The sequence below is a fragment of the Anomalospiza imberbis genome, chromosome 6 (genome assembly GCF_031753505.1).
Source record: "Anomalospiza imberbis isolate Cuckoo-Finch-1a 21T00152 chromosome 6, ASM3175350v1, whole genome shotgun sequence".
Taxonomy (NCBI): domain Eukaryota; kingdom Metazoa; phylum Chordata; class Aves; order Passeriformes; family Viduidae; genus Anomalospiza; species Anomalospiza imberbis.
This window is the reverse complement of record NC_089686.1, coordinates 4512444-4651219: the sequence shown is the minus strand read 5'-3', so window position 1 is coordinate 4651219 and position 138776 is coordinate 4512444. Positions and strand designations below refer to the sequence as shown.

The 138776-nt window shown below is 45.2% G+C and overlaps 1 protein-coding gene and 1 long non-coding RNA gene across 8 annotated transcripts; one reads left to right on the top strand and one right to left on the bottom strand.

Annotated features, from left to right (window-relative positions):
- Positions 1-18084: 18084 nt before the first annotated feature.
- Positions 18085-134489, top strand: SLC35F4 (solute carrier family 35 member F4). Of its 5 annotated transcripts, none has more exons than XM_068192093.1 (8): positions 18085-18423; positions 112691-112879; positions 116801-117098; positions 124044-124263; positions 130220-130345; positions 131438-131630; positions 132913-133002; positions 134037-134489. In XM_068192093.1, the coding sequence occupies exons 1-8, from the start codon at positions 18321-18323 to the stop codon at positions 134276-134278; spliced, it is 1461 nt and encodes a 486-aa protein (XP_068048194.1). In that variant the 5' UTR covers positions 18085-18320; the 3' UTR covers positions 134279-134489. The 5 variants fall into 5 exon arrangements, with proteins under 5 accessions (XP_068048194.1, XP_068048196.1, XP_068048195.1 ...); XM_068192094.1 differs by lacking the exon at positions 18085-18423 and adding an exon at positions 101179-101435; XM_068192095.1 differs by lacking the exon at positions 112691-112879 and having other exon boundaries at positions 18092-18423.
- LOC137475119 (uncharacterized) lies at positions 45800-50595 on the bottom strand. Of its 3 annotated transcripts, none has more exons than XR_010999699.1 (4): positions 50502-50595; positions 48524-48633; positions 48266-48429; positions 45800-46336 (listed from the first exon to the last, which is right to left on the bottom strand). It is a non-coding gene; the product is annotated as an uncharacterized lncRNA (long non-coding RNA). The 3 variants fall into 3 exon arrangements; XR_010999698.1 differs by lacking the exon at positions 45800-46336 and adding an exon at positions 47655-47809; XR_010999697.1 differs by lacking the exon at positions 45800-46336 and having other exon boundaries at positions 47655-48429.
- Positions 134490-138776: the final 4287 nt, after the last annotated feature.

The window sequence follows — 138776 nt, the reverse complement described above, 5'->3', positions numbered from 1 at the left end:
AGGCTGTGAGTGCTGTTTGTGTTTCAGGGCACTGAGAACACCCTGGCTCTGAATACGGATCAGAAGATGCTGCTGAGGAGCAGCTTGTCTCAATCAGAGATGCTCTGTTGCTCTCCTGAAGTGTGGCAGCCACATTTTTCTTTCCCTCAAGATATTTTCATAGAGGAGCACAGAGAGAAGAAAGAGAAAACAATTTCTATTTCTGCTCCTTGTTTTTCCCATGTGGAATGTGTTTGGAGAATTGTTTACCTGGGTGTCATGGTTTGACACTGGCACTATGCCAGCACCCCCATGAAAATGTACTTTTCTAAATAATTGCTGTGAGATGTGATCAGGAACAGAGCAGAGCAGGTCCAAGCTTAGTAACAAAGAAAAGAACTTTATGAAACTACTACTACTATAAAACTTACAAACACTAAATCCTGGATGAAGACTTTCCAAAACACCCTTCCTGCTCCCACCTAATTTCCAAACAAACCCAACAGTGAGACACCACCCAGGATCCTGATCAAGTTGCTACTCTTCAGATATTCAAATACTCAATCTTTCAAGGGAGACAGGAGTCTCTCCTGTGCCACAGACTCCCCAGGAAACACAATTGCCACCTTTGTGTTTCCATGTCACACATGGCAACCGCCCGGAGAAAATCTGCCAGTGTGACACTCTCCTTTCCATGTCACAGTGCTCTCACCACCGTGCATGGACAGACTGCTCATAGGGCTCCTTTAAGGATGCTTTGCCATGGACCAAAAGAGACAAGAGTTCAGTTTGTCATCTTGGGACTACAGTCCCCCCCATTTTCCCCTGGGGCTGAGGGTCCAAGAACAGAGGTTGTCTTCTCCTCTTCTTCTTCTTCTTTGAAGATAGAGGGCTTCTCCACACCTTCTCTCTACTCCTCTGCTGGTAATCACTGAAACAGGTCTCCTGGCACACCACCGCACCCTCCTAAGTGCAGCTTCTGTCAGGAGAATTTGGTTCAGTCTATGGCTAACAAGAAAAGTCCAGCCACAAGCCACTCCATCATCTCCTTCCAACTCAAGAATTTCTTCTTCCATCATCTCGGATCCCAGACTGTCTCTCTTCTACTTCAAATCAAGGAGGAGCAATATTTTACAAAGCCTTCATTTCTCAGGAAAGGGTTAAAAGCTCAGACTCCCTGGACGGCTGATATCTCTGCCCAGCAGCCGATTCCCAAGGCCAAGGCTGGGCACCTTCCCCCCGCTCCTTCTCCTCTGCGCCAGCAAAGTTACAGGTGCCATCCGGACTCTCTGTCTCTTCCCTCTGAGGGGGGGGGGATGACAAAGACATCTCCGCTTCTTTCCACCCTTCCGTCCACAAGAGCTGGCTCGGTTCCAGTCCTTCTACCCCTCAGCTCACCTCGACCAGGCCTCATGGCTTCCCCTCCCCCACCCAGCCCGTGGCTGGGCAGGGGAGGTCTGCACAGCACCCTGACCGGAACCAAAGAGAGCGAGCTCTTGGGAGTTCTTGCTTTTAACCCCCTGTGTTCTCAGAGGCGTATCCCTATCTTCAGTGGTCACTTCAGGTGCCAATATCCAAACTTGACCACTGATTGGTTTGACTCAACTTCCTGAAAAAAATCACTTCCATGTCAAACCACGACACTGGGGTGATTGCTTGATTGGATTCTGGTGAGGATTGTTTGAGCCTGATGGCCAATCCAATCCACCTGTGGCTGCACTCTTGCAAGAGGGTCACGAGTTGTGAGTTAGTTAGAAAAAGTAGGTATGTAGTTCTAGTATCTCCTTTAAATAGTATATTAATCTATTATAGTATAGTTATAATAAAGAAATCATTCAGCCTTCTGAACTGGAGTCAGACATCAGCATTTCTTCCCACCAAGTTCACCTGCATTTGCAATACTGAAGAAGCTCTCATTTGGGATGGGGACGTTGCAGCGGGATGCCACCAAATGCTGTCATGGCCACAGAGCCTGTTCACACTGTCCTTGCAGCCCCTCTGTCAATTTGTGGTGGCTCCTGGTGAGGCTGGACACTGAACCACTGTTTCAACGGTCTATTTAAAAGCACAGAGTCCTTTCAAAAACAGTAATGGCTGAAAATGAAATAATTTGCTGGATACAGACAAGAAGAGGCACCTAACTGCCCATAAAGGATATGATGTCCACCAGTAGCTCTAGAGGCCATAGATGAAATGCTGCTGTGACCTGCTCTGCTGCAACAGCTGAGCATTTCCCCGAGAGCGTGCACATTACATTTTTTAAAATAGATATGCTCACAAGTAACAGGATTTTTTCTTCTGCTCTTAAAAACCTGCCAAGTGCCACGGGAGTCATCACTAGCTCTGAGAAGCAGCACAGCCTTTCTCCAAAGAAATCAAGCAGCAATGTTTCATGACTTTATTTAGCTGTGTTTATGAAAGACCTTTGCAGAGAACAGGATCCACCCTGGGAGCACCTTTGCCACCCTCATATCACCTGCACAGCTTCCAGGGTTTGGTTTCTCCCAGGAATGGAGGAGTCTCTCCAGCAGTGGAAGCTAGTGAGTTTCTGCTGGAGCACCCCCATGGACCCTCCACTGCTGTGCATCTGGATTAGGGAATTACCTGGGTAAGAAATAAACCTGAGAGCTTGCAGATTCTTCCTCTGATTTACTGCCAATCCTTGGACTGAGTGCTGGTGGTGAAGGCAGGGGGAAGAGTGGTAAAAAAAAGAAAGATAAGGTTTGGTTCTGCTAAAGGAAGCAGCTCACACCACCCTGAGCATTGGAAATGGGGAGAGAAAAGGGTCTGCTCAAGTCCTTGGAGTGATCCAACGGGACAATTCAGACTAGTAAGGGCTACTCTGGGCTGTCCTGCAGGATGCTCTGCATTACCTGAGCTGGTGCCATGTCCTGTGGATTGTAAAATAGATTTCTTATTCAAGGTCTGTGCTCCTCTCTACTGCTCTTGCCATTGGTCTGTGCCACACTCCTGGTGCTGCAAGGGCTTTTTGGAGGGTGCCTGTGGGCCCTGGTTTGGGACACAAGCAGCCCCTGCTCTCTGACAGCTCAGTCAATATATGAGTTTTCCAAATGCCAAGGGAATGGAAGCAAGTTTTTTTTCACCCTAGCAAACAACTGGTGCAGGTTTTCCCCCTGAATAATTTTTTTTGGAAAGCCAATGGTTAGAGGGCTGTGGCAATTTTCTTTGTTTGGTTGTTTTTTTTTTTTTGTTTGTTTGGTTTTTTTTTTGTTTTGTTTTTTGGTTTTTTCTTTGCTCTCTGGGTGATTGCTGAGCAGACCTGGAGAGAAGCCTGTGGGAGGTGAGCCTTGGATGGTATTTCCAAAGGAAACAGTGCTGGGATCAAAACACTGAACTTAGGAATGGTCACAGAGCCTCGGGGTCTTTTGGAACTTGAGATTTCCGCTTACAGACACTTCTGACTCCCTGGGATAAAGTGGTCTTGAACAGAAGGAACAGAGCATTATCTTTTCCAGGGGAACATATGGAAAAAATCAGTTCAGCTGGGATTGTGAGGGGTTGAGCTGGCAGGAGCAGCAGAGGACTCAGGTCAGAACTCTGTCAGTGCTGAGCTTCATCCATGGTGAGAAAAAATAATTGATTCATGGTTGTGAGGGCAGATGAAGCAGGGAGCTGCATTTTGAGGTCACCTCTCATGATTGAAGGTATGGGGCCTCCTTATAGGGCCGAGACAGGGTGAGTTTCTCTGTCCTGTGATGGCAAAGGGAATCTGTGGAGAATGAACAGCTGCTGAGTGAACGTGCTGCAATTTCAAATCAGCACTGTGGAGCCCAAACTGGATTATCATGGTGAAACAGAGCAGGTAGCAATTTGTTTTTCATGGGATTGATTTCTGTAAGCTGCAATCTTATGGATATATTTTTTTCTTTAGAATGATTGGAGATGCATCTTCTCTCCTGCTGGGATTTTACAAAAAAACTTCACCAAGTCTGTGGCATTACTCATGATTACTTCAGCTGAGGCAAAAGGAGAGGTGGCTGCAGCTCTACCAACACATTTCCATTAGGCAGCCTTAGGTCTCCAGTTGTTCAAAATTACAAATGAAACCATTATCCAGATTTTTCAGATGGAGAAAGCAAGTCACATTTTGGTGAAAACCTTGTCAAAGTTTATTTGGCAGAGGTGGACATAGCCCAATGGGTTTGCAACAACACTGCAGCAGCTCATATGTGTGCAAAGCCCAAGAATATCCAAATGTGAAATTAAATCACTAGTGTGAAGAGCTGAAATTCAAGGAGTCATAGCAGTAAAAATCAATCAAGGAGAAGCTTTATTCATATAGTAACTGGAACAGGCATAAAATTGCAAACGGGTTCTTCGAAATGTTGTCCAGGGGTGGTTACATGCTGTGATGATTGATGGGTTGAATTCTTAATTCTCCCTTTGGGTTTACTATAAGCTACTCACACTTATTATGGATCTACTATATTTAATTTTGTTACCAAGTTAATTGTATTTTCCCTAAGAGCTCCAGTAGCCTGCTGTGTATTTCTATGTCTTTGCCAATGAACTGCTCCACTTATTGGCTAATAACTGACTGTAAGAATTTTTCTTTATAAATGCAGTCCCCTTAAATGTTTCTGGTAACGTGGTCTGCATAAGTATTCTTCTGGCTTCTCTTTCAGTTTGCCTTGCTCTGAGCACAGCAATACTTTGAGCTACTTAAAGGTTTAGTGCCCCTTTGTCATATTTACTATCAGGATCTGAACTGCAAATAGAAAAATGACTGCTTTGTAAAAGCCACTCTAATTGCTCCCAAATCTCCCTTCATGCAAGTGAATCTTGAAACAAAGGCTTAGAAAGACTGGTTTTGTCAAACTGTCCAGTGTAGCTTGGAAATATTAGGGAAATAGCCAGGGAAGCAAGGAAAAACAGCCTTTCAGTACCTAAAGGGGCTACAAGAGAGCTGAAGAGGGACTTTTGACAAGGATCCTTGCTGGATCTGGCCTGGAGATCCAGTGGTTTATCCTTTCTTCACATCCCCTGTTCATGTAACCTCACCCTTTGCTGCCCAGGCTGCTGGAGTGGGTAATTAGATCTGAAATGAAAACCTGTAATGGATATGAATCATCCTCTGCAGACATACAAGGTACTTACAAAGGAAAATAAACTTTTAAGGGAGTCTATAAACTTTAGCTTATGTCCTGGTTTTGGCTGGGATAATTTCTTCTTAGTCCTTGGCTCAGTTTTGGATTCGGTAGGAGAATGAAAGGTTGTATTTTTTATTTTTCCATGGTGATAGTAACTGTCCCTTTGGGAGAGTCACTTTGATATTCTCCATCAGGAGAAATCTCAGGGAGACAGGAGATCACACTGAGGACATGCACAAGCTCTGGCAGCCTGGGAGGCTGAACTTGGAAACAGCTGGACAAAGTTCTCTGGCCTCTGCCATGCACTATAAATGCCTCTTTTGTTTCACAGCTGAGGAAGCCTGAGGCAAGAGGAGTTGAAATTTGGCCTAAAGTCACACTGGCAGCCAGACATTTCCCATGAGTCACAAATCATGGGAATTATTGTGATGCTTTCTAAGACTTTTGAAATTTTTTTTTGTTTAATCTTCCTTGAAGTACCAGTTAGGACATGATGCTGAGTGACAGGAATCTATTCAGGGTGTCATCAAGGATCCTTCCCTCAGGGTGGCTAAAAGTGCAGAGGAAATGGTAAGGAAAGGATCTTAAGATACTAATGAAATGGTAAAATGCAAGATGACATTCAAAGGTAGTATGTACAGAAGAATATAAACTTACAAAGCATTTATAAAGAGAAGCTAGCTGTGAGTTGGCTGCTACAATCCAGAAAAGAAATCTTAAAATCTGTGGCAATAATTCCAGAGGTGCTGAAAGATGAAAACAGCATGGGAGGGTTATTAGCAAGAGCAGATAACAAATCAGACACCATCACCTGGCTTTTTCTGCACATCCACAGTGTGCAGAAAAGGTTGTGTGCAGTGCTGCTCCCCCGGCTCAGAAAGGACATCTCAGATAAAACAAACCAGAGAAAGGCACGGTGAAGGACATCGAGATGGCCAGAGATATGGAACAACCTCTGTACGAGGAAAAGGAAAATAAATAAGTAAAGTAGGAAAGTAAAGGAAATAAGTAAAGGAAAGTAAAAAAATTCTGCACATCCACAGTGTGCAGAAAAGGTTGTGTGCAGTGCTGCTCCCCCGGCTCAGAAAGGACATCTCAGATAAAACAAACCAGAGAAAGGCACAGTGAAGGACATCAAGATGGCCAGAGATATGGAACAACCTCTGTACGAGGAAAAGGAAGTAAATAAGACCCTTCAGCCTGGAACAGAGATTAATAGGGAGAGAATATGATGGAGTCATGTGAAAGCAGCAGAAGCTGGAGAAGATTTAAGGGAGCAGTTAAATGCTGTTTCTCAGAATGAAGAGACAAAGGGACACTATCAGTGGTCAAGTGGGAGGTTTTAATGCAGCAAAATAAATTAACTTTTACAATATGCATTTTAATGTAAGGAAGTTCTTGTTGTAAGACTGTGTTTATAGAAATACCTACAGACATTCAGAAAAATCAGGGAGGAAAAGTCCTTTTAGATGCAGCTTAGCAATCCCAGAAAAACGTCTTGCCACCTGTGTGAGGCATTTGAATTAGGATGGGTTGAAGCACCCTATGTAACTGGTTATCTTTCTCCATTAATTGCAGCAGGAATGCAAAGCTTCAGTTTAGGCTTGACAAGGATGTTTGGAACACCTAAAGGAAGGTGTGATAATTCTTCCCACCCTTTCTGACAAGTTCTCCTTGGAAGTGACTTGCACAAGGTCTGTAGGAAGATAAATCCTTCCAGGTACAAGCTGATGAGCCCAGCTTGTGATCAAGTCAGCAAAAAGCTAGATTCTGTGGCTCAGTGTTGGAAAAGCAGAGGAACGGCAGCTGGTGTCCTGGAAAGATAAAAAGCAGATCCAGAAGGGAGCAGAGGAAGGTGGAGGGGTTCAGAGTGCAGGTGGCACAGGAGGAGGGACAGCCCAGCCCTTTGGTACACAACTGGCATTGATTGTTGCCAGGAAACATTCCTGGCATTCCATCATTTCCTTGAAAAGGAATTACAAGTGCTAGCTTCCATAATAATTCTGTGTATTACAGATCCCTCTGGGTTTGGTTTGATGTTTTTGTAATCTCTTAAGTAGCATTTTGAGGCTACTTTTCCAAGTGGTTGCTTGTATTTCTGTTTGGTTTTGGGTTGCTTTATTTTTTTAACGCAGACATGATGTGTCTTTGCCTGCACCACATAATTTTGGTCTGGTTTCCCTCCTGTATCCACTGAGTGATGCTGACCCAGAGGTTTTGGTCTCTCAGGCTCTGTTAAGATTGATTTTTGTTCCAAGAAAGCAAAGCCTTTGTTAGTGTTTCATTGCCAGGCAAGGCAAGCAAAGCAGGAGGAGGGATGATAAGCGGGTTTCTTATCCCCTGTGGTCAGTCATTATCAGTGATTTGTTTTCTGAGGTCCACTCAGTAGGCTTGATTTGGGGATAGCTTGAGCTCTCCAAGCCACCCCTGAAGACACTGAGAGCTGTGCCTTGAACTTAGAAAGTGCTAAACCATACTTAAATATCTGGAAAATCAGTACTTTTGTCTCTGCACCTATGTCTCTATGTGTTAAATGAGGGCTTTCCATGCTAGTGGTATGTTGTGATGTCCAAAAAGTGATTTTGTTTGCAAAACTCCCAGTTTCTCCTGTCATGAGCATCCCACAGGGAATAATTCACGTTCAGTTCAGTGCAGAGGTTTGGTGCTGTGTGGGAAACAGGGGCTCAGCTCTCACACAGAGCATGGAAAAATGATGACTTGGCGTCTTGTGCCCACTGTGTCAGCAGGTAAGAGACTTGCAGGAAAAATAGCGTACAGTAATTTCATGGAATGTGGGCTTGGATTTGGGAGGGTAAGTAAAAGCCAGCTTTGAGGCTGGGATACTTTTTAAGCCTTGAAGATGTGGGAGGGGATGTGTGTGGAAGGAAGGATGGGGATGGCTCTGTGTCCAAGACAAGGGGGGAGAAGGGGATGAAGAGAAAGAGCCATCCTTCAAACTGGGCATAAATAACTTTACCATAGCATGATTAAGGTAAATAACACAGATTTTGGAAGTGGGGCAGCTGCACAGGGCAGGGGGGCTTGTCTGGGCTGCTTCATAACAGCAGAGTGGGTACCAGGAATGATTTCATAGGTGGTAAAAGCCCACCCAGCACAGTCCTGATGGCGCAGGCAACCTAAAGTCTGGGGCTTCTGACCCCATTGGCCTTACAACCTTAACCTCAGCAGTCCCCAAGTCCCCTAAGTCCCTGTTCTTGATGTAATAAATGGAGAGAATCAACAGAAGTTTCAGATACTCTTGACATCTCCTTGAAATAGAAACATTTGATTTATACTACAATTGAATAGCTCACAGGGAGGTAATTTAATAAAAACAAAGGGAAGTTACTGGAAACCAGTTATTCTTCACACCAAATGATAGGAAATGGTTATTACTTCTCCAAATTTCAATAGTATCATAGTCACAGCCCTGAGTTTAGTAAATTCATTTCTCTTGGACATTATACAAGAAGAAGTGTCACCTCTGTGTTACACTTGAAATAGAATCCCAGCAATGCCCTGGCTGTCTCAGGAGGAAGTTTCCTACCCTAGAGTGTGACTTCTGCCAAGTATCACATGAAAAAAATATAAAATAAAAAAGAAAATAAAAAAGGGAAAGGGAAAGGGAAAGGGAAAGGGAAAGGGAAAGGGAAAGGGAAAGGGAAAGGGAAGGAAAGGAAAGGAAAGGAAAGGAAAGGGAAGGGAAGGGAAGGAAAGGAAAGGAAAGGAAAGGAAAGGAAAGGAAAGGAAAGGAAAGGAAAGGAAAGGAAAGGAAAGGAAAGGAAAGGAAAGGAAAGGAAAGGAAAGGAAAGGAAAGGAAAGGAAAGGAAAGGAAAGGAAAGGAAAGGAAAGGAAAGGAAAGGAAAGGAAAGGAAAGGAAAGGAAAAAGAAAACCCTTCTACAGAACCAGTGCTTTGTGGTACCCTTTCATGTAGATCTCAGTGCCACCCCGAGTACCATTTTGTCATTGAAAAATGATGCTGCCAGCAGTGTTGGGTATGAATGGAACATTTTTTTCTTCCTGGGTAAAGAAAAATTCTGGAGTTTTTTCTAAAGATAAAGATTCGCACATGGCAAGAGAGAGCAGCAGAAAATTAATCACCTACAGACACTGAAAACATTGTTCATGGTAAGTCTGCATTACTCTGGAAAACAGCAAGAAGTGTTACAATTTAAAAGTAATATATTTAGCTAAAAACAGTAACAGCTGGCTGTGTACTTGATGAAAGGTTTCATAATTTATGTGATTAACAGCAATCAGTTTGGACATTTTCTGGATATTTCAACATGACACCTCATTCTGGCTGCAGAACAGGTTGGTCTGTGCTGGTATTTGACAAGCCCTGTTAGAAACAAAAGCCAAATTCTGATGACTCTGAAGACCAAAGACCCCATTTAAATGACTTCAGTGTAATGCGTGTGATCACTAAAGGAAGAAGCATATTGCCTTTTTCCCCCTGGCAGTTTCAATAAAAAAAAAAAAAAAAAAAAAAGTGTGGCATTTGGCAAACACGGGATAAGGGGCTTTGTAATAAATAAGAATATCAGACAGAAAGTTGCCCAGGGCTTGTTGGCAGTCTGGAAAGCTCTCTAAATAAAATATCAGTAAGAAGGAGAAAATGAGATATCTACACTGGGATCCTACCTCTGAGGGCTGAAGCACAGAAAAGAACCAAGCAGCAGACTAGGAGATCTTGAAGGAAGAAGTTTTTAAATTAGGAGATCTTGAAGGAAGAAGTTTTTAAATGCTTATGGAAGCAGGAACAAATACCATCAGAAAAGTTTGGGTAGCACAGGAATCTCTGTGGACACAGAAATAAATTTCCAAATAGAAGAGCTCGCACAGAAATTTCAAAGACAGCCATAAAATATGATGGGGAAACCATTGATTTAATTAGAAAACTGTTTGTAAAAGAGAACTGTTGCCCCTCCCAAGATTCCTCCTTGGACACAGGGATAGATCTCCAAGGAGCAGGGCCAGTTGAGGTGCTGGAAAACAGGAACAGCTTTGCCTCTGGTACAAGGTACTGGCTGAAAAGTTGTACCAGCAGAGGGAGTGGGACACCAGATTTCTTTTCCTACACAAGTGTCTAATCCAAGGAGTTTCCAGACAGAAACCAGATACTGAAATGCAGGCTTTACCCACTGATCCTTTAGAGAAAGGGTCACTTGATGTGGGTTTTCTCCCATGGCTATGAAGTAGCTGCAGAGGCAGAAGAATAAAGTCTCCAAATCTGCTTTGCATATTTGCAAAGGAAATGAGGAAAAAGCTCATGATATATATATACTTTTAGGGTACTGGTCAGACTCTTCTAGTGTTGTTTTTAATGTCCTGTCATGAAACATCTCAGATTGGAGGCAGATGAGATTCAGGAATGAATATTCTGGGCAGTGGGGCTGCAGTATGTGATGAGACCTGGATAAGGACACTGGCTCAAGCTCCTGGGGTTCTTTGGAGGAAGGGAACTAGGCTCCTTGGGCAGGGACTTTGGGAGTGATGCAGTGCTGCTGCTGGGGCCACACACGGAGCATCACAGCAGGTCACAAGTCCTACATGTCCATTTGTGAGGCAAAGAGAAGTGACAGCGCTGGGCTGCAAACCTGGCATGAAGCATGCAGGGGTCCAGCCAGATCTGTCACATGGCAAAGGTGCAAAAACGTGACAAACCTGACTGGAGCACCTCCAGGCAATCTGCATTCCTGAGGTTCTTCTGCAGAGGGGTCAGAGATGTCAGAGCTGCTTGGCAATGTGACAGAGCCAGCAGGCTGGGCCGGGCACTGAGGGCTGATTGCGATCTGCTTGACTTAGCCCAGCACAGCAAACACATGGAAAGCAAAGGATAAAAATCAACCTCACCTCCACAGACAGCTCACGCCATAAAAACCTCATTCCCAAGAGCAAAAAGGCTCAGCTTGCAGCTGTACTGCTCCAAAGGGTGATGCACCATCCTCCTGAGGCTGACAGGGAAAGAAGAGCACCGCTAAAGGTACCACCCCCAGCCTGGGAGCTTTTCTTTCTTTATCTTTTCTGTTTATCTTACAGATAATCTTTCTATATATTTCTATTCTATATCTTATCTTTCTGTATCTTTTCTATTTATCTTCCTGACTGACCAGAATGTTTTGAAAGGGGATATGCACACACACACACAGACTAATCTGAGTGCTTGCCCCAGGCCTCTGTTGAGTTGTGCTGCCCTATCCCATTCCAGGTACAATTTGGGTAATTCAGAACAGGCAATCAGAAAATCCAGCCTTGGGATACAGCAACAGTCTGCTCTTGTGCCTCCTGGTAGTGACTCAGGATGAGACATCCCAGCCCTCAGAAGCACCAGGATGATGTTTTTTTCCCAAGCCAAGCCACTCAGGTATTTAGTGGTGACACTGAGGGCTTCATTCACACAAAACTTCAGAGCAATTTGGGATGTGCTCTGGTTCAGTCTCGGACATCAGAAGGAGCTGAACCTCTGTCCTTCTACAGGGTGATCTGAAGGACCTGTGAAGGGCAAGGGACAGGACTCATTTTATTTCTGGGGCCAGGCCACATCACTTGTTTCAATCTCCATGTTTTGAGAGTGGGTGTGGAGAGATCATTTTCTCCCACAGCACAAGATACTCCAAAAGGAAGGAGGCAGAAGGGGAGATCTTTCATCTTGGCTTTACTGTCCAGAGTGTGGAGCAGCCTGAAGGAATTGATCTGATGTAGGCAGGGAGAAGCGTGGGAAGGAAAAGCTGAGGATAATACCTTATGTATCACTGGGAACTTTGAGGAACTATAGAACAGATCTGAAGACACCAATGGACAGTGATGTGAGATGATCAGGCCTCAGCCCATCAGCATCTCTCCAGTGTACACAGGAAATCTCTGCCACCAGGAGGTGGTAGAGATTTTTGAGTTTTTCATGCTACTTTTCATGAACTCTTTATCTCCTCAAAACACCATCTGGGAAACTCCATAGGTGCAGATGTATCAAAAGAGCCAGGAGTTTATCATTTGCAAGAAAGCTGCCTTTAAAGTGCCCAGGTTTCTTTGTGTCCTACATTGTGGCACCTGCTGATATCAAAAGCCATTGAAAAACCATCACAGACAACCTCAGAAGAGATTTCTGACACCACATCATGAGCTCAGTACTGTCCTGACCACCAGGCATCCAGACACTTCCATGTCAGTGCATCTGCCTGGTCACTTCCAGCCTCTAGACCCAGGGGCAGGGATAAATACACTAAATCTTTACCAGGTGCTCAAAAAACTGGTGTGGGTCTCATCCCAGCTGAGTCCTGAGCCACAGCATAGAACTCCAGTTCCAAAGCCTGCTCAGGGTTTGAATGGGAAGGGCAGGAAAGCAGTTCCTTGGAAATACCAACACAGATTTATTCCAAAAAGTACCCTATGTTCTGTACAAATAATGTTTTAATTTTCCTATCCCTACCACTGCACTCACACTGGAATCTGGAAGTCCAGCAGATTTTGTCAGTCTGAATTCTCACTACTCCCAAGAAAGATCTGCCAGTGCATGTGGCCACAGCTCTACTGAAAAGAGCAGAAGAATTTAGTTGGGTGGTTTATCATTCTCAGCTGAAGAAGGGGGAGTTGAAACAGTAGAGCAATGCATATTGCTGTGTATCTCCATCTGCTAAAGGAAAAGGCAAAAACATGGTCAGTACTTTGTAAAAACAGGTCTCAGCCCATCTCAAGGGATGCAGAACACAGTGGCCATGTGCTATTTGCATTTATATGGAGTTCTGTAACTGTTGGTCTGATTTTGTCATTGAGACTGAGCAGTCTGGGATGATCCTTAGGGAGCAAATACCTGCAGCAACCTGCTGCAGTTTTAACTGAGTCTCTTCTCTGCTTCCCTCCCTTTGAAACAGGCATCAATACTTTGACAGTGCTACTGCTAAATAAATGTTTCCAGGAAATGTTTGAGTGTGGGCTCAGAGGAATAACTACGTCCCCTTGCTATTTGCAAACAAAAATGATGAGTGCCCTGAAAGCTCCTTTCTTGCTGCCTTTAGTTGAATGAATGCACTGAGCTGGGGGCTTTCATTTTTATCCAGCATGGGGGAAATTGTTAATTGCCCCCCCGATTCCTCGTGTCCCAGGTGGATCAGAGCATGGATATATCCATACAAACTGCTTTGGAACATGCAGACTGCTCTGGCAGCTTTCTCCTCCATCCTTAATGCCTTCTTTGTGCCATGGTTTTGGAAAAAATTGATTGTTTCTTGTTCTGCCTCCCATCAATGAAATCAGCTGGCATTAAAAAAGCTGCCTTGCTCATTGCCAAATCAGATCCTTTTAATATCTGGTGGTGCTCTGAAGTATGTTGGAACTGGGTTTCAACTTTTGGTCCAAGCTGGAACCTCCCCAGTGTTCAAATACAGGTGGGGGGAAAGCACTTAAAACTGAGCTGCCAACTTGAGGCATCTTTACACTAAATAATTCCATATTGCCAAGGAGTCCTTTCGACCTTGAGCCCATCCTTCATTCCTGGTGTGCATGAGGCAGATTAAGCAAGAACTGGCTTTGCTCCAGTGACTTTCATGGTGCCAGTTCAGAGGACAATTAAAGGAACTTCAAACACTACAGATTTTCTTTTCCCTATCTATGGGTCCAGCTTCTTCATGTTTATGCTGGTTTTACACCAGTGTGATTTGTCTGAAAGGAGAACTAGATCCATAACACACAAAAGAATTTTCTCCAAATGACAGGAGAGAAGTCCTCTTGGCCATGATTTTTAAAATGTTCTTGCTAAGGTATAATCCAAGCCAAAATGACACATTCTTGTTTAAAAAAAAACAGTGTATTGGAAGGATGAAAACAGCTAATTTTGGAATGATCAAATTGTAATTAAGTTTTCACTTAAAACTCTCACTTGGCATTAAACAATCCTCTCTGTGTGAGTGCTTTTTTCCCTTTTTCACACATTCACAGGCTCGCAGGTAAGCTGCATGACAGAGCACAGCTGCCTGTTGTTTTTTCTTTTATCTCTCAATCCTCATAACAACACAGGGCAGAACCTCCTCAAAGAGATGAGACGACAGGATTGGCAGCAACCTCAGCTCATGGCGAAAAATCTCCCCTCCTCAGGTGGACTGGGGAGGTACGTGGAGGATGATGGAGAAGGAGAAGGGCATGGAATTGGCATGGGAAAGAGGAGAACTGTGTTGTGTTCCTCAAAGCCTGTGGTTGATCTGCTAAGGGATCTCAGGCAACCACTTCAACTCAGCATTTTCTGCCCCCTGCATCTTTCCCTAAATCCTAAAGTCCTCAGGCTCTGGGGTGACCTTACTGAGGCTTTCAGTACCTAAAGGGGCTCCAAGAGAGCTGGAGAGAGAATTTGGATAAGGGCATGGAGTGACAGGACAAGAGGGAATGGCTTCACACTGCCAGAGGACAGGGTTAGCTCAAATTTTAGGGAGAAATTCTTCCCTGTGAGGGTGGTGAGACCCTGGCACAGGGTGCCCAGAGAAGCTGTGGCTGCCCCTGGATCCCTGGCAGTGTCCCAGGCCAGGTTGGGTTGGAGCAACCAGGGATAGTGGAAGGTGTTCCTGCCCATGGCAGGGGGTGGAACAAGATGATTTTTAAGTCCTTTTCAATCCAAACCATTCTCTGATTCTCTGCTGCCCATGACCCTTTGGCCTGTTTGTCCAACATGGGGAGCTCTGAGCCATCACCTTTGGGTCTTTAGGGTGTCTTGCAACACACATAAGGAACTGAAGGAGGAAATGATGCCTCTTGCCTCACAGAGGTGGTGTGGACAGAAAATGGGCAGATGAGGAGAGGCCTGCCCTTCAGGCTCTGCTCACATGAGGACACTCACGGTCTCATGACAGCCCCATCCAGAGGGATCTGAAAGGCAGCTGTGAAATACACCCAGACTCTTGTTCCTTTCTATTTGAGGCTGTCTGGGAAAGCTGTGAGCAGCAAAAAAGACACTGGGACTGTCTGCAGAATCAGCAAGATGATCAGAAGACATTTACATTGTTCTCTCACTTGAGAAGTTATTTTTGCAAACATATGGCCTGGAGTTAAGTGTGGGTTTTTTATTTATTTTTTTTTAAACACTGTGGCCAAATTGTGTGGCCAGTAAGGCTTTTTTTTTTTTTTTTTTTTTTTTTTTTTAGAGAAAGACACCTATTTGTGGGATCTGGGGAAAATTCACCCTGTACAATAAGCTACAGGTTAAATTGATGCTTTTAAAGCTCCTTTCTGGATCAACCCTCAAATTTAAGTCACAAAATGGTAAATGCACAAATCTCTCTGCAAAATGACTCCAGCATATTTGTGCAAATAGTGACTTTGATGGCCCTGTTAACTGGAAGAGAGGAAACAAATCCCCATGTGCCCCTCACCATGTGTCTTTTTCTTGGTAATGAATGTAGTTAATACATCTTCCTCACCAAGGTTTCCTCTGCACACCTTTAATTGTATCTTGCAAAAAGCCCAATTGCAGAGAAAGTAATTTGCTTGATCCTTCTGAAAAGGAAAATAGTCAGCATAGTATGAATTCAGAAACAATACAGAGCTGCAATTCATTATAAGCTTTCAACCAGACAGAAGGTATCACTGTGCATCCATTGCACAGGGTGATGTTGGAAGGGAACCACAGGCAGGAGCAATTTCAAGAATGGCTTTGCTTGTATTATCATCTAGTGATGTTTAAACATGCACAGCATGTCCTTGAAATCCTAGGGATAAGAGCAGGAGAGGAGATGAAAAATTAAGCCTGAACTAAGGTGTTTGCAAAGCTTGAAGCTTAGAGTTGTTTCTGGGTACATCAGTTTAACCTTCAAATGAACCAGCCATTTCTTTCCTTCTCTTTAAAGTAACGCTTTTAAGTCCCAAAATTTGACTTTGAAGCTGAGATCAATGCTGGTAATGTTCTCACAACACCAACTCCCACTGGAGGTGAAATTGGGAAGGGGGGGAGACTTGTGGTTTTTTCAGAGATTCCACACAACAAACCAGGCAAGGGATTTTTGCATCAACTGTGCTTCTTTAAGTAGGACAAGGAATTTTAATCCTGCAGAAGAGCTTAGAGTCTCACCAGCTCCTACTGACCCAGCACCTCTCAAAGCCAACTAATATCTGGTCTGGGTCTCAGCTGCTCTGTCCCATGGTCTGGGAAATCCTGGAGGGGTGAGGGCTGCTTATGGCACTCCACAGATTAGAAGTAAAAGCAAGTATCAGTTGGTGTAAATTTGCCATGCAGGGGTCTTTGCTTCTGTTGGACAAATACAAAAAAGTCTGTACATTGAAAAGCATGAAAAGTCACTGATCTTGTTTCATAGCTAGCCTAAAAGGGGATGGTGAAATGAGCTGTGCCTTGAATTCCTGAGTTATTGTGGTGGTTTGATTTATGGCTGATTTGTAACTGCCCTTGGTATTACCCAGCACCAGGGCAAGAGAGAAGAAATCAAGATCAAAAGGGTATTTAATATTGCAAGTGCATTTTCATATATGCATCCACACACCACAAAACCTTGATCTTCAAAGCACTGTGCAAACACTAACCAGCTAATGACTCCCTGAGCAAAGCTACAGCAACGGCTATTTTTAATACATCTATTATTTGTTTGTGCTCATAAAAGGCAGTTTTGTGCCATCAGCTTATTTAGCCAAGCACAGAACAGAAAAAAACGAATGTGAGCAGAGGAAGAAGCAAAGGATGTGGAATGTCTTGACTGGGCTCCCCATGTACCAGTTAATGAAAATGACTGGATGGAAAAGGTGTAAGTGAAGGTAAGCATGGCACAGCCACCAAAAAAAAGAAGATAACAAAAGTGAATTGATTTCTGGATAGAAGTACATTTTAAAGGAAAAAAGGCTGGTTGCCAATGGTCCTTTCAGTCTAGCAGAGAGAAGCGTGGCAAGGACCAGCGGCATGAAAAGTCAAGTAATTCAAAGCCTAATTGTTGCCAGAGACAGAATTAGCTTCTGGAATGGGTACCAAACCCAAATGGTAAATTTGTCACTTCTTTTTTTTTTTTTCAAATGCAGGCAAGGATTTTGTGGACGTTGTACGTAGAGATGTTAAAGCAGATGTACAACCAGTCTGGGTAGCTGAGGGCAGATATCCCTTTTCTTCCTCTCTCCCAGTGTGGGATAGCAGAGCTGCCACCGCTGAGGCAGCGTTTCCAAGTGACACAGAGAGATGGGCTCCTCTGGAGGGACGTGACAAAGGTGTCAGATCAGAGGGCTGGAGCTCCTCTGACATGGGGACAGGCTGGGAGAGCCGGGGCTGTCCAGCCTGGAGAACAGAAACCTCTGGAAGGACCTTAGAGCCCCTTCCAGGGCTAAAGGGACTCCAAGAGCGCTTGGCAGGGACTTTGGACAAGGGCACGGAGTGGCAGGACAAGGGGGAATGGCCTCAAACTGCCAGAGGGCTGGGCTAGATGGGATAGTGGGAAGAAATTCCTCCCTGTGAGGGTAGAGAGGCCCTGGCACAGGTTGCCCAGAGAAGGTGTGGCTGCTCCTGTATCCCTGGAAGTGTTCCAGGCCAGGTGGGTTAGGTCTTGGAGCAACCTGGGATAGTGGAAGGTGTCCCTGCCATGGCAGGGGTGGAACAGGATGAGCTTTGAGGTCCTTCCCAACCCAAACCATCCAATGACATGCACAGCATGGAGTGGTGAAACCTTGTCCCCTCAGGGTCCGAGCGAAAGGGCTCTCTCCTCCCTCTGACACCTGTGTGCAGCCCCTGGGGAGGGTGTCACATCTGCGGGCCTGATCCTGCCGGAGCGCTTCGGGACACCCTCCTGTCCCCCCGCGAGCCGCAGCTCCCGGAGCGCGGGGCAGCGCTGCCCGTGCCGGGGCTTTGGGGAATGACGGGGTGACAGCGGCGGTCACACAGCCACAGCGACCGAACCGGGGGACAAGAGACCCCTGAGCGTGCCGGGGGCACGATCCGACCCTCCGCGCCGCACCCCGCCCCACCTGAGGCCCGGCGGAGCCGCTCGCCGCCTTCCCGGCCCTCAGCGGAGGGCGGGGGCCGCGCTGCGGAGCCCGTCCTGCACCAGGCGGCGGAGGCAGAGCGAGCGCCCCGCCGGCACCGCGAGCTGCGGCGGCCGCGCTCCTCCTCCCCCTCCTCCCCCTCCTCCTCCTCCTCCTCTTCCTCCTCCTGCTCTCCTCCTCTCCTTCCTCCCCCTCCTCCTGCTCCTGCTGCTGCTCCTGCCCTCCCGGCTGCGCTCGCCGTCCCGCCCGGCCGCCCCGCGCGGCTCCTTCCCTCTATGGATGGGAAGGCAGCACCCAACGGCGTGGCCACCATCGAGGACAGGATCCTGCGCATCACCGGCTACTATGGATATTACCCGGGATACTCCAGCCAGAAAAGTAAGGCTCCCTCCAGCCTCTCCCGGCCCTTCAGGGAGGGGTGTGTGCGTCGGCAGAGCCCTGAGGGTGCCCGTGCCCCCGCCAAGTGCTGCCCCATCCCTCGGGGTGAGTGCGGGGGCTCAGGGCGCGGGGTGCCCGCTGTGCCCCGAGGGGACGCGGCGGCTCTGCGGCTGGAGACGGGGGCGGCGGCGCTTGGCCGCGGAACTTCGCGGCTCCCAGCCTCTCAGGGCTGGCGTTTTAGGGTTTATTTTTCATTTCCACCCCTCCCATCCCCAACCCCGCCGGGGTGGGGGGGGTTCGCTCTCCGCCTGCCCCGCGCCCGCCGCACCGGGAAAGTTTCGGTCCCGGTGGGTCCCCCCGGGCGGGCGCTTCAGCTTCTGAATTATTCATCTTCCTCCCGAAACTAGTGGGATTTTTCCAGAAAAGTGGGGGGTTACCGACCATGGGGTGTTCCTTCGTGCCGCTTTAATGCCAGAGACTTGTGGTTTAGGGGCTTGGTGTTGGTTCGGGGTCTTTCCTTTCTCTGGAGTGCGTTCTATTTATTTATTTCCCTTCAGCGAAGAAGCAGAAAATAAAGCAGGTGGTCCTTGTGGTCCCTAGTTTTCTTGCTTTTGAAGTTTTTAATTAGGAGCAGTAGGTTTCTAGCAGCTGGGAGAGCCTTAGTGGGTTTCTCTGGAATTCTGGCAGTCCCAGCACTCTGTTTGATGGGGAAAGTTCGGCTAATGAAAGAAATGATTCATTTTTACCACCAAGGAAGCGTGTGCAATCAGGTTTTATTGTATTGGTAGTTGCTTTGCAGTTGGCAAAATTATGACATGCCATAGCTTAATGAGCAGAAGAGGAATTGAGGCAAAGTGAGGGGCAAAATAAAGGAAAGGCAAGGAACCCACTTGGGTGAGGTGAGCACCAAGGAGCAGACTTTCTTCTGCATATTCCCCTTAGAATATTCTGCTTTCCAGAGCAGCCAGTGCAGTATTCTCCAGCTCCAATGCAATAATAAGCCAAAACACTATTAATAAACTTCTAATGTCAGAAAAACACATCTGTGGGCTTTTTATGGTGGAGGAAAGCCATGCATTGGAGCCACTTAATAAATAAAAATTCCGCTGTGCAATAGTCAGCTGAAAAATCCAAGTCAAGCCCAGTGGTTTTATCTATCTGTCATTTGTGGCATGCTAACAGCATGACAGGTGTTAAGGGCGTTTATTTGGTGAGGTCACTTGTTTTATCTGCAGTCAGAGGAGTGGGGAAGAAGCTCTGGACAATCTGGAGGTGTGGCTAAATGTCAGTCCAGGAACTAGTTAAGTCTCAGCCAGGTGGGACCTGTGTACCAAATTCTGTAGTGGCTCCAGAGTATCTCTACAGTGTGATTTACCAGAGAAGGGTGAGCATTCTGGCTTAATAGTTGGTTGCAAGTTTGCTTGGGTGGCAGAATGCAATTTTTCAGTCTGCAGCAACACTCCCACTCTGTATCAAGTTATAGATCTGAATCCAGTGTTGTCAATCCAAGTGCTCTGTGTGGTGCAGTGGGAATGGCAGGAGAGTGCTGCCTGGACAGAGAAGAGCTCTCTTAGACCAGGTTCTGCAGATGCTACAAACTGCATCTGCTTAAAAACCAGAAAAACCATGCCAGGAGAGGCCAAGGCTTTCGGAAGTGCTGACTCTTGGGATTTTACTGCAGGTCTCCTGGCCTTTTGTGCCTTTCTGGCTGGGTGCTGAGGCAAAACAAAATGATCAGTAGCTCATGTTTTTCTGTTTGAAGAAAATAAGCAAAATTTGTGGTTGTCATGTTTAAAGAGGAAAACTGCAAGTGTGTAAAATCAGAAGTATTCCAATACTTCAGTGCCTCTGGGTGAATGAAATACATGAACCCCTTCTAGGTTGTGAATGCTTTTTAAAGCAATCTTCTAAGTTTGGAACCATCATCATAATTTTTGGAGTGCTTGCAGTTGGCAGATGACTGCTTTATCCTCATGGCTGTGTGGTTTGGGTTTATGAATGCTTCTGCAAAGATGTTCTGGCCTTACCCAAGGTAAAACCAGGCATCCTTCAGGCACCATGAACACACATCCCCCTGGCACTCAGCAAGAGTTACTCTTGGAGGTCCTGGCTTGGAGTTCTTACTCTGTTCCTGTGTCTTGGCCTTACTGCCTTTGAGAGGTGCTGCTTCAAAGTTCTGTCGACTGACAGCTCTTGTCATGGCTAATTGTTCACACAGATGCAGCACTGTAAACATGCAATGTGGGGAGTTTGTAGCCCTAATTATTAATGGATTTAATATGTCAATTTATTTTGGTGAGGGCATGATTTTTGCCACCACTATCCAAACTCACTTTTAGTTTAGGTGGACAATGCTGGTGGCACTCAGCATGCTCAGAATTGCAGGCAGGTTGTGTCCATACCCTCCCCAGTGCCAGAGGGACCCTTTTCCTGTCACTGCACGTGCAGTCACCTGCTTGTGCTGTCACCTTGCTCCTGCCTGGCTCTGGAGCTTGCCTGAGGATGAGCTGTTGTCCCCAGGGTGGCTTTGTGCTCTCTGCTTCTGAGCAGAGAGCTGGCCAGGCACCAGATGAGGGGACATGATTTGGGTGGTGACAGCTTGCTGATGGTCACCACCTTCCTTGAGGCTCCTCTTTGTCCCCAGGCTGCAGTGCCCAGCAAGGGACAGAAAGATGCATTGAGGAAAGTTGAAGGCAGCAGGGGGTGGCTGCTGTTCTGCTCACTCTTGGGTGGGTACCTGGAAGATGAGAAGGAAAGCCCGAGGCTTTGTGAAATGTGCTGGTGATTTGCATCCCTCCTTCAGTAGATTGGCTTTAATTCCATGGTCTAACAGGAGATCATGCCATGGTTTCTGTGGGGAAGGCTGAGGACTGCTCACAAATAGCCATGAAATCTAATGTTAAAGCAGTGTGGTGTTCAAGAGCTGTTATCACAAAGAACTGCAGTATTTTCTAGTGACTTGTGCCTCATCATCCATATTTGTGTGCATTAACCTACTTCAGATGTGGGGTGTGCATGTGATGTTTCTTTTGTTAATTTTAAGTCAGGCACTTTGATAATTTTATTTATCCAAAAAAAAGTTGCTAGAGAAGGAAAATACCTGTTTTATTTCTCTATAAATCATCTGAATGAGCAGGAAGAATGTATTTTGGTCTGGTATTTACATTTGTGACTATTGCAAAAATCTTACAGCCTGCCTAATAAGATACAATTTTTCCCCCTCTACTTTGTGCTGAGATGGAAAGGGCTCTTCCTGATCCCAGTCAACTTGTACCTTGGGATTCATGGCTTGATCCCTCACTTCTTGCATTTTAAATGTGCAGACCCTGTATGAGGTATCTGTTTTTTGTGGGAAGGGAGGGGGGCTGTGTCTCTCTCCCAGCCAATTTCTTTGGAATTCATAATTTCCAGGGCATGGTGCTGTTGTAAATCAGATGCTCCATCCTCTGACCGGGGGCTGCAGATTGTGCTCCCATGTAAGCTCCCCTTGTCTCCACATTTCCCTGTGTGCAATTTCATTTGTTCTGATGCAACTTTATCATCTACACAAACAGTGGGAGACTCTGTTCCCTCTCCTGACCTTTGCTGTGACTTCTCATTCTTCTCTGACTTTTCTGCTGGCAATACAATCACTTTTAGTGTCTCCAGGGTCAAGAGAACCCTTTGGTTTGTTTTTTCGTGCATTTTGATTTTTGGTTTTTTGTTTTTCTTCCCTTTCCCCCCCATTCTTTCCAACTGCCACCCCATCTGCCTTTCATCTCACTACTGAAATCTTTTTTACTTTCACACTGCAAAGTTCCTCTCCGTCAAGTCTGTCCTAACACCTCTTCTATGCCTTCCGCTGAATTAAAACTGCTCCAGTCAAAGTTTCTCATCTCTGATCTTCATCAGCTTCACCAAATCAAGTTTCTGCCTGTGTCGTCTTTCTGATGGAGCCCTTCCCACTATCCACAAAGCCTTATGTCCTGCAGGATGCTCTCAGCATCTCAGATCTGCATTTCTGTAGTGCTGATTTCTCAGGCCTGGATGAGGACAGCACATCTTGACTGAAAATGCAGTGGTTCCTCACATGGGCCATCACCACCTTCTTTTCATCCTGCTTGGAGAGCTTTTCTTAATGTTCACTTGTGGCTGGAGGGTTTGATTTCCACCCCTGCAGGTTATGAACACCCATCTCCTTCAAGCACTTGCCGGACGTTTAGATGAGTTCTTTTGGGCATTATCCCATGCTGATTCCATCTCCCCTTTTCCTCTCCTTCAGGCCTGACCTGAAGCCATGGAGTTGTGTAAGCTGCTGGAAGCAGAAGGTGCTGTCACGTGTCCGTGCAGCAGCAGGACTGTGACATTGGGCTCACAGTGGGACACTGGGTGACCATGCCTCTGGTGGTGTCTGCCAGGGAGCTGGAGAGCCCTTCCAGCAGCGTGTGACCTTAGCAGGGCTTGGGGAAATGCTGAACCTGTCCTTGCCATGAGCACAGTGGCTGTCAGGAGCGAGCTGTGTGCTTTCCTACTCCTCTGCAGAACAGCTCTAGCAGAGGTCTGTGGTTTAATTTGGCAAGTTCAGCCTCAAGTCAGCAATCTGAATTTAAGCACCTACTTAAGTCTGAACTTGCTCTAAGCCACCGGGCTTTGAGTAAGCGTTCAAAGTTAAGTCCGAGCTTAATTGCTTTGCCTTAATAAGGCTGGGATTAAGGCGTGCTGAGCCAGCATCAGTGGCTTGACAATTCAGCTCTTGCTTCCTTTGCAGAGGGAAAGGCTGTGGAGGGAAAAGCTACCCCTGAAACACTGGAGAGAATTTTCTCCTGGTTATCACAGCAGCTGTGCCAGCAGCTCTGCTGCAGTACAAATCACATGGCAAACCCAGATCATCTCAGTGCTTACTGAGCACCCTGCCCTCCTGGTGGCTTGTCACTTCCAGAGAGCGGAACAAAGTCTCCTTCTGTTCACTGGAGGCACCCAGCTGCTCCTCCAGCAGTTCCCAGAGCCCTGTCAGGCACCATGGGAGGCTGGGAAAGGGGCACTGGAGGAAAGCTGCTTTGAAATTTGTGCAGGATGAGGCTGGTTTTGTTGAGCTGTGTTCGAGGGGTCTGGGAGGGAGGAAGCAGTGTCTGAATCTCTCTGTGACTTGGAGCCTGGGGGCTGTGTTGGCTTGTACCACTTGTGGCAGCTGTCCCTGTGCCACCTGGTAGCATTTGGGCTGCAGGGACTCCAGATGCAAGGCTAGCCTGGAATGAGCTTTATTTCAAAACCTTCCCTTTCCCCACTGGACAGGGGTTTTCCACATGAGGGCTGTGCCCTGGGAGGGTGTGCAGCAGTGAGGGCTGGACTGCAAATTTCCAATTTAACAATGTCACCTCCCCAGCTCTGGAGCACAAATGGATGTCATGGCACAGGATGCAGTACTGTCATAGTTGCTTTTTCTCACAGACTTGTCTCTCTGTTTGGGTGGAAAAAAAAAAGGCTGTATATCAGCACTGGTAGCAGTAACTTATGAAGTAATTTCTTTCAGCAAAACAGATTTTATAAATACTCCATTGCTGACTAATACTGGCAAGAACAGGTTTGTTTTCTTTAGTGGAATAGGGCCAGGCTTTGTGTGGGCTTCTGTTTGTGCTGGAAGGGGATGGCCTGGCAGCCTTGCACTGGTAGCTGGAATATGGGATCTTCCCCTCACGTGGGAACATCAGTTGTTGTGGAAGTTGAAGGGTCTCATCAGCTGGGAGGAAACTGCTTCAGCCCTTGGCCTTCCCTCAGGGGCTGATTCATCCCCTTGGGGTCAAATCCCTGAGGAGCTCAGCTGTGAAACTGGGCATGGATATAGTTGTGGACATCTGTGGGCAGGAGGGATGAAGCCAAATTGGGAAGGATGCCGTGATGAGCAGAGCAGTGAAGAGCATATCCTTGAAAGAGGGGCTGATAGAGCTGGGCCTTCCTACGCCAGGGTGGGAGCAGGGCTGCTGCTCCAAGCACATCTTGGGAGGATGAACAAGGAAATGCAGGAAAGAAGAGTTATTTAAACTGAAATTGCATGTTGGCAAATGGGTAGGAACAGGCCATGAATAAATTAAGGCTGGAAATTAGCAGAAAGTTGAGAGTAATGGCCAAAAATCTTGCACGGTCTTATATATTTAAATAAGAATTATTTCCCAAGCTTTAAAGATGCCTCATAAAGACGCCTGCCAAGATTTTGGGAAAAATTGCCCCTATTTGGCAGGGAAAATTGAGACAGTAAGATGGGGGGAGTGATGCTAATTTGCCAGAGGTTGTTCAGAACAAGCCATAAGTTTGATGGAGCGATCTCTGCCTCCACTGGTGCCTGCACAGCAAGCCTGGTGCTGAAGGTGGAGGACCTGCTCTCTATAACTTGGTAGCTTTCTACACGTGCTCTCTGCCTGCTTTTGAGTTCTTCTGCCCTTCTGTGCTCATTGTGGGTCACCAGTGGTGATCTCAGGGTTCAGTGTTGGGCCCACTCCTGTTTAATAACTTTATTGATGATCTGGTTGAGGGGTCGAGTGTCCCTTCAGTAAGTTTGTGGATGACACCAAGTTGTGTGGGAGCGTGCATCTGCTGGAGGGCAGGAGGGCTCTGCAGGGGGATCTGGACAGGCTGGATCCATGGGCTGAGGACAACTGTGTGAGTTTCAGGAAGACCAGTTGCCAGGTTGTGCACTTTGGCCACAACAATCCCATGCAGAGTTACAGGCTGGGGCAGAGTGTTTGGAAAGCTGGAAAAGGAACTGGGGGTGCTGGTCAACAGTGGCTGGACATGAACCCAGGTGTGCCCAGCTGGACAAGAGGCCAATGGCACCTGGCCTGGGTCAGCAGCAGAGTGTCCAGCAGGAGCAGGGCAGTGACCATTCCCTGTGCTGGGCACTGCTGAGGCCACACCTTGAGTGCTGTGTCCAGTTCTGGGCCTCTCATGACAAGGAGGACATTGAGGGGCTGGAGCATGTCCTGGGAGAGGAACAGAGCTGGGGAAGGGTACAAAGATTAAGTCATACAAAGGGTGGCTGACAAAGCCTGGGGGACTTGGCCTGGATAGAAGGAGGTTCAGGGGGAATCTTGCCATTCTCAGAACTCCCTGACAGGGAGATGCAGCTGAGTGGGGGTCAGACTCTGCTCCCAGGGAACAGGATGAGAGAAAATGACCTGAAGCTGCGCCAAGGGAGGTTCAGGTGGGACATCAGGAGGAATTTCTTCATGGAAAGGGTTGTTAAGCAGTGGGATGGGCTGCCCATGGAGGTGGTGAAGAAGTGTTTCAAGGAATAGCTGGACATGGCACTCAGTGCTCTGGTCTGGTTGACAAGATGGTGATTAGTCACAGGCTGGACTTGATCTCAGATGTCTTCTCCAACCTCAGTGATTCTGTGATTGTCACAGAAAGTCTTCCTGACTGCCTGGCCCTCTGGGTGTTGCCTGGGATGCTGGTACAGTTCCCAGCCCCCTCCTGCCTCACCTGGTTCACCTGAGGTGGCGTTAACTTTGCTCAGCGTGACACCATCATGGCTGCATGGAGCTGCACTTCCTTTCCTTGCTTTGCCTAAAAGTGTGGCTGCAGCCCACAGCCCATGGGGAAAATGACCAGGACCTGCCATGAGCTCCTCTGTGCTCTTCTGGAGTGCACAGAAGGGATACTCCTCATTTTCATTGTCCTTCCAGCACTGTCTCCTTGACATTGTCTTCCCCATCTACTCAGGCAGGCAGCAGCAGGTTTGGTCCTGGTTGAACGTGGTAAAATGATATTGCCAAGTGGCAGATGGTTCTGGCAGACTTCTATCCCCCCAGTGCTTGCATTCCTGTTTTTTAATAGTGGTTCTAAAGGTTTGCAATTATTTCTTCTGCACATTTGGAAATTGATGGGCTTTTGCTCAACTGCCTTCATGGGAATTCACCCATGAAAGTGAACTTACTGTTTGTGGAAGGATTGGTGGCAGGAACTTTTTCACATAAACCTGCTGCTGAATGATCACAGCAATGAATAATGAAAATGCCTGCAAAAAAAGCCAGTGTCTCTTTGTGGCAAATGTGAGAATAGGGTGGGGGGAACAAAAAGCAAAGTGCTTAACTGAGTGGTTAAATTACTTACCAAGTGGACCAGCCCTACTTAGTGAGACTGAAAATTGTTTTTTCTTGTGGTGAGGTGAAGTGAGACTCCCTGGTGGGCAAAGGTTTGGGCTGGCCCTGTGCAGAGTCACTGCAGGGAGGTAGAAGCTGTAAGGTTATGCTGAGCTAATGCCCAGGGTATGGCTTTCACAGAGCTGTGAGAGCAGCCCGGGCACTTGCAGTGCCAGCAGTGAATTTATTCTAAGGCATGCAGGATGTGCTCAATTGACAGGATTTGGTGTGTCTGCCACACAAAGACATTCCTGTTAGTCCTTAAAAAACATATTGATTCTTCCTAGACCTCCCTTGCAAATACTTTTGGTCAAATGGACTTGCCCTTTCCTGCATTCAGCTGGGCTGGATCAGGGGTAGCAGAGTGAGAGAGTGAGAAAGGTGCCTCTGCTGTCCTTTTTGTGGAGGCAAGGAAGAAGATGATTTGCTCCTGTTCTGGGGCAAAGGAGGATGTTTTGGCTCCAGGGTGGAATATGATGTTTCCTGCTGTTTCTGGAAATCTGAAATCTGTTCCTTGTCTCAAAGCTGTCCAGTCTGTTTTGTCTGATACAAGAAGAGCTCCTATGCTGGTTTAAGTTTCCAACTACGTTTCGGGGGGAGAGGAAGGGAGAGGCAAGCACCAGCATGGCAGCTCATAAGTCAGTAAAACTCCACTAAAACAGGTCTCCCAGATCCACTTTCAGACCAGTTTTAGTCCTGGCACTGAACTCTCCATCCAGAGTGAGAAAGACATTTTAGCTTGGGGCCAACCCGGTGACTCTTCCAGTTTTATTCCTTTTTGCTGCTTACAGCACTGAACTGCTTCAGCAATTTCCTCCAGAAGCTATATCCAGTACAGCTCCCCCTCTTCGTGTGGAGGCTGAGTCTTCTGGGGCACTTGTAGGGCTAACACACCTCTATTATTAATGGGGTAGTTGGCAACTTAATGAAAAAATATACTTTCCTGCTGGGGACTGATTTTTCCTAGGATTCCTGGGAACACACCTCTGCAGACCCTTTTCAGTTAACGGGCATCATACACCTGAATGTTCTGAGGACAGCACTGGAATCATCTGTGCCTGTGTAAGATAAGCATGAAACAGGGCTGGAACACATGTTTTCTGTCAGGGCAGAGAAAATTAGTCCTCATGGTGTGATTTATATTCTGCATCTTGAAGTGAGATGGCAGAGTTGTTACAAAGCTGTGGACAAGTGCAGTCATTGCAACCCTTTTCTTTTACATATCTGAATGCTGGAACTTTAAAATCCTTTCTTAGATGAAGCTTGGCATGTGGAGTGTGCAGCCCTGGAATTGTGTGGGTGCAGATTGGGGTTTTTCTCTGCAGTGCCAGAAATAACCTGTTGTGTGATACGTTACAGGGGCTAGGATTTGTAGCAGCTTGTGTGCAAGTGGGATGCTTCAAAGCGCTTCACCAGAGGAAATTCTTCAGAGCTGACAGCATGGATAACAGGAAGATGAACTTTCTGTGGTGTTTCTGCACCATGGTTTGGACTTCTACCTGAGGAGGGTTGGTTCTATGTATGAGAAAGCTTTTGCTCAATGCTCAGTACTCAGTCACAAAGACCAGGTGGAAAGTGATTGAACTTAGCATTTACCAGTGACATATTTGATGAAGTTTACGAATTTTCTATCAATTTTTTCTTCATTCCGGGTGGGACAGAATGGGGGAAAAAAAAAGTGAGGAATTAGATAAAAAGAAAAGGAAGTATTTCAAGAACATTTCTGCTGAGGAAAAATAATTGAGGTCTGAAATGTAACTAAAGAAGTGCCACATTTCACATGCATTGGAAAACAAGCCTTGGAGGAAGGAACAAAAGGCATTTTTCAGCGGAAAGACTGAGCTGAGCTGTTGTTGGTGTGCCAAGCCATATGTGTCCTGTCAAGGTGATTCATCCATACAAGCCCTGCCTTCTGTCCCTCTTCTTGGGGGGCCCTGTGGCAGCCGGCACGGGTTTGTCTGTGCTTGTGCTCCACAAAGCAGGGAACACTGGGCTGATCTCAGTGTGCAGGGCAGTGCACAGCTGTCCTCTGACCTCCTCATGGAGCTGTGTGTCCAGAAATACAAATTCCTATGTCCATCTGCTCTGGGATGCAGCCCTGACTGGTTGTTCAAAGAGTCAGGAGTTGTCCTTCACCCATAAATGCTCTGCAGTAGGGGAAGGTGCTGAGGAGGCTGCTTAACTGGGTTTTCCAAGGCATCCTGTTTGTCTCAGTGCTGGAAAGGAGGTTAATTAGATCAAATTAGGGCAACTCTATTTCTAGCCGGGGTATGTGCAGTGTTTTGTGCACTTCTGCTTTGAAGTGAATTCAGAGCGACTGTTCTGAGCATCCTGGGGGAGACAGGCAACCCCGGCTGTGGCTTTAGAGAAGGCAGCCAGAAGAAAAGGTGTCTGCATTTGGGCAGAATCAAGAGAACTTCCTTAAACTTAGATATTCACACCGTGCACAGGTACAGCAGTGACTCCTCTGAGAGCCAAAGACTCTTGGGCAGACCTGGAAATACCACTGGAGAGTGAGTGTGAAGGTGCAGGGCTGTCTGATTCTGTGTGCCTGACTTTTAGAGGGACTGTCTCGAAAATCTGCATCTTAATTATCATTGGTATAAAATATTTATGCAGTTTAGTGAAGTTTTGTAGCACTTTGTGGAGATAAGAGATTCATTATAGTTTATTGCTTTAAGGAGGCAAAGAAAAGTGGGTGGTGCAGCTCCCAGATTTGCCCTGTGTAGGGGAATGGAGGGTAGAATAAACCCATCACTGTTGTTTTGCACATTATTAACAGATGTTGGCTTTGGGCTCTTATTTTAGCTGGAATCTCAGGTTTGCTGTAGGAACAGTAACTCAGTTGGCTGGGTTCGGATTTACTTTAGTTCCAAGGCTGCTCCCAAATGTGGGATGTTCACAGATGAGGGTGTTTTTTGGTTTAGTTGCAGACAAAACTTAAGCCCTTTTAAACAGGATTTTCTGTCTTTGGAGAACAACATCAAGGTTCTGATAATTTTCAATGTATTTTTTCTTCCTCTCCATGGTGAAGAAGTGTGATACCTGGAAAATGATCAACTTAGGGCAGGAGAATCCTCTGGTGCTTTAATGACTGTTGCCCTTCACGTCCTCCCTATGGATGATGGATGGTGTGGGGCTGCCTAAAGCAAGTAATCTCATTCTGTTCATGATCCCCAAGTTTTTCTGTTTCCCTACTTGGTACCGTGGACAGAAACTGTGGTTTAGACCAGCCTGAGTTGCTAAACATCCTCCTTGCACACAAAGACAAAATTCACAGGACTTTATTTGAGGGTTACAGCCATCTTCTGTCCCTTTCAGGTGTCTCTGAAAGCCAGCTGGAATTGCACAGTGCAGTTTGAACTGGCTGTGTAGACACTGGGTCTTCTGCTGTATTTATGCTTTCCCTGTGTATTTTGGTGACTTTAGCTACTCTCCATGGTCCTGATTTTCCTTTTCATCCTATTGGCCTCCCTTCTCTCTGTGTCGGTGTGTTAGACGGGCTGGTTGAAGGGATGATCTGAAAGGAAATGTATTTGGTGCCTTTGATGTGCAGAGCCTTTTTTTTTTATTTATTTATAGGTTATGAACAAAAATTATGTCTGTGTATTCCCAAATTGAAGAACACACAATTGCTGTTCCAGCCTTCCTCTGAGAACAGGCTTTGACATCATTCATACTCTATAATTAATGGTATTTTTCTAGCAGTCTGTTAAGATCTGCAGGAGAGTGAAAGGGCTGATTTAGAAAGGCAAGAATTGTCCTGTGCTTTCTGGTAGGTCTGTGACCGAGCAGGCTCCTGCTCTTTGGAGTGGTTACTGGGTCTCTTTTATCATGGAATAATTTCTCCTTCTCTTTGGAGTTGCTGCTGGGTCTCTCTTTTATCACAGAATCATTTTTTTAAGGATGATGTTGTTTTCTTTAATGTAAGCACTTGCTCCTTGTCAAACACATCCTCGTATGCCCCGTTAGGACTTTGCGCCTCGTTCCGGGGTGTTTTAAAAGCAGATTACAGAACGTCTTGTAACTCTCAGCTGTTGGTTTTTTTAACCTGGTTTCTTAAGGAAACAAGGCTTACGTGAACACCATCTCTCCCCCACTACTCCCTCCCTGTGTAACTTTTGAATCCGTTGGCCAAATCCAAGTAGAATTACCAGGAATTAGAGAACACAAAAGTTCTGAAGCCTTGATGGACCGTATAAAAACACAGCTAGAAATCGGGGGCTCTTGGTTCTCCCACAGTGGGAAAGCTGTAGGATTACCTCATTCCTGGAGATGAGATGTGCTGCATACAATTTTTGGGGATCTTATCAAAGACACATCTAGTTAACCTCCAGCTTCACACAGTGACCAACAGGAGATGTGTGGGGAAGAGAATAATGGAGGTTCCTGGCTGTTTCCATCCACCACTGATCTGTGCTTTGGGAAGTTCTTGGTGTTTGTCTATTTTAGTAGCTTTTGATGGCTGCTTCTTCCATGAGTCTGTAGGGATGTGACTTTGTCCATCTTGCTGTTGTAGGATTTCTTTTCTCTGTTGCTGCTGGCTCTTTCGGTGTGGCTCTTCTGCTGAGGAATGAGGGTGACTCCCATGAAATCTTGGAAGCAGGTCCTTCCCACCCCCTGATTTTGTGGAGAGAGGGGAGGAGAAAGAGAACAAAATGTTGGCCTATTAACTGTGAATAAACATCCTGTGGAGCTAACACATGGTTTATTTCATAATTCCTTCCAGCACTGAGATAAGACACTATCCTAAGAGGAGAGAAATTGGCTTTGGACTGTTTGGCTGCTTCCTCAGGCTGTAGTGGGATGCCAGGAGCCTCACAGGGTACGCCTGCCTTTGTTTGGGACTTCGAGGTGATGCAGTGAAAAAACATAAAATGATGCCACAGGACAGTTTCAGGTTTTGGTCTGAAATTCAATGAATAAAATACTACTTTGCAGAACCACAGCAATTGGTAAAGATCTGTAGAGCAATGCAGGCGATGGTTGTGAACACTTTGCAGTTTTAAAAAATGGAGAAAATGGAGTTGTTTTATTATGGCTACAGAAAATGTTATCAAATATTCATGATGATCATCTCCTCTTATTTGAAATAATAAATCCAAGGTCAGTTTTGTACTTGTAGAAAACTGGTGGCTGACTATTGGTCCCTTATTTCTTTGCTGGTGTAATGTAATGATAATATTTAATATTTTATCTACTTTGCAAGGATGTTGTTAGGCTCACAAGTATGTCATGGTACCCAGAGAAGGAAAAATAAACTTTTCCCTCTTTCTCCTGCAGGTTAGGGAGAGGCTTCTTCAGACATTTCAGAGATCAGGGAAAGAAAACATTGTGCTCAAGAAGGCTGATACAAGGCATAAAAGTTTTTCTGTTGATGAATATAATGTTCATTGTAACAATGAGGTTTAAAACAGGCAATAAAGAAATGCCACCAGTTCTGTTTATTTTAAAGGCTAAGTCCTTAAAAATTGTTTTTACCACTCACGCCATGCATCATGTTGCCAGTTGTGACATTTGTGACCTGTGTTGCAAATTAGAATTTGACATTGTGGTGACTGCACTGAGCAAGGAAATATGCCCTAGGGGCTTATAAATAGGATTTAAAGCACCCATCCCATGACTGCATTTTGTTATTCTGTTGTATGTGTTTTTGCTATTTATTTATTTTCCCCCAAATGAATGCAAGTTTCTAATATCACCATGTGGTGACAATGCAAAGCCTTTTTAGTCACTGCTGCTGCACAAAGTATTGTAAAGTCTGACATCCCTTTGAAGAGCTGTTCTTAGCCACTGCTGCTGTTTATTTTTGAGTTGTTCTCTGTGGAATATTTTTTATTTTGTCCTTGCATGCCCTGAATTTTTGAAACATTTTCAAATCAATTGAGGTCTTTCCCTCTCCTGTGTTTTCCCCGCTCTTATTAACTTTTACTGGACTGTGCCTTCAAAAATCTAGTTGAAAGTCTTTTTCTCTTGAACTCCAAGGAGTCTTTAGAGAAACATCTGCCAGAAGCACTGACCTACAAAATCTATTAGACTCTTCCCACTGGTGTGAATCTCATTTATGTAATGCTGCTGGATGGGACAGCTCTGCTCTGGAGATGAAATCCAAAATTCAGTTTTGCTTTCATAAGCATAAGTGCAAAGAAGTGGCTGATACTGAGATGATGTTGAAGTTCTGAAGGTTGGGTGTTAATTGTGATCATATGTAACTTATCATTTGCAATGTGGCAGAGAAGGGTGTCAAAAACAGGGGAATTAATTGTCCAAGAAAGAAATATTTCTTCCCTGTATTTCTGAGCAAAGCAATAATTTAATGTAAAATTAGTCTGGGTGATTAATCTTACTATAAACACAAAAATATAAACAGGTGCTGGGGAGCATATCACTAGATGACTTTATAGATTTTCATAAATTATTTGATGATCTTTTGAGTTTGATGGTTACAGATATAACTGGCAACTTACACTCTGTATATTCTTTATAAATGTGCTGATAATGGGAAGTACCAGGTAAAGTATGAGAAGTTTATTCCTTTGACCTCTGAAAGATCTTCAGGGGATGGAGATGTGAAGGCATCTGCTCCATCAGAACATAAAAGTGGAAGCAACAGAGGAAGTAAAATGTCATGTGCCTGGAGTGGATCAGAGGAAAAGGGCAACCGACCCATGAATTTGAGCTTGCACTTGCCTGGCGTGGACTTGTGAGATGAGCAGAGAAAGTTCTGAAATTTTCCTCTTCAATTTTGGGGATTTTGGCCATGGTGACCTTTCACTCAAACTTTATTCCCACTGGATGAGTGAAGTTGAAGCACAGCAGAGCCCATATTCTTCACTACATCAGGAGCAGTATGTGGAGTGGCTAATATTATATCCAGCAGCTTGGAGCTGCGTGAGCAAGGAGCTGCTCAGAGCTGGAATAATTTGGAATGCAGCCTTTGGTGCAAATCTGGACCAGGTTCGACCTTTGCCTCAAGGCTGGTGAGAGGATGCCTTAATCCTACTGCCCCAGCACCTGTTTTTAATGCTATGTGTGCCCCCATTTGATTTTGGAGGAAAGTTTTCTAATCGCCTGTGACTTCCTGGACAGTCATCATCTTTATCTTTTTGAAGAGATGTCGGAAAGCTGTGAATCCCTTCAGTGCCATCCGCCGGGGAGCCTTGGCATTTCTGAAGTGGGCTGGGGGATGTGCCCCAGACACATTAATAAAGATCCCCATCATGAAGTATCAGGAGGAGCTAACAGAATATTTATGCCTGCTTGTTCCCTGACCTTCCATAATTATTATGAATTATTCTATTACAGCAGAACATTTTAAAGTAATTGGGGAGATCAGATGCAAGTATGAAGCCACAAAGGCTGTCCCGAATCTTGGCAAAATCACGGACAGGCATCCAAAGTGTGAGTCAGTCTGCCCTGGTCTTCCTTCTCAAGTGGGATGTTACACAGGCTGAATAATGATTTGTCCCTCCAGTGAAGTTACATGGTGAAAAGTGGCAGAACCTGACTTGGTTCTTTGATATTTTTGCCATCAATGCAGGTTCCAGAGCCAGGAGTTTTGACTGTCTACAGTGTTTGGGATTTGGCCACTTTTACAAAGATTGGTGCTCATTGGTGAGCTCTGTGGTTTGAGCAGTGATCATCTGGTAAGCAGATTGCAGAGCTGGCAGAGGTGTGGAGAAATAACTTGTGTCTTAGTGGGCAGGGTCTCCTGGATCGTTCTCAGTCTAATCCATCCTGAAAACATCTGTGCTGGAGATTGTCCACCTTCCAAGCATTCTGTTCCAGTGTTTCATTCATTGTGGTTTCCTCATGACTAAATCTTTCTTGCTCTAGTTCAGACCCAGTTCTTGTTCGAGTACCTTGTGACTGGTCTGCTCCTCTGCAGCAATATGCTATGATCTCAGAACCTTTTTTCTTGTTTTCCTTCATCTTGACTAAATAAACCAAATTCTTTCACTCATAATGTGTAGTCATTCTTTCTGGAAACTTGCCTCTTGTCTTTATCTTCTGAAGTCTATGCAGTAGCCATCACCTTACTTAAAATTTGATTCCTCAGATTGGACCCAGGTCTTCCTTCACTTGAGATCTCACCTCTGCAGCCTTGCAGAGGAGAATTACTTCATATCCTCGACTGTTCATCTCATTTCTGTGTCTGAATTTTTGGCAACTGTGTAAAAGGTGATGTGGCTTCAGCTTGGGGTTTCCTCTAAACTCCCAGTCCTCTTTTAGGAAACTGCAGTTGTTCCCTGAACTCTGTACAGCTGATTTTCCACTTATGTGGGAATAACCTTTCACCTTTGCAAATAATTCTTTATCCAGGTGATTTCTCCATGTTGTTAAAATCATTCCAGTTCTTTCTTTAATGTACTTGGAGCCTTCTTTAATATAACTTTAAGTATAATGATTAAGCTCCCTGTTATGGAAATAACAAATCTAAAAGGATCCTCACTTAAAATCCTTTTGCCTGATGGGGACCCACTGATGGCAAGCCCAGGGTTGGCTCTTGAGCGCTTTTCCTCCTGGTTAAATAGTTTCCCTGTCCTGTCCTGCTGGGCAGTGTCAGGAGCTGTCCTGGTGTCAAGATCTGTGATGTCTCCTGTCCTTCACTATTCACCAACCTGTTATTCTGTCATGGAAAGAAGGGACATCACTCTGATGGGATTTAGTCTCAAGGAAGCTCTGAGTGGCATTTTCCTTGTTTCCTTTTCATGTATCCTGTTTGATTATTTGGTCTGGTATTTTGATGGGAACAGAGGACATGTCTTGCTGGTCACATCTGACTGCTCCTATTTATTTTCTATTCAAGTTTGTATTTTTTCCACTCTTTCTCAATTTCTTTTTCCAACCTAGCATTGTCAAAGATATTTTGGCAACCTGCTGTAGCGGAAGGTGTCCCTGTCCATGGTGGGAGGCTGGAACAACATGGTCTTTCAGGTCCCTTCCACACCACTTCTTTGTTTCTGTGAAGCTCCCTGTAACATTTTTAAGCTAAGTTTAAAAATTCCATTGTTTTCCCAAAACTGAGACTGCTGCTTTTTATACTGGACCAAATTGTCGATGTGAATTGCATCCTGGAGCTCCAGACAGGCCTTGGTTTGGTGCCACCTCATTACTCTTCTGGATTTACTGCTCCACAGAACAGTGGCTGCAGAGGCTCATTAAAGATCCAATATTTCATTGCTCCATTAAGAATTAAAAACATATATGTTAAGATAAAGTTGTGCTTTTCCCTTTCGTTTATGAGGAGATCAAGGCAAGAGCTGGGCAGATAATGAGACAAAATTTTTGGCCAAGTTATCAGTGACTTTGAAATGATCTTTGCAACTTTGTTATCTTTCTTCCCAGCATTTTGCCAGCGCTTGGGAAGTGAAGTCATGTCAGCATATTGCTCACAGATGGTGACATTGTTAGATGCGGTATATGGCAAGCAAAGGCTCAGGTACCGTTTGGAGTTAGATTTAAATGTGTTGTAAACACTACCCCGACCTTGGCACAGGTTGAGAAATTCACCTACACAACAAATTACAGGAGACAAAAGGAAACAGGAAGGAGAGGCTGTTTAAATACCAGGAGAAATGTATTTAATGGTCCTGATAAAGAAGTACTGGGTAGTATTGCAAGTGTTCAGGAGATGGTTTGAGGTTGTCCAATCCAGGCCACCTTGCCTACTCCCTTTTGTAGCCTTGGGGATTCAAGAATTCCATTAAACAGCAGATTGGCCCACCAGCCAAACATCTCCCACTTGCATCACTGCATGAAAATGCTGCTGAGTTGGACCAAGAGCTGCAGCTGTGTCCATGGGAGGTCTGACTGGTGAAGGGGCTGGAATTCAAAACTAACACCCAGCCCATGGCTGAAAATTCTGAATGATCTGTGATTAGGCTGTAAATTACAAGAACAGGGAGCAGTGACTCCTGGGGTTAGGTTAGATCAGGCTGATGGCAGACCTACCTAGAAATGGTATCTAGGAGGAAGTGTCTCCCTGTGGCCACCCAGGGAAAGGACCCAACAAGCTGAACTCTTCATCCTTTGCCACATTCCAAGCCATTCCAGCTGGATAGGCCATCATCACATTCCTTTCTGAAATTCATGAGGATTATTTTTTAAGCTCATAATCATCGATGTGTCTCTTGTTAATGTGACTCACTAATATTTTAAGTATTTTTCCCCCACCCCAGTTCTTCCCCCACCAGTAACTGAAGTGCTGCATTCTTGGTGGCCTAACTTTGGTTTAAGCTTCCAAATCCTTGCACAACTCAAAGGGGGATCAGGACTCCTCTGTGCCCCAGTCTCATTTTGCATGGTGTGGAGAAGCTGCCTCAAATAAGCTGCCTGCTGACTTCTGTCTTCCCTAGAACCATCTTTTCTTTTTTTTTTTTTTTTCTTTTAATTGAGTCCCAAAGCTTGAGTTTTGCACGTTGGTGACAAACCCTTTGTGACTTTGGTGTCTTGGGAGATGGAGAAGAAGCTGATGAAAAGCAGACTCTTGCTGTCTGCTGCATGGTTTAGAGAGAGGCTCTGATTCTGGCAGAGTTGTCTGTGGGTTGGATATTCAGCTGTTAGTCGGGTTCTAGAGCTGGATTTCTGACTCAGGCAAAACCACTGAAAGAAATGGGAGTGCAGAAGTAGCCCTTGGTCTGTTTTTCCCCCTCTGCTGCATTTTGTCTTGTTTAAATCTGCTTGCACTTACCGGTGCCTAAAGTGAGTTAATTTTGATCTTGGCCTGTACTTATTTGCAAGTACTCATCCATCAGCCTGTGTTTGTTTCTTTTGCCCTGTTCAATGGCCATTTCTGCACATCTAACTTGCAGACCAGAAAGACTCAAGCTGGGAGAGCAGATCACTTGGGTGTGCTCAGGTTTTGTCTCCTGCTTTGTGGAGTGTGTTGAGTTCTTTGTAGCAAAGCAAACAGCTGACTAATAACTTTAAATGTTATATACAATTTCAAAGTGATTGCAGCACTGTTAATTTAGTGATCACAGGAAGACAGGACTGTTGTGTGAAATTAGAGAGGATTGAATCTTTGTTATTTTCTTTTATCTGAGAAAGCAGGAAAGCCTGTTCTATTAGTTTTTTTTCTAGAGCAGCAATATGTTCTTATCTTAAACATGCCATGTAACATAAATAATTAACCACAAAGATTAAAAATAGAAATAAATATAGGTTAGTAATCTTGTGTCTAAATGAATCCTCTCTCCATTAAAAAAAATACAGCGTTACACCAGTGTATACCTTCTGTGAGATCAAAATTAGATCACTGAATATTTAGGTGCTCTGTCTGTGTTTGACAATTCTCATGTCTCAGTGCTTTCAGAAGACTGCTGGAGTCTATTTATAGCACAGATTTTGAGCATCTGACACATAAGCTCCTGTGGACAGTCAAGTTAGTTTTTAGATGCAGAATACACAGAGTTTGCTCAAGTTGAAAATGCTTTTTTTTAATATTTCCTTATTAAACTGTCACCTTCTCCTCCAGGCTGGGAAATGTGGCCATTTGTGAGTTTGGGATCAGTCTGAAGTAGCTGCTTATGAATAACTCCTTTACAGCATAGGAATTTATTTCAGGTTCACACTGATGTAACTGGGAGCAGAGCCTTGGGATACACAAACACTTCAGAAACAGAGATGACTTTTAGAGTGCTTTGTGGTAACTTGGAGTTTAAATTGGCTTTGAACAAAAATATAATCTGCTATCTGTGCAGGACAAGGCAGAATGGTTTTAAACTAAGGCAGGAAAGATTGGGATTAGATTTTAGGAAGAAATTCTTCACTCAGAGAGTGCTGGGGTCCTGGCACAGGTTGCCCACAGAAGCTGTGGCTGCCCCATCCCTGGAAGTGTTCCAGGCCAGGTTGGATGGGGCTTGGAGCAACCTGGGATAGTGGAAGGTGTCCCTGCCCATGACAGGGGGACTGGAGCAAGATAATCTTTAAAGTTCCTTCCAAACCCAAACCATTCTGTGAATTCTTGAATTCTTGAGAACTTGCAGATTAATCTCCTGGGGTGGCTAGTAGGAGAAATGAAATGTATTCTGCATTCTTCCAGCTCTGTGGAATCTTCTTTAATGATTTTACTCCTCATTAATCTGACACACATTAAAGAAAACATGATAAATATCTAAATAAAAGCAAGCTCTACATTTTCTCCTCGATGAGATTTCCCTGCTTGTCTGTCTGATCTAATTCATGCAGGTCTAATGCATCCAGATTTCCAAGTGTGTCTGCTTGGAAAACATGTGGGAAAAGAAGTTTTGATAACTCCTGGAATGAGCCTCCTAGCTATCACTGAACCTCTGAGGTTTTTCTGAATTTTCATGAGGACAGCTCTACCTTGGAACCACTTCTCAAGCAATTATCTTCTCTGGCAGTTTGGCTCCAGATGTCTCCTTCACATCTGAGCTTTGTGATGTGCCAAGATGAGCAAAGTAAAAGTTTAAAATGCCTTTGGTGTAAGCTCTGCTCAACCTTTACCACTTTTGGTGCTCACCTGCACCAGTGAAAAAGAATCCTGCCTGGACTGGAATTTTCCTAGCAAGCTCTGAAGAACTCCCAGACCTGCTGGGTTCTGCTGCCACCAGTGCCATGCTTAGATTCCAGTGATGTTTGATCCAGGGAGCTCTTACCTGGTCAGGATTCCTTGTCTGGGTTTGTCTGGCAGCTGGATCAGCTGGGTCTGTGTCAGTGTTCCTAAAGCCTTGTGACTGATAGATGTTTTTAAGGCCAGAAGGGACAATTAAGGTTAATCTGACCTCCTTTTATTTTTGTATTGCCTTATATACTAATTCCCATTATTACAAAGTCTAACATTTGCTAGATAAACCAAGACACACATTGTAATATAATTTTAATGCAAATGTATTAAAACCATGGTACAGCAGTCAGTTTTTCTTGAAGCCATGAGAAATCCCTGGAGAATCTCTGGTTGTAGTTGGACTCAGTCTCTGCATCTTAGTGAGGGAACATGAAATTTTAAGCCTGAAGCTTGCTGTGAACTTGGACACCATGCTTAGCTCCCAGCCTCCCATGCTTGGACAGAAATTGCTCAGTTCCTGCTCTGGGGAAAGTCATTGCAAGCTCAAAGTGAATATTAACAGATAGCAATCAATGGGAAAGGGAGGACAATTATTTTTTGTCGTATGATTAAATGCAAACTGTCTCCTAGAGTCCAGGCTTGTTCTAGCACCTCATCCTTGGTGTGTTCCTGAAGTCAAGCAGATAACTTGCCCATAACTCACCTTCTTTTAGCACTTACTTTTGACCACAGTTATGTGATTTAGTTGAGACTCTATCTCTGAAATAAGTTTTGATTTCATATTCTAAATATAAAAAGGTACCAGCCTTCATGAGAAATTCTGGTTATCTTTGCACTGTAATTAATGAATAACAATGGCAATTATTGGAGATCTTTCTCTTGGTTTTATCCAGTGAAAACCCACAGATTTTAATGGAATTGTTGGGGCTTTGTTCTGGTGCAATTGAGAGAACCTGGCTCATGTGTTGCCTGTTTCTTCCTAAACACATCTTGTGTTTCAGTCAATGCATCTCGTCCCAGAGCACAAAATCATTAAATGAGAAACTTAAAATCCTGCAAGACAATGCAGGTTGGCTAATTTTAATTTTTTAACTTAATTGACCTTGACCAATGTAAGTTTTTTTCTGTTATCCTTGTTTACTTCAGCTTTTCTTGCCCTAAATCCTCTCCAGTGTTTGTAGGAGGGATGCTTGTGGATACTCATGAGGTGTGGGCCCTCAGCTAAAGTTGGAATGGTGATGGATGTCTGGCCATGGGAATGGAAAATCTCTGTCCGTTGGGGTTCATACTAAAGTCTGATCACAGTGAATTAAAAAAGCAATAAAACCACACCAAAGATGAGATGTTTTGAAGTTTTTCTTTGACTGTTCTGCCTTTGATCAATCTAAATCCAGCCTTGTAAGAGTATTTCATCATACATTTTTATCTGTTTTGCATACTGCATTTCACATCCATCCAGGATAAGAATAATGCAAGGATAACTGCAAGAATCCAGCTGTTTGTTTGTAGTAGAAATAATTCTTTGATATTGAATTAATTAGTTCTTAATGCAGATCAGAATGATTTATATAAACACTTGGAAAGAAAGGACAGAGTGATGACAAAAAAATTACCTGGTTATGAAAGAATTGAAAAAACAAGACAAAAAGTTCTTTATAATTTTGCAACACAACAAGGTTTTTTCCCAGCAAATATGAATTGTTTAGAAGTGTTATAAAGAGAACTGCATTTACTTCATGCTGTCTGATTAGAAGTTTTGGCCTTTCACATATTTCAGCTTGGTATGTTTGCCAAGCACTCTTATTACTTCAATCAATTTAAATTTGCAAGACTGATGATCCTGACAGAATCCATTGGCACATCATGTGATCCTGGAAGCTAAAAATACCATTCTCTATGGGGCTTGCTTATTTCATGCTTCAAAGCTTAAGAAATGTTTGTTTTAGGAGAGGAGAAAAAAAAAAAAAAGAAGTTTGCACTTTTTGCAGTACTAGTAACTTCTTGAAGGAAAAATATCCAATGCTTTTCATGGAATGGTGCTTTTTTCAGGGAACTGTGGGGATGTTTTGTTGTTGCAGCAGTGAGCTGAGAGTTGTTTCCTGGAAATGCCTGGAGATTCCAGTTGGAGACTGGGAGACAATGTCTGGATACAGAAAACATCCCCTCTGTTGGGATGTGAGAGGGTGAGAGTAGCAAGGAGGATGGGGCACGCTCCCAAACCTGCCTTCAGCAGGGGTAGGAACAGGAGCAGCTCTCGTGTCTGTTTTCCGCAGTCCATGCTGCCAAGCCTCACATCTTCATTAACAAAATGATGCTTCCCTGCCCCAGATGTGATGGCTAAGAGAGAGATACAAGAATTGCACTGAGTCTGCCCTGAACTGTGACTTTTTCATTTTAGAGAGGGTGGTTTAGAGTCTCTGTGGGTCCATCCAGGTGTTTGCTTTGGCCTGTTTTGGGCTGATCTGGCTCCACCATTCACTGTGTGTGTGTGCAAGCCAATACTAGTGGGATGCTTGAATTCTGTCTGTCGAAATCTCTTTAAATTGCCTGTAAATCTCTGAATTGTCCTCCTGTGCATGATACAAAATGCTGCTGAGAGCTTTCAAACCTCTCCTCTGTCTCCTAGCAGTCACTCAGAGCTGAGGAACCTGAAGAAACTCAGTGCTCTGTGGGCTTGCTCTGGTTGTTGCATTGGCTTTAACCTTTGCAGCAGCTACAAGCTGCAATTACATCTCCTGAGAACCCCGAAGTTGTTGCTCAACTGGAGGTGAAAATAACAGTGCACCCCTACAGCTGATTTAAAAGGGTGGAAAAGGTCAATGCCCTTGTCCTTCAAGCTGCTGCTTGGGAGGCTTGTTTGGGGAATTTTTGGGTATTTTCTGTTGAAGCAGGCTGTCCCTGGGAATGGCAGAAACTCCATCCTTGGCATTCACGGTTCAGCTGGATAAAGCCATGGCTGACCTGATCTGGTGCTGGCCTTGGTACCGCTTTGAGGAAGAGGTTGGTGGGAAGGGAGGAAATGTTTCCAACATTTCTACTCCCTTATTGCAGAACAGCTGCTTTTTATCCATGCCTGATTAATGAGCAGTGTTTAATTAATGCCCGTCACTCTGTGAGTTTCCAACAATATTTCTGCTGTTGAGAGACAGTGTTATTGTGTTGTGATGTTTTTTCTTTTCTAATTTTCACCTGCTTCTCTCCACACAGGGAGTTGGGCAGCAGGGCAGGAGAGATGTTACTTTATCCTGGAATATATTCTGGTACTAAACATATTCTATATGTTACTTCAGATCTTGGAATATATTCTGGTACTTTATCCAGAATATATTCCAGGATCTGAAGCACTTTTTCCTCTGTTCATCCTTCAGATTCAGAGAGCTGAGCTTGATTCTTCATGCTTGGAATATTTTCATTACTTGTGTCATTCCTTATTCCACAAGTATTTGTACCCTGTCCTGAGATGAGAGGTTTGAGCTAGGATGAGCTGTAATCATTCAGTTTTGGAGAATTTGGGCTCTCATAACAAACCATAACAAACTTCTTGTAGCTTTTGATGGGCATTTCCATTTTGTCATTCCGGGCTGTTTTGTGACACTCAAGTGTTAACTTCTGATAGAGCTGACAGAACTTAAAGCTGCTGTGATAAAGCTGAGAAAGCTGGAGGTAAATTCTGATGCAAATATCTGGAAGAGTTCTTAGAGAATTGCCTTGTATAGTGAAGCATTTGACTCAGCATTGTCCTGGCAGGGACTTCAATTATTTGCAAGTGGTAAGAGTTTTCTAATGGGATGAACAAACACTCAAAGGAAGAGCTAAACAAAAATTTGCAGTTAGGGCAACAGCAGGTTCTCAGTCCTGGTCTCTTTGCTTTCAGAGGATTTTCTGTGCAAACAGCATCTCAGGGTTGCTGCAAAATCTGGGGATCGTTTGCTTTTTGTATGTAAATGTGTTCTCATCCTCCAAACAGCATGAGAAGGAAAAAAGAAATTTTCTTAGATGGCCTGGGGAAAATCTTCCTTGAAAAGTCTAATAAGGATCAAATGAGTGGAAATAAGATTTGATTAGCTCCAGAAAGGGCAGTTTCATAGGACAAATCCTTGGCTTTTCTTTTTTTTTTTTTTTTCTCCCTTGAACTACTTAGTCATCAGGCAAGGGTAAGATTCCTTTCATCTGCTGGAGGCAGGAGACAAACAAACTGATGTACTGAGCAGCACACTGTCATCCTTTCTTCCATATCCATCTCTTTGCTGTGGAACAAAAGTTAAAACCTCGTAACATTCGTTCAGGTCTGGCCCGTGCCGACGAAGAATCCCGCCACAAGAGGTGCAAAGGGTGCCAATTAAATCAAATGTTCAGCCTCCAGTGGAGCTTATTGACTCTCCATCTAAATATAAACACTTGTCAAATCTGTACTTTGGAGCTAAATATAAACCTGAGCTTGCTCAAGAGACCGTGTCCACTGCTCCCGTTGGAAGCGTGCAAGCTGGAGTGAGGAGAAGGAGCCTGTGTAATCTCCAGGGGTGGAGCAGGAATGTGCTGTGTGTGGGTGGATAATTCAAAGCTTGTTGCCCTGGTTTTTGAAAGTGTTAAGTTTTCTTTTATAGTTTTTTTGAGAGCTTTAAAGTTCTCATAAAACTTCTTTAGCCTTCTGATAATGTTTACGTATTTGAGAGTCAGAGTTCCCACACAGTTTCATGTATAAATAGAATAGTTCACATATTTCTCTGTAGGTGGAGAGAAATGATTGATTTATCTTTGGACCAGTGTGGTTGGAGAGGTGGCAATTCCATCCTCCAATCCACAGTCACCTTTAGAAATCTATAAATACCAGATGTTTGAATAAAACTGAGTCTTTTTCTCTTTTAAACTTACCAAGCTTCTGTGTACTCATTTCGTGTCCAGTAGCGACAAAGGCTGACATTACTAAGCTGTCCAGTTCCAAGGAGTCTAGGATAACCTAGAAAAAAGGGTTTTAGGTCAGCTGAATAAGGAACGAGGAGTGCTGGCATTAGAGGTGTGTGTGGTGCTGTGTTATTTTTTGTTTGTTGTTCTGAAGTGCATTTGGTACCGTTGATAATGATCTGTCCCTGAAATTCTGTGTAGGATGAAATGGGACAAAGACAAGTGGATGGATTTTTAACTCCTTTTGCCCAGCTTTTTTTTTTTACAGAGCTTTGGCTTAGTTTATCAGTAAAGGGAGCTTTTCCTGTCTCTCTGGAGTCTGTTATTAGGTTTGCAAAGAGTCTTTGATGGTGAAAGGAAGTATTGAGTGAAAGTAAACCATTCCTAATCCCAGCAGCAGAGCCTGCTCCTTCCTCGATAACCCAGACACAGCAACTGACTCAGAGAACCTGATGGAAATTCATGGGCTCAAATAACATTCTGGCAATTTGAAGCAGACCAAGTTAATCTTAAATTTACTTTGTCCCCTAAAAGATCAGCTTGGTGAGACATGCCCTTCAGGGATAAGTTCCTCTAATCATAAATAAAACATGCACTTTCCAAGGAAGAAAAGGGAAGGAAACAGAACTGAAAGATTCAGCAGTAAATTAAGACTATTACTTTGCTTTACTGTGGTGCTTTTCTTAATAGTGCTGCTGTCAATTTTGGTTGATGCAGGTAAAGGTTCTGTTTTGATCTCTCCTCAGTCCCTTGAATTTTGCTTTATACCAGCACGAAATGATTTAGGGTGTATTAAGTAGATTTATTTCAGCTCCTAGTATTTAATTACGCTTTTGAAAGAAAGAAAAATTTGGATCAGATTGTCTGCTAGTTACAGTAAGTTCTCTTCGATCTATTACTGCAGCTGCTGAATTTCTGGCTCTCAAACATCTTTATTATAGAGCAAAAAAATATGTGAGGCAGGAATCAATGCCTTACATAATCAATCCAGCTTCTGCAGTGAACTTCTTATGCTTTGGCTGGAATGTTAACAGAGTGTTTGTTTATCAAAGATGAGGTTTTTCTGTCTTTAGGAAGATTCTTTAACTGCTGGAGCAGATAATCTTCTGTAGGCTGTAGAAGAGATACTGAGGTCAGCACAAAGCACTGTGATTTGCTCTGGCTGGTAAAAAACAGGCACATTTTCTAGAAAAAGCACATTTGGAGAAGCTGTTCTTGTCCTGTGATTAAATGAAATAAAAGATGGTATAAAAGCATTGCTTTGCTTTACCTTTTAGTGGGAACTTTGTGGTTCTCTTCAGAAGGAGATGACTTGGCTGTGCAGTAACACATGTTGATCCAAGAAGACTTCTTCCATCGAGTTTGGTTTGGTGTTGGACATTGGAAAAATGGGAAGAAGAATCTGAGCAGCACTGAGCAGTGGTGACAAACACGCCCTCGTGTCCTGGCATTTATTTCAGGGACCATTTTCTCACTGCTTTCCTCGGACCTGCTGTGCTGTTCTGTTGGATAGCAATAGCACAGGTTGAAAACAATTTCGCCTTGCTCCATTCCATGGACTTCAGCAGATTTTTCCTATCAATGCCAGCAGAGAATTGCTCCCAGGATCTCGGTCCTCAGGCTGTGTAGGCACTCCAGTTGATGGGAGCTTCCCAGTCTCTGCATCCCATTCTATGGGCCTTGCATTTCCTAGGAAACAGAGAGCAGTACCAAGCCTTTTGTGGAACTGCATGTCTAAATCAGCAATGCCTGGTGAATTGGATTGCTTAATGGAATAAGCACTGCTATAATCCTAAGTAATCACCAATATGCTGGTGTCTCAGGGGAGGAAGAAAAAAAGAACCCATGAAATCATTTTTATTGAAACAGTAACGAAGTAGATTGCCTGGTGTGTGCATCGTTGGATTTGTCACATTGGGTTGGAGCAGAAGCCATTATTTGTTCAGTGCTGAACTGTTTCATTTTAAGCAACAGCAAAATTATATCCATGTTTGATTACTTGGAGCTGTAGTAATGGGGCAGGTGAGAGCACAATCCTCCTTTTACTCTAAGAAGGGTATTTTTTCTCGTACTTTAGTTCTCTGTCTTGTTGACACAACACCACAACACAATAATCCAGGGTCTTCATGGAACATTTAGTAATTTTGATCCTCAGATAATTCCACTAAATGTATTGCTGAAGCATGGCTAATTTTGCAGAGGGTACCAGTGTTTCCCAGGGATGTATTCAGCACGCTTTGCTCTGCTCCTGCTGCTCTAAAGTGTGATTTGTAGCTTCCTGCTTTTAATTGGTAATAAACCAGATGTACGTCCCATTTTGCTTGGGATCACTTATGTTGTATGATGAAGGGCCCAATGCTTTTGCCTGTGGAGCGTGAGATATGCTGGTTTTCATGGACTGAAGGGTTCTGGTGCACTCCAAAATTTCTGAGGTGACTTCTGGACCATTCCATGCTCAGGAGACGTTCTTGTGTCCTGCAGACCTGATGCTCTTCTGGACCAGCTCAGTCTCTGATAAAATTTCTTGCAGTGGTTACTCAAGTCCAGGTCTGTTCTTGGGGTTTTTATACAGCAAATCAGAGCATCTCAACTTGAGGCCAACACCAACTTTTTAGCCCTTCCCAACCCCTCGATTGAGGAGGAAGGAGCACAGGGGCCAGCACCTTGCATAATTCAAGAAGAAAGAAGTGTCAGAGATTCCAGATATGTCTGCCCTCCAGGCAGGAGGAGCAGCTAAAGGTGCAGACTGATGAATGCTCTTGCACCCCAACTTGGCACTTGTTGAGTCTCATTTATCCCCTTTGAGTAAGGCAGGGCAGTGTCCAGCTCTGCAGAGTGAAATCAGAGAATCAGCTTGGAATGGTTTGGTTTGGAAAGGACCTTAAAGCCCATCTCCTTCCACCCCCCTGTCATAGGCAGGGACACCTCCCACGATCCCAGATTGCTCAAAGCCCCATCCAGCCTGGCCTTGGACACTTCCAGGGATGGTGCAGCCACTGCCAAGGATGAAGGAGATGTACTCAAATGATTCTCTGTGAAAGTTCCCTGCCAGCAAACCAGTGCACCCTTCACCTCTGACAGTTCTGGATGTTGTGGGATAGTTTCGCCCAAATAGCAGAGTTCTACCTGGGGAGGAGGAGGCAGGGGGGGTTGGCATCTGTCCATGCTTCTTATTTATCTAAGTACCTGGAGTCAGCCCAAGGGGATTTAGAAACGGTTGTGCTCCTGGTAGGCTTCTTCTTCCTACATCACCTAAATGCTTCAGAGTTCTTCAGCTGATCTTGAGAATGAAATACTTCAGTTTCAGGTTTTGGGTATATGGTTGTGTTTGGAAAACTCATCAGACACAGGATTACAGCTCCTGTTGTTGTTTGGATTGGCAATCTTAACTCAAAGTCGCTCTGTTTTCCTTGTGCCTGGTCCCATAGTGAATGTGAGGGTACCGTGAACTTTGCTGTGAAACTCAGGAACGTGTTTTAGATGAGCTGCTTGTAGTGGTCACACCCTGCTTTTAGGTGGCAAAAATGTTAAAATTTGACCTCTTCTTTCAGCCTTAATTTATAGATGTGCAATCTCAATTTGCCTGGATGTGTTTTCCTTTTTTTTTTTTTTTTTTTGCCTGCATGTCCATATAAGACACAAGGTCTAAGCCAAGTTCCAATTATTCTTACCTTTTATTTTTTTTTTGTGTTTTTATTGGTAACATTTCCTTAGTGCAAGAGCAATCAGAAGCTGGCTCCACTTGCTTGTGATCCATCACTGTTTGAAGGCACTGGTTTGCTGCTGGAAGGCGTCCATGCTGTTGACTGTGTGCTACAACTTTCCCTCCTTTCCCAGCCTGTATCAGACATGCATTTTATCAATATGTCCTGGGCAGCAAGCAGTGCAGTGTGAAGGGCAGCCAGCTGAGGCAGGGCAGATCTCTGATGGGAGCAGTGGATTTATCACATAAACCACAGCTGGGAATTTTCCAGCTGACAGATGCCAGGAGATGGTGGCAGTTTATAGGAGGAGTGGCATTCCTGTGGGAATGCTCCATCTGAACTGACAAATGAGGAACACCTTCCAGTCAAAGAAGAAATTCTGACCAAAGGGAATAACCAGTACCACGGTGCTAGGGCTGTGCTGCTGGAGCTGAAGACTTGTCATTTTTAGGAATTTAGGATATCAGGGTGGGTGAAATCCACCACGAGAGCAGGTAAGTGTTGAAATGGGGATCGCTGGAGTTGAGGAGACTCCATCTTTGGAGACATTAAAGACTCAACTGGGTGAAGTCCTGGGCTAACAGACCTACCTGTGAAGTGGGGCCCTGGCCTGAGCAGGTGGGACAAGCACATGGAGGTCCTCTCCAGCCTCAGTTACTCTGTCATTGCCACACTCCATCACCTGGGCAGCTTGGAGGGCCCAGAGGGGAAGGCCAGAGCCTCATGATAAAGTTGTGATGCTCTGAGACATTCTCTGAGTTAAAAGGAATAAATTTGATGCTCCTACTGGGCCTGAAATTGTGAGAAATCTTTCCAATAACTGTTTTGTTGTGGGAAAGCACAGTGACCTGGAGGGGATGGAGTGTCCCTCCCAGCCTGGCAGCCTTTGGCAAGGCTTGTCTTCAGCAAATGCTGCAGTCTGTTTCTGGTTCAGCACGTGAGAATCACATCCCAGCTGCTGCAGAGTAAAATTTAAGCACTTTGGGCCAGTCACTTAGCATCAATTTCTGTGTTCTGTCAAGGTCACTCCAATGCCTTTTGCTGAGAGGAGATGGAAGATGTTCTTTGTGGCTGAACCAAGTATGGGATATGTCTTACACCAAGAGAGGGTAAACTGACACCAGCCACATTTCTGTGCATGTTTTGGTTATTTCGCATACGTGGGAGCAGAATACATTGACAGCAGTGATTACTGCTTCCACACATCAGTAGTGTTCCCTAAAATCCATGGAGCTGATTCACTTGCTTAGAGGACTCTTCGTTTCAGAGCCATAAAGGCTCAGAGGGATGTCTGAGTGCTCCTGCCTTTATGGCATGAGGCACAAGGTGGGCAGTAGGCACAGCCACTCCTTCTTGCATCATCCCTTCTCCAGGTTTGCAGCTGTTCTGGTGAAAACAGCGTGGCTGTCCTCCAGAGAGGCCGTGTTGGACACCAGACCATCCATCACAGCACAGCCTGGCAGCTCCTGAGGCTGCACGGTTGTGAAAATCCATGGGCAGGAGAACAAGCTGTTCCACTTCAGGTCTCTGAAGTGGGCTTGTGATGTTGGCACAAAAGCCAGCTCTGTCCTGGAAACAATCTGCTGCTTCTCAGCAAGGGGAGGTGCCAGAGCTGCCTTCTGCCACAGGGATGTTCAGGACAGCTGTTCCTTGTCTGCCCTGAGCAGTGGTTGATCCAGGTGGCCTTTCTGACCAGGAGGCTCTATCCCTTTTCCTGCTGGTGGGCCCTGCTTGCAGCATTGAATAGTTTTGGTTTTCTGTCTGAGGGCTTTCCTCTATAGTGTTGTTTGCCTTTACATCATTTCCCCTCACTGCCACGTTTGGGGTAGAGTCAGGAGAAGCTTTTTCCCTGCTTGCCTTACAGTCGATGCTGGTACTGTGAGGAGCCCAGGGGATGCTGAGAAAAACAAGACAGGATATAAAAATCCTGCACCTTTATGTAACATATCCCTCTTTCCCATTCTGAGAGGAGATCACTGGTGTGCCTGATCTGAGGGGGAGAGGTTATCCATGTTCTCAGCAGTGCTTTCTCCTCTTTTCCTTTACTCTGTATTTCCAGCACGTTCCCCATGGGGGTGATGCCAACTTGTCGTGTGTCGTTCAGCACCATTTTACTGCCTCACATAACATGCAAACCCCACAGATAAATTAATGTCAGCAGGAAGCAAAACCAGCTGATGCTTTTGTTTGGAAACTGCTATTTCTTTCCTTTAACCACCCAGACTTTGAATTCTGAAATACTGTCCCTCTCCTAGGAGCTGTAAGACAGCTCTGGGTTTCCTAGGCTCTGCCTCTTTGAGGTACAGCACTCAGAGGGTGATGTGTTCATGTAAAAGGGTATCTCACCTCTGGTTTGCTGTGACTGATTTATGGTTGACTTTGCAAGCCAAGTTCTACATGGGTTATAAAGGCATGCAGTGGATAATTCATGGGGAAAGCAGCCTTTTGGAGCAGGTTAGAAATAAATGTCTTACAAATGGTAATGGCAGTTCCTACCTCAGCTGTAAAACCAGTGCCATAATTTAGAGGTATTAAAATTAAATAGGCTTATAAAGAGGCATCTCTGTAGCACAGACCTTGCTTGCAGCTGCAGCAAGCAATGAAGGGTCTTTGTGGAGCCTTTGGCTCTGCTCTGGAGCTGAATTCACTGGGCACACACGTTGACTATGAAGGAATACACACATCTCTCAGGCTGATCTCAGTTGAAATCTGTGCTGTGTCAGAGAAGTTCCTTTAGAATAAAAATGTGCTCTTTGATTTTGTGAGTAATTTGGTGAAAAGGGCACAGACCAACAGACCAAAGAAGAAATTGTAGCAGTAGCATACCTTACAAATCAGTTTGTGGAGATGTGGAGTGGCTTTATGGCTCAGAGCAGGGCAAGGCAGCTCTCTGAATCGTTGTCAAGTTGCTGGAATAAAGTATCTACTTATGTGGGCAAAATAGCTCATTGTAATGCTTGAATAGACTGTTATTTAAAGGCCCGTGAGTCTCATTCTATATAGAGCAACATTTCAAGGGGTAAAAAGACTAAATTTATATTGGTATTTTATTAAAATTTATGCTGGCACAGCAGCACTGGAGCTCCAGTGGAAGCTGAGCTGGCTCTTTCATTCAAAGTCACTGTTCTGCCTGCTTTATAACTTAGTGAAAAATTACCTGTAGAGATGAGGTTTCTCATCCTGATCTCAGCCCACCAGGGTGTTTGGTCTTTTAAGTGCTTCATAGCCACTCTCTGCTGCTGTGGATGTTTAAATGATGGGGCTGGAGAAGGTGCTTTCCTGGTGAGGCTTTCTCTATATTTAGGGCTTGATGCTTTATTATCTTACTTAATTATTTCTATGCTCTTACAGAGGCTGGGGACATGACTTCAGTGCTTCCAGTGGAAAAGCAGGGGAGCTCCTCAGCCTCTGTCCCACCTGGGAAGGGGCAGGGAGGCACAAGGACAAAGAAAAGGATTTGTCTCCCCTGCACAAGCCAGCCAGCAGGAAAGCCCAAGGGCAGTTTGTCCAATTTTGTGCCCTGGCCCACACTCCTTCCTCAGTTAATTAGCTCCAGTTTGTATTCATGGGAAAGGCTGAAGTCATCTCTGTCATCTCTTGGCTCCAAAGCTGTCACTTGGCCTCTTGCCTTTGTGCTGGTGTCCCCTGCGACGTGGACGGCTCACACCAGAACAGGAGGGAGCCCTTTTTACACTCATCCCACGTTGCTGAGGAAAAGGAAAAATGATGCTATAACCCTCTCTGTACCTGGAAATAAAGCTGAGCTCCATTTGCTTCCATACAATGCAGTTGGGATTGCATTGCATCTGTTGTGCATCCTCATTCCTGCAGCCTCTCTGCTCAGGGGTTCGTGTCTGTTGGATTTATGGCTGTAAAGGCCTCACTGAGGAACTGTTGTTAAAGTATTTTGGACAGACTGGAAGGAAATATCAGGCAATTTGGGGATTTTTTTAAAGGGTATGGTTTGTTCTCCTTCAAAATTTATTTCCATTTTTCCTTATTCTCATGTGTTTGGACGAACTGAGCGCTGTGCCCGTTCCCTGAGTTGTTTTTGTTATAAATGCTGGGATAATTTGTCCATGCAGCCTTGGCCCAGGTGATGTCAGACTTGGCTCAGTGAGGTGACCTTGGAGACAGGAGCCACCTGTCTTCACTGCTCTTTTGATGTTGGAGCCTGGCAAATTCCTGCTACGGATGGCTGGCTGTGAATCCCTATTGAAATTCTGGTTCAGGGCTGCTTTGAAAAGCCTGCAGGAAGTGTTCATGTTTGGAAGAGCTGTAGCCTGAACCCACCACCTGACTTCTGGTTCCAGAGCAAAGTCATTCCACAGGGTCTGGTAGAGGTGGCCCTCACAGATGTTAATACTCCAGGAGGATTTGCTTTCCCATCCCATGACTTCCCTGTGTGGTTTCATCCTACTGGACACCAAAGTCACCTCTGAAGTCCTTGTCTTGTATATTCCTCACTAGATAGTTGCAACCTGCCTGCCTGAAGTCCCTCTTGTAGTTTAATCCATACCAATCCTCCTCTGCTTTGAATCTTGGAGTCACCTTTCTGGGGTCAGTCACATGTGGCTGATTTGGCTTCACCTCAGGAATGTGGGATGTGGATGAGCAATGCTCAAATCTGAAGTGCCCCAGGATTCTCAAGGATGATGTGCATTCCATCAGAGGAGTGAAGCAGCTGCTGGTCAGTGGTGGATAGGAAGCAAGAGTTGTGTGAAAATACCTTGGAAGTTCTTGAAAGATGAAGGCAGGAAAAGCAATGATTCAGTTCTGCCTTTCTTTGAGAGCTAGAATGTAGGTGTCCTCATTTTTTTTTTAGCTTGTGACTTTGTCATCCAGGATATGGCCAAAAAGAGAGACTAAAATGAGCAACTTGTTCTCTTTTTTCCCTTCCACCATTGATGAACATATTAGCAAGGACTGTGACCTGAGACTAGAAAACATCTGGCTTCTTTCACTTGTTCTGTCCTTGCTTCTTGGTAGGCAGAGGGAGGGTGTCCTGCAGGGTGCTTTTATGATGCTGATGCTCAGGTGAGTCCCCCTGGCAGGGCTGGTGTGCTGTGCTCCCAGCACTCCTGATCCCATGTTCTTGTCTGTTTTGCTCAGCATTGTCCCGCTCTGCAGTGGTTTTTGTGATTTGGTTAAGAATGTGTCAAGGTGGTTACATTTGGATTCTCTGTCTTTTCTCTGTTCATGCAAAGTCTCCCTTAGCTTCTCCCAGAACTGTGGGCTCTGTTCCCTTCCCACCTCTATTATTTAGGGCTTGGTACAGCAAAGCTCTTAAGCCCATAGTTTATTCTGAGCCTGCAGATGATTTCACTGAGAGCAGATTTTGGGTCTCTGTTCCAGCTTTTGTTGTGGTTATTTCAATGACAATCAGCCGAGATAAGACAGGGAGAACGGCAAGACAGGGAGAACGGCAGACATGAGCTTGAGGCTTTTTAATTGCTCTCATCTCTGCAGCGAAGAAACCAGTGCAAAGATCCTGTGAAGTGATGCAAATACAGAGCAGATGCTGCAGCTGGGCTGGGCTGGTTCCAGATCTGTGTCTTGATGAGAAATATGCTCCTTGGATCTCATTGGCATTGGGGGGAAGGGGTGGGGGAAAGGTTGGGGGGGATGCTGGTGGTTCCACAGAGGGACAGTGTCTCTGCTGCTGACGGGCCCAAAAGAGGCACTGCCAGAGAGCAGCTCCTTCTGTCAGTGCCCAGCTGCAGCTGAGATGCTCATGAAGCACCTGGCTTCACCCAAGGTCTGTCTGATTTGATGACTAAGCCATTACAAAGTATGTGGCAGAGAAATGCTGAGGAATTTTCTGCTTTGGAAGGGAATATTGTTGCTTGGTTGATTTGAAAGCCCATTTATGGCATCAGGTCAAAGGCAGTTGCTTCTGCTGCTTCCCAATTAGAAGACTTATTTATTGATGGATGACTGAGGTGAGGAAGTGAAAATTCTTGATGTATTTTTCCTCCTGGAAGAGCTAGCTTGCTATCACAGTGGTCATTTCTCTTCTCCTCTGATGAGGTCCTTGTTTATCTCAGGAATGCCATGGCACTGCTGATCATTGTGGCTGTTTCACTGCTGTGGACGTACCATCTATCAAAACAGGCCTCTGCTCCTTCAGTGACTCATTTTTCTTTTGGAATGTTCTGAGGATGTGCCGTGGAGCAAGTTCTCTCTGTCTGATACTACAGATGAGGAACTGCACTAAACTTCTCTTCTTCCTTTTCCATGTCTCCTCCTCACAGACACATCCCATAAGGTTAACTGGGTGTATCTGTGCACCAAAAAATTTTCTGAGTACCCCACATCAGCCATGTGGTGGAAATGCTGTGGAGGGAAGCATCAGGCTCATTTTTTTGGCATCAGTGTCCAGGAGTATCAAGAGGTTCAGGAGTTCAGGGTTTTTAAGTCCTGGTAAGTCGACGCTGAGGAACATGTGAGCTTTCAAAAATGTGAAAGAAAGACAGGACAAATTGTTCTCTGGGACTGTTGTGGATAGGGCAAGAGGTATTTTGCCTCAAACTGATAAAAGGGAGTTTGGCTTCTTATAAGGAGATAGTTTCCCATGACTTGGTAGGGAAAAACATGTGAAGCCGTGGGACTGACCGAGGAGGAGCCGGTGGGGTACCCAGTGCTGGTGGCTGTGTGAACAGGATGGCTCCTGCTTTATGGGACGGCAGAGAGGGAAGGGACTGTCGTGCTGCATGTGGCAGCAGCCAGGCCAGGCTCTGCAGTGCCCATGCTTGATGATGAGGCGTTGAGAGGCTCTTGGATGGCAGAGGGTGGAATGGGCAGTGCTGTCTCCAGGTAAATTCTAATGGATTTGGTACGCAGGGTGCTCAGAGAGACCCTGAACTCAACATCTGGGCGTATAGGAATAGTTTGCATTGTGAGAAGGTTCTTGTGGAAAAGAACCCAAAATTAGAACTCCTGAGATGACTTTTGCTGCATTATCAGTCTGTGGCACTGAAACACTGTGAGTCAGGCTGCAGGAACTGAGCTTTTGTGCTCCCACTTCACCCCGCGCAGACTCTGGGTGCGTTGTGCTGATTTAACTCCCTGAAATGCAGAAAAAAAAAAACACAGAAAGAGGGGGTGGGGGGAAAGCACCACAAATATTCTCTGCATCTTTTTCAGCTTTCCAAACTTGCAATTTTAAACACCATGAGCTGTGTGGGGAGTCGAGTTTGGGTGACTGGAGGCAAAACCAGGATTGCTGCGGAAGTAAGAGCAGGAGCAGGAAAAACCCAAGGAAGGTTTTTAAATGGATTTTGGTTCTGTGTCACTTTTTTTTTTTGGCGGGGGCATGGAGAGACCTTTCCCAGTAATAGGCACATAGCAAAATTCACCTCTAACTGTGTAAGTCAAGGGAGTCTCACAAGCACCTTGGAGCAGAATCTCAGCCTTCTAGAAACATAAAAGTTGTAAAGTTTTAATAAGAGTGCTGGCAGCAGTGTGGGGAGCAGGATTTACCTTCCTGCCCTTAAGGAGAACCATTAGGTGAGGGTGGGAGGTGTGATTCATCCTGGAGCTGGTGACCATAAATTCTTTGGAAACAGCAGAGCTGCTGGGCAGGCAGGAGGGAGGGATGTGTCTCTTTGCTGCACTCAGCCTGGGATGGTGCCATCATCATCTCAACCTCTCTACAGCCAGGGTTTGATGGCAAAAAAAAAAAAAAGAGTTAAAATACTAAAGAAGCCCCTTGAGCATCTGGGGGAAGGGTCTGGGGTTGAGCTCTTTGTTAATGGAAATGTGCCAGTAGCTGTTCTGTGCACACTTTCCCCTTCCTCTCGTTCAGGTAAGATCACACTGCCCCATCTTTGCTGTGCATTTTTGGCACTCGTGTGCTTGCACCCTGCCAGGCAAAGGATTTCAGTGGCTGACTAACAAGACAAAGCTGCCAGCCTCAGCAAATGACCTCAGTTCTTAATCTTCTTTCCTGAAAATACCAGGTTGCTGTAGGAAATGTTACAGGGAAAATGCATCTGAGAAACTGCACCATGTTCTCAGTAGATCCTGACTTCAGATGCATGAAAAATGTAAGAATTTCTCCCCTTGCTGTATTTTAGCATGATTTCTTGGGAGGCAGTTGATATTGTGTTGGTGAGGGTCTGTTTTTTCTTAGCAACTTTTGAACCCCATTGCTCCATTTGAAGCAAATGATACAGATCTTGGGGTTATTTGAATTCACAAAATATTAAAATTGGAATAGCAATTAATTACTAGTATTAAGATCCTATAAATTCCATTACAATACAGACTAATTTCCATGTCATTACTAATTCTGTTATTTAGTACTGAAATTCAGAGAAATGATGCAGGAAGCCAGTGTGGAGTGGGAAATCCTGAAGAGCCAGGCTTTGCTGCCTCTGCTGTTCTGGATTTGATTATTTCCATGTGAGACAGAGCCAGGGGGACTCCAGCATGTCCAGAAGTGACTGGAAGTCAAAAGACAAAAAGAAAGAAATCATGGAAGGTTTTTAAATAGATTTTGATTTTGTGTCACTTTTTTTTTTTTGGTGCACCAGAATTTTTCTTCCTCTTACATTCAAATGAGGCCATATCCACTTATTTCTTAGATTCTGCCAAAACTGAAAGAAAAGTAGTTTTTCATGCAATTCCACATGTGCATCTTGCTGCATGTCCCACATAAGATTTCTGAGCAGTTGTTGATGCTGATTAAAGCAAGTCCCTGGTTTGGTTGACAGCTAAACAGTGAAGACTTGGCCAGACTTTCCTTTGCAGTGGGCCACCCTGGAGCTACAGACAAAACTGCAGACATGGATTTTTGTCTCACATGCCCTGACACCCATCAGGTGCTGGGGTGGAGGCATCTGTCAGACAGACATACACAGACACCCAAACAGCTATCCAGGTGTAGCAAGAAGGTTGGGCAGTAGGGAAAAGGGGTTTTCACCTTTGAAAAGGCTGTGATTAGTTGTGTTGGAGCTGCTGACCAGCTCTGGGCCCTGTGGGGTACTCAAATGGCTGTGGGGCACTGTTCCAAGAGAGTGAGTGGGGGCTTTGAATAGTCACAGCCCATCCTCAGGCAGGAAAATCTTGCAAATCTTGGGAAATCTTTAACAATCTTGCAAATGCAGTGCTGCAGCCCAGCTTGTGCCATATCCAGGTAGAGAGAACTGATGTTACATCAACCTACAGCCTTAGCTCTGTGTCCACAGTGCTTCACTTATCTGCTTCTCCCTCCTGTGATCCTTGCCTAAGAGGGACTTGTGACCGTGGTGATAATTTTATCTCTCTATATATGTCTTCATATTCTGCTCCTTGAAGTGTCTGAAAGCTTCCTCTTTGATGTGATTCTGCTCCCCAGAATACATTATACTTTCCCAAAACAAGTACTGTGCTTGTTATAATTATTGCAGAAGTGCTGAGCATTTTCAAGTGCTTTTCATCATCCCCAAATGTGGAAATAGATGACTTGGCACTTTCTTTTTACTGCCAGCTGCTAAAGAGGCCAGTTCTGGATTAGGAGAACAGAGTGAATCCATTGCAGAGCAATGTCTGTGGTGGTTGCACAAGACTGGATTTGTGTAAGGGCTGTTATTGTGTAGGGCTGGAGGTTGGGGTTTATTTCCTATCTTGTTTTAGACTCTAATGGGATTTTAATCTTTAACTTGGTTTCCAATTTTGCTCAGTTTTCAAGGGCAGGGGCTGGCACAGGGCCTCAAGTGTATGGTGGAAGAAATGGTCTTTGTGCTGTCAGTCACAGAATCACAGACTGGTTTGGGCTGGAAGGGACCTAAAAGTCCATCCAGTCCAACCCCCTCCCACGAGCAGGGACACCTTCCACTATCCCAGGTTGCTCCAAGTCCTGTCCAACCTGTCCTTGAACATTCCAGGGATGTGGCAGCCACAGCTGTTGTGGGCAACCTGTGCCAGGGCCTCACTGGCCTCATTGTACAGAAAATTTCTTCCCTGTATCTAGTGGGAATCAGCTTGGTTTTGGTGTAAAACTTTCCTAATTGTTTGTTGGACCAAGCAAGCCCCACGGTGAGGTGGGACCTGTGTGCTTCGTGCTGTGCTAAGAAAGGGCAGACTTTGTTTGACTGATGCTCTCTTAGTACTCCAAGTCTGTTATCATTCCAAGAATTGCACTTGTTGTCACCTTCATTGTGGAGGGAGTCCCACATTCTTGTAACAGATATTTGCTTATTAATAGTTTTTATACCAGTAGGAACTAGCACTAATAATGATCATGGAGTCACTTATGTTGGAAAATCCCTCCAAGATCATTGAATCCAACCTTTTTCCCAGCACTGCAAAGGCCACCACTGACCCATTCCCCCAAGTGCCACATGCACATGGCTTTGAAATCCCTCCAGGGCTGGTGATGACACCACTGCCTGGGGCAGCCTGTTTCAGTGCCCTTTCAGTGAAGAAATTTTCCCCAATATCCACTCTAACCCACTCCTGGTGAAATGTGAGGTCATGTCCCTGTTCCCTGGGAGCAGAGCCTGATCCCCCCGGCTGTCCCCTCCTGTCAGGAGCTGTGCAGAGCCACAAGGTCCCCCCTGAGCCTCTTTTTCTCCAGGCTGAGCCCCTTTCCAGCTCCCTCAGCTACTCCTCATGATCTGTCCTGGAGATCTTAAACTGGAGTAAGCATCACCTCCAGTGACCAACGTCACCCAGGCCACACAGCTCAGCCCAGGGGGGCTCCCCTACCAAATACTGTCATCACAGCTTTTTTCCAAAATAGTCTTTAAAAGCTTGGTTTTCAGAATTGTACTCAAATTAGCCAGTGGCTGTCTACAGATGGATTTCCATCTCCAGAATGTTGCTTCTCTCCTCAATTTCTAACAAAAGCATTGAGAGCTACTTGCAAAAAGTCGATATTTCAAATTAAATCCCCCAAAAAAAATTCTCAAGAGAATTCAGCTCCCCAGACAGTTTAATTCAATTTGTTGTCCTTAGAAAGAAAGCATACAACCTATTATTTTAGGAAATAGGACATAGATTTTGTTAAGCTGCAGAAACATATTATGAACAAAATAAAGCCAGATAATTCTTTGCATACAATTAAAAAAATCACTAAGCCTTCAATATACTAATTAATCACTAAGGAAGACTCCTACTCTGAAACACAGAAACTTCTCCAACTGAATTTGGTCTTTGCAGTTGAGCCACTTTAACTGAAGACATTTGTGATTTGCTGGAGGAACTTCTACTTCTGGATTAATACTACTTTTTAAAAATAACCCTGGCCCTTCATAGCTGGAATTGCTTAAGTGTCAGATTTAATGATGATATATCAGTTTGGCTAATGAAAGCCAGTAGCTCTCCCTAAAAGCAAGCTTTGCCTGCAGAAGATTTGCAGCTTCTTACAAAATGAATTTATCTCCAGTGAGGAATGTTGTGCAATGAGTGTGATGTTGTTGGCTGCTTTGGGATTCTCCAGGGGACAGAAAATCCCGTTTCACTTGCCAGCTTCAGCTTCTCTCCTGAGAATAATGGGTGTTTTTACTACAGGATCAGTGATGTGGCATCAGTTGTGTTGGTCTCTTTCCCTTCTCTTATTTTGCTGCTGCTGGATAAGAAGGTGGAGGTCAATTCTGACACATTCCTGCTGGGATTACAGGTGGTGGAATCTACTTGGTGTTGATTTATTTTCTTGTTCGTTTCTGACAAGTTCAAAACAAGTCCATTTTGTTGTTCATAAGTACTGGTTTGGCCTTTAACCCTTCCATCTTGTTCTGTACATTGCTGGCTGTTCATTCACAGATTTCAGACACAAGTTCCTGTAGTCCTTCTTTAGAACTCCTTTTCTCAGGATACCAGGCAGTCAGAGAGGGTTGCTGTCATTTTGTGTGTGGGATGTTCATCTGTTCCTCTTCTGAGTTTTGAACCTTGTGGACCATGCAGAAGGTTAAAGAGATCCAAACTCTTGCAATCCCATTTGAATTAAAATTGAAAGGTAGTCTTTTTGCTAGTTCTGGGCATGCAGCAGGCAGGGTAAGGAAATAATTCCTCAGAAACTCTGGGAAAGTCTGTAGTATGAGCTTAACCCTTCCTAGACATCAGAAGAAGAAGCAGGAGGAGGAGGAGAAAGAGAAGGAGAAAGAAGAAGAGAAAGAGGAAGAAGAGGAGGAAGAGGGAGAGGAAGAAGAAGAAGATGCAGAAGATCCTTATCCACTCCTGAAATTCCAAAGCCTGAGTTTCCATCATCTTCCAAGACGGTACCAAATACTGGTATACCAAAGCTAAGTCATTGCAGGAGACAACACTGAGGAAACCAGGATTTCCAATGGAATCATCTCTGATTTTTCCAAATTGTTTGGGAATTTTTCTGTCACAGTTATTTCCCTGTCAGTCCTGTGCTTCAGCTTGTTGTGGGTTGTATGCATGTGTACTGAGGAAATATGGAAAATCAGATGGTTCATATTCTACTTTCCTCCCCTGTCACAGGGATATTCTTCTTTCTTTCAAAATTTTTCATAGAGGAACACAGAAGGAAGAAAGAGAAAACAATTTCTATTTCTACTTCTTGTTTTCCCATGTGGAATGTGTTTGGAGAATTGTTTGCCTGGGGTGATTGCTTGATTGGATTCTGGTGAGGATTGTTTGAGCCTGATGGCCAATCCAACCCACCTGTGTCTGGACTCTTGCCAGAAGGTCACGAGTTGTGAGTTAGTTAGATATGATCGTTAGAAAAAGTAAGTTTGCAGTTCTAGTATCTCCTTTAAATAGTATATTAATCTATTATAGTATAGTTATAATAAAGAAATCATTCAGCCTTCTGAACTGGAGTCAGCCATCAGCATTTCTTCCCACTGGGTTCACCTACATTTACAATACTCCCCCACTGTAAACCCATAAAATGCATGTGTGGACCAAACATTCTTTTAATTTTTTTCTTTACCTCCTCAGCTATGTTTTATACTTTCAGGGTTGCCTGTGGTCATCTGGATCAAGTAGCTTTGCAAGAGCTGTTTGTGAGCTGGAGAACAGCTCAGCCTGAGACTGCTGAGGGCTGGACCTCAGGAGTTTTATATTGCAGAGCCACTGGGATGGCTGGGGGTCCAGGCACTCAAAATAGGTCTCCTCCCAGCTGGGAACCAAGAGGTGGAAGTTCTGTCATGACTGGGTAGTAGACAGTATCTGTGTGAACATCACTCAGCACCTCAGAAATGGATTTTGGTGACTCAGAGGAACCAGTAGCACCACAGTTCTCAGATGTTCCCAGCAGGTACTTTGTTTTATATAAAATTTATTTTGTTCTCAGGCAGGGAGCTTGCTGCCCTGTCAGCTGCAGCAGGGAACAGCTCTGTGGTGGGAGTTCTGCTCTGAGCCCCTCACACAGGGTCCAGAGGCTCCAAATGCTCCTCTTCTGCACAGAATCCAAACTAGTCTCTTGAGTCTTTGGGTGTGATTGCTACATGTGGTTCGCAAAACTTGCCCCGCCTGACCAAAGCATGGTTAAAGTGTGGAGAATCTTATTTGGAAGAAAAGTGCAATGTGGATTTGTGAGGGTGTGGGTGACTATGACAAATCCAAAGCCCTGAGCTTGCTATCTGTCAGTGTTTCTGAGAAGGTGAGCACACAGGTGTGATAGAAAGAGTGGGTTCACCACATGTGCTTAGATTTAGCTGCATTTAAACAGTGTCTGCTGCCCTGCTGGGGCTGCTGTGCCCGGAGGTGCTTTGCACATCACCTCAGCAGTGCAGGACCTGCTGCCTTCTTGCTGTGGGAATGTGCTCCAATTTCATGCCCAGTGTATGAGCTGTGGCAGCTCTAAAAAAGTAATGCAGCTCCCCTCATGCTAAACATCTGTGGTTTGTGCAGAGAGAATGGATAAAGTGAAAATAATGTGTATTTAGAGTGGTTTGACCTTATACTGCCTTCCTTCTAGGAAGTCCAGCTGCAAATGCTCAAGTGCTCCCTACTGGTACTTGCCAGCCAAGTATTTTTTGAGTGTAGCAGTGAGCAGCAACTTTCTCCTGACTCCCAAAATAAAACTGCTGGGGACCAGTGAAAAACACCACTGAAAACTCATATGGGCTTTACTGGAACCTTAGAAATACCCTGGTCCTGTGAGCTAAAAGACCCTGAGACTACAAAGGCATGGGGCGTAACTACAGCCCTCCAGCTACCTCCTGCTCCTGGGACATGGCAGTGCTGCTCTGAGCCATCTCCTACAAGGTTTCTCTACTGATCACAGGCTGTTCAGCAGGGCAGAGCCTCATCTTAATCAAATAATCTTTGTTCTATCTAGTATGATTGTCTATATCTGACTATTTATAGCCTGGCGCCATGTGTGCCAGACACGTGTCCCAGATTGTGTCTGAGAACGTATTTGATAATGGATTTACAATTGCTGGGAAGAAGTGTGGCAATGGGCATGGAATTCTGATGGCTCTGCTGTGCTGTGGTCCAGATCCCTGTTCCTTAAGGATGCTGTGGAAATTGCAGAGGTGCTGCAGCAGCAGTGAGAGTTGTGTCTGGGGGCTCCATGCCTTTACTTCCAGGGTGACCCTGGCTGGGTGACCTGGAAGTAAGGAATGGGCTAGCAGTCATTTGAAGAGATTTTTGGGGAGAGTTTTTGTAGAAGGACAATGAGTGTGGCTGGTAGATAAGGCTGTATAGGATATGGGGATACCAAGTGGATCTGGATGGGTCAGTCACACAGACGTTGCTGCCTGGTTTGCAGTTCTCTGTCACTTACAATCATGGTATCAGGGCTATGTGTCCTCAGTTTGGCAACACAAAACCAAAGCTGGACTAAAGCAGAAGGTCCTGAATGAGATTCTGCTTTATGTGAAAGTCCACTCTGCAGAGTTTATTTCTGCCCTTCAGCTGTGAGGCTTGGAGTGATGCCTCGTGACCCTCTTGCCTGCAGGCTCTGGGGCCTTTTGCTTAATGCATACCTGGCAGAAATATTGGCAGTTCATAAATTGTCATCTTTTCTTGTCATCTCAGTTGGGACAGCTCATCTTCACAACAGGTGTGGACAACTGGTGAAACTGCAGGCAAGTGCTCCGTGCTCATTGCATCTGAACTGGGAGAGGGAAGATCTACCTATGGAGAAGGAATAAATGATACATGGATTAATTGTTACCCCACTGCTTTCTGTCATTCTCAGCCACAGGTGGAAAACTTCAGCTGCAGCTCATGTATCACCACTTGAGCTCCTTCAGTTTGAAATGACAGGGAAAGAGCTTTACAAGAGGAATCATAGAACCATAGAATCCCAGAGACCCACAGAGATTACTGAATCCAACTCCTGGCCCTGCACAGATACCCCAGCAATCCCACCCTGTGCCTGGGAGGGTTGTTCAATCACTCCTGGAGCTCTGGCAGCCTCCGGGCTCTGCCCATTCCCTGGGGAGCCTGGGCAGTGCCCAACCCTCCAGATCTCTCTTTCCTGGAGAGGTGGAACTGTGGCAGAAGTGGAAGCAGTGTTTCTGCACTTATGTAGAAAAGGGATAAATCTGTAGAAGAGCAAGGCATCATCTGTTCTCTTGCTGTGAGAACAGCTTGTTTTGACAGAGATCTGTCCCTTCACATGGGAGAACTTTGTCAACAATGAACAAAAAAAAAAGGAAAAAAAGTTAAAACTTCCTGCATAACCTACAATTCCCACTGGTCCCAAATAAAATGAGATGTAAGCACCTCTCTCACTTTAAATAGCACATGGGTGGTCATTCCTCAGAGTCTGGTGATAACATCAGTAAAACTGATTGGATTCGGGGAATTAAACAAAAGAACCAAATCTGTGCTGCTTTCATCTGCGTTGGAGTGGCTGGGGAAGAAATCAATACTTGTTAGCTAAATAGGGACAATATTGTCAGTGCTGGAAGTTATTTTCCATTCTCTGTACTCTATTTAGAGCTTGAGAATGATCTCGAGTCCATCCAGCCAAGCCTTTGCAGGGGAGACAAGGGGTGATTTGGGGGTTAAGGCTGAAAATGGGTCTGAGGTTTGGTTTCAGTTCTCTGCTGTTCCACAAGCTCCTCTTTTGACCTTGGGAATATTCTTAAGCTTTCTGCAAATATATAGGCAGCATTTCTCCTCTCTCCTTTGGATGGAGAGTGACTGTGGGCTGGCAGCTCTGTTGGTGACCACGTTCAGCTAAGTGTGTCTCCTTTGGTTCCTGGTGGGCTGGGATCTTCCTCAGTTCTCTTTGGAGGATGCTGTCTCATCCTTCAGTGACTGAAGCTGCTCTATGAGCTTGCCACTGTTTATTCCCACAGTTTAAGCTGGGAAAACCCTTTTGTGACTCTGCTCGTGGCCAAGGTGTCCTGTTGGAACCCTGGTTGCTGAGAATTTTAGACTTTCTGTGTTGTCAGGCACTGACCCCTAAGAGAACACTGCATTTGACTTGAGGCTGTGGAGAAGGTTTCAGAATTTGAATGATGGCACTGGGATTATGGGTGTGTAATTTGGATAGAAGTGTGTGATATCACATGGTGGAAAACCTAGAGTTTAAATTTTTAGAATATAGTAATGTATAAAAAGCAAGAAGGAGGTTTTAGGGCAGAGGCTGGTCCTTCTTCTTCACCTTCTTCTCCATGGATTTGGGTGGTTTTGTGTAATTGGATAAAAAAAGTCTACATTGCAGGCATGGGTGGTTGGTTATTGGGTTAAAAATAAAAATAATTTAAGTGTCATTTCTTAACTGGACAGTTTATCCTTAAAAGGCTTTGTTGAGAGAGAGATGGGGCTCCATTTTTAGTTTGTTAGAGTGAAGTGCTGCAGAACTCAGGGTTTGTGAGACTGTGACAGAGATAAGAACTAACAAACATCTGAGTCCCAACAAGAAGTACTGTCTCAAGCATTTAATCCCAACCTTGGCAGAGAAAAGCAAAAGAATCAACAGTGTCCCTGCTTGTCCCTTTCTATAACTTTTCCATATAAACTCAACTCTGCTGGCAGCCTGGAAAGGGCTCTGCTGTTTCTCTGTGCCAGCTGTAGTCTGTGCCACCTTAACTGGCTGAACACTTTTCAGTGATTTATGATAAATAGAGACACTTCCAAGGGTTTGTGGCTTTTCTTCCCAGGTCCTGCCTCTGCTGACAGTGACCTTATCTACATTTAACTTTGCTTTCTGGATTCTTGAAGACAAGCATAGATATAAGCAGTCCAAAATGAAAGATTAAGCCATGGTTTTAGCTAATCTTCATGCAGAGGAGGCTGCCTGCTCTTCCTATCTGGAGTTGGAGAAATTCTATTATGCTGCAGCATATCTCCAAGGAAGGATTTGAGCGATGATGTTAGCAGCCTATCTTACACTAATTTTTACACTTAATAGCACATGATAAGCCTGTTGTCGGCAGAGTAGCATTTTCTTCTTGAAAAATGACTCCTGTCATTTGTTGTGCTGCAGCATGAAAACATTTTGCGTTTTTCTCTCTGAGGAGTTTTAACTATCCCGTGTCTGCTGCTTGGTGATTGTTCCCTCTTTGAACCCAACATGCACCTGAGGCAGAGCTGTTGCTAAGAGGTTTACAGGAACTTTATGGTCACAGAATTCTCCACGGACTTATTGCAGTGCACCTGATATACCTGTGAGGTCTCTGATCACCTGTCAGTTTTTTAGGACATTCTTTTGGGTCTTCAATTTGTCTCTTCTTACAATGCATCCTGCCAAAATAATGCCCTTCAAAGACACTGAGCCCTTTCATTGAAAGCCTCTTGAGGGCTTAGAGCTCCTAAAAGCTTTAGAACTGTGGCATTTCTGTACCTGCAGAATAATCTCATGCATTTCCCAAAAGACAGTCACAGTTAATCTCCTCTGAGGCCTCATTAGAGAATGCAAAGATTTTCCTCTGTGGATTTACATCTTGGCCCTCCATCCTGGCACCAAGGGGGTCCCTGTTCACTGTCATTCATCTTTCAGTCCTGCCCTTCTCTTGGAGTAATAGAATCACAGAATTGTTTAGGTTGGAAAAGACTTCTAAAATGGAGTCCAGCTAGTCCTCAGCACTGCCAAGGCCACCACTGACCCTTGTCCCCAGGTGTCACATCCATAAGGCTTTTAAGCACTTCCAGGCATGGTGGCCCCACCACTTTTCTGGGCAGCCTATTCCAGTGCCTGACCACCCTTCTGGCATGTTTTGCTCCTTTCCAATTTCCCTCTTTTATTGTGTATTCTTCTTCCATGCCGATTTCCACTGTTTCTCACCTGTCTTTGAGTGACTTTTTGTGGTATCTCTGCTTTTTCCTGCTTATAAACTCTGGTATTTTCTCCCATCCTCAGCAAGTACTGTGAATCCTTTGTGCTGGCTTTTGCAATCACTCCCTGACTCCATCCACAGTCATCGAGGTGGGCTTTGTAAAGCTGTCTTTTCCTTAAAGCCATTCCTGGGCCTGAAGTCTGCCATGTGGTACATTTAAAACTGAAAAATCATTGCCAGAAAGCTTAGGAGCATCTGCTCTGTTTTTACAGAGAGTAGGCAGACTGCTGTGTTGGCCAAAATGATGTGGTCATTAAATCACTGTGGTGTTTCTCACTGTCAGGTTGAAGTTCTACCACTCCAGCCTAAAACCAAAGTCCTTTTGATTCTGCACGTGTAGGCAAACCATCACTTGGCATTAAATGGATTGATTAAATGTTCTGCTAAAGTGGGCTCAGTGAAGCAAAGGCTACCCAAACTGCATCACCTTCTCTGCTGGAACATCTTTTTCATGCCTGAGACTTCTGTTAAGAAATCAGAGAGCCTGTGGAGGAGAGAAGGGTTTTGGGTGACCTAATTGTGACAAGAAAGATGGAGAGAGACTTTTTACAAGGGCCTGAAGTGATAGCACAGGGGGGAATGGTTTAAAGTTGAGAGTAGTTTTAGATTAGATATTAGGATGAAATTCTTCCCTGTGAGGGTGGTGCGGCCCTGGCACAGGGTGCCCAGAGAAGCTGTGGCTGCCCCTGGATCCCTGGAACTGTTCCAGGCCAGGTTGGACAGGGCTCTGAGCAACCTGGGATAGTGGAAGGTGTCCTTGCCCATGGCAGGGGGTTGGAACTGCACGATCTTTGAGGTCTCTTTCAACTCAAGCCATTCTGTGATTTTGTGATATGATACCTGAGTCAGTCTTGCGCATTCAAAACCATCTGAATTTTTCCAAATTCGAGCCTTTTCACAAATCTTCCATTTGCCTTCCAGCATTGCATTAATTTAGTAGTAGCTCAACCAAAAGTGGCATCAGGTACCCGGTGGAGCCTGTCCAGCAAGTTTATGCTCTGCCCTTGAAGGTCTGGGATTCCTGCTGACACCAAGGAGCCCTATTTGTAGGCAAGACAAGAACTGGGCAGCTGCTTCCATGTTGGCAGCTGGAGAGATTGCTTGTGCTTGGGTGTCATGAGGGCTGACGGCTTCCCCGGCAGCTCGAGCTGCTGCAGAGCTCCCGTTTAATTGTTTTTCCAGAAATTGTACTCTGGAATTGAAACCTCTCTTCAGGAGAAGGTGGCTGCAGGCACTGCTGCTCCTGGGAATGGGTTCTGCTCTACTGAGCCAAGGTAGGCACGTACACCAGTGCCATGGAGAACTCCATTAACCTGGTGATTGAAAACCTGGCCAGAAAAATATGTTTTGTAGTCACAGCACAAGTCTTCACTTCTTTTAACCTTGTCTTGAAGCTTTGACTCTTTTAACCTTGTCTTGAAGCTTTGACTGGTTTCTTAACACTCCAACAGAACCAGTTTCTAGGAAGTCTGTTATTGCCTTCCTCATTTTTTGCTGCTTTCAGTAAAACAGGTGGATTTCAATGTCTCTGTGGTAAAGCATTTGCTCTAGATTCCCCCTTCCCACAGACACTTTCACGAGTTCTTTGTCTCAGAGGAGGTAGATGAGTGATCAGAAGACCTCAGAGTTGTCAGAGGCCCTGCAAAATCCCCTTGGCCCTTGCCTGCTCCTCAGAGCAGTGTTCAGGGGTCTCAGAGGTGCACACCTGATGAGGCCACCCAGCCAGGGCACATATCCAGCTGTTTTCCAGCTCACCTGGGCGTTATGAGCTGCTCTTTTATTGAAGATGGGCACATTCATCTTAAGGGCAGATTTTCAAGCAGATGTGTTGGCATCTGAGTGAGAGGTGTGTGTTTGAAACTGAAGGGCTTTGGAGAGGTTCCTGCTCAAATATTTATGGCTGTATCCAGACATCCAGACAGCTTAGGCTGCATTGGTGGGATAGTTTTTCTTACTGACTGAATAGGTCTTGTGGTCTTTTAGCAATTTAGGTGGAACTTGGGCCACATTTGGCTTTACTTGTGCTGTTCAGTGAAGGGATAAAACCACTCAGCTGCAACTTTGCTGTGGGAGCTGAGGAGCCTCTGGTCCCAGTGGATTTTCCTGCAATCCTTGTGCCTTGGTTTGAAAAGACAGGTGTCTGCTAAGGAAAGCAGGAACCTCCCCTGAAATAGAGAATGCAAACCCCCTCCCTCCGAATTGTTATAATTTTGAATTTAAGGGGCTCTCAGGCAAAGATATGGGAGCAGGAATAACAGTTCTTTATTAGGGAAGAAAATAAAAATAAAATAAACAATGCAGTAATACAAAACAACACTGCCAGAGTCAGAATACAACCTGGCAGCCTGTGGGTCAGGGAGGTGGCAGCAGTCCCATTCCATGGTGGCTCAGCCCTCCTGCAGTGCCAGCTGTGCTTCTGCTGGAGCAGGGATCCTGGACAAGGGTGGAGTCTTCCTCTGAAGATCCAGTGGTGGTGTAGATGGGCCTGGGCTTCCTCTGGGAATACAGTGAGAAAGCCTGGCTGTGGTCTTCCAGAGCTCTGATTATATCCAGGTAGGAATGCTTGGCTTCTCCCCCTGGGTAGAGCATCGCCCCATGGGATGATGGAATTTTCTCAGCCATGCAGGGACACTCACTGGCCACAAACAGAAGAGATCTCCTGGAGGGAGGATTGGTTGTGGAAGAGATAAAGACAGCTGCTCAACGAACAGAAGATAACTGCCCCATCAGATAGGAATAGAATACACCCCCCATTTCCAACCTCAGACACCTTGTCACAACTGGAATGGAGAAGCTGGTCAGGAAGTCCTTTCCTTTGCCAGGTAAGTTACAGCTCTGGGCATCATCAGCTGCCCACAGCTCCCAGGAGTATTCCCTGGAAAGTGCTGGAGCACTGGGAGTCACTGGAATCTCCTGTTATTTAATGATGCTCAGAGAGGTCGGCAGCTTTTCCTCTGCTTCCACAGTGTGCTTGTGCCATGTATAGGGAATTAGATTCCAGGCTGAGTTTTCAGGTAGATTTGTCCAAGTGTGTTGTATTTCTCTCTTTCCAGTCAGAACTATTCTTTCTTTCTGAGAATTGAGTTTTCCACACTATCACAGGCTGTTTGGTTACAGGCTGGAGGAGGTGAAACACTCAGGGCTGCTTGGGTAGGACCTGCAGGGACTGGATGTCTCTGTTGGGCTGGTGGGTGCTCCCTGAAGAACCACACCAGGTCACATAAGTTAGAGCAGCCATTTAACTGCTGTTAATTGCTCTGGCTTAGGTCAGGCTGAGATCAACAATGACTGGAGAATTGTGGAGCTGCGAACAGCCCTCTGATTTATGTTTAGAAGATTCTTCTGGAAGCAAAATTTGGATTTATATTTTTAATGGATTTCTGAGACAGAACCGTCTATGTGAGGGCTCATTTCCTAACAGTTTGTATTGAAACTGTTGTTGGTGTTCTGCAGCTTAAATATGTTTCTATAACTGAAAAAAAAAAATAGTCTCTGCGTACTTTACAGATAGGCTGAATACCAGCTATGATATGACAGCAATAAGCACATCAAACTGTGGGCTACTGGCATCATTGGTATGCTGTGTGTGCAGAGGCTTTGTACACCACTAGGCTTTGTGCCTGACAACTGCAAGGATGTTAATTATTATGCTATAATTCATCAGCTGAAGGATCTTGCAGCACTGTTATTAAGCCAAACTCTGAGGTCTTTGCTAGGTCATTAAGCAAAAACTAAGTAAAGACTAATTAGCTCCATTATTAATCAATGAATGAAATATATTCTGAAGTTCTGTTTTAAAAAGGAAGGTACTGCTTAGGTGGAAAGTGAAGGAATTACATAAAATTATTTATACAGAACAATAAATTACCCTTCACAGTTTAAATAATTTTGGAAAATAATTCTTTCTGCAGAGTCTTGTGAGCCCAGGCCAATTCCTGATTGGGCTTACAAGAAACAATGACAATGGGCTGTAATTTTACCCAGTGAGGCAGGTCCTGTTCCCAACCTGTGATCTCTCCCCTTCCTTTTGTCTCATGGCTCTGCTGTGGTTTGTGACTGAGGACCCTCTTTACTGCCCCAGTGTAGTCAAGGCACCACTTTTTCAGATTTCTCCATCCTTAGCTTGGCCTCAAAAAGCTTCTTGACCTTCTTGGCTTTGATTTCCAGGCCCTCAAGTCCACAACCTGTCTTGGGTGAGACCCTGACCCCTAAATGTGTTGTGCAAGGAGTGCCCTTGGCCATCTGGACATTATCTGGTCCCATTTATCTAAGTGACCTTGTCAGCAGTCACTGAGTCACTTCTCAAATCCCTGGATTTGTGTTATCCTAGAGTCCCTCTGCTCTCCCTGGCTCTTGGGATAGTTTTTTTCTTCCTTGGCAGGTGACTGAAGAGGGACAGGCTGCTTTTCAGGAGTGATTTTCCCCACCAGTCCCGTGGCAGCAGCATGGTGTGACCATTCAGCAAGTGCCAGATCCTCCTCACTGGAAGCACTGGTCAGCTCCCAGTTTAGTTCCCCAGAGCTCACACTCAGCTCCTGAACCAAACCCAGCCCTAGCTTCTCCTGCTTGGCCCATCGCTGTTTCCAGCTGCCTGGACCACCTCTAGGTTTGAGTGCCTTTTGGAAGTGCCAGCTCAGTGGCTTCCCACAGGGACAGGAGATCAAATCTGGGAGCCTATCAGCTGAACAGCCTGTGGGGCTTCCAGCCTTTTTTTTTTTTTTTTTTTTTTTTTTAACTTGCTTTTGCATCACTATCTGACAGGCTCAAATCCCAGGGTGCCAAAGAATTACAGCAAATATTTACTCTCCTTTCTGTTGTGGTAGCACCTGGGAGGCTGAATCTGAAATGTGAGGTGTGTTGTGCTGGAGCACCATTCCTTCCGCTTGAATTTTAGAGACAGCTCCTGCCCCAAGAGCATTCGATTCCAGCAGACAAGGAGGTTGCAGGGGGGTGAATATATTTAGGAAAAAGTCGTGAGGGCAGAGGCAGACACTGAAGAAAAGCCTCACGAGCTCCCTTCAGCTGCAGCCCATGGTTTGTGCTGTGAGCAGGCTGCTAGCTCCTCAGACTGGGCTGACAGGGATGTGTTTTGTAGGCAAACCACGTCTGCCATCGCCCCACCAAAGGAAGGGAAAGTTGGACAGGGCTTTTGTTGCTTTCTTATTTTTTTTCACATTACATAAGTATGTAAGCTGCTAGGATCATTAGAACGAACTTCTCCCCATATTTCAAAACCAATCTCTTGTTTTGACATTCACAATCTGGCTCTTCCCTGGTGTTTTCATGGTGCTCGTGTGGAAACGAGCAGCCTGCATTCCCTCCTTCTCCTTACGTGACTGGAAAAGAGAAGTTCAGGCATCTATTAAATTCCCATTGAGAGACAAGTGCTGAAGTGTGAGCTGCCTAAGGTTTCCTGCATCTTTCCTAATATTTATAGTTCAGCAATTTGAAGCATATAATCAAGTTTGTTGGGTGAGAAACACATTCCAGCCCATTCCTATTGCCATGGGACAGCCAAGGAGGGAAGCACTGGTGGGTGAGCAGAGAAGTGCAGAGGAGATGGAGCAGGGGACTGACAGTACTGAAGTGTCTATTTCTGGCTCATGCATATTATGGCACAGATATTTCCCAGAAGATGATGTGGCTTTTATTTGAAGGCAGCTCTTTCTGCTGACTCCAGGTGGAAAGGCAGGGTATTTGGGTTATGGCCTATATGTGCACATCATGTTCAGTGTGATAGGGAAAGGCGGCTCAGTCCATGGAGACACAGAATATCCTGAACTGAAAGGGACCCACAGGGATCATCAAATCCAACTCCTGGCCCTGCACAGACACCCCAACAATCCCACCCTGTCCCTGGGAGCATTGTCCAAACACTCCTGGAGCTCTGGCAGCCTTGGCGCTGTGCCCATTTGGGGAGCCTGGGCAGTGCCCAGCACCCTCTGGGGGAGAACCTTTCCCTGGGCTTTGTGCAAAGCTGAATCCTGTGATCAGGGAATGGTTTTAAACTCTGAGAGGTTTAGATTAGATGTAAGGAAGAAATTCCTGACTGTGAGGGTGGTGAAGCCCTGACACAGGGTGCCAGGGCTGGAAGCTGCTGAAGCTGTGGCTGCCCCATCCCTGGAAGTGCTCCAGGTTAGACGGAGCTTGGAGCCACCTGGTTTAGGTGAAGGTGTCCCTGCCCTTGGCCAAGGGCTTGGAACTGGATGGTCTTTAAAGTCCCCTCCAACCAAGCCATTCCATGATTTTATGATTGTATGATATGGAAGTCACCTTGTCTTTTGCTCTCTGAAGAACACAGTCACTGGATCTCAGCTAAATGGAAGGTTGGAGTTTGCTGCCAACCACTCTGGCCTCCCTGTGTTAATTTGCTGCTCTTTAATTACGCTGGAGCTGTTCTGCCTTGGCTTTACAAAGTTGTGTGCAGGCTGGAGGAATGCCATTATCTCTAGAGCTGGCTTGTACAAAGCTGGCCCATCAAATAGGTGCTTTTTGCAAAACCCAGAGCTGTCCTAGGCCTGCTGATGATCCCTTTTATCCCTGGGCGGCACAGCAAGGCTGGGACACTGCCTGCCCATACAGTAAAAATGCAGTGACCCTGGTTTGGGGAAGAAATGATGATGTCTGGCTCCAGATCAGAAGGCTGAAGGATCTGCTTTATTAACACTATACTACATTACATTAATATACCATTTAAAGAGATACTATCCTGTTCTACATACTTACTTCTTACTTACCTGTCTAACTAACTCACAAACTCGTGACTCTGCTGAGAGCCCGAGCCACAGCTGGATCCCATTGGTCACTGACCCCAAACAACCTTCACCAGAATCCAACCCAGCAATCACTGCAGGTAAACAATCTCCACACCACATTCCACATGGGGAAAACAAAGGAGCAGAGATAAAGATTGTTTTCTCTTCTTCTCTCTGTGCTTCTCCTGAGAGACAGAATTCTGTCTGTCTGTCCAGAGAGTGGGAATGCCACGCGCCCGTGCTGAGGGCAGGGCGGTTTGTGCTGCAGGAGGCTCTCAGCTGTCTGAGGGTGTGATGTGCTCTCCAGGTACCTTGTCTGCCACTCTGTGGCTGCTGTGCGACAGCAGAGATGCACCAAGCAGCCAGAGCCAGGGCAGAGCCTGCACAGGGGCTCTGCTCAGCAGTGCCGGAGTTGTCACTGTTTCCCCCTCAGAGTCGCAGTCAGAGAGCAGAACAAGCTTTAACCTGCGCACAGACAAGAGGCACACTGTGTCAGCCCTGAGATCTGGCTTCAGCTTCAGATTTGTCAGGGAAAAACGTATGGAAGCTCATCATGGTGTGCCAAATAGTTTCGTGTTTTGTCCATCATGAACAAACAGGCTGCAAGAAGCTGGGGGATGCACAGGGAGGAGTGGTGCAGAAAGGTCATGTTGTGCCAATGTGAGCAGCACAGAGAAGAAAAAAATTGTAGTAGAGAGCATGGCTAACCTTGGTCAGCAATGATGAGCCTAAAGCTGAAATCCATCACTGCTACAGCTCTGCAAGAGGACAGAGAGAGATAGAGGGAGCCTAACAACTCTATGAGTATGAAAATCCAGTTGCAGCAGCAAGGCTCAGTGCCCTGGCATGGTGCAGGTGCTGTATTTTTGTTCTTTTTAGCTCCTTTTTCCCCTCTACCTCAGCATGCCTGCCTTTGTAAGGGCTCTGCTGACCTCTCCATGTGACCCTGGCTGCCTCAGCTCTTCATTGCCTGCTTAAGACAACTTGTCACAAAGTACCCTCACCCTGTCGCCTCCACTGCTCTTTGCACGAGAGAGGCATCCTGTGAGCAGCCGCATCCTTTCTGCTCATTTCTCAGATCTCTGCTCAAAAACCTCATCTCCTGTTGAGCCTCCAGACCTCTGCAGCAAGTCTTAATACCCAAAGACAAACTCTTGAGATTGTTTCTCTTGAGACTGTCTCTCTGAGCTGATGCTTTGCTTTGTGCCTCTGTTCTTACTGTGTGGGATCAGAAGTGCTAGGCTGGGTGACTTCCACAGCAAGCAGCAATGTTGAAAAAAAAAAAGAGTTTTCCTGAATGTTTTCACTCTCTATTTTCACTCTATTTGATCAGAAGTGACCTGAAACTCCTGCTTTTCATCAGGCACCCTGGGGAAGCCTTGCTATGATCTATTCCTTCTTCTTTGATGCAAAACACTTTGAATGAGAAAGAGTTTCCAGTTGGGGTTTTTTTGACCATGGCTATCACAGTGGGATGCTGGCTTGTCAGACATGTGATATGTGATCATACAGTCTGTTTGCTTTGGAGTCTAGAGTTCATCTGGAGCAGCACAGAAGTCCTGTCCTGGGATGCTCTTGACTGTGCTGTACATGAAAGGTGTTGAAGCAGAGACCTGGTGGCTTTGGTCAGTTGTAGTGTTAGATACAGATCCTAATGGAACTCATGGCCATGATGGAAAAAAAAAAAAAACCCAAAAAAAAAAAAAAACAGAACCCCACACTAGAGGGTCTTTTTCTTTTTTCTCTTTCAAACTGGAGCTGCATTTTTGGCCAGGATGCACAAGAACAAGGCCTGTACAGCACAGGGACACCCACGAGGAGCTAAGACAGGTCTAAGCCTTGCTAAAAGCAAACTCACATATCTCTCAGCTGGATAACCTGAGCAGGTTGGCCCTTGTTTCCAGGATAATCACCCTAAAATCTTCCTTCTTTTACCTGCTAGAGTGAATGTTGTGGTAGACCCCACAGCAGGGAGAAGAGTGCCTGGTGCTGTGTTTGTCAGCCTGCTCTGCATATGCTTAGCTGTGCTTCCACAGATAGAAAAGCAGGGAGAAAAGTACCAAAACTACAGGAAATATTTCATGTTTGTTCAGCTCAGATGCCTCATTTGAGTCTCTGGGAGTGGTAAATAGGTGCTGAAGTCAAAGCACTCAGAGTCTGTTGGTATTTTCCTGCTGTGAGGGGCTCTGGCCAGTGCCCTTGGATTGCTGGAAGAAAGGGGCTCAAAGCTGTGCAGATTTTGAAAACATTGGCATCAAATCCTGCCAAGGAGGAAACTTGGTAAAATGAAGGGGAGGGGAAAAAGAGAGGAGGAAGACAGGAAAATGAGCTGTGACTCTGCAGCGTGGCTATCCTGGCAGTCACCTCTCTCTGACCTGCCTGCTCCATCCCTTCCTTCCCAAAGCACTTCCAGATGGGTGATCCTCCTCTCCCTGCCCCTCCTTCCTCCGAGCACTTGAAACCTTAAATCCTCCTGCACTTCCCTTGTCAGCTGTTGTTCATGTCAACTCAAAATATCTGCAAAAAGCCAGACGTGGAGCTCCTCCCTTCTGGTTCCCATCCACCCTGGCACGAGGAGCCAAAAACCGTGGGAATGGTGAGTGGGGAGGTGCTCTCATCCTTCAGTCTACACTGAAGGTAGTTAAGCACTGACATTAATAAACAGGAGGGTTTAATAGACACCCCCCACAACTGCAGTGATTTTTTTTTTCTTGTGGGAGTACTGATCCATAAAGCTTTGAGTCGAGCACTGTGTAAGTTGATTTAAAAACGCATCCAGTTCTGGCTGCAGGCATCTGGCCTGGGGTGGAACAGGGAATGGCTCAGAAGTCTGTGCTGCCTCTGAGATGCGGTGCCCAGAGCTGTGAGTCTCTGGAAGGGATGGATGAGTGGTGGCCTGAGTGCTCTGCACTTGGAATGTGGGGCTGGGGCACAGGTGGGTTTCTTTTCCCATGGCCACAGGAGTGGAACATCCTCATTGTGGCTTTACAGGGAGCAGAGGACTGGACATTGGCAAGTTTTCAGACTGCCTGGTGATTTTGGGGTGTTGCACTTTAAAGACTGTCCCTTTTTCAGAGTTAAAATTCCATTATTTTCTATCAGCCCCATTTCAGCTTTCACAATGCACAGCTTTCAAATCAGCTGTTCTTTTTTTTTTTTTTCTTCTTTTTTAACAAAGCCTGGCTTAGGAAATGTCCCTTGAGACATCTGTGAAAGATTCTAGCGTGCAAGAAAGATTCTTGCTTGCACATCTACTGATGTGCTCCTAATTACTGCAATCGCATTATTTCAGTGATGCCTCCAGTACAGAGGATTTTATCTTATCTTTTCACATACAGGGTGTTTGTATTTGGATTTTCTTTGGAATTGGAAGTTGTGAGTAGAGTTTCTGGAGTCTTCTAGTGGGGTGTACTCCCTCTTGCTTTAATAAAGGGTGTATGGCCAAGGGAGAGGCAGTTTGTCTCTCTTGCCTGTCATGAGACACACTGGAGAGCAGTGCTGAGGGTCAGGATGGGATTTTTTCAAGCCTTTACAGGGTTCACTTGGGTGTTGCTGTAATTGTCTTGTTCTTCTGGCAGTTTTAAGTTTCACACTGATCTTTAATCTCTAAGTATCTTTTTGGGACTGACTAGAATAATTTTGGGGGTGTTTTTGGTGCGGTTTGTTTGGGGTTTTTTCCATTTGAGACATCAGGGCAGGAGGAGGAAGAGAGGACAGGCTTGTGATGAAGTCACTGGGCAGCAGCTGAGGCCTCAGTTCAGTTCTGGTTGCCTGCTGTGGTACATTGGCTGGCACTAAACCCAGATATTTGGGGCCAAGTTCTAAAACCAGCAAGGTGAATATTGGAAAAGCCATTGTTTTCAGTGGGGAAGTGTTTTATTGATTTTTTTTTCTTTTTCCATGGGGAGAAAACCTAAATAATTTAAAGTATCTCAGGCCGTGGTCTCGTTCTCAATTCTCTGCTAGCTGCTATTTCTGATGCCTGTTTAAAAAACATGTGAAGCATCACAGTTTCCTAACCTGGCACTGTTTCATGCACTCCTGATGCTTGCCTGGCTTAGAGATCAGTGAAGCAAATGCATCCAGAAGCTGAAAGGCTTTTGAGCCAGGCCCCTGGAGCAGAGCGGGTCAGGACTGCCAGAGATGGTGGCTTTTAGAGGGCTTGTAAGCACCAGAGCTGCTTATTCTGGAGAACTGGAAGGAAAACAATAAACTTTGGTTTACCAAATGCCAGAAGAATCAGCAAGAAACTGTTCACTCTGACTCTAGTTTAGATTGCTTAGAGCAGTGATAAACAGAGGGTCAGTGTGCACATTAGAGGATTGGTGTAGGTGGCTAACATCGTTCAGGAGCTGTATTTTCATCTCTGTGATGCTTTATGACTTCACTGATACCTTGATCTCCACGAATCTGCTGATGTTCTGTTCCTTCCCAAGGAACTGAGCTGTGATGGTTTTGGCTGGACTGGTTTTGGCTTTGTCCACTGGTGGATCTCAGAGCAGTTCTCAGGAATCAGTTATTTGATTTTTTCCTAGGCTCCAGTGAAGCAGATAAAAGCCATATGTCCCTCTGCCAGCTGAACTGTCCCAGTAGTGTGGCTGTCAGAGGGTCTGTACACGAAATAACAAGTGGTTTGAACCATGTCCTTCCCGGGATCTGGTTTCCTCTGAAGACAGAGGAGAGTCTTTCCATGATGAGATATCCCTGTCAGTGCTGCAGCACCACAAGCTTCCTTCAGACCTTGATGATGAAAGGCAGAGTGAAGCACCAGCCTCTGGTAATGAGCAGAGAGCTGCACTTCGATGTTTTCTGTGAAGAAATCAAATGGGAAGTTGGGTTGACTCCTGGGATCTCTTTGCTAAGCACACATACATCGTGGGTGTGGGGAGAGGGGGAGGTTTAGGTTGGGTAAAAGGGAAAGGTTCTTCCCCCAGAGGGTGCTGGGCACTGCCCAGGCTCCCCAGGGAATGGGCACGGCCCTGAGGCTGCCAGAGCTCCAGGAGTGTTTGGACAGTGCTCCCAGGGACAGGGTGGGATTGTTGGGGCGTCTGTGCAGGGTCTGGATTAGGATTCAGTGATCCTTGTGGGTCTTTTCCAGCCCAGGATATTCTGTGATTCTCTGTTGGGGACTATTAGGATAATCTAATGGCTTTGTGGAAACCACAGTGGCCAGGAAATATGGCTGTGCATGGAAGGGGAGTCTCTGTGCTGGTAATCAGGCACATAAAAGTGAGTGAGGGCAGGATTCCCTTCCAGACCTGATCCCAAAGGGACTGTCTAGAGGAGCCCAGCTCCCTCCATGGCCCACAGGCTGAGGGTGCCTCAGCAAGACAGTGTGAGCTGTCCTGTGTGACCCTTTCCACAGGCATTCTCTGTCCAGAGAAGTTTGGATGGGCATAGCCAGGTGGCAAGAGAACTACTGGGAAGAGAGTCTGGCTACCAGAGCAGACTAAGCACTACTTGCAGGGATGCCTTACATGCAGGAAAATCTGTCTTCAGGGTGTGTAAATATTGCTCAGTGTGTGTTCCTCCCTCACCAATTAATTCACATGGAAACACCTTTTGGGATCAGCTGAGCTACATTTGTCAAACTTTACCAGCCTATTTGCTCATGTAAGAGTGCCAGTTTCCCACCTGGATTTTGCCCCTGAAATCCACAGTGTGACCATTGCACACATCCATTTCAGTGCTCCTGGCAGCACAGCTGGAAATCCCTGCCCTCGGGCTGTTGGGAGCAGCTACATCCTGCCTGTGGCCACGTGTGAGAGAATTAGCTCTGATCTCATCGTGCACACCTGGAGTGTAGCTTGGAGCACACAGGGATGCTGGGGCAGCCAGCAAAGCCTGGAAATCCTGCTTGGTGGCAGACTTTGGGGGTCACTTTGCACTGGTTGTGGTGGACACTGGGAGCAGGACAGGAAGCAAAAGGCTTGAACTGCAGTCATGGCAGAGTTAGGTTATCTCTGCAGGGCAGAGAATCTCTCAAGCACCTTGTGAAGTCACTTCAGGAGAGTTTAAACAGCAGATCAAGCTCACATCATCCTCCTGCAAGGCTGAGTGGATCCTCTGCCAGAGACACCAGAGACACAGATTGAGTGACCTCTGGAGGTGTCTTAGCCCTGTTTCATCATTCAAAGCTGTAGCTTTGAATAAAAACTTTTTTTTTTTTTTTTTTTTTTGTGGGGTGGGGGTGTCCAATTTCTTGAAATTATATTGCAGGCATCGCCCTCAAGGCCCTTAAAGGCTTAATCTGGTTGTGGACTGCAGCAGGGATGGGTCAGAGGAGAGAATTACCGAGGTGGTTCAGTGCTGAGCCTTTTAGCTTCATGCCCTCAGCATTGGTGGCCACCACCAGGGATGTCCTGGAGAGCTGGCAGGCAGCAGAGGTGAGGTGAAATGTGTTTCACCTCACTTTTATGGTGATTTGTTTGTAGGATTTGAGATCTCCTCTTGAAACGAAATCTGTCACACTGCTATTATCACCACTGAAAAATTTCATATCTGTAAAACGCTCTTTTACGTTGGGGTTTTGGCCACACATCCACACTCAGTGGTCTGAATTTGACTGCTGCACAGTTTTGCTCAAGCCATCCCACTAAATATTTCCCCAGGGCTAGCTCTCAGCCTTCAGCAAAGCTGGCCTAGGTGAGTTGCAGTTGTGTTGTTCCACTTTTTAGGTGCAAATCCAATGTTTCTTACAAGTTCTGGCTCACACAATCTTGTGTCTGTGATCAGCCCCAGAGCCACACAACTTCCATGCAGTATTTTTAGTGGTTAAATGACCAGTGAAAACCCCTAAATCTGGAAATAATTAAACTTCTACTTTAATTTTCAATGTCAGATGAATACTCAATGGAATTTCAACATGATGTATGAATAATTAACACTAGCAGTTTAAAGCAGCTTTCTTGCTAAGACTGAGCACTATGCAAAGGAAGTAAAATAAAAACACCCTTTAAAATTTCCTAAAGGGAAAAGGAAAGGTAAATAATCACTTAACCTCCTGAGACTCTGGTCGAGTCTGAAACTTCCATTTAAATTATCAATAATTTAATATTTGAATTGCCACAAAATCATGGAATTCAGTAACAATTCCCAGAGCAAATTGTGGCTGTGTCCCCCTGCTGTGCTCCTCATGTCCTTTCTTGATTATACATTTTAAAGACAGTGGCCCAACATGTGGTATGTATGCCTGAAAAAATCTGGTTTAAAAGTGAAATCACAGTTTAAAAATTTAATTTAAAAGCTGAAAGTCATATCCAGCTTTCCTGGAGGAGGAATGTTGTCCCATTCTAGTATTTTTCTGAGCATGCATCACTTGTTTCTGTTGTGCCATAGGGATGAAAAAGATACACTGGGAGGGAGAGAGTTGGAGCTGCATCTTTCTGTCTTTGCCTCTTGATTTTGTATGATTCAGGTCTTGATTTTGCTCTCACCAGAACTCCTACTTGTCTTCTGTGCTCGAGTTCCTTTTAAAGCAAAACAAAAAGCACAGTTCTGCATTAAATATGTCACCAGGAGATTGTACTGCTGTGCATGCTGATGATCATAAAGAAAATACTGAACAGATTTACTTTAACTCTCTAAAGAAATTCACTTCCAGGCTGAATGCCAGCATGAGAAATATTGGCTTAAAAAGGAGCAGTTTTGGAAGGTGATAAAGCCCTGGAAATACGATGAAATTTCCAAATGCTCCAGAGCTATAACAAACAGCTTGTGGTAATAAAGAGTTGGCAAGGATAATCCATGTTTGAGAAGAGATTCTAGAGGACAGAGCAAAATAAAGTCACTTAGTATCAGTTTAAAGTCTGACCTTGTTAGTGAAGTCAGTTTTTTCATGGAGTCATAGAATAGTTTGTGTTCAAAGGGACCTTAAAGACCATCCCATTCCAACCCTGTGCCATGGGCAGGGACACCTTCCACTATCCCAGGATGCTCCAAAGGAGTTCCTGCTGCAGGGTTCCTTACCTGTGTGGCCAGGTGATTGAAAGAGCTTCATTTGATGGTGACTCATCTGCTTAATATCCATCAGAGTCAGTCTGCTCGGTGAAGAACAGCTCAGCCTATAAATCTCTTTTCTTTCTGTTGCTGCCTTTCGACGACAATGTAATTCCATTTAATACAATTCTGGTAACACTTGGTTAGCGCTCTAAACTGAGAGGAGATGGGCAAAAATGGATACAAATGCATCTTGGCAACGATTCAGCTGGATCTGAAGAGGAATATTAGAAAGGGACAGTGTGTGTGTGTGTGTGAAAAGCCTCACTGAAGGAGAGCCAGTGAAAATACACTGTTGTTGTGAAGCTATGGTCAGGCAATCTGGCAGCTCTGTGCTGCAAAAAGCAGGATAATTAGCACTTTTTCCTTCAAATAAGGGTGTTTTGGGCACCTTTGATTTCTCTCTCTCACTCTGAATTTGTTCCTAGCTCTTAAAATACTGTTTTTAATTGCTCTTTTCTTTGGAATAATGAATAATTTAGGCTTATAACATGCAAGAAATGCTATTCTCCCAGACTGGTTTCAAATGTACTTTGCAAACCCAAACCCAACCACTTCATCAGGTGCTGAATTACAGCAATATGTCACTGCAGACTCTTCCTCTCTTCCTGCAAATATATCCAGATACAAATATATCCAGTGTCTGCCCCAGAGCATGCCGTGGGAAGCTGACTTCATCCCAGCTCCATTTAGCACTGCCTGGAGATGCTGATCCATGACCTTGTGATGCCTCAAGTTTTAGCTTTTATATTTTTCAGATTCTATGTTGCTTTACTGTGTATTTCTGAGCTTCATATTAATGGATAGTAAGCTCTCTTCACAGAGCAGGGAGACAAAACAATTCCTTCTCCAGCTGGGCACCAAGGACAAATGATCCAAATTTCAGGCCAAAGAGCACAAACAACATGGACTGAAGAGAGAAAAACAGCAAGGATGGGACTGCATGGGCTACAGCTGGAATGGGACAATGAACTCCAATATGTAAATGGAGCAGAACTTATAAAAGTGTGAGACCCCATGAGCAGTTGTGCATTTTGTGACCATTTTGGTTTACCTGGGGTGCAGCCCTGGCTGGGCTCTTGTGCTGCCCAAGGTGGATCCATTGAGGAGATCCTTTGAATAAATCCCTGCTTTATTCTTTAACTCTGTCTAGTCTCTGTTCTAGGCCAGCCTTCGCAAGGCTTCTCTCGCAGCCTGGAGAGTGCCTTGTGCAAGCAGGAGGTAAGAAAAACAGGAGGGTGTAGCTTGAGTTGGAGGCCCTGCAGGTTTCCAGGGAATTTGTGGTGCAGGAGGGGTGTTTGTGCTCGGAGCTGAGGTGTCCAGGTGCAGAGAAGTGCCGGCTTGAGGGACACAAGAGGGAGCTATGGACTCTCCTGAGATGCTGCAGGGTTCTCCCAGGCAGAAGAAGGAACCTGGGAGCACAGGAGCCTCTGGAAAGGCAAATCAGGTATTTGCTGTGCTTGCACTTCCAGGGTGGTTTTGCTACTGGTCAACCCTAAGTGATCTGGAGAAGAAGTTGGAAGGGAAATCATCTTCCCCAGGGAATACAGATTAAAAATAATAGATGGTTAACACCTGGACTCAATCATTTAGAGGTTTTTTCCAACCTAAATGATTCTGTGGTAGTTCGTGAGTCTGATGCCATTGTGGAAAAATATGAGTTAGATGTGTGGAATTACACCTGCTGTTCTAGTGTTGAGCTTCACTGCTTATTCCTTCCTGTTTATTTTGAATTTTATCTGGCTGTAATTCCATGTAATAAATAGGCAATCCTTTAAATTTTGCATTATGTGAAGCTCTGTAAGCATCAGCTCCATCAGCAGAGCTGGGTGAGTCCAGGGCTATCACCAGTGCTTGGAATTCTGCAGATACCCAGTTTCCATATTCCTGTCTCAACCTCATTTTCTGGATAATAGCATTGCTCACATTATCAGGTGGTCTGGAGCTCTGCATCCCTTAACCATTGGTCCATTCCCTGCTCTGTGTGTTCAACTGTGCTTCTCAAATATCCGGTGTATTTTCACTCGAACAAAATTGCTGCTTTCCCTCCCCCTCTCTTCTTTAAAGCTTTTTTAAACACCTCTTGCATTTTTGTCCTCATTCTTGCCTTTCACCCCACTTCCTGGGTGGATACTACGTGCTATACTTGATACAGTCTGAGCTATAAATAAGAAGCAGTTTGTTGGAAAGTAAAATTAGCAGGCCAGATTCTCAATCGCGCTTCTAAATCTGTGCCCAGGCACCTCAGAGTGTGCCTGTCCTCGTTTCCCGAGGTGCTGAATCCTGTTGTTATCCTTGATTTCAGTGGGGATTGGTGACGCTCAGGACTCCTGGAAATCAGGTCACTTTCATATTTGGGTCCTGGGCATGGATGGAAGAGCCTGATCTCCACACGTGTGTTGTCAGTGGAGAGATAAAGGCATGGACAGGTTGGAAGTTTGTTGCAGGTCAGAGCCTTACCAAGCAGCAAAGTGAAGTGGGGGATTTGGGGAGGGAGGTTCCTGTATGTGAAGGGTAACATGAGACTCTCAATGGGTGACTGTAGAGTTATTTTGTCCCTGTGGTGACATATGGCAAGTTCTTGAATTCACAAATCACAAAATCCATCATTTCGCTTTGAAATGTGGCCACAGGCTGGAATTGTTACCCTGATCTGAACATTGCTGAAGGGGAATCATCTGCAGATCTGCTGCAGGAATGTTCCTGGTGAGTTATGGCTGGAGGTAACCAAGAACTTTGCCTCCCTGTAATGGTCCTGAAGTGGTGCCAGCTCCATTCCCTTGCAGTCACTGGAAGTGTTGCTGTCCATGGGAGTACAACAAGGATTCAGTCAGAACCTAAGTGAGAATTTTTTTAATAAGAATCTGGAATTCAGGCAAATGGAAAAATACAGCTGAGGGTGTATCCTGGGTTAGTCTTCAGCTCAAATCAAATTGCCCAGCTGAGTGTGTAGCACTGAGTTACCACACTAATGAGCACAACTAGAAATGCCCACAAAGAGAATTCCTGGTCTTTGGTTTTTGACAAGCAATGAACTGATGCAAATCAGAACAGGGACAGCTTGGTTGTGCTCCTGAAAATGCACTCAGCTGGGGGGTGCTGCTGTTTGTGTTTTAAGAGTGTGCAACACCTGGGCATTGCCCCGGTGATTAAATTGAAATTGCAATTTTCAGCCAGTGCAAAGGGAAATACTTTAGAGGTGCAGATTTTCCTACAGATTGCTTCCTGTAACAGGGAGCTGATCCCGTGCTGCAGTACAATCAAAATACAGCTGGAAATGCTGGGGGAAGCAGCAGCTCTGTTATTTTCTTTGCTGGAGTGGAGGAATTCGTGAATGCCACCTAGACCACTGCTGCTGGCCTGGTTGGGGACACAGGGAGCCTGTGCCACACTCTGCTGTGACCAGTGCCTTGTGTTAAAGCTCGGAGAGACTGGGTTGGTCTGGGAACTCTGCCTGGTGCATTCCAGCCTGGTTTTGAGTCCTCAGCACATTCTGCTGAGCACCAAAGGATGGATAGCTCTGCAGCCTGCCCTCACCTTCATGCTTCCAAGGCTGCCGAGCCAGGCAGGCGTTGGGAAATGGGCCAGGAAATAATTAATCTTCTCTAGTTCAGGAATTTCTAGAAACACAGGAGGAAGATCATCAAAGAGTGGCCCTTGTGGCAACTTTACCCATGCCCTGGCAGCTCATGCAACAGAGCATCCTCAGGGTAGGTAATGGATTTGTTCTGCTGGAGTCTCCTTATGGGTTCATCATGCTCTGGGATAAGTTGGGAAAAAGGGCTCTAAAAGTGGAAGAAGTGGCCAAATCTCACCAGAATACTGACATCACTTTTGTCTTTCAGTTTGCTTTGTGCTTTAGGGAAAAAAACCCACACGTGGATTGCCTGGGAGCAGGATAAGAAGGAGCTGCAGCTGGAGCTGGAAGGGAAGGAATGACAGAAGAGGGGCCAGTTTGATAGATACTTGTTGACACTGCAAAGAGAAATACTTGCTTTACCTGCCACCACAAAAAATAGTTCTGGGCTTTTGACTGTGTTTTTGGCAGCTGTGCTTTTGTAATTAAATTGTGCCCCTGGTTAGGAAGGCACAGGTAGAGGATGATTGAAAGCCTCAGAGGATGTGGTTGCTGCATTTCTTGATTTACAGCTGTGTAACCTTGGGCTCTGCTCTACAAAACCTGAGCATACACAGAGTATCCAGCAGAAAGTATCCAAACCAGGTTTTCTTTGTTAGCTCAAGAGCCTCCAACTTCTCCTTCCAAGCCTCCTGTGTGCTCGTATGCCAAGAGAAGCACTTGGCATCCTGTTCCGCTGCTCCGAGCTCTGCTGGAGGAAGAGCAGCTGCTTCAAGCCCTCTCCCAAAACAGCTTTTCCCTCTTTGGGAAGAGTGTTTACACAGCTACTTTAGACAAGCAGGGATTACAGAAAGAGGAGGTTAAAGCTGAATTTAGCTTATGGGATTTCTGAAAGCTTCCTCTGTTGCCAGTCCCCTCCTGCTGCTCCTTCTGGGATCCTTCAAGGTGGATCTGGTCTGGTGAGGACCAGGAGTTCCTGAGCCTGGAACTCAGGAGCTTGTGCTCCTCTGGAAGGAATGAGGGCTGCATTTCATGATCAGTTTCCAAACTTAGTCCATGGGCTGTGCATGCTCAGCCATTTGTTCTTCTCCTGTTTTTCAGCTCCCCTCTTACCCCAGCAAAGCCATCACAAGGTCGTTTGGGGATCAATTTCAAAACAACTTTGCCTTTGCCCATATTAGAGCCCAGCTCAGCATCACTCCTCAGTTCTGGGGTTACCTGATCCAGGTGGGGAAATCTCACACAGTTTAACAAGACCAAGTACAAGATGCTGCACCTGGGTCAATGCCCAGATTCTTCCATACTTTTATATATTGCTTTTGTCATCCAGGAGAGTCATGTTAAACACCCCAGATCCCACGATGGGAAGGGCAGGGGACAGGGGAACACATGTAGCAGAGAAAGGATTGGTGAAGGAACAAGTGAAATGAAACCCTCTGCAATGTCCTTTTGCAGTAATTGGGTAAGTTAATGCTGAGTTGCTTCAAACCTGGAACAGGATTCCTGGGAAGAACATCCTGGGTGGCATGTCATGGAGTAAAACCAGTTCAAAATACCACTGCTGGGACAATCCCCAAGGGAAAAGCTGCTGTTCAGAAGAGAGCATGGTGTGAGGGAGGTCAGCCAGCTCCACTTGTAACAGAGCTGGAGCAGAACAGGGTGACTTGGAGGTCCTCAGGGTAAGTTCACTGTACTCTGAGTCATTAGAGCAGTTTTTGTGCCCACTGAGTATCTGAGTTGCTGGGTGAGCTGCAGCAGTGCAAGCCTGCAAGCTGAGGAGGCTCAGGTGAGCATGACACATGGAGATCTGTTTTTCCCTTTTTTCCTTCTTTTTTTCTTTCTTCATGCTCTTGAAGTTTTGGTGGAGAGAGTAAAAAGTGTGTTCAGTCCGACTGAGCCTGCCAGGAATCTGCATTTTAACCAAGTTCCTGCAGAGAGAGGCCTACAGGCATTTTACGTGCATGAAGAAACTAATGCAAGGTTTTCTTGCTGTCAAGACACATCTGTAGGAAGCAGAAGAGTCTGTGGGCTCTTCCAGGGTCTCTGCACCATATTGCTGCATTCCCATTATCCCTGGAGTGCTGCTTCCTGACCCAAGGGCATAGCCAGGTGGGAATTGGTTCCTTCTCCCACATAACAAGTGGCAGGACCAGAGGAAATGGCCTCAAGTTGTCCCAAGGGATGTTTAGATTGGGTATTAGGAAAAAAATTCTTCACTAAAGGGGTGGTCAGGATTTGAAATAGGCTGCCTAGGGCAGCAGTGGAATCACCATCCCTGAAAATGTTCCAAATACATGTAAAACCTGTGGACAGGGTTTAGTGGTGAACATAGTGGTTCTGGGTTAATGGTTGAACTCCATGAGAGTTCTTTTCCAACCTTAATGACTTTGATTCTGTTATTCTATCTATTATATATTCTACCTATATATTCTATTATATTATTCTATCTATATTATATATATTCTGTGATTAATCATGGTCTCCATGTCCCCCAGAGAGCACTTACTGGGAGGAGCCCTTTTGTGCACTGGTGCAGGGAGCAGGATGTGGTGTTTATTCAGAAATGCTGGATTTCAGCTGTTGTGCTCTGACTTACTGCAAGGCTGGGGCAAAACATTGCCAGGCAGTCATCAGAGGAAAGAAAAAAGGTTTTTAAAGACCTTCCTCTCTTTTCATTGACATGGATTTCAAGTGCTGAAAGATTTTGGAAAAAAAAAGGGGCAACCCCTCCTTAGGTGTTTAGAAATAAGAGCTGAGTGAGCAACTCTGTCCCACAGGCTGTGGAAAGCGGTGGCATTTCCCCTGCTGAATCTCTCAGGGGGTGTGTGTTTGGCCTGCTCTGGCCAAATAATCTCTGAAAATCCATGACAATCAGGTATTGTGAGCAGAGGGGCTTGAAGGTGCCAATAGTCAGCAGGGGATGATGTAAGGGAACACCTGGGTGCCACAATAATTGTTGGGGACTGAGTCCTGAGAGCACAGCTCGTTCCCTAATGAGAGATGGGCTTTTCAGTAACTTCAGAGAACCCTGCCACAGACTCTGATTTGCCTCTGACAAGTTCAGCCAGGGCCAGATCAATACTGTGTTCTGTGGCAGTAAATAGGCTTGATTTTAAGTGTTGAGTAAGAATTTATTTCAGATTCAGGGTGGATTTTTAAAAGGGTAGAGTGCACTGGCCCTTCAAGGCTGTGGATGGCCACTGGATCTTGCTGGCGCAGATCTCAGCTCCTGCAAAGCCTTGCAGGGGGAGCCAGTGAAAGCAGGGGTACATCACTCCCCCTGATGCCTCAGGTTTTAGCTTTTCTATTTTCCAGACTCTGTGCTGCTTTGGTGTGTAATTCTGAGCTTCATATGAGGGGATGGTGAGCTCTCTGCACAGAGCAGGGAGACAAAACAATTCCTTCTCCAGCTGGGGACCAAGGACACATGATCCAGATCTCAGGCCCAAGAGCACAAACAACGTGGGCTTAGGAGAGAAAAAAAAGGAGGATGGGATAACCTAAAGCTGTAATTGGACAATGAACTCCAATATGTAAATGGAGCAGAATTTACAAAAGTGTGGGACCCCATGAGCGGTCGTGCATTTTGTGACCATTTTGGTTCATCTTGGGTGCAGCCCTGGCTGGGCTCTTGTGCTGCCCAAGGTGGATCCATTGAGGAGATCCTTTGAATAAATCCCTGCTTTATTCTTTAACTCTGTCTAGTCTCTGTTCTAGGCCAGCCTTCACAAGGCATCTCCCCTGGGAACTGGGAGGCAGCAGGGATCTTCTTACTGGGAGGAGTTTCACTTAGAACCACCTTGTTTGGAAGCACCACTCAGTTCTGTGGGTGGCCTCAGGACCTGAGGAGACTTTTCATAAAATACTTCCTGTATCCACCAGGTAAAGCTGGTCTGACTGGGTCTCCACTGTCGCTGTGGAGATGTCCCTGCTTCCCCAGCCCAGGGTGGGGATGTCTGTGGGGAGGGTGAGCTGTCCAAGTATTGTAAAAAAGGCAACCCTGACGGGGAAGAAATGATGATGTCTGGCTCCAGATCAGAAGGCTGAAGGATGGCTTTACTAACACTATACTACATTACATTAATATACTATTTAAAGAGATACTATCCTGTTCTACATACTTACTTCTTACTTACCTGTCTAACTAACTCACAAACTCGTGACTCTGCTGAGAGCCCGAGCCACAGCTGGATCCCATTGGTCACTGACCCCAAACAACCTTCACCAGAATCCAACCCAGCCATCACTGCAGGTGAACAATCTCCACACCACATTCCACATGGGGAAAAGAAAGGAGCAGAGATAAAGATTGTTTTCTCTTCTTCTCTCTGTGCTTCTCCTGAGAGACAGAATTGTGTCTGTCTGTCCAGAGAATGTGAATGCCACATCCAAGTACCCCTGAAAGAGTTTTGTTGTCCATGGGGCTGCCAGTTCCTCTCTGGGAAAGAGAATTTTCAGGTACCCATAAAACCACATTACTAAGAGGTGTAATCATCCCCAAGAAATGCAGGATCTCTCCAGGAAAGGCCTGTTTCACTTTTACCACCCATTTTCTGATATATATCACAGAATGGGTTGGAATTAACTTTTTAAGGCCATCCAATTCCAAATTTTCCACTATCCCAGGTTGCTCCAAGCCCCATCTAACCTGGCCTTGTACACTTCCAGGGATCATGGGGCAGCCATAGCTTCTCTGGGCACCCAGTGCCAGGGCCTCACCACCCTCACAGAGATTAATTTCTTCTTAAAATCCAGTCTAAGTATCCCCTCCTCACTCAGCTTGTCGTGTATGTTTAGAACAGAGTCCTTGTCCCTCTTCCACGATGGCAAACCAGCACCAGTGATGAGTCAATGTCCGAGTCCTGTCTGCTCTCATCACACTGAGCACAGTCCAACAGGACAATCCAGACACTTGGGTAATTGACCCAGGGAGAATATGAGGAACCAGACTAATTATGGTGAATACTCAGCTTCAACATTTTCTTTGTGTCACGACTGTTTAATCCTCCCTTAATCCCCTAATGCTGCTCAGTGACTTCTCTTGTGTTATCTTTATTGTCTTGCTAATAAGATGTTGCACATAGCAGAGATTTACACTGAAAGGTATTAAGGAGGATTATGTGAAGATTAGACAAGAAGCATTCACAGTTGGTTGGAGATTTCTGAGTACCCAAATTTTTAATTTCTACAGCACAAAGATTTGACTGTTTTTTTTTTTTTTTTCAAATAACTCATAGAGAATTTCTCCTAGAAAATTCAAAAAGTTGCCACTGTTCAAAAGAATTCTCTTGAGCTGCAGCACTGGTTATGTTCAGGCTGCTACTAGCTGTACTTGTAATCTCGTTTTCTTTGTTTTTTTTTTTTTTTTTTTTTTTTTTTTTTTTTTTTTTTTTTAATAGAGTGGACCGAAATTACGAGGGGCAAAAAAAGAGGGGGAATTGAACTCACATGGGATCTCTCTCTGCTTGACCAGGTACACATGAGTATCCTCCCTGCTGATGAGTGCAGCTAGACTTTGACACTCAGATCACAGATTTCAGAGGGCTCTGTGAATGCTGGAAAATGTTTTGTGCTAAGCCTTTATAACCACAAGTATTTCACCTCCAACTCTAAGGCCTGGCTGTGGAGGAGGGCTGATGTCTTGCAGCTGAGATTTTGGGCTGTTATTTCACCATCAGTGAATTGATTTAGCTGGAATTTTGCAGGAGCAAAGGCACCTTTCAATTAGGTCAGCACTTAAACTGAAAAATTAAAACACTTTAAAATAAAATAGCAGAAGCCAAGAAGAGTTAACAGATTTTATGTTTAACTCTCAACAGTTACTGGAAATTTATATTACTGTAGGGCCTTAAACAGAACCAGCCACTGCATTGGGATTTGGTCACTGTTTTCCTTCAAAAGCTACAACTGTGTGTTCAGTCTCAGTTCTGTGGGTCACAGAGCTTGTGTCCCATCCTGTGAATCCCTGATGCTCTGCCATAAGAGCTTTTCCCAAGACTTCACATTTGCCTCAGGAATCTTCTGTAATCGAGTGTCTGGTGCTGCTGGGTGTGAGGCTGTTTTGACTTTCAGGTATCCATTCCTTCCAAAGAAGACATACAAATAATGAATAATAAATGGTACTTGCTGACAGCTTTTCTAACATTTCCTTCCTGTCCTTAACAGTGGTCTTGCATTCCCTGTTCAACAGAGATGGGAAAACACTGCCTGCAGTGATTTGAATGCAGTGGTGGGATGCTTCTCTGGGAATTCTACAGAACATTCTGCTTCTGACACCCATTCTGAGCTCTCAGCAGGCTCCCTTCACCCTAGTTTTTCTTGTCAGCCCAGCTAATAATAGCTGGTGTTTATTATTAGCACCTCTTTGTTATTAGCTCCATGAATAGAGGTTGAGTCACAGAGTCACCGAGTGATTTAGGTTGGAAAATACCTCCAAGATCCTCCAGTCCAGCTGTTCCCCCATCACCAACCCATGTCCCCAAGTGCCACATCCACACTGCTTTTAAATCCCTCCAGTGATGGGGACTCCACCAATTCCCTGAGCAGCCTGTTGCCAGGGCTGACCGCCCTTTGGAAAATGGACCTGCTCTGAGCTGTTCAACTCCACTTCATCCATCCTGGGCTACCTGGTCTGAAAATCTTCCAGCAGTGGGAATTTTCTGCCTGACATCATCTCATTTAGTGCTTCACTGTGCTCCTTGTGGAACAGTTGACCTACTGTCCCACTGAACTTCCCATTAATGCAATTAAAGCCTCTTGGTCCTGGCCTTGTCTGCAGGGACATGCCTAATGAATCCTTTCTTTTGGGTAGGAAAATGCACATGAGGATGGCTGGAACCAGATGATCTTTAAGGTCCCTTTCAACCCAAACTGTTCTCTGATTTTCTGTCTCCCCTCTGTCTTGTTGAAGTTGTTTGACCCCACACACAGATGAGGTGTTTTTTTAAAGACTGCTGATTGCTCTCATCCATTTTCACATCTTCAGATCCTACTTCAAAAGCTCTGGGAGTTCTGCACTCAGCCTTTAAAATCGGAAAGGCTGGGAAATAAAATGCAGTACCACTAACATGGCAACAAACTTCATTTTATGTTGTAATTTTCCCTAAAAATTATTTCTGTTTCTTCATCCAAGGAACTTTCTGATGCCATTTGGAGTGGTAGGGGTTGCAGTGTTGGATGATGCAAGTTCCTACCCCTACCACAGAGCCTGCCTAGACAGGAACATGCTGGTGGCTAAATTTTGGGACTGGCCAGCCCTGGATTTCTAGCCTGCTATGCAATTCTGATTTATGGTATTGAAAGAAGCCCTAAGCCATCTAATTAACTGCTGGCTACCCAAACCACAGCAAATACAAGGAGTGATTTACTGTCACACTGACATGCTCCACAGTCACGACGACAAGCACAAAATGGAAGTTTTCTCAACTCCAGTTCTCTCTTGTGGTAAAGAAGAGGCACTTCATAATTGCAGAACCAGAAAATGGAGACAGCTTATTTCACTCTTGGCAGCTTTGTTAATAAAACATTGGGAAGGCAAATAATTACCTGACATGCAATTACATTCAAGCTGTTTTCCTTAGGAAAAAAAAAAGCCACAATAGAAGTGTTGGGCGTCTGATTTTATTATCCTGTCTGGAAAAGCTGTATTGGATATTTGGAATGGATACTCCATTTATGCTTTGTTATTGAGCAGACTGAGTGCTGGTTGTCTACTTGGGCTGTGTTTTACTGCCACGGAGTTTCAGAGTTGCCAGGGTGAAGTAGGAACCTTTCTCCTAAACCCTTAAACGTGGAAAGAGTTTGAAAGGCAGGTTGGGGAATGCCTGGATTTTGAGTTTTTCAGAAGCTCGTGGCCTTGCCATGTTGCCAGCGCTGCTTCTCAAATTATCAGATACAGAACCACAGAATGGGCTAAATTGGAAGGGACCTTAAAGGTCACCTAAATCCTTCCACCTCCAGCAGGAGGGGTGGGTTGTAGGGAGTCTGGTGAGCTCTGCTTTCTCAAATGAGGTCTGTGCATGCTCCAGGTGAGATTTCTGTGTGTTCCCCATGAGTTTCTTGCTCTTCACCACACGTGGCTGTGGGTAAAGCCCCATAGCTGAAATTTATGATGAGGTACTAAACACATTTTGTCTTGGTGTTTCAGGATTAGGATCCATCCGGCCTGGCAGAGGCTCTGAGGCCAGTAACAGTGTGTGCATGAAATAAAGTTCCTCTTGAAGGAAAAATTTCCTTTGTGGTTTTTCATTGAGCGATTTTCCTTTCATTCTGATCCTTCTCTGAATATGATTGAGTTTCTAATGGTGGAGGTAACTTTTTAATATTTTTGTCAACCTGAAATTATAGAATCGCAGAATGGTTTGGGTTGGAAGGGAGGGACATTAAAGCTCACCTCATTCCAAGCTCCTGCCACGGGCAGGGACACCTTCCACTATCACAGGTTTCTTGAGGTGCATCCATTTTTTTTTTTCTTACTTGTTTTTTTCCTTCTTTGATGCAAAGTATTGAAGATGCATCAAAGTTGATACATTTGCTGTTTCCATGAAATGCTGCATGACTTTTATTAAAATTGAAGAATCGCTCTCCATGCCCACAATTAATATTTTTTCCTTCCTCTTTAATTGCATTAAAACTTTAAATTAATTTCTTGCTGTATGATATTTCCATATTCCAGCAGAATCAAAAGCCTAAGAAGCTGCTTTTCCAGCTCTGGAGACATCAGCATCTACCTCCTGATCCTTGTGGGTGGATGGTTTATGTTTCAAAATTTGTGTGATTAAGGAAAATATGAGGTTTATTTTAATTGAAAATTTAATCCTTGTGCTTCCCAGGGACACTCTGGTTGTCAGGTCTATAAAATGACTTAGTAAATAAAAATCTTCCCGGTAGCAGAAGATGTTGCTACTTCCAAGTCAGTTGAGTACTTTTGGAGGGAGGGGGTGGGGGAATCATCAGATACTTTTGGGTCTCAGGTGCATGTTCTTAGGGCCAGAGGCAGAGGGGAAGGAGCTGGACAAAGCAGGGTCAAGGTGGGGCTTCCATTAGGCTGAGACACCAACATGTGGTTGATGCAGTTGAAGATGTCTCTGCTTGTTGCAGAGGGCTGAATTAAATGAGATTTAAAGGTCCCTCCCAACCCAAACAATTCTGTGACAGAGGACCTGGCCACTGGTAGTGATGCCTTAGGATTTTAGCTTTTATATTTTTCAAATTCTTTACTGCATTACTCTAAACTCCATATGGAGTGTTAGTTAACTAGACACATTTTGGTCAGACAAAACAATCCCTCTAGGCCTGAAATCCAAGGACACCCTACTGCCTCAGACCCCAAAAGTATAAACAAAAGTGAATTTTTTTTGGGGGGGAAAGCAAACTGGGGGTGTATAACTTCATTACCTGAAGCTGTAATTGGAGGATTAACCCTTGATATGTAAATGGACCAAACTTATAATTGTCTGAAAAACTCGTGACCATTGTCCAGCTTGTTTGTAGCCCCTCAGAGGCTCTGACTGCCCAAGGTGTACCTACTGAAGGCCTTTAATAAATACCTGCTCTTATTCTTTTCATCTTGTCTAGCCTCTGTTCTAGGTGGCCACTCCAAGGCATCAGTAGCCAAGACATCACTGGCTGTGGGTGTTGGTTGGAATCTGAAATGCAGGGAGCTCTCAGAACTTTGGGCCTGTTAAGCAAAAGCTTAGAATTAAACACAGGAGACCTTGGAAGAGGCTTCCAAACTTAGGTGCTAGAACAGAGAATGTGGATTTGTAGTTTAAAGCAGAGACGTGTTAAGCTAAGTGGAGGAAAGTTTAGAGTTTTAGAGTTTAAGATAAAGAAAAAATAAAAGCAGTTACAAAGGTAAATAAGGAGTTTAGAATGCTGCACTGTAGGTTTTTGTGTCACAGCATGATTGGCTAAGAGAGCTTGCACTGTGCATGAGTCCATAAGACAAAATATTTAAGGATTGGGTCAAAACCGTAAATATCCTTGTTGGCAGTGTTTTATTGGTCAGTAAGTCCTTAAAAGGTCTTATAATTACTAAGGGTCTTGTGACCTTCTGAACCATGCAGTGAAGATGTGAGCCGAGCTCACCCTTCCTGCCTATGCAGAAGATAAGAAAATAAACCACATCATCTAAAAAACTCAGAGGTCCCATCTCTAACTCATTCAAAATTCCTTCAAAAATCCCCATATGTGGTCTGGAGTGTTTGGAGTGGTTTAGTGTGTCCTGCAGCACCACTGCACATCTTCACATTGTCATCTTGGAGTGGATGTTTAACTGGTGCTGTTTGTCTTATTTCCAGGACTTGCCTGCTAGGGAAGGCTAAAAATCGATCACACTGTGTTTTTCTGTTACAAAATCAGGGTATTAAAGAGTGAGTTCTTGGGCTGATTCACTGAAAAGAGCAACTCATGTTAATGTCAACCAGAGATCAGTGTACAAACATGCAACCCCCAAGGGTATTAAAATTGCTTCAGGTTTAGTAGGTATTTCTTGCAGTCATTAGGTGAGATTTTAGAGAGTTACTCTACTTCCTGGCATTTGCAAAATACAGGAAATCCTGGTTAAAGTCCAGTTTTGCCTCAGTGAACAAAACATATGAGACTGTAGAGTGCCTTCAATGTGAACGTTCTCAATTAAATCACACCTGCTTCTGAGGGGTCACTTTTGGATCTGGTTTAGCATCTTTGGTGACATGGACAGTGGGATTGAGGGCAGCACCGAGGGGCAAGGTGTGAGCAGCCCAGCCCACCCTGTGTGACTGTGGCACACACTGGTGGGGCTGGAGGACCCTCCCCTGCCTGGCAATCAAATGCTTTGCTGATATTCTCAATGCTGAGCGGGGATATCCAACAGTTTTTAAGCCAGTGAGAGCTCAGACAGAGTAAGGACTTCAGAATTTGAGTCTTTAAAATCCATATAACATGACTGGGCACAGCAGTGAGGTGAAGGGTTCTTTTCTCTGCGAGCCTTGGAAGTTGTTTTGGATTGAGTTTTTCAAATCAAGTAGCATTTGCTGCATGCTTCTGATTTCGCTAGAAGCAAGTAAAAGTTCAAAGTGAAGTCTTCACTTCACTGTACATAAAAATTCCTTTGTAGGATACATCTGTTTTGATCTCACTTTGACTGTTTGTCTCTTCTGCATCTTGCATCTAATTTGTATTCCAGTGGGATAAAATGAACTCGATAATGGCCTTTTAGCTTGTCATCTTAAAACACAGGCTCAGCCTCGAAGAGCCAATAAAAGTCATGTTTATCAGAGTCTTACAGTCTAGTGATTGGGAATGGACTGACCTGCTGGCTTCAGGGACATATGCAAAGTGGATTTTAGATGGATCTTGTAGCTAGTGCTGTTCAAAACTAGCAAACAGCGCGGTTTTGGATCTGAGCACTGTTCCAAAATAAGTTAAAATCAAAGAAACACTTTTATGTCTTTATCAGGCATTCACACACTGTGCTTCCCATTGGGAGCATCTGCCCTACCCAGGGTATCTAAAAGCCATATGACCAGGTGGGAGCAAGTCACATTACTGCCATCACAGCCAGGGGGAGGAAGTGGGTGCATTCAGATTATACCAGGTTATAATACACCTGCAAGAGAGGTTATACCAGGTTATATATATATATACACACACACACATATATACTATATTATATATATTATCTCTATAATATATATAATATATATATTATATATATATATATATATATATATATATATATATATATATATATAAAATACACCTGTAAGAGAGGTATACCAGGTTATAATACACCTGTAACATTACCAGTTTCTCACTACTCACTTTATAAAGATGTTGGTGCCTGGTCTGGTTCAAACTTTGGCATCCAAAGTCCAATGAGATGAATCCCATTATCAACATGGAAATTCATTGTTCCCTGTACTTGTGCAGCTGTTTTCCTTTAGCAGTGATGATTTGCCCTCCTTGGGTGTGTGGGACCACACCTGTCATCCTCTCTGGATCAAAAAACCTGTGATTGCCTGGAGTTCATCTCCAGCTGTGATTGCAGCTTCAGTGAGAGGAGTAAATAATCTTTACTTGTGCAGTAGGTCCCTGAAATATGGATGAGTAACCAGTGCCAGCAGAGCTGGGGTAAGCCAAGGAGCAGAGTGTGCTTTGATAGCATCAGCCCCTCTGTGCTGGGAGCGTGCAGGGCTTGTTAGTGGATGTGATTCAGCACTCCCCAGTCCTGACTCTGCTGCCAGGGCTGGTTTGCTGTCTGGTTAGTGAGTCAGCAAGCTTGCAGCTTCACTCTGCCTTCGTCTGGATGAATATTTACTGAGCCCAGGGACACAGTGCTGCAGGGAGGGTGGGGAGAAGCGAATGGGATGTGGAGCAGAGGCCTCCAGCCAAGGGGACTGGCATGAGGAATCTGTCCTGAGACATGCTGTGGTGGGTTCTGTGTTGGCCAATTCACACCTTATTTGTTGGAACCCAGGGCACAGGGAATATTTCTCTGTCTGCTCTGAGGGGTCCTGACCCCCAGAGAAGCACTGCCTTTAACCTTTGCCCATGGAGAGAGGTTCCAAGACTTCAGGATACACTGGAGTCTACAAGGGTGTGAAATAGGTAATAGAGAATAGTGTAGTTTGCCACAGGGTGAGAAATTTAGGTTTTAGGGTATTTAAGTATGGAAGTATGTTGCTATTGGACACGAAATGAGTACACAGAAGCTTGGTAAGTTCAGAAGAGAAAAAAGAGAGCATTTAATTCAAACATCTGGTATTTACAGAATTTTTAAGGGGACTGTGGATTGGAGGATGGAATTACCACCTCTCCAACCACACTGGTCAAACTAACAGTCCATCAATTCTCTCTTCTCACAAAGAAGAATGCAAAACAATCATTATTTACATGAACAGTGTGTGAGAACTCCAGTAGAAATATGTAAACGTTATCAGAAGGCTAAAGAAGTTTCATGAGAACTTTAAAACTTTCAAAAGAACTATAAAAGAAAACCTAACACTTTTAAAAATCAGGGCAACAGAAGTAGACAAGAGGCAAGATGGAGGTCATTGGGTATTGTCCCAAGCTGCTGCTGCTTCTTCTTCTTCTTCTTCTTCATTTACTCCATTTTCTGCAGTGTTGGTGGCACAGAGTGATTGGACAAGAAAAGCCACAGTGCAGAGGTTACGTGGACAAACAAGGGATGAGTTATTGGTAGAAAGGTAGAAATAAAGTAGGTTTTAAGAGTTAATTGGAAAAAAAGCTTTAAAAGACCTTAAAACTGTACATCTTGTAGCCATTTTGTGGTGTGTTCCTGTGCACTAAGTCTGGTATAGACAGTGTACCAACTTTCTTATAAGATAACAATAAAACAACGACCTAAAGACCGCAAAATCGTCCCGTGCATCTCTCAACCCTGACGCAGAACTGTTACAGGAGACTTTCCCCCATCAGGGGAGCCCCCTGTGGGCCCCAACATGAGGGGCAAAAACCGATACTTATTCACTGATTTCCTTTCCTAATAATGCTGGTGCTGGTGCTGCAGAGCTTTGGTGAGTGCCCCATCAGGTTTTGCCTTAACTGGGAGCAGGTGTGGAGGGTGCAAGCCTGCACCTGGGTTGTCATTTACACAGTGCAGTTACACTGCTCTGATTGTGATTCACACTGCAGGCTCCTTGACAAATAGGGACTCCTGAGGGAAAATAATTGGACTGTAGATACATGATAGAATCATTTAGATTGGAAGACACTCCTGAGTTCATTGAGTCCAGCCATTCCCCCAGTACTGCCAAGCTCATCACATGTCCCCAGGTATCAGATCCACACATCTTTTAAATCCCTCTAGGGATGGGGACTCAATCATTGTCCTGGGCAGCCTGGTCCAGGGCTTGACAAGTCTTTCCACGAAGAAATCTTCCCTAATATCCAATCTAAACTTCCCCTGGCTTAACTTGAGGTCATCTCCTCTTGTCCTGTCTCTTGTTCCCTGGGAACAAAGCCCAACCTCCCCTGGCTGTGCCCTCCCGTCAGGGAGTTGTGCAGAGCAAGAAGGTCCCCCCTGAGCCTCCTTTTCTCCAGACTGTTCCCCCCCAGCTCCCTCAGCTGCTCCTCATCAGACTTGTGCTCCAGACCCTGTTATTATTTATTGTTTATTACGAGGAGCATCACCCTGAGAATACGAAAATTTAGAACATGTTCCAGGCTGAAAGCACAGAACTTGAAGCAAACAACAACATACGAAGAACTGTTGCAAAGGTACCTGGAAACTTAGTTTAGTCTTGAATTTTGGAGGGAAGCCCCCATATTTTCCCACTCTGGTGCCTTGCATGAACATGAAGTGAGTAAGGTGGCACAGGCCTGCGGATTTTACGTTGACTTGTAGTCTTGCAGTAGTTACTTGGAGTAACTGTTTTGCCATCTTGGTAAGTCTGCCATCTCATTGCACTTGTGGATGGATTGGAGAGAGGGACAAACCTTCCTCCTCTCTCTTCCACTCCATATTTATTTTACTCTTTTCTTCAGCACACATAGAACAGAGATAGAGAGCACAGAGGAGGGATCAGAAATGGAGGAGCAGAAATTGATGGCCAAAGCTCAGTCTTGTGTAGCCAGAGAAGCTGATGCTTTTCAAACTGAAATCTTGATGGAAGTTCTAAGTACCAATTCCACATAGTTTTAAGCAGTTTTGTATCGTCTTCATTTATTGTGCAACTGTTTTAGGAGGCAGAGATGGCTGGGGGGAAGATCTGAAAGATTGCTTTGAGGAGTTGAATTTGGCTTCTGACTTGGTGTTGAAACAATGGCTGATTCTCCTTTGAATAAAAAAGGCAGCAACTCTTAGATTCAGTCACGTTCTGTTGTTAGTGCTGAAATTGTCTGAAAGAAGTGTCTGGAATTGCCTGACATTGTCTCATGCGTTTCATCCTCACCATTGTTAAGGTTCATTAATGATTCCATTATAAACCCCTATTTGCAGAAATGGTTTTCTAAAAGCAATCTCTGTGTTATATTATTATGTTGTTTATATTATATAAATGCTCAAGGACTAGACATGTATTAATAGGGAGCCTTGTGATTGTGGAGCCAGCAATTACTTGACTGGTGATTACTCTATCACAAACTCTGCTGACTCTCAGCACTTCGAACAGGAGAATAAAATTCCTTCTGCAATTTGGGAAGATAATTTCCTTTGGAATAGTGGTTGTTAACAGTGCTGGAAATCCTCTGAATGCAGATAAGCAGTAAAAGCCATTTAGCTCAAGGCAGTGCAGTTGATGCTTTGGAATAGACTGTCATGGTGGAGAGCCTTGTGAGTCACCAGGGATATAATGAAGATGCTAAAGGAGATCTCCATGCCTTTCAGGACAGGACGTGCTGGGTGGAAAACCAGGCAGCTGTAACCCTTTTTCTTCCCTGGACTCCTTCCATGATGTGTCCCACTGGGAGGGATGGCTGTGGGAGTGGGATGAGGTACTTTGTTCCTCCTTTCCATAGGGTTAATCACTGTGTCACTGTGCCCCAAGAGAAAAGTGAGGCCACTCAGTCCCCAAAGAGGGACAAGAGAGCAGCTTTACAGGAATGTGAAGGGCAAGATCTAGTGATCATGTCCTGCTTGGTTGCTCCAAGAACCCAAGAATCCCTTCCTACCTCCCTGGGTACAGTGGGGTCACCGGCTACCTCTTCCATGAGGATACCACAGGATAGTTGTCCCCATGTGCCAGCCTCTTCTGTGGCTGCAGCCAGAGGATGATCCAGCTGGGACTCTGCTTCCTTCCTTCTCCTCCCTGAGGGTTAGGGAAGGGACCAGTCCTTGCACACACACCCCAACCACAACACATTATTGTGTAAATCCTGTGAGATTCCAGCACCGTGCTTGAGGAAGCCCAAGATGGAGAATTCTAACCCAGCTATTCTTCATCCTTTTCAAACCACTTTGGCCTTCCCTAGAGCCAGTGGCTTCTCCCTCTTTGGTGGGATAGCGGGGAAAGAAGGACCAAGCCTTGTGCCAAGAATCTCCAATCTCAGCTGCTGTCAAAAGCACAAAGACTATAGATAAAAGGGTTAGTACCCTTAAAATTTCAGCAACTTTTCCAGCAGATTCTGGTAGAGCTAAGCTGCCTTTCTGGTCATTCCCTTCTTATTTCCCCTTGTTCCAATAGCAAACACCTTGAATATAAATGGTAAATGTTTCTCCCTACAAATTATTGGATAAGACTTGATAGTTGATCTCTTGGTGAAGAACTCTGGAGCCAGGGCTCTTAGAGGTGTCAGTAAGCACTTCCTGGCAAAGGAAGCTCCCAGCACAGTGCTGGTTTCAGAAGGGGATGAGATCTTCTAAGAGTTCCAGAAGTTGTGTAAGTTGACACCGGTTTGCTCAGTGAATCTTTTCCATTGCTCCAAGTGAACAACTTCCAAAAATACTAATAGTAATAATAAGGAAGTAGAAGAGAAAGGAGGTATCAGGGAAAGAGGGACAAAACATGTCCTGGCTGTCTCAAGGGAAGTGAGGCAGAAATGTAGACCAACCATAGCCTATATATATATATATATATATATATATATATATATATATATATTTCTGCATCTGTCTTGGTTGTGACAATTTTTGTAGGGTGTTAGAAGAGCCTCCTGCAGTACCACTGCTTTATTATCAGACACAGACCTGGATGTCACCTGTTCTTTTGCCCGAGGCATTCCCAATTTAGCAGCTCTATAGGAGTCCCATTATTCAAAGTTTACTTAAAATAATTACTATAATCATCTGTATATTGTCACAGTGTAAGGAACCAGAAAATTGCATTGCATAATTCCCTTGCAGTTGTCTGAGAAATCTCCCGTCTGCGTTGCCAGCACAGCGCAGAGATTTGATGTGAAATCCCAATTTCCTGCAAAGGGGCTGCCACGATTTCGAGTTCGCGAGGCGCCGCCGCTGATATATTTATATTTTATCTGCCGCGCTCAACAATTGAATGAAAGAGAAGTGTTGGCAGAGGTCAAGCATTGTTTGAACGAGTTGCAAATGGTTTCCCAGGGAAACAGCAAATCAGTACTCGTAGGCTCCTGCAGCATCTCCAGAACAACATCCAGCCACCAGCCATAGCCCCGTGTTTGCTGTAGTTCTCGGGACCAAGGGCGATGCAGACTAAAGCCAGAGCGAGCAGCTGAGTAGGAGAGCAGTTCCAGAGGATGAGGAAACATTCGGCAAGAGTGGCACCGCTACCATCTTACAATGTTTCTGAAGTAAATTCGCCTGTGCCAGACGGTAAATGCTTTTTTTTTTTTTCCCCCTGTAAATCCCATCCTAGGCAGGAGTTCACTCCGCTTGCTCCTCCTGCTCCGTTCCGTGCAGAGTAACAGAAATGTTGTGTGTGTGTATGTGTGTGTGTGTGTGTGTGTGTGTGTGTGTGTGTATTTTTAAAGTAATGCTCAGCTAGCATTTTTAGCACTTTAATATCATCTGGGATAAGTGGTAGTTAAATTTCTGTTGCCTGTGTTCAACTGTTGTGTGAGTGATTCCTGAGGAAGAAACTGATGTTGAAATGTGAGCAACGGATAAAGTTGTACTTCAATTCTGGCTTTTAAAATTATGTGAAATTAGGTCCATGTAATGCTGTTGGCTTTTCTGGAGTATTTTACTGTGGTGCTCTAGATTTATTAGATTGTGGTGCTCTAGATTTATCTTTTCTTGTGAAGACAGAGGCACCAACTTTTTTTGTGCTTGCTGTCCCTGAGCTCAGTATAGCAGTTGTCCCCTTAAACTGCTTTTTTTCCCCCCTCATTTTCAGAAATGTCAGCTCTTAAGCAATTCTTTAATACAGAAAAACCACAGAAATACAGAAACTACAAGATAGAAACTGGGAATCCTTTTGTATGCTGTTTATCAGACAGTAGAACCTTTTTCCTTTTAGGAGTGCCCATCAACTTCACATCACGCCTCAGAGTCATGGGGAGTGTGGTGATGTTGTCCAGCAGGAGATTTGACTCTCCTGATAGTGAAACAAATAAAAGTCAGAGTGCTGAAAATTTACAGTAGGTGCACGTGCCATATAAATCAGAGGTCAAAAGGGAAAGCTTTCTTAAAAACACTCCTGATGTTCAGGTTTCAGTTTTTGACTTAAATGTCTGTAGAAATCTCAGGCTTTAACTGCACCATTTGAGTTTATAATCCTCAGTGTCAGATGTTCTGAAGAGAGATGTGTGGTACTTCCCCAAGGTGCTTGTTGTGCCAGAAACGAGCTGTTTTCCCAGCAGGTGTGTGTGGTGAGGACACTGGAGCTGTAAAACTGCAAGGTGCGTGCGCTGTCTCTGGTTTGAGCCAACCAGCAGTGGAAATGTAATTCCTTTTTGTGAGTTGAATTCATCCAGGAGGAAAACAAAGCAAGAGCCACGGTCCAGCGCTGGTCAGCAGAGCGTGACCTCCAGTTCTTCGATCTACCTGGCTCAGGCTGCCTTCAGTTACAGACAGGGCTGGGGATTGATAGACCAGGCAGTAGTTTGTGTTGTTTTTCTCAGAATTGTACTTGTGATATTTAGAATTCTGCAAGCTTAGTAGTTACCTAGTGTTTCTTCCTTGAGGGGAAAATACTTTAAGGAAAGCTGGAGGAGCTGAGTGCTTATTGCTGGTGCACAGCACCAGGCTTTAGGATGCGTGATATTGTGATTCATACCCTCACCTGCTTTTTTAGGAGCAGTGTTACGGCCAGGTGAGCAGGCTTTGCTGGTAAAATGGGGTGATTTGCTGCTCTTTATTTCTTGAGGGCTCAGACCAGGCTCGTGTCACGCCTGGTGGGGAATGCAGAGCATTAAAGATTGTCCCTGCCTCACAGGGCTCCAAGACAAGCTGTGATTGCCTTCAGCTTCAGCAGTCCAGCTGCTGCCAGGTGCCTCTGTTAGACCTGTCTTAACCTTCTGCCCAGGCTGGGCTGCAGCAGCAGTGTCAAAACTGCACTGCCTGGTTCCTGAGGGAGGGAAAATCCAGTATTCATAGGAGGAAAGGGCAATAGACTGGAAATGACTACATGACAGCACTTGTCATATCCAACAGGCTGCAAATGGAAAGGTTCTTGCTCGGGAGGGACCTGGCCAAGCTGAATTAATACAGGACCCATACATTAAATGTGTGTGCAGCTGGTTTTTACTGATCAGCAAAGACTTTAGCATGAATTCCCAAAGAATCCTAATGGGATAGGGCAGCCAGCTTCCCAAAAGCACTGCATCTGTCCCCCCTTCCTTTCCCCAGCATGAGGGGGCACATGGAAGAGATTCCAGAGCAGCTTGGGCTGTGGGCCCGTGTGCCGGGAGGAGAGCAGGGGAGCAGTGTGCTCTGTGTGGGCAGTTCTCACACAGTTGAGCTTTGTGGCTTCCTGGATCCCTCCTGATAAAACCACAGGAACTGCTGACTCCTGGAGAGTGGAAATCCAGGCAAGAAGACTCCTTCGGTAGGGAAGGTGCACCCAGTGCTTGGAGAGAAGTGGTCAAAAGTGCTGCTCCTGTGGAGGGAAGTGGAGCAGAGAGCTGCCCAGAAGGGCTGGCACGTGGGTGAGTGGGAGGATGTGAGGTGTGGGCCAAGCTGGCACCACAGCCACCAAATCCTTTTGAGAAGGTGCCTTCACCTCAGCCTGGCCAGCCCCCACTCCCCAGCATCCGCCAGCTGTGTGGCATGGACACTGCTTGGAGGAGACCTATCCCAAAAATGCCACCATGGAAGGGCAGGGATGCGACCTGTCAGAGCTATTACCTCAAGGGCAGTGGAGAAAACAGATGGAAGTATCTCCTGGGATTGCAAAATGCAGCAATACAGTGATAAGTCCCTACTGTTGCCCCAGCTGCTTACCTGGAAAATGTTCTTTTAACCCACCCTTCCTCAAATGTGCTCAGTCAGGCTCTAAGTCAGGCAAGGGAGTTGAAGCATGTGCTCAGTGCACTGCAGTGCTGCCTTGGCCTGAGTCTGAGGCAGCCAGCCTTGGACTCGTCCACATCCATCTAAATCTAAGCCTTGGTAAGTACTGAGAAATTTGGGAGAGCTGGGACACCTGCAGCAGGTGATTCACCTCCCAGGATTGGTATCTGGGGGAGCTGGAATGAATCACTCCCTGGAGGCACCATCAGAGGCAACAGTTTGTGTAGGAAATAAATACAAAATAAAATAGAAATAAATACAAAATACAATATAAAATACAATATAAAATACAAAATAAATACAAATACAAATACTAAGTGTTGCTGAGCTGTCCATCAGTGTCACGGCTGCTGTTTTGGATCTTGGGACATCCATGATCCAGCCTGGATTTATTGCAGTGTTTCTTGAAAGTAGAAGCTGTATTGTAATTATTTGTTAATGAGGTACATATGAGTGATATCTGGGCTGTGGTGGGTGTAAATTCCTTTCACAACAACTTCATGTCAAAGCAGCCTCAAAGTGGCTTTCATTGAAGCTACTCTTGAGTTACAGCAGTGAAAATAAAAGTGAGAATTTAACTGGGAATGTCTTTTTATTTTTGGAAATGTCACCAAATTCTAGCAATGACAAGGTTAATTTTCAGAGGATTTTTTTTAATAGATTGTTAACCTTTTGGTTTGGAGTAGAGTGTAAAAATTGCGAAACAATTGGAAGCACACCTGATATAATTCATTACAAAATTCATAGCAGAGGGGGTTTTTATGGGATGGTGTGCAGCTTTGAATCAAATGATTTGTGTTCATCTTGCTTAGCCAGTGCTGAAGTGGTGGGAAGATGGTCTGATTCTGAGATTGGCTTGAATTCATGTTGGATCAGGTATAGCTGGGTCGGGGGGGGAAAGTCCTGTAGTCTGATGCAGCAAAGGATATCCCTTTGAATGTGTGAGTCCCAAAGGCCTCACTCAGAAGTTGTCACTGAGGTGGTCTCAGAGTGTTTCTGTAAGCAAAAACTTAAGTCCTGGAAGGAGACAAAGGGCCTTAATTCCCAGTGTTGTTCCCCTCTTTGCCTGGAAAAAATTCTGTGTGAAGGAGGAGATGTCCATCCCCTTCCCACAGGAGGTCAGTGTGTATTCTGCCTCCAGAGCTTGTCGTGGTTAATTCTGAGATTTCAACACAGCATTTGTTTTTCAATGGAGAAGCCATCAATGTTTTCTAACAGCAGAGTTCAGTCCAAAACGTTCTGCTCCAAATGAATGTTCTAATTTTTTTTTTTTGTAGGTCATTGTGTGTTGTAGAAGTTTTGATTTCAACATATAAAAATCATTCTTCATTTGCAGCACTCCCTTCTTCATTTCTTCAAATTCTTAAGTATGCTGTCATGCTCAGTAACTTTCAAATATGAGTAGCCACTGTGTTTCAAAATGCATATTCCAGCTGCCAGTTCCACCACAGATGTTCTCAAATAAGCCTCTTTCCCAGGATCTGCTCTGACACTCCCACACTGGCGCTGGTGTGTTATTTTTGGTGTCAAATCAATGACATTCCTTGTCCATGCTTAAAAAAAGCAGTGATATATTTGTTCGAGTTAGGCTGAAATAAGAAAAAATACTTCTGTATTTTTAACTATATTTTCAATAAAATGTAGCTGGAACAAAGATTTGAGCAGGAATTTGGGGTTTTTCTAGTAATTATTTTTATATGTTTTGAGGAAAGGCCTTGATCCAGAACAGTACAAACAGGAGCCATTAACTTAAGAAAAACAGAATTTGAGAAGTTCTCCAGAGTGGCCTTTGGGCTCCAGAACTCTGGAAAAGGCAGTCCACCACTTGCCTACACCCTGTAGCATGTTCACATCCTTCCTGCTAAGGTCTTTTTTCTGTTTTTATTGTCATTTTTTATTGCTGCAGGTATTGCACAGCAGGGTTGTTGCAGCCTGGATCCACTTGGTGCTGCTGTCCTTGGTCAGAGGCTTTAGGACACAGCACTGGGTGCAGACCACAGCACATTGGCTGGTTGGCACAAGAGCTTCCATCTCAGAGCAGGTTCTTCAGCACAAGAGCATGTGGCTGATGTGCAGAAAGCTGCATTTAGAGGCTTGTATTAATCAGGGTTGCACATAGAGACATCAGACTTGCAGCAATTAATGAGAGAAGCCCCATCTCAGGGATGAGCTGTTGACTGTGGGGAGATACCTTTGTGCAACTTACTTATCTATTTCCCACTTAGTTTATTCCCTACTTATATTTCCCACTTCTAAGTGGGAAATCAACTATTTTCCCCTTATAAAAGCCAAGGAGATGGGGGGGATTTTTTGACTGTCTAACTCAGATACCCCCTTTACAAATAGGCTGGGACTGCTCCTCTGGAAGGGTTATTTAGGTGTGAGGATGTAGAGTGGCACATCCCTTGATCAGGCAGTAAGTGAATTAAAGGATGTGAAATTTAAGTTCTCTTTGTTAATTTTATTGCAAGGATGGGAGGGCACGTGGAAGCTGTTGAGATTCCTGGTTGTAAGCAAAGCTGCTGTCTGCTGATCTGGAGTGAGGGCTGTGTACAGACGCTGAAGAGATAATTGGCAGAAATTGCTGATGGATGTCACTAGTAAACCACAACAAAAATATCTGCTCTTTCTGCTTTCTGCTCTTGACAATAGTTAATCATAGTACAAGAGAAATGCTGTACGCCATCACTGAGTCATTTGTTTTTCATTATAATCTGAAAATCTTTTCCCCTAGGATATAAAAAAAAAAAACAAACAAAAAACCGATAACCTTCTCATCCCCTTCAAACATGAAAACTTCCAGAACAAGGCATCACTCTGAACAGACATCTGTGCATTACTAATACACAGAGACCATTGCAGTGTTTAAATGGAGAACATTCTCTCCAAATGCCTGAGACATGCTGAAAGGAATTTTCTTCACTGAACGAGAAATGCTTATTCCTCAAACCTGTGTGGCCTGCTGCTGGCAAAGCATGTGTGCTTGTTTTCTTGATGTTGCTTGGCTTTAGTAAAATGTAACCACGACTTCACATCCCTGGTCAAATTGCTGGTTCTGAGCACATTAAAAGTTGGGGAGTTTGCCAGTGTGTGTGCCCAGACCACTGGGCTGGTTGTACTGGTGTGCTGTGGGTTTGCACCAGTGCAGTGAAGGGCACAATTTGATTTCACAGGCAGTGGCTGGGATAAAATAAGCTATGGACTTAAGTCACTGAGGATTGATGGTGTTGCATACCCCGCTCCCAGCTGTGTGCTAACAGTAGCAAACAATCCAATTAAAGCTGTGGTTAATCCAACCTAATGAGGTTTTGTTGTAAAATGGACAGAAGCAGCTCTCTTCACCTCTCCCAACAGCAGCACCACTCAACACCCTTTCCATGTGCATCCAGTATTTCCCTGGCTGCAAAACTCACATCATCTGCTCCTTGCTATGCATCAGTAAGAGCAGAATTCCACTGGGAGAGCTTCCTGCCCTCCCCTGCTCAAGGGGAGCTCGTGCACAGGCTCTGGAACGCTGGGGCTTGTGGGGTGTGAGCGTGTCCATCACCAGGGTGGGTGCTGCTCCTGCAGGTACCACTGCAGGGTAAAAGGAATGTTGGCAATTCTTTCTCCAGGGCCCAATTTAGCAGGAACGTTCAACTGACGTGTTTTCCACACCACAGCAGACCCACTCCTACCTCCATCCATCTGTCAAAGCCCAGTGATGGTTTCCGTGGCAGTGCAATGGAGGCATCCTTTTGTCAGCACAGAGACAATGAGAAATCAGGAGCTGGGATTTTGAGGACACAGTAAAATAAGACTATTTTAATACTGAATGAGCAAAAGGCAGATTGTAGGTGCCTTGAGTGGCCTTTTGGCAAAGCTGCTCTCTCTCTCTCCTGACTGTGGTGGTAGCCAGAGGTGACCAGTGCTCTGCAGGGCTTTGGGAATATAACACGCAGAAATTGTTCAGCTCATTTCCATCACCTATTTAACCATCGATCTCATTGTGTAATCAAATAAAGAGAATGTGTTTTGGCGCATCCCATCAAGCCAGATGTTGCTGTCTCTAAATGAGCCAGCACTTCGTGTCAGTAATGCGGTGTCGTGAATGCACAGATGGCTTTTGGAAGGGAATTCGGTTACCTGTTTGAGAGGTTCTAAATTTCCATCAGGGCAGTTGGATAAAAAAGAAAATAAAAGGATGCAATCAATCCTAAGATGATCTGGCCATAGAATTTAGTTCCAAGACTTCATTTTTGTGTTGCATTGGTTATTTCACTGGCAATCCATGTGATCCAGGACCAGAGGGAACAGTGTGAAGCTGTGTCCGGGGAGGTTCAGGTTGGATTTGTAACAGGTTCTTCATGCAGAGTGTGGTTGAGGAGTGGTCACAGCACCAAGCCTGGCAGAGCTCAAGGAGCATTGGGACAATGCTCTCAGGCACGTGGTGGGATTCCTGGGGCTGTCCTGTGCAAGGCCAGGACTTCATGATCCTTGCAGGTCCCTTCCAGCTCAGGATATTCCGTGATCCATGAGCAGCTGTGAGGCCGTTGTCCAAATGAGATTGCATGCGTTGGTTCTTATTATTCCAAACGCTGCGGTCACATGCTAAAGATGTCATATACTGGAAGATGATCTGAAGAGAGTTGGTTTTGAACCTCAGAGTGTAATCCTTCTCTCCAATCCCCCTGGAAAATAGCAAAGGGATTTTTCTAGCCAAGGCAAGGACACGTTTTCTCAGTGTGTGAGCTGCATCTGGAAACCTGACCATGGGCAGAAAACCACAAGTCATGTCTTGCATCTTTCAGAGGGGCAAGGGAGCTGTGCATTGTTTACAGGTGGTGGTGAAAATGCCAGCATGTGCTTCTTCTTCCTGCTTGAGTGGACATGATGACAGCAGCAGATGGGGCCACCTCCTCCCCCAGCTGGGACTCAGAATGGTGTTAAAGAACATGGAAAGGCTGGACTTGAGTGATATTAATCATGTGCTTTAGGTTAGTCACAGGCATAATTACCTTGCTAAATCAAAGTTCACTGGGATATGTGTATAATAATTAGTGCAAGACGGGGACAGACTTTGTTAGAGTCATGTGGAAAGCCACGTTTCCCCTTGCTGGTTTCTCTTTGGTCTCCATGTGCAGAGAAATGGCTACACATTTGCAGGGCAAGGAAATAGATTTGCTGAAACAGATTAAGAAATGAAGTAATTGTAAAAAATAGTAATTGTAAAAAAAAGGGGAAAGAGCATGGCTTTGTTTTTCTCCAATAATGAAAAATAATCCAGGTGGGTTTGGTGCATTAAGATGTATTGGATACAATAGTGTAAGGTACTTTCCATGTCTCCCTTTCCTCTTTGGTCAGCCCTATTGCTTTGACACTCAGTTACAACCTCCAAGAACACTTCCAGCACCAAGATCTGACAGTCTGGTGAGGTTTTTCTTGCTTGTTTTTTTCCCAATCTCTTCCAGTAGCATTCTCTTAAGATAGCAAATGATGCCCAAAATGTACATTAATTCTCAGCTGTGATTCATCCCTGCTAAAGCCACAAACTGTGTAAGAAGTCCTACCCCGTGTTAACATCTCTGCTCAGGGTGGCTGTTTAGGACCAGGTTGGATGAGGCTTTGAGCACCCTGGTCAGCTGGAAGATGTCCCTGTCCATGGCAGGGGGCTGGAACTGGATGATCTTAAGTTCCTTTCCAACCTAGACCATTCTATGATTCTGTTACTCCCTGTATGGAAGTTCAGTGGAAAATGCTGCTCTTGATCCCTCCAAGTTTGGAGGGACTTAGCGGATCCCTGCTCCACAGCTGAGAGTTGTGGAGTGAGACAAAGAACCAGAGTTCCATGAGCTCTGCCTTCCCTTCCTCTCCCGTGGGACAGCACTGCCCACCTGGGAGGCTTCACTGCTCAGCTGTGCAGATGGTGATTTGTTGTCACTGCTGCTGGCTCCAAGTTTGGAAAGTGAGCCCAGCGTTTATCTCTTCAGCTGTCCTATCAACAGATATCCTTAAAATATGTTCAGATTGAGCAGCATTAGGTGTCCCAGGCTTTCTCGCTGTAACAATGAAATATTGATAAATGGCTCTGCTGTCTGATTGCTTCAGGTATAAGGGAAGAAGAGTTCAGTAAATCAAGCAGTGACTTTCAATTTAATGCAATCTCTTGAATTACAGTTTTGGTTTCACCTGCTGGGTTTGTCAACGCAGAGGAGAAGATTCATGCCCTTCTGTTGTATCAGATACAAATAGCTCAGCTCTTTTTGCACGTGAGGAAAAATAGGCTTCCATCAAATTTTGGTCGCATGTCACCTGCTAGACTTCTGCTGAGTATAATGTGAATCTTGTTCTGAAATTAATCTGAATTGAGGCATAACATGTGTCTTTCAACATAATGAAATCTCTTTAAATGATGAATATCAAAATGAGGAGTGATGTGGAGCCAGCCACCTCGGTAGCTTCTTCTCCAAGGACAGGCAGCCAGCAAACACTTCCTCAAAATAAAACCTCTTTTAAGTTGTGGACCTGAAAAAATAGAAATGCCTTTTTGAACATTTCGCCTCAAAAGTAGCGATTAGCTTAACCTTGTGGAGGCTGGAACTAATTTTCAGGTGACAAATGAAGGTGTAACTCGCAAGAGTAACTTGCGAGATGTTTACTAAGTCTTACGAAGTAGGTGATGTTATTCTTGTTTGGCCAGTGGGAGAGGTAGCTCTTGGAGTTTTGAAATAAGTGGAACAAAGTCATGCAGGGAGTTGTGTGGCTGCTAGATCACTATTTTCTCCATTAAAAAGTAAATTTGTGAAGCTGAACGGCTTTTTAAAGGTCTGAAAACATCCGGTAGGCTCTAGAAAGCTCTTTAGAAAGTAATGCTCATCAAAAATTGAGAAGGGGCAACACAGTGCTTAGCTTGCTTCTCATCATGTAGGTCTTAATTTTTCAAAGTGGGTTTGTGGGTGTGCTGTCAGAGTGTGGGTTGTTCACTACTTTGACTAGATTTGTAGGACTTAATCATCAGTTGGAATCTAAACTTGGGTGCCCCCTTGAGTCAGAGTTCCTCATAATGGACAGAGAAGAAAGGGAAGAGCATCTTGAGAAAGATCATCTGGAGGGGGTCAGCTGCTGGTTCAGTCTCTTGTCTACTTGGTAGGTAAAAATTAACCTTGCAGGCTCTAAATAGGCTGAGAGAGGATTTTTTTTTTTCCTGTATAATTCTGTATTTTATACGTTGGTCTTTGTTAGACTTGGTGAACCCAGCACACCTTTAAGTCCATGGAAGATTGCATGAACCCACTGGCAAGAGTCCTGTCTCGATTCTTGAGTCTTGGATACAGCCCTTGCACTGGAATATACTTTCAAGTAGTAGTTGAGTTTGATGTGTTTTACTCAAAGTGCACTGGAATGGCTCGTGTTGCAACAAAGAATGTTCCCCTCTGGGATTTCTGCCACAGTTGTTACACGTGTGGCACCTTATGCATGGGGTTTGTGTCTACTTTTTTATTCTTTTCAATATGAAGTAGTTGGGATTATCATGGTAAATCCTTCCAAGTCATGGCAAGGTCAGTGGCTGCTCTGGGTATGGGTGTCGTCCACAAGTTCAGTTGAGATGGTCACCAGTTGATGTAGCAGCTGCAAAACAAGAAGTGAGTGATCTCAGCTGGCCATGAACACACATTTATTTCTGCCAGAATGGCCTGCCATCCTGACTTTCTGCTGAAGAAGAAGACTCTCTTGTGCTGCTCATGTGTTGACCTCTTACAGAGATACCTTCAATAAATTTGGAAGTCCTTGCACAATCAATCACCAGTCACGCTGATGGATTCCAGCACTGCACTCCTTGCTGTTGATTCCTGATTCTTAATGCAGCCCTTCATGCTCTTACTCATTAAATATGGTGTCCTACTCACTGGAAAATTTTTCATCTGGTACAACTGGTATTCCTGGGACTTGAGGCTTCTCTGCCACCTCATGCCTCTGTCCAGCCTCCGTGTGAAATGTCTCATCTTGGAGTTGTCTGCACGTAGCGGAGGAAGAAAAACAACTTCTCTGAAGATGTGGAGATTCTGATTTGGTGTTTGTAAACGCTTAAAATCGGCATCTTCAGTCCTGTAGCAGAAATCTTCATCCAAAAGACCTGTGAGTGACCGTGGCTTTGTTCCATACAAGAGTCTCAAGGATCAATCTGGAGGATGGAAAGAGGAAGCTCTCCTCTAGAGAGGCTCCCAGCACTGAGGGAGGCAGTGGTTCCTCAGCCCTCCTTCCCACCCTGAGGGGGAATGGTGAGCTCTCCTCTGGCCTGATTCAGTGTCAGTGCTCAGGAAGGGCCCCACGTGAGTACAAATTCCTTTGACTGTGCAGGCCCTGTGGACGGAGCCGTGGGGCTGAGAATACTCTGCAGCATGGGGCTCTCATTTCTTCATGGGGAAGACTGGTTTTCATGCAGCGCCTTTTTATCTGTAAGGGGGGAGAGAGTTAAGTATTTATTTACTCACTTATTTGCTTTATCCTGAGCAGAGCTGAAACCTGCAATTTTTGCCATGCGCTTCCTTTTGTGTGCATTTCACTGCCAGCCTGTTTGAAAGCCCCGCGTTCCTCCAGGGACTTTCCAGACAAAACTGATGCAAACTCTTTCTTCTCAGGTGCCTCACGATCATCTGTCATCCAATGCAAGCCAGGAGGCAACTGCCCCAGCAGACACAGAGGCATGACTAGGCAGCTCTCCCCTCTATCTGTTGCTGAAGATTCTGCTGCTCCCATTCTTGAGCTGCAGAATCGAAGTCCCTCGGGAATCTGTCGGCACAGCAGAGTCGAGAGGCAGAGCAGATCAGGTAGGAACCACTCCCGGTGCCACCGCGGGCCTGCCGGAGGCCTCTTCCCTCTGTCTCCGCAGAGATGGGGCAGGGCCCGAGCATGCTGAGGTTTGGTTTGCCATGTGCAGGTCCTTCCCAAGCCCGGGGGTGAGCGGGAAGGTGGCACGGACGGGAGGAGAAGCCTGGGATTCGCAGGTACATGAGGTGCGTTAGGTGCCCGGCACAGCGTGAAGATCCTCAGAGAGCTGGTTAACCCTAGTGCACGGTTAGGGTTTCACAGAGTGGTTGTGTCTCCTCAGCTTCAGCCTGGCCACACACCAGGGCCCTTAGGAGTTCCTTCTCAAAGACAGTGATGACCTCAGCTCGTGCCACGGGTGGTCTGGTGAAGAGGAAGAGAAGGAGCGGCAGGTGGAAGGATTTCTAGGGAAGACCATCACAGCTCAGATCATCGGTCAGCTTCACTGCAGAACTTCGCTGCAGAAGTTTAGCTCAAATGAGCCTGTAGGTGTGGTGAACACTGACCTCTTCACCATGGTGTCCATCCAGCAGCTGCAGGGATGGGATGGGAGCAGTTACAGTGTGCAGCCACAGGCTTGTGAGTCTGCTAAACCACACTGTTGAGGAGAAGAGACTTTAAGTGAGTGAAATAATTTAACTGTCCAAGCTTTCTGGAAGGAAATTACTTGATTGCCCAAGTTCTTTGGAAGACTGCCTGTGTAGATACTGTGAGCAAAAAGGGAAGGAAGAACAGGATGGATCTCCCTTGCACTCTGGACCTGGGGGAGCTGAGCCTTCCTCTTGTCACTGGACCTCTGATGGCAGCAAGAGTCATCCATTTCCTCCTTGTGCTGGAAAACAGAGGGATCTCATGCTCCAGGAGTACTCTCTTGATGGAAAGCCTCAGAAGAGTATTGGAGGTGATCACTGCTGCAAGGAGTTGATGCAGCATCTTGCAGTTAAGATCATAGCTAAGATATCAGAAAACCAAATCTTGTTTTTCCAGATATTAGGCTGAAACAACTGCGCATGGTGGCACTAAGGAACATCCAAAGTCAGAATCCATCTTCTCCAAGAAAGGGCTCTAGGCCACTTGAGTAGTGTCTGGACATCATACTCTTCTAAGCACTTACTTTTTATTTATAATTTCCCTTTTGATCCTGATCTTCCCATCCTCATCAGAGAAGTCTTACTAGGACTGACCCAATAGGTAAACAAATACAAAGAATATAATTTTCTAGGGTCTAGCTGCCAAATAGCCAACAGAGTTCCAATGAAAAGCTGTAGGTCTTGATTTCCTGATCTCACTCTTCTGAACACTGCAAGCAAAAGGCTCTTCTGTGACCATCTTGTCAGTAGGAATTGCACTGTGCACCAAAGGACCATGCAGGAGTGTTTCTGCTCACTGCCTTCCACACAGTTTGCCATTGGCCAGTGCCATCTCCCTGTGTCACCTGCAGTGTGATCTGCATTCTTACCTGTGCTTTCAGCCTTGTTTCTGTGCTCTTCCCAGAATAAGTCTCTTGGTTTGTTCCAGTCCCATCTAAATGCAGACCCCAAGGATTTCTGCTACCTTGCCAGTTGTAAAATGCTGTCTCCCAGCCACTCTGGCTGATCAGTTTGTTTTCTCCTCATTATCGTTGGGTGTCTAAACACAAGTGCTTGCTCCAGCCCCAGCTTCATGACTTGGAAATCCCTAAACCTCTTTAATAGGAACCATGTGCCTGCTCACCCTGTGGCTTCGAGTTCGAGCCCTGTCATTATTTTGAAATCTATTTCTTATCTTGTCCTTTTGACTCTTTGGCCAGAAATTAGGTGTGCACATCCCATGGATTTTGAAAGCAGCTGTCAAACTGCTCTGTCACAGGGATCAATTACAATTTCACTTAATTGCAAATATCTGGCCTAGAGTTAAGTGCCTCCACTGAGCTTAGATGTAGATAGATGTAGATATATGAGGATGGGATCAGCTCCCCTCTCACCGTGCCTTTCCATTATCATTAAATATAAAAGGGCCCCAGACAACATGTTCATCCTGAATACACAGCTATTTGCTAACTACATCACACGGGATGAATCCCACTGATTAAAAACTTACAGCAGCTCCCCACTGTGCATTTATTTGGGCTAAAATTTACACAGGTCTTTAAATCCAAGGTAGGTCTTGCAACAAGTGTGTGTTTCTGTGCCTTTCCCTGACATGGGACTGTAACATCCAAATCAAATGCTGATGGTGGTATCATGCCTAGTGCCACCAATTGCATCATTATTTTGTAATTGAAAAATAGAAAGCATGGCTAAAAGTGCATTATTCGTCTATCATTGTGTGATTATTTTAAGTGGTAGCTGAAAAAGGACTAATTGCATGGTAGTTTTACTTGGCAGGAAGACCTGCAAGTTGATGCTACTATAATATATTCTTTTTAAGCCATTCTAACTCGCAAATAAACTGTAATTTACTTTTCAATAGATGTCAGTCATTATTAGTACCATAAAAATATCTACTTTCTCTCAACAGCCAAGGAGAATGCTAAAAGGAGACTTGCCTTTTCAGACCCGTGGCTGATTATCCTCTGCATGTTTTTAATAAACCTGTAATTTTATTTAAATTCTTGATTCACCACTAAACAATGGAGCCACTGAATACAGATTATTTTTAGGGAAAAAACCACATCACACAATTACAACTGCAAAAACCTCCATGTCCTAGTTAGGAAAATTCTTGATTCCAAATGCACTCTCTGCTATGATAAATCTTTTTTTTATGTGTAATGTTGGTTTACAGTAATAGCTTGGAACCCCAATTTGACATTTCTTTATGGCTAATGTAGCAAAACCAATAATATAAAATGAAATTCAACCTGAGTGTGAAAGGATACCTCTGTCACATAAAAGTTGGATACAGGACAGTGCATTCTCTCACCCAGTGCATCTATAACTTCTCTCAAAATCATATTGTTTCTTCTATACATCACATCACGTATTAATGTGGGTGATTATTGATAGGAGTAGTTAAGAATACCTTCAGGCCATGATTTCTAGAAGATTTTCCTGTTTCTTTTACCAGACTGGTGTGATGTGGTCAGACAGGATGAATGGTGGGAGCTCGGTGCTGCCCCGTGACAGCAGTGTTAGTGCTCCTTGTTTTCAGCTGGGATCTAGGAAAGCAAAACAGGGATCATGGGCTGCATCTCTGGGAGATCTGTCTGGAGAGCGAGTCACCAGTCGGTGAGATCAAATTCTCCCCACTTGTGTTAGGAAGTGTGCACTTAGGTCTGAAAACCTCTGTGCTGAAATGGGAAATGCCAGCTCTGCTGCTGCTCCTTGTTTATGTGCAGAGGTTTATTTCTAGGCATGCCAAGCTTCACTTTTCTCCAGTTTCCTTTGTTAACTTCAGAAACGTAAGTGCACCAACCTGACTGCGAAAAGACTTTTTCTGCTTGGGTACATAAAACCAAATTATTATTTTCTTCCCCATCCCAGCTTACAAATAAAAGTGATTGTGGAATTGAAATGTTGAGGAATAAGAACTTGGTGCTGTCTCTGGACCTGCAGGCTCAGGGAGCTCTTCTGTTGCACACATGCACAGTGATTGCCTCTGTAAAGTTGTTGGTTCCAAGGGATGTATTTTTATTCTGGAGGTTTGCTGGCAGAGGGAATGAAGGGCTGATAAAGCAAATAGTGACAACAGCTTATTTGTAATGCTGTTATCTCAGCCCTCACTGTTGTGTTTGTGTTTGGTTCTGCCTCCTTGAAGTGACAGAGATGGTATTATTAAAATACTTTTGTGCAGGATTTCAGTATTTATGGGACATAGAGGACTTACAGGCAAGGGATGATTTGTGACTTGGACCAGAATGGGAGGTTTTGCCAAGAATTATTTTGAATGCATTCATTACATGTACAACTCTTTTTCTGTTTTTCCTTTTTTTTCTTTTTCAGGAGAAGAAGGAACACAAACGCACACAGAGAGCAGCAGCCAAGAAGCTGAAGGACAGACACGATGCCAGTCTTGCACATCCACATTTCTCAAGCTAATCTGGAGATTCCTGATCATTTTGTCCGTCTCTTCCTCCTGGGTTGGGACCACGCAGTTTGTCAAAATCACTTTTGAGACCTTTGACTGTCCCTTTTTCATGACTTGGTTCTCAACAAACTGGAACATTATGATTTTTCCCATTTATTATTCCGGGCATCTTGCAACTGCGCAGGAAAAGCAGTCTCCAATCAAAAAATTCAGGTAGGCTTTATCATGGCAGTATCCCTTTAAAAAACCTAATTCCTGAGGTCTGAGATCACTGCTGTGCTCAGTTCCACCCGTGGTGTCAGGATAAAGGTCATGCTACAGAAAACCTCATTCATAAATAGCTCACAGGAGGCTGACAGATGAGTGATGTGTGCTGAATAAACGGGTACTTGATTGTTAAAGGGTTTTAATGAGTTGAAAAGGTCAATAATCTGCTTATAGTCTTGCCTAATATCTCTGTATTTGTGTTCTTGCCCGGATCAGGTGAATCTGTCCAGCTCCATTTATGATAGAATAGCAGTGTTGGGTACAACCAAGCCAACTGCTAGCTGAGAGGAAGAATGCTCAGAGCTGAGGAGGTGGTTTCCATGTGGAAGACCATGGCTTGTTCTCTGTGCTGAGCAAGTACAGCAGGATGCAAACCGCCCTTTCCTCCTGCTGGAAATTTATAAATCCCTTTTCAGTAGCCCCTGAGAAATCAGAGAAATCAGAAAATACAAGGTTAAGAGGGAACCCAAAGAAATCGTCCAGTCCAAGCACCAGGGCCAGCATAGCTTCACCTTAGCCAGTTCTGAGGAAAAGCACATCTAATCTGTCTGCAGGGCTTGGAAGGACCTCACATTCTGTGACAACTGGTTTCACAGTTCCTCCTCCTCTTTTGTTATTCCACTGATCTGACAGTGACAGGGGAGCTGCTTTAAAGGACAGGACAAAACTCAGCTCACCAGGAGATACCACACCTTGCCCAGGGAGGGAAGAGGAGATTCACAGGGTCATTTTGGGCTGGGATCCAATTCTGTTGTACCAGTGCAGGCTTGCTTGGAAAAGAACCTGCATGCCTCCAGCAGAATTGTCTGTTCCACCAGGGATTACCCAGCGTGGGGCCCATCCCTGGCTCCTGCTGTCCCTGAGCACACAGGGAATCCTGTTTGTCACTGTCTGGCTGGAGTGCAGCAGGGCCAAACTCTTCCCTCAGCTGCTTTTTGCCAGGATCTGGGATGTAATTTGGCCCTAAATTATCATTTCTGTCAAATCAGTGTGACTGAAATTGAACAGTTGCACTTAATTAAGTGCTTCTCTGCAAACTCTGGTGCTTTGTCTGTTAATTATGCTTCATTCAGATTTCTGCTGGAGTGTTTGTGAGAACATGAACAGTGTCAGCTTGGCTTCTGCATGTGGGGTGAAGTAATAACAATTGCACAGCACACAAGGAAGAAGGTGAGAAGAAATATCCCTGCAGCTAAATCCCCTGCAGTTGGTTCATTGATTATATCTCTATCAGAGCAAAATTTTGGGGCAACGCTTAAAAAAAAAAATCCTGTGCTTAAATAATTGATATATTTTCCCAGCTGTTAAGAACTGAGCTTTCAAAGTTGAGGACACTGTCTTAAATGCCACAGGAATTTCTGCAGTGGGTCAGTGAATGTGTGGACTCAGGAACAGTGTTAGAGGTGATGGGAATCTTCCCAGAGTATTTCTTATTCCAGATGTGTCAGGAACTGACAGATATGTCACGTCCCAAGGAGGAAGTAACTGCTGGTAAATAATGATTTCATCGTGGGGAGCAGCTGCTTGGTCAGTGCTGTGTTACAACTTGACTGTCCAAACTTTTACAGATTGATATGGGATGGGCATCTCCTCAGCATGAGCTCTCCATTTTTTGGTAACTTAAAGGATTGAAAATCTGTGGGTTTAACTTGTAGACAGATTTAATTTGGAAAGGATCTTTGGAGGTTATTTCACCCACCCTCTTCCCCAGAACAGAGGCGTTTTCAAACCTGCATTAATTATTTGTGTATTTTCTTGGTTTGCATTTTTGATATTGTTCCTGTTACAATGATTTTTATTACATTTTGTAAGATTTCTTGCTGCTTCGTTTGCCTGTTTTACTCCAGTGCAGTAGCTAATTCTTGTCAATAAACCCATTTGCAGCAGTTCCAGGCTTTCCTTGGAGACCAGAGGTGATTTATCTTTCTTTCTGGAGGATGTAGTTACTCTCCAGGAGCTTTAAAGACATCAGGCATTTTGTCCAGCAGATACTCCCAGTGGATCTGAACAAACAATATCTGTGACATCTTGGCAGGGATCAGTGATCCTGGAAGTGACTTGCAGAGTGCTGCCCCAGGCTGGCAAAGCTGCAGAGAGCCACTGCTCCTTTAATACATCCCACTTGGAACGACAGAAGTCTCAATCCTCAACTTTAGATTGGCTTTCTGGAAAATTTAGGCTGCTCAGTACCTAAAGGAGCTGCAAGAGAGATGGATTTTTGACAAGGACATGGAAGGGGAATGGCTTCAGACTGAGAGAGGGCAGGTTTAAATTAAATATTGAAAATAAATTCTTGACTGTGAGGGTGGTGAGGTCCTGGCATAGGGTGCCCAGAGAAGCTGTGGCTGACCCTGGATCCCTGGAAGTGGCCAAGGCCAGGCTGGATGGGGCTTGGAGCACCCTGGGATAGTGGAAGTTGTGCAGAGGGTTGGAAGTGGATGGGCTTTAAGATCTCTTCCAACCCAAAACACTCTAGCATTCTATTAATACAATATTTGAGATTATAAAAGGTGTGTTTCTTTACCTTAGAGATTCAATCTTGTGGTCTGAGAAAATAACTCATGGTTATGAACTCACTGCTGCATTTAGGTGAAGTGTCTTGGTTGTCTTGAGGCAGAAGACACCTCTGGGTATCCCCTCAGTATTGTAAATAAAAGCTATGTCCCTCATAAAGAGTTTCCTTCCAGAAAGAAGAAGGAAACTCCTTGCATTAGTGCTGGTTAAGATGATCTGAAGTTCAGGAAGCTCAGAAATAGGAACTCTAACCCTGCCAGCATTTACCACAGCAGAAGACACTGCACAGACTTGACTTTGGAGCCTGATGCAGTTGTGGTGTGGAATAGGTGGGTGAAATTTTCAATGTTAGTACATTTTGCCTCCCCATCTGGCACCTTGGCTTCTCAAGGACAAGCACTGTGACACTGAGCAGCTTCCTGCCAGGATCCACCCACGGTGTGAGAGCTGAGATTGGAGCTGCAGCTCTTCCCAGCCTGGGGCACTGGCCAGGGAAAGCGTTGGTAGGTGCAGGTTTAATGTGAACAAAACGCACTGGCAAGAGTTGGACTTCTTGGATAAGGAGAAGTGAGCATCACCTGAAGTGCAGACTGAGCCATGAGCTGGTATTAGTGCATGAAACCTGTCCCTGCAGGTTTCTCACCCACAGTCCTGTCCCTCTGTGTTGCAGTAGCTCAGTGCAGCTCCCTCAGCCACCTGTGGAACAGCAAACCCAGGCCTGCTCTGCAGAGGGAACGCGAGGAGCACCATCAGCACAAAGCTGGCCTTCCCATGGACCCTTCCTGTGGGACACAGCATTCTTGGTGCTGCCCCAGCCAGGCACTGCAGACCCCTTTCCTTTAGCTGCAGCTCTCCACCAGACAAACAGAGCTGCCAGCTCAGACTCAGTCCGTGCTGGGGACCCAACTCACCAGGGTGCTTAGCCTCGCTCAGTTTGCTGCCCGTCCCCTGCACTGGAGCTGGGAGGTATTTTATTGCTGCAGATGCCATCATTTAGGCAGAAGCACTGAATTTGTGCTCCCAGAAGGTGCTGCTGTGTTATTTGCTGCCCCAGTGTCCCATCCAGGTGATGTCGCTGCATGCTCTGTGTTCCTGTGCCCCAGGTCTCTGCCTGTTTGCTGGTTTTTGGTTTTGTTTTTTTTTTTCCTGTGAGCTGTTTAAAAGCAGCTGCTGGATTTCACTGCAGAGGCAGCTGTGTGTCAGGAGGGAACAAACCCATTCCTGTGCAGGGCTTGGCATCAGAATATCCGAGAGGGCACATGAGCTATTTGGGGGGTGCCAGAGGCAAAGCTGCACGACTGCCTGAGGTGCTGTAATTCCTGAGAGCATGGCACGCTGCCCAGAGCTGAGGACTACCTGCAAGTAAAAAGAGTTATTTGTGTTAGAGGGCAGGTTTTAAATAGACTTCTTGTGCATTTGGAAAGAGTTTGTGTCGTAGTTTCAGGGTCAGCTGCCCCTAGATATGTCTGTGCCTCTAAGTCAGCAGCCTGCAGCATTATTTGTGTGGGGAGGGTTCCAGGGAGCCCTCTCTCCTGAGCCCAAGGTTTTAATCACTGCCATGTCTGAAGACTCCTGCAAGTTTAATTTTAGTTGCATGTCAAAGAGGCTGAGTTAACCACTGAGCCACCAGCCCTCACAAAGCCTCAGGCAATTTGACTGGGAAAATAAAGTGTTCTCCCAGCTCCTCATTGACTGAGCATTATTCATGGAGCTCTCCTAGGCACAGGGGTGAATTCATCAAGTCTGCCTCACTCAGCCCGACCCTGTCAGAGACTTTGCTGTATTTTCTTCACTGTGAGTTGAGGAACCTCCAGCCCCTGTTTTGTCTGGTCATCGCTGTGTGTGATGGAGGCCCCTCCACCTGCTTAAACAGCCCTTTGCCTGGGGCCTGCAAAGTATTCCCAGATTCTTTTCCTGACTCTGCATCTCTGCTCATCCCTCCCCCCGCTTCTGGGAGCTCAGAGACAGGTGACATTGCTGGGGCAGCCACAGCTGCCTCTCCCAGGTCACTGACCCAGAACGATGGAATAACCACTGAGCCTTCCTCCTCTGAGGATTCACACTGTCAGGGCACTTGGATCCATCCTCCTGACTCTGCTCCAGGTTTGGCTGTGTGCAGACATCCCAGGGATCTGCAGGACAACAAAACCTGGCCCGTTCTGGCATCTGGGTCCAGCTGTGCACTTCTGGAGGCAGCCCAGGCACCTTTCTGCCTTGTTTGAACACAGCACAGGCTTCTTTCCTCTAAGATCCTGACAGCCCCTGGGGCAGGTTGGACTTAAAATGATGCAGTTGTGCCCCAGAAGTGCTGGCAGAATTCCCACCACGCAGGTGTGGAGTTCACAGTGCAGGGCTGTTGGTGCCAGGACATGGAGCACCCTGGCTGGGGTGTCATGGAGCACCATGGCTGTGGTGTCATATAATATAATATAATATAATATAATATAATATAATATAAATTATACAATAACATAGTATATTAACTATATTATACTATATATTATATTATATTATATTATATTATATTATATTTATTATATTATCGTAATCATATTGTATTTATTATGTAATATTATATTGACTATGTAATCTTACATAATATAATATTACATTTATATTTACATATGTATACTATATTGATTTTATATATATATATATATATATATAAAATAAAGGTAAACTGCTATATCTGCATGTCAAGGAACACTGAAGTGCTGCCAGTGAGTCCCTTCTCACACAGGGAAACTTCTCACCTCTGACTCCTGTTTGAAATCAGAGTTACAAAAGCCTGCAAAGTTAGGCATTAATTTATTTGCTTCATTAATTTGTTTGCTTTATATCTCAGATAAATGATGCACACCAGTAACTGTTCTTTTTCATATTTTAAACATTTTATCCTTATCTGTGGTGAATAGGACTCCTGAGAGCATTGAGGCTAAGTAGAGTGAAGGAGATAATTAGCAAATCCACCAGCCTGCATACAGAGATTTTGAGAATGGAATTTATTTTTACCAGAAATGACTGCTTTGTACACCAGGCTGTCTTAGTGGCATCAAGAAACAAGTGGTTATTAAGTAGAATCATAAAACCATTTGGGTTAAGATGTAGCTGATCTCAGTTCTTACATAGATATTATTATTCTACTTTCCTCAAAATGAGAGTGATGGTTTCCAATCTTAAGAGTAAAAACCTGTGATGTCTTTAACAGCAAAATTCCCAAGAATTAGTAAAAATGGTTAAGGGGCCCTGAAAACAATTTTGTCTTCCTAATCAGGATTGTTATCAGACCACCCCCACCACCCCCAAATAACATACATTTTTGACATCACATTGCAGCTCAATCTTTCAAGTTGCCAATTAGTTCTGCATAAAGAGTGTGTTAGCAATCTTCCAAACACAGCCAAGTTTGGCTGTGAGCACTTTGGAGCCTCAGGGCATTTGGATTATTCTCTCCATGTCTCTTTCCATGGAAGGATGTGCTGCAGGTTGAGGGTACCTTGGTTCACTCCACTGCTTTTTGGGGTCACTTGTGGGACCTCCCATGTTTTAAGCAGTGCCAGGGTGCCTGCCATGCCAAGAAGTGAAGCCCACTGGGAATATCTTCAGGAATACCTTCAACCAAGAGTGCAGAGTTGCTAAAAAACATCCTTCCCAGTTTGAGAAAGGCAGAGATTCCTGAAATCCCAAAGAAGCAAACAGCTCACTTGAGCTGCGTGGGACACAGTGCTTGGGAAGCTGGGGGTTTTGTTTGCAATTTAATCCTCAAGGAAATGTCTCCCAGAAAATACAGCTTTTCACTGTACAATAAAAAGAAGCTGTTAAACACCTTCCCCTCTCTTTCCCTTCCTTCTCTCACACTCCTGTTTGCCTGGCTCACTCCCACTGCCTGGTGGCTCCCTTCCCCACCACGCTGTGTCTGGCAGTCTTTTTGAGTATCTTTAGGCAGTTCTTAAAGCTTCCTTGGCCATACATAAAAATATATTTCAGTAAGAACAAAAACAGGGCTTGGAGCAATGCAGAAAGAGAAGAAAATTGGCAAGCTGCAGAGAAAAAAATGGTGATTCTAATCCCTGTGCTCATGGCCTTGAAGGCAGAGTCTGGGAGCTGTCAGAACATTATAGATAACCTTCATTTCTGTGTGTGAGTCCCTGGGATTATTGTAGCACAGGATTATTCCAGGTAAGTTACGTCTTTTCTTCTTGAGAAATTGCCGTTTTAAGAAGATGGTGGTTTGTTTTCCCTATGTGAATTAAATAATGGATTCTCTTGGGCGTGTGGAGTAGTTAGGAAAAGCAGGATAAAAGCCTAATGAATGTTGTGCTGGAGTGAATGCTAAGGAAAACCCTGGCTGAGACTGAAACTCTTTTCTTTCCGTAGGGAATGCAGTCGGATTTTTGGTGAAGATGGTCTGACGCTGAAACTCTTTCTTAAAAGGACTGCTCCCTTTTCTATTCTGTGGACTTTGACTAACTACCTGTATTTACTGGCTTTAAAGAAGCTCACAGCCACGGACGTCTCCGCCCTGTTCTGTTGTAACAAAGCTTTTGTCTTCTTGCTTTCTTGGATTGTGCTCAAAGACAGGTTCATGGGAGCAAGGGTAATGAACGTGCCTCCTTTTCCACTCTCTCATGTTTTCATAACTGCACTTAAACCCATCAGCCACGGTGCTGCCACAGCACTGCTGCACTGGGGCGTAGACACACCATGAAAACCTTTCTCATTTAGTTTTATGATGCAGCCTCAGGATCAGTTAGAGGCCTCAGAATTCAGTGTGGCAATTTCAAGGAGCTATTAACAGCCAAGAGTAACTTGATCAATTACAATAGAAGAACTTCCAGTTTCATATAAATCTATTCTGTCTTGGCTTATTGTGCTGAAGTTTGGTTAATTCTATTTTAAACTTAGTGATGAATGCTTAGGTTCTAACTAAAGCAGATTTATTCCTTGTTTGGACAGACAGATGTTTGCAGTGTGTGATGTTTATTTCTTGTGCTACCCTGTCACTTTCCACACACACGTTTACATGTGCATGTGTAAAAATTGCTTTAACATTAACACAGCCCTCTTGTGTGGAGGTGCATTTTGTACTGAAGTGTTTCAGGACTCACTGACAGTAAAATGGACCTGCAAAAATTTAAAACAGAACTCGAACAAAATGTCATGCCCCTGGATCTGGGGAAAGCAAACTTGTTGTGTAATTTTCCATGCACACATCTCCCAACATGCAGCAATTTAAATTCTTGGCTTCACACCTTGGATGAGGAGTAGTGAGGATTTCTGCTAAGTTCATTGGTGCAGATTCCCTTCTGAAAAGGCTCAAGGTCGTGTTGGGCACAGTCCTGACTGAATTACTGGAAACCTTGAACTTCATTAGTCACTGGCTGGGGCCAGGTGTGGTGGCTGTCACCAGAAGAGACCAGCAGCAGCTGGATTTAAGTTCCATGGAAAGCTTGGTGGATCAGGATGCTCATTCAAGTCGGTTTGGTTTTTGAAAATGGGCACAGCAGCTTTTTCTTTTTTTTTTTAATTAATAGTGTGATAGAGGGTTTAGAAATGAAATGAAAAGACATCCTGTTGTACAGTATCTCATCTGGCTTTTGGAGCAGCCACCAGGACACTGAGCAGAACACTGTGCTTGCCAGGCTGAGGAGGTGAGCCAGTGCTTGAAGGTAAAGCCAGAGACCTGGATATCTATTTGATGCACAGCTGAAAATACAGAAAGATCAGGTGAATGTGACCCACCCTCAGCCCACTGACTGACTCAAAGAATAAACAGGGGGTAAACCCCTCAGTTCTCTACAGAAATAACAGGAACAATAACTACCCCCCTCTGCCCCTTGATCATCTGAAAAGATTGAGCATTTTGTACCCTTTAAGCTAATTTTCATCTCAAAGCGGCATCTTTCTGGCAGAGCAAGCATAGCTCTTGTGTTCTCCTAGCCTGCTCTGTTAAAGAAACCTAGAAATAAAAGCTGGTTTCAGTTATTATTTATTTTTCACTGACTAAAAAAGGTTGCCATAAATGTGCATTAGTATGAATTCTGTAAACACCGTGGGGTTCACACAGGAAAAACCTGGAGGGAAAAGTGAGCAGCAAATCCTGCACATAAACTGGATTTCACTGCTCACTGGCAGAGCCTGGGTGCCCATTGCTGGAGAGGTAATTCACAGTGTTTTCCAGCAGCTCTCCTGACAGAATAACACTTAATTATGTTCATAACCACGCAGGAGGGTGTTTGAGAGAGCAGCACAGACCCAGCTTTTTGTGCTCTGAGTGCCTCAGCTGCTCTCGCCCGCAGCCCCTCGGAGCGCAGCAGGAATTGGGTTATTTGGACAGCAAGGACATGAAAAGAAATAAAGGTCTAATCCTATACCCTGAGCCATGTTTTTGTGGAAAAACTCTGCACCCAGGAGCTCAGCCAGCTTTTCCAAGGAGCTCAGCTCAGCTCCCAACTCAGCTCAGCCCCAGAGCTCCGGGGCCATTGGGCGCGTCCAGGTGGCATCGAGGTGGGGATTCACAGAATTCACAGAATCACTGGGTTGAAGAGACCTTCAAGATCTTCAAGTCCAACCCAGCCCCAGCACCCCAACTCAACCCTGGCAGCCAGTGCCACATCCAGGCTTTGTTAAACACACCCAGGGATGGTGGCTCCACCACCTCCCCGGGCAGCCATTCCAGAACTTTATCACCCTTTCTGTAAAAAACTTTTTCCTGATATCCAACCTGTATTTCCCTTGGCTCAGCTTGAGACTGTGTGCTCTGGTTCTGTCAGTGCTGCCTGGAGAAAGAGCCCAACCCCACCTGAGCACAGGCACCTTTCAGGAGCTGTGATAAGGTCACCCCTGAGTCTCCTTTCCTCCAGGCTGAGCACCCCCAGCTCCCTCAGCCGTTCCTCACAGGGCTTGTGTTCCAAACCCCTCAGTAGTGCCTGGGACAGCAGTGGCTCTGCAGCACATTCCCAGCTCCCTGCCAGCCCAGTGTGGCTGCAGCGGTCCCCAAACTGGCCACAGATGCCCACGGGCATGTGGGATCTGTTTGACATCCCTGTGATCCCCTGGCACCCTTCCTGCACACCTGAAAGCATCTGCCAGCCAGGCTGGATTTTTAGATGCCACATCTAAAGACAAACCTGTCTTGCTGACCACCCTGTGGAATGGCACAGTCCCACCTGTGGGAGCACTGGATAACTGCAGAAGGGCTGCACACAACGTTTCAGCTGCTGTGGCTGTGTTTGAGGCACCAGAGTTGTGTGCTCTGCAGGGAGAGCCACGTGCCATCGTGCATTGGAAGCTGTAGCACCCACCCGAGACAGAAAAGCACCAGGGGAGGTTTAGGTTGGGTATTAGGAGAGATTTCTTTACAGAAGGGGTTGGCAGGAATTGGAACAGGCTGCCCAGGGAAGTGGTGGGGTCTCCATTCCTGGAAGTGTTCAGGAAATGTGTAGATGTGGTGCTTGGGGACATAGTTTAGTGTGGATCTGGCAGTGTTAGGAGGAGGGCTGGACTCAGTGAGGTCTTTTCCAACCTAACAATTCTCTGGTTCTATTTACCTGTAAAAGTAGAGCAGGTAGAGCTCAGGTACCTTGAAGTACCTCCTGCCCTGGGCAAGGACACACAGAACCACCCCTGCCTGCACCCTAACCTTTGCTTGAACACTGCTGAACATCTCTCTCTCAAATTAATCCATGCTACACTTTGGCAAGTCCAGAAAGCTTTGGCTCCAAGCAAGCACAAATATTTTAAAAACTTTACATATTTGAGGAGTTCTGATGGCTTTTGCTGCTTGGATTTAGACACCTACTTAAATGTTTGCATGTTTAAGCCCTTAGTTGGGCTTCAGGTGTGGAGTTGAATCACTGTTTTTTGGGTAGGTACAAAGTAGTTTGGGGACATTTTTCTCCCCTGAAAATGTTGAATTCAGCCTGGGGAGAGGTTTCTTCCCCATCTGTGAATGTTTTCAGTGCCAGGTTGGATGGGGCTTGGAGCAACCTGGTCTAATGGAAGGTGTCCCTGCCATGGCAGGGGGTTGGAACTGGATGATCTTTTAAGTTCCCTTCCAACCCAAACCATTCTGTGATTCTTTACACCTCATTTTCCCCTGTGCTCCACACAGAAAAAAATGTTTCTGATAAACTGTTGGTTGGCCTTGCTCTCTTTCAAGGAAAAAAAGGAAAAAAATAGGCAAGCTAATTTAATTTCTTACTTAGGAGGCTCCAAAAGAAAGTTAATATGCTCTTCCATTAATTAAAAGCCTCGTTTAATGAACTGACAGCCACCTTTGCTTCCCTGTGACCTTGCAGAGCAGCCTGCAGATGTGAGCTCAGGTTTCTAAAGCCAACACCTGAGGCAGGCACAGGTCAGCTGTGCTGATGCCCTGGTATGTAACATGCAAGAGGAGCCTTGAGCATGAAATTTAAATAATGTTTTTGCTGTTTTCAGTCTCAGGAGGTGTTGATGCTCCATGTGTCCATCATTTTAGTCGTTTCAGGGGGGAAAAAAGTGCTTGGCTTTATAAATAATTGATTAAATTAGGGATCTGGCTCTCTGAATTTGGTTTAGACAGACTGGGAATGAGTTTTTCACAATAGGAAGAAAGGGGATGATGGATCTACTCATTTTCACTGACACAAGGAAAGGACTGAGCAGTGAGGGCACCAAGAGTTAAATCTCTATCCTTGCCCTTGGAAGGAGGGCATTACTACATTGGACTCTTGTTTTGCCTTCTGAGACTGACACATTGCTGGAAATCCTCCAGCTGACAGCTGAAATCCTGAATTTCTGTGCAGGGCGGGATGGGAAGGGCAGCCTGAGGTGAATCCAGCCAGGCAGTGTGTCAGGGCAGGGGGGTTCTGCACCACCCAGAGGAGAGGCTGTGGATGTTTGAGGGGTCCTGGCTGTCACTGGGCATTGCTTTGAGGCTGGGACTTCTGAGTGGTGTCTCCCAGGATGGTCCCATTGCTGGAATGTGTTATCCTGGGGAGGAAAAGGGGGGACCCTCCTGATCCCCTCCTACTAAAACCCTCCCAGATCTCACCACACCACTGAGAGACTGGGGGGACTCCAGCCCACAGCACTGGGGGATCTGGATTTCAGCTCCATTTCATGGTGAATTTGGAGTATCAGTGGTACCTTCAGGTTTTGCTGACCTGTGTCGTGGAGCTGGGGTGTTTCACGTGGAAGTAAGGTGGGACACAGACGTGCAGTGGGGTTTGTGACTTTGGCACAGCCACTGCCATGTGAGGGGGCACCTGTGTGCCTCAAGGACTGGTGAAATAGGGCTGATGGTGAGGGGGAAGGACTCAAAGCTGCACCCAGGAGATGAGTTTTCCTGGGAAGATGTTGGCCTGGATGCCTATGGGATTTAGGAGCACTGACATTTTTACCTGGAATCTCAGAGACTGGCCCTGCCCTGGGAGGTGATTCTGGGTTCCCCATTGTCCCCTGTGTGGGAACAGCTTCACCTGAGTCAGTCATGTGTCCCTGTCCTGTGTGTCCCTTGAAATGTGGTTTTGCTTTACTGACTGGCTCTGCTGAAGTTATTTTGTGGGATTTTTTGTGCTTAGGGCCTCAGTCTGGCTCACATCTGCCTGGGATGAGTGTCAGTGGTTTTCTGGGACTCTTGGCAAAACTGTGAGCTCTGAAAGGCTGTTTTACATGAGGGCACATGTTTGGATTGAGATGAAGTCTTTGAAGTCTGTGGGCTGAAGCTTAGGTTTATCCAGAGCTAAATATTTCTTAAAGGAAGTTCAGTGGTGTTTTCAAGAGGCAAAGTGCCCATGTCATGTTGGTGCCGGCTCAGGAGATGTGCACTGGCTCAGGAAACACTCCATGGAAGTTGGGTATTCCGTGTCTTTGAAACTCACACTCCACATTTACCTGCTGAGGGCAATTAGGTGGAATTATTCTTTTAAAAGAGTAAAACACTTTGGGCTCCCTACCACTTCCTTAAGGTTGCTGGACTCAAGACCCAGGATTTCAGATGTGGTGTAGTTAATGATTCCTGTTCTTTTTCTTTGAAGCTCCTTAGATGCTCTCCCTGGGATTTTCAAATGAGGCCAAAAACCTAAGCACAGATGTAAAGCTCCATGAAAAAATTCAGTCATATCTGTCCAAAAAAAGGGCACAGCCAAAACAGCTGGAAGAGCTCCCTGTGGTATCCTGGTATTCCAAAATACAGGGTTCATTCCACTGGACTAAATTTCCAGGCTGTTTGGCCATGTAATGTTTGCATTTCTAGTCAAATTAGTGGCTTTGCTAAATATTTCTCTTGTTGTACAGTAGATTGTGATGCCTTACAATTTCTTGATCTTGCAGTTGCCTCTCCAAGGTGGATGTTTAGCTGACAAAATCCGTAAGGATGGATGTCCTGTCAGTAGGCCCCAGCAGAATTTGCAGTGCTGTACATCCACATCCCTGTCAGTGCACACACTTTCATTTTGCTTCACAATCTTTCCTATTTAAGGGAAAACAAGAAAGCTCCAGGTAATGACACACATGAGAAGCCCCTCCCAGTGATGATCTCAGCTTTACACTGCTTTACTTTGTCTGTGCAGATAGTGGCAGCAATAATGGCAATCACAGGAATTGTAATGATGGCATATGCAGATGGTTTCCAGGGTGATTCAATTATCGGGGTGGCCTACGCCGTGGGATCAGCCTCCACGTCTGCACTCTATAAGGTAGGTCACAGCTGTTGGTTGGCACTCCTAAATTCATTCACATTGCCTGTTAAAAACACACAAATACAAAGAGAATCGCTGTAAAATAAATGTTTTGTTCTGTTCCTCGCTCCTGCGTCACTCGTGTTGTGACAATGTCAGGAAATCTGCCGTGAGGGTAATTAGTTGTCATCTGCCAATTATCCAGAATGGCTTTTCTTGATGAGCCTTTAATGAAGTCTCCACTGCCACGCCAGGAGAAGTTTGAGATAATTTTTAAATCATGACAAAAAGAGTTTGTCAACACTTTTCAAAGGGGCTTTCAAAGGGGCTTTCCACGTGCAGCAGGGAGGAGAGCAGGGTGGACAGCTCATCCCAGGTCTGCCCTGTGGCTCCCTGGCACAGGCTGGGCTCGGAGCCCTGGTTCATTAGAAACCCTTCTGCTTGGAAGAAATGGCTGCTCTGGAGGGTGAGGGCTGGGAAAGGCAGGGATTCTGTGTCTCAGGAGCAGGTTGGGCTGAGCGTGGCTGGGTTTGTTTTCAGCTGCCTGTGTAAAGTTTGGAGTGGGTTGTGGCGGGATCAGAAGCTGCCCTTGCAGCTTTAAACTTCGCTCATCTCACTCATAAATTTGTTGTGGCCTTTCAAAAGTCACTCAAAGTTCACGAATTGAGGCTCATAGAGGACAGGTTCTCACAGAGTGAGCCCTTCCAGGCTGGTTTTCCTCTCACAGCAGGGTCATGCTGTGGAAGTCACTGGAGTCTCCTCCCAAATCCCAGCATTGCCACACTCAGCCCAAATCCTCTACACTTTTTGCATGAATGGTGTGTCCTTGAGTTCTTGGTTTATTCTTGGTTTTTCCTGCGTTCTTCTACGCTTGCTCCTCATGGCATTTTGTGTAAAGCTTTGTTATACAGACTCAGCCATCCCAGTGGCAAAGACATGGAGCTAAAACACAGGAAAGGGCAGAAATCCCACCAAAGATCCCCTTGCAAGACTCCTGTGAGGGAAAAAGGCAGTGCCAAGTTGTCTTTTGCTCCACTCTTCCCCAGGGGAATGGAGTGCTTCCATGACAGGCATGGAATCTAAACCCCTCCTCTCTCCTCTCCTCTCCAGGTTTTGTTCAAAATGTTTCTTGGGAGTGCAAACTTTGGGGAAGCAGCTCATTTCGTGTCCACCCTGGGCTTCTTCAACTTCATCTTCATCTCCATCACTCCCATCATCCTCTACTTCACAAAAGTGGAGTACTGGTACCCCTTCTCTGCTGTGCCGTGGGGTTACTTGTGTGGAGTAGCTGGCCTCTGGTTAGGTAAGTGATAAAACAATTTATTTTTTTTTCTAGGTCTTCACCCCAACCCTATATAAAACTGGCCTCGGACACAAACAATTTCCCCCTGTCCCCTTAAGCAGCAGAGCTCCCTCACAGATTAATTCTGGTCCCAGTGCAAACTGGTGCTCCTTAGAAATGATTCATATTTTTCATTACACTTCATGAAACATTACTGTTAATTGAGATACAATTAATAATTGATATGTAAGCATAGTTATAATTGATAATAATTAATAATTAACAGTAATAGCAGGGAGTAAACATGAAGCAGCGCTACTAATTGCCCATTTTTTCATCCCTACCATAGTTCAACACCAACGCCCCTGTCTCTGGCACAGCTTGACTGCTTTGAATCCCATTTCAAAGGGCTGCATGTTCCCAGTCAGCTCCTGGGGGATGTTTGTGCACTGACAGGGGCACCCCCAGTGCTGGGGCACCTTTCTGGGGCTGCTGCAGGCTCTGGGCAGGGCTCACATAAGGCTCCCTCTTTCTGAGCCAGCAAAATATCTGTTGGATTCAGCCCCGGGGCATTTTCATTTCCACATACAACAACATCCTTTCCTTTGGTGAAGTCTCTTTTATTCCATAATTGAAGAGGTTTTTGTCTCACTACGTGTTTATTAAATGGAAGCAAAGAGAATGTCATTGCCCATCCCGTCCTGAGATGTGGCCAGGCTGGCAGCTGAGCTGCTGTGAGCACCTTGAGCTGCTCCAACCACAACTGCAGCTGCCCTGTGAGCTCCTAGGGGACCAAAATTAGGGATAATTTGTCACCCCGAGTGTATAAACCCAACCTTATGCAGGGGACTCAGCAGCAGGACTGGGTGGTGGGTGACCAAAAACTTAAATTCAAGGAAAAGTTAAAGAAACTTAAGCGAACTTTAAGGGTTTTTTTAATCTTTCAAGGAAATTGGAGCTCTCTGGGAGTGCTGCCATGTAAGAAAGAAAACCCCAAAACAACAAATGACCAGGTTTTTTGTACCTGATTAAAGCCTGTGCAAAGCCATGGAATATGATAACCTCAGTATTACGATTTGTGAAAGGCCATTCAGCCCTCCCCTTTCCCCTGTGAAGAATTTCCCCTAATTTTATGTTCCTATAGAAAAAAACCCCCAAAATCAATCACTTTGTGACAACTCCCTCATTGTTGTGTGGATACTCAATATCACATATTGTCCCTTTAGGGTCTAGGTGGAGGAGAAATGTCGCAGTCTGGTGTTTTCCCCCATTTTCATGTGTTATTTTCTCTGTTTTTCCCTAGCTTTCAACATCCTGGTTAATGTTGGGGTGGTGCTGACCTACCCCATCCTGATCTCCATCGGCACCGTGCTCAGCGTCCCTGGGAATGCAGGTACCAGTGCCACAGCTGCTGCTGCCAAAATGAGCCCCTGGGAACTCAGAAAGCAGTTTATCGCTTAAGTAATTTGTTGGGTGGAAATTTACTCCAGAGTCGTGTCTTCAACAACCTCTGCTCTTGAACAGCTCTCTGCTCTTCGGTCTCCTCAGCCTCATCGCTCCTGGGGGTTTGAGCAGCAGGAAGGATCTGGTTTTAGGGGAATGCAGCTGTGAAGCCATGCCTGTGGGAGGCTGCCCCAGGGCTCAGGTGTGCTGTGGGGGCTGTTGTGGAGCTGGGAGGCTGGGCCTGGAGGCACCTGGAGCTCTCTGGCCCACGTGCTGCTCTCTCCCCATCCCTGGTTCCTGCAGCCTGAGGGAACGCTCTGCTGATGCAGCCTGTTGTGGATAAAAGAGTTACCATAAAGTGCCTTCTGTCCCAGAAATCACAGAATCACGGGTTCATTAAGGCTGGAAAAGACCTCCAAGATGATTGAGTCCAACCTTCAACCAAATATCCCTGTGCTCACTGAACCATAAAGTGAAGTGCCATGTCCACTCATTTTTTGGACACTGTGAGGGATGGTGACTCCACCACTGCCCTGGGCAACCTGTGCCTGTGCCTTACCAGTCTTTCAGAGAAGAATTTTTTCCAAATATCCAATCTGTCCCAACTTGGGGTCTTCTTCCCTTTGTCCTGTCCCTTGTTCCCTGGGAGCAGAGCCTGGCTGAAAGAAGGTCCCCCCTGAGCCTCCTTTTCTCCAGGCTGAGCCACCTCAGCTCCCTCACAGACCCTTCACCATGGAAATCTTGAGGCTTAATCCAACCCCTCCAGGCTTCCTCAGATCCTGCACAAGGCAGTGAGGGACCGAGGAGGCTGTGGCACCTCCAGCACTGCACTGTCAGGTCAAAGCTCAGGGAGACCTGAGAGCCCCACAGCCAGGGTCACACCCAGAGTGTGACAGAGGGTCACAGGGACATGCCAGGCTGCCCTTGGTGCCATCGTCCATCCTGCTGCTGTTCTGATTCTGTTGTTGTTTCCTCTCCTCCCAGCCGTGGACCTGTTGAAGCACAAAATGATCTTCAGCGTGGTGCGGCTGGGGGCCACCATCATCATCTGCATCGGGTTCCTGCTCATGCTGCTGCCCGAGGAGTGGGACGAGATCACCCTGAGGTTCATCAACAGCCTGAAGGAGAAGAAGAGTGAGGATCACTCCGAGGACATCACGGAATCCAGCGTCCACACGAGGAGCAGGAGCAGAGCCAACGGGACAGTGTCCATCCCGCTGGCGTAGGGCTGGAGGACTCTCCCTGCAGGCAGATGTATATTCTGTGAATATAGCTTAACTTTCCTCACCACCTGTATGCTTCAAAAAATGTCATCTAACCTGAGCAGGGGATGAACTGTAAGATAAGAGAGGTACATCTATACTAAATGTTTACATTTATACACTTAACAAGGAACGGGTGTAAATAACTGCAATAAAATCTTTTGTAATAAACAAACATTTAAGTTTTGTCTTTCTGAGCTGGTGAGTTTAAAATGTGGATCAAGTTTACATCGTTTATCTCTCTTTGCTGGCAGAGGTAGAGCCTTTTTGGAGGATACATATCTTGGATATTTCCAGGTAAATCTCAAAATTTAACATCTTGACTTACTTTCAATGAAGGGTCCTTTCAGTGAGGTAGCAGTTTTAGAAAAGCATTTCAAACCTCTCCTGGCATTTTGGAGAATTAATTTCTGATGTTCGCATCGATATTCCCAGTTATTATCAGAATAAATATTCCATGGTGTGCAGAGGGTGAGGCCTCTCCTCCCAGACCACACTGAGCTGTGCCTCCTTCCAAAACCACATTTCTAGAAGTGGTGCTGGAATTTGAGTGCCTTTAGTAAAGCAAAAAATAGCTTTATTTACCTTGTTTTCTCCCAGAAAAGCTGCACTCCCAGCTGAGCTACAAAAGCCTCAGGAGAGATGGAACACCCTGGATTGCCATTGCTGTCCCTGGGAAGTGCCATTTCCTATTTTCTAGAGCATTGGGACAAATGAATTTTTTTCTTAACCTCTACTGTGGAAAAATCTTTTAAAAGCCAAATCAAACCAACCAACCTCCCAATCCCTTCCCTAGGCCTGTTGCTGTGTAATTTAGGCTGGTTTACAGCATTCCTGGGATTGACCACTCCAGACTGTCTTCATTTGAGAGCACTTGATAGGCAGACAAACTTTTTTTTTTTTTTTTTTTTTTTAAAGGAAGAATAAAACCAAGAAGAAAGTATTTAGGGGTATTTTTGATGGCATTTCTGCCAGGGAAAAAAATCATGTAAATAATAATTTATTTGACTCTTTTATTTGACTCTTCTGTTGGATGTTTTTTAAATCTTTTAATGTCCATGTCTAAACTGTTCCTTGCAGCCAGCAGAGCAGAAAAATACATGTGTGATTTAAAAAAACCCCACAAACTTGGGCTCTTTCATCAAATGGCTGGAGAATTAGAGCTGCAAAAACCAACCCAACCAACTGTCCCCTGTGCCCTAAATCCAGAGGTGTAAGGTTTGCATGTACACACAAGCCTCTTACAGCTCCAGGTCTGCTGCTTTTGAGAGGAGACAGACAAAACATGTTCCAAAAAAGTTATTTATAAAGATACTGATGGGCTGAAAGCACCCAGCACATGGCAGCTTGGCCTCTCCCCACAGTTTTGGAGCTGATACATTCATTTACATTGCTAGATAGTTTTGGGGATGTGTTTCACTGAAATTTTAGCTCCTGCCAAACTGAACACATGGGGAAAACAAAACTTTCATTTCAGCATGCGTTGAGTACTTTTTGGCAAGCAGCCTCATGGCAGCGTCGTCAGGCCTGGGACTGGATCCTGCAAAGAACCTCATTGAGAATTCTGCAGGGAAAATTGTGTGAAATCCCATGGTTTGAGTCAGCTTTCCCCTGCTCGACACATTCCATGGCCAGGGGCACAGGGTGCTAAAAAGACTGTGATCCCAGCAAGGAAGGCTTGAGCAGAGCACCCCTGCATCAGAGCACCCTGATGTTCATAGAATGATTCAGGTTGGAATAGTGTGGATTCTTTGCTTCTTTTTGCCAGGGTCAGGATTAAATGTGTGAGAAGGTGTTTCTTGCTGGGACTCAGATGTTTGTTAGTTCTTATCTCTGTTACAGTCTCACAAACCCTGAGTTCTACAGCACTTCACTCTAACAAATTAAAAATGGAGCCCCATCTCTCTCTCGACAAGGCCTTTTAAGGATAAACTGTCCAATTAAGAAATGACACCTGAGTTATTTTTACTTTTAACCCAATAACCAACCACCCATGGCTGCAATGTGGACTTTTTTATCCAATTACACAAAACCACCCAAATCCATGGAGAAGAAGGTGAAGAAGAAGGACCAGCATCTGCCCTAAAACCTCCATCTTGCTTTATATCTATTACTGTATTCTAAAACTCTAAGTTTTCCACCTTGTGATATTGCACACTTCTATTCAAACTCCACAGCCACAATCCCAGTGCCATCATTCAATTTTGGAAGCTTCTCCACGGCCTCAGGTCGAGTGCAGTGTTCTCTTGGGGGTCAGTGCCTGACTGCACAGAAAGTCTAAAATTCTCAGCAACCAGGGTTCCAACAGAATGGTTCTTAAAGATCTCCCAGTTCCATCCCCCTGCCATGGGCAGGGCCACCCTCCAATATTCCAGGTTGCTCCAAGTCACATCCACCCTGGCCTGGAACACTTCCAGGGATGGCACAGCCACAGCTTCTGTGGGCAGTCTGCTCCCAGATGATTTCCAGGGGTGCTCATCCACCTCAGCAATGCCTTAAACCCCTTCCTTCACCCTCTGCCCAGCCTCCAGTTCAAATTCCTCATTCAGCATGGACATAATGATTTTCCCTGGGGTGCAGCTCAGCCTTTCAGCTGGAGAAAACCCCACCAAACCCAAGAAATCAGACAAGGAACAGAGGCTTTTTGACCTGATGCAGTTGGTGATCCATCAGAGGAACAGCAAACCAATAATCACCCCCATCAAGGGGTCGGACTTCCACTGCTGTGGGTGTCTCTGGCAGCCCCTTCTACTCTCCCCAGCAAGGTGAGGTTTCACCTCTCTGACAGCCCCTTCTGCCCTCCCCACCAATGTGAGGCTCCATTTCCGTGGCACCGTCTCCCAAGGAAAATGCCACTTTTGATCCGGCAGCTGCGTTATCAGATTCCCCTTATCGCTGGGAGGAGAACAGAAAGTGTCAGCTTGTCCAACCTCCTGCATCCACAGGAGCTGCCAATCCACGAGGATTGCAGAGCCTGCAGTTATGGCAAACAGATATCACAGAATACCCGTCTTTTGGGAAATTCAGGAATACCCATGTATCAGTAGAGACCTTTTCAGGTGCAGTTTTTGCCTCCTTGCATACAGGAGAAACAGCCAAGCATGTTCGTCATCACTTTTTGCAAGCATTTGCTTCACTAGGTGGGCCTCCAGAAATAAAAACAATGGTCCAGCCTACACAGGGAAAAAAGTAACCACATTTTTAATGGATTGGGGTGTTCATCACAACTTTGGCATTCCATGCTCTCCCACCAGTCAAGCGATCATTGAGAGAACACATCACACTTTGGAATCCCTCCCTGACAAGCTGACAGTCAGGGCAAGCATCTATGATTGCTTTTGATGAAAAAATGCATGACTCGGTTTTGCTTGTTCAAAGGTGTTTGGCAAAGCACTCACAATGGTCATTGTTAATTTATCTGCTCTTGCATTTCCTTCCACTAAGAATCCTGGAAGAGAATCCTGGAAGAGAAGAACGTGCTCTAATATGTGAAACAAAGGGGTTTGTTAATTCTCTGCTGTAAAATCTTATGCAAACATGAAAGGTAACGATACAAACTATCATTCTCAACATCCTTTAAGGCTCATCCTTCTATTTTTCTATTCTCCTGGAGCATCCCCAGCAGTGCCTGCCCTCTCTGTGCCAGCAGCACGGGCAGTGTTATCAGCACCACCCAGCCTGGGCTGAGATAAGATCAATGTCCCCTGTCAAAAGCAGTGACAAGGAGCAGAGGGAGGAACGAGCCGTGCTTCTTGACCTCACAGATGTGTAATAACAAGCTCTATCAGCCACAGCAGTCTGTGTCCCAGCCAGGGGATGTTTTCCTCTCTTTGCTGATCCATTAGCTCACGCTGCCGCTGCATGAACGTGCTGCAAGCAGGATAAACAACAGCCTGCATCACTGGGGTTGTTTCTGCTTTACTCACTGGGGATTTGCATAAAAGCCCAGGGATTATTTTGGCAAAAATCTATCCCTCCCACTTTCCATCTCCTCCTGCGCCCACGTGGGTTTTTTTTGGGTTTTTTTTTTTTTTTTTTTTTTTTTTTTTTTTTTTTTTGTGATTCCAAATTCATTTTTGAGGAGAAGCTTTAAGGCAGAGGTGATCCACTGCTGCAGCTGGGTGTTTGAGTGGTGCCCCTTGGTTCACCTTTGCCCTGTGTGAAGGTGAGTGACAAACTGCCCCAAGTGGTGGCATGCCCTGCCCTTGAGCTTTTCCCAGTATCTTCCTTAAAGAAAGCACTTAGCAGTCAATGATTTCATTTTGACTGCAATACATTCACTGAAAAATCCAATTCTGGGGATCGTCATCACTTACAAGTTCCAGCTGAGTTTGGGAGAGACTTTAAAGCAGTAAATGAAACGGGAGAAAGGGATAAATTTCTTCCAGCTCTCCTGGCAGGGGCTGTGGGCTGTCCCTAATGGCACTGTGTGGGACCAAAGCTCCTCCAGCCCCATGAATCT

What these genes read in the sequence shown, in the direction of transcription:
- SLC35F4 (XM_068192093.1), top strand. Translation starts at nt 18,321, where the DNA reads ATGGATGGGAAGGCAGCACCCAACGGCGTGGCCACCATCGAGGACAGG. An exon ending in TCTCCAATCAAAAAATTCAG is followed by an intron (nt 117,099 to 124,043) that starts GTAGGCTTTATC and finishes TTCTTTCCGTAG; the next exon opens with GGAATGCAGTCGGATTTTTG. An exon ending in AGTAGCTGGCCTCTGGTTAG is followed by an intron (nt 131,631 to 132,912) that starts GTAAGTGATAAA and finishes GTTTTTCCCTAG; the next exon opens with CTTTCAACATCCTGGTTAAT.